Here is a 111876-nt window from a genome sequence, read left to right as displayed (position 1 = left end):
ATTTTAAAGTACACAAGTTAATCAAAAATAACCTCCAAATGCATTTTATTCTAGATAAACCCATACAAACACCAACATGTATTTGTCATTTGCACTTTTTTTTTTTTTTTAAAACCATTCATTTTAAACAACAGATTAACTTCTGTACAACAGGAATTACTTTACACATTAGTAAGATTTGACTTTCAACTAGATGACTGCAAAATAATGCTCTGTAAGCTAGTGTTAGAAAATACGCTGTTTGCCTGTAAACATGTGGAAATAAGTTAAAAGAGAAGTTTGCTTTCATTTCAGAGAACACTGTTAGAATTGTTGGGTTGCTGTAATACAGCTTTAATCAGAGGTGGGTTGTTGTTGTTTTTTTTGTTTTGTTTTGTTTTGTTTTTTGTGTCCAGGTACCGGTAACAGGGAATCGCAGATACGGAAGATGTGCCAATGTTTTGTGTGCTGACCCGAACCTACCAAAAGAGCCACAATCACTTCATTATACTTCACATCACTTTGTGAGATCCACTTGATGGGTTACAACGTCCCAGCATGACTTTAAAAATGGTTTACTAACAGAGTGACGCTGTTTAGGAGGCTTGAATAAAATCCTATTCCAGGCCGTAGGCTAAAGCTCCGGGGCCTGCTTCAACACATACTTAATCTCTAGAAATCATTAAAGCTATTGCAGCAAACAAGCAGTAGAACAAATACAGAATAGGACTGGTTTTTCGTTTCCTCATCATATAAACACATATAGTGAAGTTCACAGGATCAGACCCACGCAAACAGATTATATTTTACAGCTTTTCCAAGCGGAAATGTTGGGATTTTTTTTTTTTTTTTCCTTTTTTTTCTGCCTGTACAGAAGGTTACTGTTGAACAAAACTATCACAGTTCATTCAAACGCACTGCCAGCAAACACCTGAACGGGAATGGAACTGCTGAGATGTCTGGCTAAACTGGAAAGAGTAATCTGCTCATGCCCCTCCTTCAATATTAATTACTGTGCTTTTTTTTAAAATTATTTATTTATTTGATGCTGCTTTAAAAGGTTAGGTTAAGAATGATAAAAATCAAGCCCTTAAGTACAGGTATTCTAAGCTTAAGTGCTACTCAAGCCAAGGTCCACTCCTTTAGGACAGAGGGCAAGATAGGTTAGGGGTGGGGTGGGGTGGGGTGGGTTTTTTTCCCCCAATTAAAATTAAACTTACCACAATACATCGTGCCAGGCAGAGAAGAGAACTGCTGAAAGTACTGCAACACTGTAGTGCAGTTTCCTGAACAAAGCCATACATTCCATCAAGTATAAAGTGTAAACTTAATAGCAAGTGTAAGACTTGACTTAAAAAAAACCAAACAAAAACAAAAACAAAAAAGCCATCACAGTATGGGTTGGTGGCTGCCCTCGCCCATATGCCAGAGGGACAACTTGTGCAATCCCATGGCAGGGAGGGGGCAGACCAGGCGGCAACGTGTTTTTTCTGTTTGCTTTGCCCCCACGTGAACAGGCGGCCAAAGCGTGGTTAACGTCTACTGGCGCTGGCTGGCCACGTGCTGTGGGATTGTGCCCAGTACCAGCTTCTGGTAGCCACTGCAGCCAAACCAGCCCGCTTTAGTACTGCCGCACTGCGGCCTCGGGGCTCCCCCAGCACAGCAGGGCACACTCATAAATGCTTTGAGCGCTCGGCTGCCTGGGAGCCCTGCGTAGGTGCCTGGCTGGTCACAGCCCCAGCATGGGCTTTCTATACTGAACTTGGGCCACCTGTGCCATTCATGGCCTGTGGCACCCTCGCCGCTGCCAAGGCAGGGGACAGCTCTTCCCTCGCCCGCGGGACACTGCGCTACGCCATGCGCCTCTGGCGGTAGGAAAAGTATCACCATCTCATCAACACCTTACCTCAAGTCTAAGGGAGCCTCAGGAAGCGCCTCTGTGTGACTGATGCCGAGCCCAGGGCAAGAAAAGATTCCAAGTCTGTAGTGGAGGGTAGGACTGTGCCGGTGCGGTAGCCGAGCCAGAGCCACGGCTGCTCCTCCGTGGCTTTGCATGGTAGCCATTGCACCAGCCTCTTCTCAGCAGCGTGGCCACACACCTGCTTTCCAGCCGGGCTAACTTTAGCCACCAATGCAAATGTACTGGACACCCTCCTTTGAAACCGGCCAAGCTTCAAAAAACACCCGATCAAGACCAAGGCAGACAGTTACCCCCTCCCCAACCCCAACCCCAGCTACCACCTTTGTATCACTTTCTCGTACGGGGTCAGAGATTACACCAGCCCTCCTATTCTTACCCTCTTTTGACAAAGTCTTTGTGTGGACAACCTGGGAAAAAAAAAATAATGTGCTGGCTTTAGGTTCACGAGGCCCTTGTAGAGGGGGTGGCCGGGACTGCCAGCACTGACGCACGGGCCCATCGTGCCCCTGAGCACAGGTCTGTGCACCAACGGGAGCCCTCGTCAGCCGCTTCAGCAAATCACAACGCTGTTCCCGTGCGGCGCAGCTGCACCGCAGGCTTCACCTGTGAAGCAGCTCACAAGTGTTTCACAGCTTATTTAAGGATGGAAAGGTAGAAATGTAAACACAGACTGATGGCGGTCTAGTGCCTTTCTCCAAAAGCCTCCCCCCCCGCCGCCCCCCACGGCTCAGTGGTCGGCTTCACTTTGCACGTGGAATTTCTATCCTAAGGAAGAGAAGTCCCGCCATGTGGCACTTGGCCTTCAAACCTCAGACCGGCCTTTTCTGCTGAACACACTTGTCCTAAGTGTCACTTTGGTGCTGGTTTTTGTTTTTTTTTTTTTTTTTCCCCCGAAGAGGAACCAGTGTACATTTGTCTGGAAGGAAGGAAACCGCAGCTGCCCTGTATTCTGAAGCTGGAGCTCATCCAGACAGTTTGCAAAGGCTGCTGAAAGGATGTGGCGCAACATCAGCTTTCTCTCTTCAAAAAAAGAGCTACTTACAAGTAGGAACTTACAAGTTCACACGGGCAACCCTGAACTTGCAGTGTGTTTTGCGCATCTCCTACGAGCTTGTTTTTAAGTAAGCAGAAAGCTTACTTTTAGGCAATATTTTTGAACCAAAACGTATGCGTGTTGGCCCTGCCAACACTAGACTCACTTTTGCTTTCCCGTGCCCACGTGTGAATACGTAACCCTGCCCGTACTTCATTCCCAAACGTAGATATTACTTGGAATGGTCAGAGTGGAGAAGAGTGTCCAAATGTTTCAAACCCTGTACATATAGACAGTCAAAACAGTTTTGGGAGCAGTAGCGCTTATTTAAAATCCCCCACAGTGCCGCTGTGAGTCAGTGCTCTGCTCAAAGCCATTTGCATTTTTTCTTTTCATCAAATAAGGCTTTTACTTGCTGGAGCTGTTTCTGGACTTCTTCAAACCCCCGTTCTCGCTCAAGTTTGCTGACAATCTGTTAACAATTAGCAAAAAGAAGAGAATCATTTTTTTAGTGCTTATTTTACTTGCTGTTTTTTAAAGCCTGCTTTTCTGCATTCCAACAACTGCTGGCAGAAAAATCCATCTGAATGCCTGCCTATACGTAAACATTCTTTTCTGACTCTAACACTTTATTTTGGGAGTTTTCCTTTCAAGTCATTATGATTACAGGATTTGCAACACTTCCCCAAAAGAAAGACAGAGCCAAGCAAAAAAGCCCAAACAAATCCAGCACATGCTCATCTCCTGAAGCGTGAGGCAGGGCCAGTGCGGCAGCTTTACCCTAGAGCCAGTTCACAAGTGATGTTTTGTTTCTCTTCCTCTGCCCTATACAGTGAGGGCAATAAACTGCCTCTCTTCCTCTAACTGGCCCACTTGGCACTGGCCCCAAGTGATAGGAAGGAGCATTACAGCTGTCTGAAAACTCTTTGCTGGCAACTCTACAAAGCAACCGAGGCCTCAGCAAGCAATGAACGAGGTTTAGCTGCTCCTGGTCAAAAGCGGGAGGCAGAAGAGCAGAGGGAGGGTTTCCTTCTAAGGACGGGATAAGTTTAGCCACTACTAGCTTCAAAAAAGCAAAAAAGGGCACTAAGATTAGAAAGTTTTCTGAAGTCTCCTATGTCAACAATTTTAATGAGCTTAATAAAGTGTAGTGCCACTCCGAGTGTCGTCCCATGCTTCTTTTAGAGGCAAAGATTTAATGCTGAACTCAGATACTTTAAGATGTCAGAGATCAGAAGTGGTAAGCTCGCTAACAGGTGATGGAGAGCTGGATGATTGCAGCCAGCGCCGATGCTGCGCTGCTGGGGATGAAAGAGAGAACGGTCTGGTTGCTGGGAGACCCAGACAACCTGCTGGAAGTGGTAACGAGCCCCTCCAGGCAGCACACCCCAGCTGCCTCTTATCTGCCTCCCTTCGCAGGCACACGCAGCCTCTGTTAAGGATGCCGAGCAAAAGGGAGCGGAGAATCCTGTCATGCAAAGCGAAGGGCAGGGATTTTCTTACAAAGCAGCTTAGAGGTAGCCTGTGAGTAAGTGCTTTCAGTTGAGAAATGGTTTATTTTGTTAGCAATAGCAGGGACTGGAAGCTATAGCTTCTTTTCTTTAAGAGAAAGACTGTCAGAGCAGAGCGTGAGAGGGCTATGATGGGAAAGGAGCAGACACCTCTTGCTGTAAGGCTGAGCGTGCTCCGCTGAGGTGTTTGCACTGACTGTTAAATTGAGATCCCCGGTGCTAGTCTAATCTGATTTCGGAATCTCCAGGGAAATGGAGCGCGTGCACAGGAGTTGTGACAGGCATTAGCAGACGCTCCGCAAACACGGTAAAACAAGAAGTCTAGACTATTCAGGAACTTCCTTAAAACTGCAGGGAGCATTTTATTGCTACTGTCTCTGAGAAATAAAGTGGTGATGGTAAAGGTGCATTTTCAAAATTTTGGCCCCTCTGAGAGATGGGGGGGCTGCAGCTGCCCCGCTCTGGCCCCACACAGCTCAGCGGGAGGAGCGGCCTCGGCTGCATCCCCAAGGGGCTGTCTCTGGACGGGCACCCAGTAAGTCACGCCCCAGGACAGCCTTTGGTTACTTTGTCAAGCCCAATTTACCAGCCTGAGGTGCCAGGCTAACATTAAGGGGTTGAGCAGGAATAGCAGACGTGCTTACCTCGTCATAATATTTCACTATGTATCTGTGGATTTCAATCAAGGCCACTTTCTCATTAAATTCATTTTCATGTTTCTAAAACAGAAAACAGTTCTGGTCAGGTAGTTCTCCTTTTTAAAAAACTTCACATGAAAGCAAATGAAGTTCCTACTTCTCAATCATACCTTAGATTCCTGAGTTAGAAATTCTTCAACCTCTGAAGTGGTCAATGGAGGCAGATCCCTGATGGCTTTGTAGTACGCTTTCACCTCCTTCTTGTAGAGTGGAATGTCCTTAGCGTAGAGAAGTTTATTTGTTGGTGCTTCCTTAAAAGAAAATATTTGAAGCCTTGTCAATTTTCACAGCACAGATTTCCTAAGGTTCCACCTCCACATAGTTAATTGCATCTAATTGTGTCTGTTCTCTGTGTGACTCATGTCTCTTTGCAGTGGTTACATGCAAGGAATCAAGGCTATGAAATAAAGATGAAGAACAGACCCAGGGACGTCAGTAACAGTGCATTGTGTTTCATGACAGTCACCATATAATTATTTCTATTGGCATCAGGAGTGATGAGCATCTGTCCCTCAGACATATTTTTCTTTCTTCCTTCCTCCTCACCCCTCCCCAGGCCTGAAAGATTGAGAAAGCTGAACCCAAGGCCTTGAGGCTGCTACGGGATACAGCAGCGCTGCGGAAAGTTCCCCTAGGGTAACACACCGGAGAGCCTTGCTAGGTCCTGTCCTGGCAGAGGTTCCCCTTAAACTCTTTGGTCCCTACTACTCCTTTCGCTCTGGGGCTCCAGAGCGTGGAGAGCTGACTGCCAGGCATGCACAGCCAAAGAGATTTATTTTTTTCCCCAGGGCTTCAACAACCCGGGTCAGGAGTCACCTACTAGGCAGCTTTAGGCTCATCTGAAGAAATAAATGCTGATGGTTTGTGGTAGGAGCCGAAGCCCCACCTGGAAACCATGTTTTCAGAACGTAAAAGTGGAGGCTGGTAGTTTCCTGTCACTGCTCTAGTTTAAATTCTGGGGAATAAATGACACAACCATGTGATACCTTGTCACGACTGTTTCCACTGTGCGATGAAATGATTTAAATGTTTGTTTACTGAAGTGGCTGAAGAATGTTTTAAGCTAAAAGGCTAAAAATTATGAAAGTACATACATTTTAGTACTAAAAGGCCACAAGATGCTTACTGCATTGCAAACCTTTATCAGGTTTCAGCATCCCTTTTCAAATGGCTTCATGGGAGCTGCTGTATCAGTAATAGTATTTCACAAGGGATGTTAAGCATAGAAACCTAACAGAGCATGCTCAGTTGCAGTTTTTCCATCAAGTAAGTGATGTGATGAGTTTTAATTCATGACACTTCACTCCTAAAATAAGACAAATAAGTGCATTATTTGTTCTTTACCTTTAACAGATGAGCGAATTGGATCAGATCATGTAGGAAATTAGTTCATTTTTATATATATTTTTTTTTTTTTGCTAAAAAAATCTCTACCCTGCTTTTCTTGGTAGTATGAGCCTGAACAAATGCTTCCTGCTTTGGTCCCAAGAAAATGAAAATATCCTGGGGGAAAATCAAGTATTTCTGATCCCCAGAGTTCTGGACACTGTACTAAAGGGCTTTTGAATATAAGATTTCTGGACTTGTTACTCCAGCAAATAATTTTGCATACAAAAAGAGAGCAGCTAATACATGTAAAAGGAACTGTTTCAAACTTCAGAGTTCTTTCAAGCACTCTTACAGCTCCCAGTAGCTTCTATGTGTGTTTTCTGCACATTGGTGTGTGGCAGACAAAATTTGGACTACTTATCAAATAATGTCAATACTATTAAGACCTTTGTTTAAAAATTCTGTAAAACTTCATTGAAATCTTACTATTTTCACCCTCTTCCACATATTCTATATACACACTGCAGAAACAAACTGCAGAGAAGACAAGCAGCAGCTAACTATAAATACGGCATTCTAGTAGCTGTATCTGTCTACTCGAGTGAATTCTTTGGTCTTGTGAGACGGAGCAACAAGGAGTGGAAACCCAGCTTAATTAGGCCACTGACAGTTTTGCCCCAATGTCAGCAGATGCAGGACTTCATCCTCTAAATAATTACACAGTTGAAGAAGACATTGGTTGAGGAGTTAGCAAAAGACTGGAAGGGCAGCATTACCTTCCCCAGTGTCTGTTCTGCTAGAGAAAAGGCATCCATGAAAGCTTGTGCGATTACAGACAAACAGCCATCTATATGTGAAGTCTTCTTAATATCAAAGACAAACTGGGGATTCTTCAGTATGTTCACCCAGAAACGAAGAGGAAGACTAGACAGAGAAAGAACAAGCATCCTTAAAATTAACCACTCATGTAGCACAACTGCTTTAAAATGGTAATTTAATTGCACTGCACTCATGGAAAGAAGCACATTTCAAGGCCATTTATTCATGTTAAAAAAGAGATCAGGAAACAAAGGCTTCAGAGCAAACACATCAGTCAGTCACCCTTCCATCTTCAAACAATGCTCTCAACCTGCAGATACTTCTTTCTGAGTGCAAAGACAGTATGCAGTCCTGGAAGCTATGATGGTTTGTGTTCAACACACTAAAATTATCAGGATCCACAACGCCAAACCACGTCTTCACCCAGGCATGCCAAAATCTTATTCTTCTGATCACCTGTTCCATCTTTGCAACTATGTTTTCAGAGAGTGCACGCACTCCTGTGCATATCATACGGACATACCTGTTGGTTTTCCATATATGCACCACATCAGGGTCAGTAATTTTTTTGCTCTCAGCCTGGGCATCCAGAAAGTCAAAAAAGTACTTGATGGCAACAGGTGCTTTATTGTTGGGTAAACTCCAAATACTCCTGAAGAGCTTTTCAACAACCGAATGAATCGCAACCTGAAAAGTAAGAAAATGAACGGTGCTGTTATTACACAAGAAAAGAGTAGGATTTTTTGCCTCAGAGAGTTGAGCATGCCCCAGAGCAACCACACACAGAAACTACAACACGCTTGTGGCAAACATCTAGGGCATAGGTTATTGGCAAACAAGACAGTCAGTAACAAAAATGAAACTACAAGTACACCATAATGATCTGCTTTCAAATGTCATGTGTCCTATCACTTTACCGACAGGAGAATTGTGGTGAACCTTGTAATAAATCGCAGGCGGAAGGAATCCCTCGTTCCAACAAAGACAACATCAACTCTTCAGATACTGTGGGCACCGTTGCTGAAGGCATTTGGAACTTGTGAATGGAAGTAACAGGGAGGTGAGCAAAAGGAGTTTAACCAGTTTTCTAGGGCGCTGGTGCCATCTGCGACACATGTTGAACACATGTGCTCATCAACACTTCACAGCCAAGCGACTGTGGCACTTGATCTAATTCTAGGATAACAGCCTTGGGTGGCATATGAAGACACTGATGTTAGAAAGAAGAACTGAAAACTGGGTATTTCTGATCCAGAAGTGAAGCTGTTTGGCTCACAAAAGCAAGGGCTTGGTTACTGATGGACTCACTGACATCATTACAGAGAATTCATAAACAGAGGCAAACAAACAACACTGTTTTGTGCTTCTTTTCTTCACATCTGTTCTGAAGATCAGTTCAGCCCAGTCTTCCCTCAACAAGAAGGATTCCAGTGTATCCCAGGGCCTTGATGCGCTACTGGCCAGTTCATTTCACCTGGCAAACTCTGCAATTGTGTCTGTGTGCTGGTATAGGTGACAGAGAGAGAGGGAGAGAGACACGGTTCCGTGCAATTTCCTTTAGCGCACAGCATATCATGGGTGAAATTTCACAGTGAAGGATATCACAGCACTGTTGTTCAGAGTACCACCCTGCTTTGGAGAAGGAGATGAATAATTTAAAGCCCTTTAAAGGACTGTTTCTTAAGAGCCTGATCTTTTCTTTTGTACTTCAGTCTTCCACCATAAGATACTACTAGTTTACTCCAGCAATTCCTAAGGGCTTATGTTAGTTTCCACAGCTAATGAAAAATGACCAGTCTTCACTCTCACTTTGGGTAGTCCTAAATTACTTCAGATGCTATCAACAATCTAATTAAATAATGATGGACAGATTTTTAAATGCAAGAAGGCCATAATCTTCATCCCTTCAGGCCTCTTGTATCACACAGCACTCAGGGTTGTGCACTGATTAATATTTTAAGTAATATGCTGTTGCAAAGAGTTTTATAACCTTTTGAGTAGGTCAGAAACAAGATGATATTACCAGAGGGAGTGAGCAGGGCTTATTCCTAAGGAATGTGCATTGTATAAATTAGGTAATTGTATTATAGATCCTAAGGACCTTGTTTTTAAAATTAATCTAGTTATTTTTGATGCTTAATTTGAGACCCTAGAATATTATTTCATTTCATGGGCAGTATTTTCTGACACTCAGGCCTTGGAAGTTGTCTGTAAGCTGGGCAAACACTCGTAGAGAGTGAGGAGATCGTTGATTGAAAGCTGTCTCTCCAGAAGGGATGAGACTCTATGGGACTCAGTGGCAAACTCACTTTCTATAAGGTCAGTAACCACCTTTTTCCTTTAACCTGAGAAAAAAGGTTGTGCTTACTGAGGAGACAGAGAGTGTGAGTAACAGCCAATTTTAGAACTATAGCATTAGAAAACCTGAAATGTGGCCATCTTTGCAAATGGTCATAATTCACAGTTAGCACAGTGATTTTTATAGGCTACCTTTTTACTTAACATTTGATATACATGCAGGAAGCCTGTGTAATTTCTGCTTTAATGTCTATTTCTGCTGTGCCAAACTAGCCATGCCTAACACCAGCCCTCCCTCAAAATAAGGACTTTACAGTTTACCTTGGTTGACAGAAGTTTTGTCAGATACATTTCTTTCACTTTGAATTTTTGTTTTCCTTTGTGACCTGCTCCTTTCACATCTTTGTTTGCTTCAGAGTCTGGTAAAATCTGTCATGAAGAGATTAGAGAGATTACACAGATACAAATGCAGCTCAGTATTAAATTTACCATTTAACAGTGTAATGACTGAACTCACCAAATGACAGTGTTCATCCGAGTAGTCCACATCTAAACACCAGAAAGCAGAGAACAAACAGGCATTAACCAAACACAGCTACAAGCTTGTGAGCTCTGCTGAGCTCTGGGCTGTGCAGCAGAGTGCATGGCTCAGGATGCCTAGCAAGCAGGCTTGGTGTCACGTTTTCCTGCTTGCGGTCTGGGGGAAGCCTCTGAGAAACGCACAGGTCCTGGCTCACTTCCCCAGTGCCAACCTGTAGCTCGGACCACTAAGCTAGGGCATCATCATCATCTGCTGCTGGGGTAAGCTGGCAGCAAATCACAGCCCCTCTGAAAGGAGGCCGACAGCAGAGGAGATGATTGCATTTAGCAGTCAGCGCAGGGAGCTGAGGTCATGCTTGAAAGCAATGGCTGAGAACAAACCCTACTCTTGCCGAAGGAGAGGGCAATGCCATCCCAATGACTTGCCCCTCAGGGACACATCTCTCCTAACTTTAGATGTTCACTTTGACCATGAGGTGAATCACATGCTAGGAGTGTCTTTCTCTCCCCAGGGGCTACAGAAAGTCCACCTCTGCTGAGCCACCAGCTGGGCTGAATCAATCTGCATCACAAGGGTGGATGAGATGAACTGACCCTTTGCAAGCACCCTTTAACTCCTGACCTGCTGCTGAGACAGATGAGTCAAATCTTTCAGAAACACAGTTGAAAGAATAAGGAAAATGTCAAAACTGCATCTTTTTGTTATGCCTGTCTCCGGACAGTGCACCACTCTGTTCATGATGCACAGTGCTGGGCACCGGAGCAGGGCATGTTCCCTGTGGTTGTCTCACCAGTCAGCACTTTGTGTCACCTGGGCTTCCCTGCCCTGCTTTCCTGCCTATGAGTCCGTATTTTTAAGCGTTCATTTGCTGAGGGCTCTCAGTCCTTCTGCCCTCCTTTCCTTTGCCTTCTTCCCTCCTTCTAGGCCCACTGTGCCTGCAGAGGCCCAGAGCCAGGGTAACATGCCTCTTCATTTGGGTCAGCTATACTGAAGTGCCAATTTTTCTGACCTCCTATTGACCAAGATACAACCTGTCATAGCTTAGCCCTTTGCATTCCCAGCCCATTCTCTGCGAAAGATTAAATAGATTGCAGTTCCCTTGTTACCTGATCGGGTATTTGTCTTCTTTTTAAAGACTTTTATGGTTGCTCCACTTGAAATCTGAAAGCAAAAAAGAAATGTATCTTGCTGAAACAAAAGTGTTTAGAATTCATGAAACTCTCAGTTTCATTTCCTCTGTCCTTAAATCCGTGGCAGCGCAGGAGTGTGCCAGCCCACTCTGTTCTCACCACACTGTGCAGGGCTCTCCGCAGGCAGCCAGGGCTGGGCTTTCAGGCACAGGCAGCAGCTAGTTTGTCAGCCTCACCTGGCAAGGTGGGAAAGCAGTGCTTCCGACAAGCCGGCCTTTAAAGCCTTTCCCTTTCTTTGATTTTTCTGGTTCAGCCCCTATTTGGACATTTTCGTTTTTATGTACTGCTTTGTGCTGCTTCTTGCACCCGCCTTTCTACAGGTTGCCTGGGCTGAATTCTCTGGCTCCAACACAATAGGATATTACGGGAAGGTGAGGTAGAGAGGGGAACACAGGGATGATTTCTCTTTTGGCCCCCTTTCTTCCAGCTCAGTCCATTCCAGAGCTTTCCTCCCACGCCCTATGGAGAGGCCACGCTGAGAGTCTAGCCTGGTGCTCCCAAGAACTATCTTCAAACTTCAGTTCCCAAAGTGAGCAAAATATTTATGCTCTGTGGTCTGTAAGGTCAAGATCCATATCTAGCCACCTTGGGATTTCTAGGAAGAATCTTCCCCCTCCTTCCCTGAATTTATAGTGTTGCCAGGATAGTAACTTATCTTTACAAGAAACTGGCAAGTCATGCTTTTATTGTCAAAGAGTAACTCAAAAACGGCTCCCACTGAGAACTACACCACTGCTCTACTGTCAAATGTTGGGTCTTGCCAAGTGCTAGTATTCTTCCCTCTATAATTACAAAAACAACTGGCCAGTTCTAGGAAGGGATCTCTGCCAAAATAATTTAAGTGTTTTTTAAACCTTGGCAGCCAGCCCGGTGTGAGAAACCAGTTCAAACATTAAGATACTCTATCAAAAGCTGTGCCTTGCGCCAGAGAAATCTGCACTTACACTTGCTCCTGGAAAGTAAATGCAATCTATTTTATAAGTATGATTTTTTTGCATGGTTTCCATTTATCATACAGTGTTTCACAGCTCTTTCAGATAACACACAGCACTTTAAAACCATGCTACAAGTGGGACTATGCTCTAAGGCTGGCTTGTGAGATGACACAAACACTCAGAGAAAACAAGAGTCCTCCTACTCGGCCCTGAGGACAGGTAAACAGGAACAGGGCTACCCAGAAGCTTACTCCCTCCCAGAGCAGCATGAGCAATGCGCTGCCTCCACTCCCTCTCGAAGAAGCAGCTCAGTGCTGAAATATGTCAGTTCCTGTCCTGAGGGAGACGGGTAGAGCTCAGAGGGAGAACTGTGCTTCCCTCCAGGAACCAGAGATGATGATGCAGGGCAGCCATGATCCAAGCCGCCACTTCGGTTTTATTTCTGGGACAAATACCGCTTTTAGCACTGAGTGGAATGTGCTTGCCCTTCTTTACCATTACTGCACTGGCTGTACTTGCTGCTTCTTTCAGATCAATTAAAACAACAACAAAAAAAGCCCTTCTTTTTGGGTCCTGCTGCCTAAATCACCTTTCATGGCGGACTGCTCCCACAGGCACCTCAAAACATCCTTACTTTGTCAGGTGCGTTACTGCAGAGGACAAACAGGGAGAGGGGAGATATGTTCAGATCCACACAACACAGAGTACAGCTACTTTGCAAAACAGAAGATGTAGTAGCGTGGCTCTACACCTCTTTCTTGTTCTCCAGGCTTCCTGTCCTCCCTATAATCTGGTCACACATTCAGATCACACGTTCAGATTCGCTCTCTGGTGCTGTGCCCGCTCCTGGAATGTTGAGAAATTTGCTACAGGTTGAGAAATTTGAGATCTGACTGGACAGCAGATCTGAAAGCAGTTCTCTAGCTCTCTTCTGGTGTGGGAAATAGGACATCATGATAACTTGTCAAGGCTTGTGGTTATTCTCATGCAAACAATAGTGCAGACCTCAAATAATCACATCAATAACCCTACTAGGAGCAAAAAAATAGAGCAAAAGGAGCACACAAGTCAGAGACACACTAAAGTCTAACAGGAGTACAGTGTATTTTTCTCCCTTCAGAAACACCACGCAAAAATGCAAACACCCCCTATTTGCACATTTTAAAAATCAGTGTACAAAGTCTGCGTTTTCAAGAGTGACTGATGATCCTGAGACCTTTACAATACAACCCTCATGCTCCAGTATTTTTAAAAAAATTGTCAGTACTTCCCAGTTTCAAAAATCTGGTTACTTTCTAGCATTTAAGGCTGGCAAACAAACAACCCTCCCCCCCAAAAAAAAAGCCCCAGGCTTGCCACAAAACTCTAGGCACTGTTGAAATGTAAGCTGGAATTCCTCAGGCAACATGAGTACCCTCACACTGTGTATGTAATGTTCCCTTTTCGTGCTAACTAGACACCTTTACATTCCTTTTTGCATTAATACGCATACAAGAAAATAAACGAGATACACTAATGGCTGATACTTGCCACTAAGCCACTGCCTAAAACGCCACTAAGCTCCTGCCTAAAACGTACATTATTTTGTCAGTGTCAGAAAAAGCGAACTAAAATATCTAACAGAGATACCCAGCACAATTTCCATAAGGCAGCTGCTAAGCTATAATTAGTATAGTTACAGCTTTGCAAAAACAACTGAACCTCCAACCTTACTTGCGTCTGCCTGCAGAAACCACAGACGAAAATAAGGGCTGGGACAACGACGCCCAGGGATGACAGTGACCAACTGGAGCAGACTCATTTGCCATAGCACCCATGAGCCATGGCACGTCATGACCTCAGGAAGTGCACAAAAGCTGCCAGGTAAAATTAGGGAGCACTTGCAATAGCTGCCTGCAGTAAAGAGGGCAGGTACTAACATGTTAGACAGAAGTTCAAACATCTAATCAGATTCAAATCTACATTGACCTTTGCTGCATAGACTCTGACTGCAAGACTACAATGTCCTAATTTGTACAAAGTCTTCACAAGTAGAGTGGAGGGAAGTCCCATGCTAATCTGTAGACAAGATTCAAGAGAGGCACACGAAAAGCTGTATTTAAGACACTGGATGGTGACTCAGGACATCTGAGTTCACCGCTGCCTCCCTGGGAGGTAAGGAAAGCAACAAACTCCTACAGAGATCTGTAAAGTGACACGAAATGAGCTTGCTCCAGACCTCAGCAGCCTTGTGCTCCACCCAAACTATGAAGAGTCCTGCTAGGAGTACTTGTTCCTCTCTGTGGGTGGCACTGTACTTGCTCAGGCAGACAGAAATATGCTCAGGGCTGGCTCAGGTTTCTCAGCACCGTACTGCATTGCATGACACAGACTTACACTCATCATCAAAACTTCTAAACAAATAAAAATCAATTATCGTGTTAAGAGCCAGACTTCCAAATTCAACGAGGCATCAAGAAAGCCCACTAAAAGCACTCAACATACTAACTTCATCTGCAGGATCTATCTATAAGCATCAAAATGTGAGCTACGTCTGCTGCACGTTCTACCCCAGCCTCTCACCCTCTATTTTGACTGGTGTCAGTGGAAACTCCTTAGACAGGCAATGCTGCTTGCTATGCTTTCCCCCAAGGGCTCTGCCACCAGTTGCAGCCTCATGTGTTGTTAAAATGATGGAATAATTATTGCAGCATTGAAAAGGACTGGTTTATAGGTGCAATTGGAAGTGGAGGGGAAAACTTACAGTAAAAAAGTAGCGACAGTAGATGGAAGCAGAAACAGAGAGAAAGAAGGAAAGAGACTGACACAGAAGGTCTCAAGAGAAGAGCAACCAAACTCAATGACTCTCAATGAGCTTTCACAAGTATCACTACCACCTGTTCACGTAATCAAAATATGAGGTGGGAAGAGGTAAACAACTGCTCATGGTGCAACAAAAACTCAGCAGCAGAGACTAGAAAAGATTCAAGGCAACGTTCATAGCTGGAAATCAGATGCTCTTTTAACTGAAATGCCCAACAGAAGTAACAGTTTACCTGGTGTTCTTGAATCAAGCAACCCTGCAACAAGCAAACCTCTGAAAAGTAATTGAAAACATATGACTTGGCAAGACAGTTGGCAAGAACGTTGGCAAGAAAGTTAATGTGTCACATATTTCTTTCCTTCTGTTGATGATGCTCAGCTACCTCTTCAAGGTTTTGGTCAATCAAGATACTTCTGTGCAGACAGCATTTGGGAGTTGGGGGGAAACTGCTTGTCAATTCACTGGTATGACTTTCGTGCTTACCTCGTAATGACCGATGGTATTTAGCTTCCTTATCCCATCCTCCATCACTTCTGAGGAACCATCAATATCTAACAATTCTCTTTGCTGCTCCTCAGATACAAGTTCTGCAGTATGACAGCAACAGAAAACAATTACATCCCAATGGCATTCTCACTGTACCAAAGTTTGTAAAGAAAAACAACACCTAATTATTTTTGGACCAGTGGCTCCCAACTAAGCTGTTTCTCTCTGTCCTTGTGCTAGGTCACATGAGAGCAGTTTTGTACTCCCACACCGCAGATTCCTTTTCTGGGGTGACAGCCTGTGTGGCTTTCATTACTGCAGGCTATTGGTGCTTCAAGACAGAGTTTTTGGAGGTGCTTTCACCTAATCTAGCTATTCTGTTGCACAAGCATGCCCTGGTGTTATGACCATGTTGGGACTAGAAGCCCCAAGCCCAAGAAGACACAAGCCACTTCTAAGAGACAACCACAATGAGCTGTATATGACTGACCTAGTGAAGGGTGGTCAGGCACTGGTGGTGGATATAACCACTGGATATGACAGTAAATTATCATCACTTGCCAATGCAGCAGCTGAAAAGGTAATGAAGTATCAACACTTTAAGAAGCAAGTCTGGGAGGTGATGAATGCCAATAGTATAGTTTGTTGGATTTCCTATTGGAGCATGTAGGAAGTGGTATAGTGGAACTACTGGCTTTTATCTGACCTTGGGCTCTCAAAAACCCAACAAGAAAAGGTGACCTCAGTCTTCTCCAGAATGGCCATGTTTACATCTGCAGATATTGTACATATCTTTGTGAGTCACATATGAACTATTATATAAACCTAATCTGACTGTAAATAAACTATATTTGTGGGTCCCCCTGATCAAGGGAAATGCAGGCCTGTTGGAAGGAAGGGTGGTAGGAGGGACAGTAGATAGGGACTGAAGTACTTGATAATCATGACACATCATCTTACCCACTGACAAAATTTATCAGCCGGCTGTACGTAGGTGGATGGGCCACCTTACAACCCAGAAAAGGAACATATAAATTATATGTGTTCAATAAACAACATGTGTTTGTTAACTGCATGCTGAAGTCCTCGCAGAAGTGAAGCAGATGTAGTTCCAATGCTCTAACTGGTAGCTTAAATGGTCTAACGGCCTAGTATTTTCCTGGAAATTCCTTACAAAAGCTACGTTCTGCCCAAGTGCTAAAAAGAAATATCAAAGTCAAAGGTAGGATTCCAAAAAAGAAAACCCCACAGACAGACCAGTGAGCTCCATGAAAATATAACACAGTGACACACTCTTACCAAGACCAATCTCATCCAATTGAAGACCATAGGGAAAGCCATTCTTATTCAGGAAAGCCTGAAGGCTCTTCTCCTTGGCTTGGCCTATGGTGTCACAGTCCAGAACATTAACTTGGATAGTCTGACAGGCATCTCCACTTTCATTTTCTGGGATTTTTTCAAAGATAACGTTCACTGTCTGGGGAAAGAAACACATGTTATTCTGAGTTACAGGCAATACCTGGCATGGGAAACCTACAAACTCCCAACAGCAAACCTGAGAGATTTTAATCACATTTAATCACATTTATTATTATTATTATCATCTTTATTTCAAATAAAGATTATTTGAAGGAAATACACAATCAAGCATTTAGAATTCCTCACATCCAAAGTATCAAAGATATTTAGCTATATATTTCCAAAAGTGTATTTTCTATTCTGCTTTTGTGCAAATCTGTTTCAGTGAATTACCAGAAAAAGACAGGAGACCAGGAAAAATTACAATGCATGTTCTAAAAAGAGCAGATCTTTTATGTAAAATGAATGCCTTAGAAGCAAAACTGTAAGCTACTAGAGATCTGATAAGGTTGCTAAGTAAGTCGTCATGGTAAGCATGATTGATTTTGAGTGGATAGGAAACAGTGCTAAAATGCGTATTTACACCAGCAGATTATGCTGAGTACTTTATATCATACAAAAAAATACACCTCCCCTAGAGACATCAGTGTCTGTCTGCATGCAGCCGTGTCTCTAGAGGAAGCAGAGACAGGGCTACGGCAGAAGCAGTGGAAAGGGAAAGCACGCTGCCACGGACACAACCCAAAGCGGTCCAGATCTGCACAAAAAGGTGTCATTTATTCTATTAGTTATTACTCCTGGTCAAACACCCACACAACCTGTCAAGTTATAAACCCCTTGCCCTTTAGCTCACAGCTACTCTTCGCAGGGACACAACTCATCTGCTGGGCTGCACACAATGGGCCAGAGGGAGGTGCCAGTGAGACTGGGTGGCCATCTCCAGGGAATGTTTTCAGTCAGGTCATATTTCTGGTCAGGTCAGGCAGATCAACTGCTTCCATAAGGCAGGAAAAAGGGATGAGCAAAAGATTGCTAACGCCGAGTCACAACAGCACTCACTTCTAGTGCCGTAGACTGCTCCTTGCAGAGACATCACTGTTCAGTTACATGGATACAACATTCTGCTGCAGATGTCTCGGGACAGAATTAAAACAAGTGTTTTAGGTGCCAGCACTTGACTGCAAGTGGCATAGGAAAATCTGCGTACTCAAACCATTCTGGCTGTTGGACGTTTCTGGTATAACACGTATCTTTTGACTGAAATGTGAGCACTGCAGGTGTGACTCAGTGTAGGAGTGATTGCTAAATGAGGAAGCACCTAAAACCATTTTTTTTTTTGTGGTTGTCATGTGAAGGAAAGAACTTCTGTCCAGGTTGCTGCATGGACAACTTTCCTCTCTTATTAGAAAAATGGGTAGTTATTAATAGTTGTAGAATGCTATTTTCTGCTTTATTACCCTGCAAGAGTGAAAATTATGACACACGGAGAAAAAAAAGTAGTCCAATGAGACATAAATTAACTTTACTGTTTCTAGAGAAGCAAAAGGAGTATTAAAAGCAGGGCTGCAAAACTACGATCAGGATTTAACAAAGACTAGGATGTAACTGAAGTAACTGAGGATAACTTAATCAGGACAGAGAGACGTTTAATTTTAAGGAAAATGAGACCATGGAAAGGACAGACGGGATGGAAGAGGAGGAGATGCAGGAACAGCGCCTGCAGAAGGAGAAGCAGACTGGATGCCATGCCTCAGGTTGGGATTTCATGCGGAAAATTAGTAAAAAAATATATTGGCACAGGAATGACAGAGTCATGCTTGGTTAGGCCCACAGACCAACTGAACAGACAGCAGTCCTGTCCTTGACTTTGATTGCCCTGAGGTCGTGGTCTTGTAGGACATAAAAATGTGGATGGGGACTAACTGTGTTTTGTCTTTGAAAAACTCATTTTAATCAAAGTCTTTGTCTCTTCTAGTCTCTGAACTGATCTTTCTGGAGTTGCTACTCACACTTTAAACTGATGTTGATTTGTCTTTACATCCTTGGAAGCATTCCTGCCTGTAGTTGATCCTTTCCTCCTAACATTATTCCTACACTGCAATATTCATGTTACTGCTTCTCCTTCATTTCCTCTTCCTTTCAGACTGTCAAGAGAAACTGTCTTTTTCTCTGCTGCATTTCCTTTTCAGCACATGCTCTCACACAGATTGAACATAAATGCGCAGCCTCTTTAGTCCTCCCATCCCCACTCAACTCATTGTAGGATGACAGGACTGTAAAAAGAGAGTAGTAGTCCTTTATGTAGGTGGAATACAAGTCATTTATGGACTCCTTAACTGAAAGTATCCACAATGTGAGGATAATAACAATACTTTACAACTCAAAGAAGTGGTCAGATGGGAAGAAATATTTAAACTCATAAAAGTCTCAAAACCAAGAGAGTCAGACAGTTTTGCTGATACGATCTCCTGCAGAAGTCAATCTTAAGTGATGAAGCAATTGATGAGGAGCTAGGAAAGCCAATTATTATTATATCTTCCTTCTGTAGCTGAAGTTTTCATAAATCAGATTCAACCTGTCTGACAGCACAGTCCCTGGCTTTAGAAACCATTAATCAGAAGCTGACAGTCACCGTCGCTGCATTTAGACACAAAATGTAGAACTGTAAAAAGAATAAGAAATGACTAAAATTATGAAAGCCCTTTTATGATCAGCTCTGAAAGTCAGAAAACATTTGAGAGAAGTCACAGGAGGATACATGGAAGTCATAAGGAAACATCATCATGTCCTTTTCTAAGCTCTCTCAGTTTGCAAAGGAAACAAAAATACAAGGTAACTTACGGAAAAATTCAGGAGGAAATTACAGGACATATGGTTCAACCTAGTAGTATCTACAGTTGACACTTCATGCACTAGAAATTAGTGGTTAGCAATACAAAGTCACAGTGCTCTTCAGCAAAGAAGGAGAACAAGGCAAGCATCTGCAACTACTTGTATTGGAACTAGCTTGGAACCCAGCTAAAAGACAGGAAAAAATTTTAAAAACATTTACTCACGCAGTGACAGCAATAACGACATTTGAAGACAATGTTTACAGATGTTTTTTTAGAGTTGTATTTTTCTTGAAAATGAATTTCAAACCAAATTATTTAGTAAAGCTATTAATAACCATAGCAGATAATAAATGAGATGTGGTTTAATAAATAAATATGAAAATACCGTATTTTCTTAGAAGTAAAGAAAAATCATCTGGGATATTCAAGGGCTCTTATTCATTGCCCTGTTCTCTATTCAGCTATGCATCTGAACAAAGCATATTTCTATTTATCAGACAAACTGGAAAACAAGAAAAACTTTCGATTGGTCAAAGAAGTATGTAAAGGAGTATGTAAAATGAAATTGCCTTAAACATACTCCCCTGTCTCCCAGACTATGAAATACAATAAACAGGAAAAATCAGATTGATTCTGTGATCCTTCTGTAGCAGCCAGCACAGTTACCCATGAAGAGGCTATAGAAGAGCTAAAAAATTGGCATAGAAAATGTTACAGGAGTTAAATTTAGGCTAGATGGGCGCTACAGAAAGCAAGGGTAATACTCTCAATGCTACAGTATTGTACTCAATCTGTCTCTAACTCAGAAGACTCTCCCGTAGCCAACATCTGCACTGCTCGCTTCCTAGTGAGGGCTGTTGTGTCCTTTTCTGCTGACGAAAATCCCCATATGTCACATGCTTTTAATAGCTTCCTTATCTCTCACAAAGTGTGCCTAATAATACCACAACCACGGCATCTTCTTAGGAAATTGGGTTCCCTGTCTCTGCTTTACTCCCTTACAGCCCTCCCACTTCTTTTAACACCCTTCTTTTAACTCATAAAGCAGTTGAACACGTTTAAACAACCTTCCAGCATGTGGCTTTGCTTCGCTTTCAATAAAAGGCTGTTGGCTGAACAGGTGAATTAAGATAGTTTCTTCCCATCTAAAAATGCAAACTCATTTCAGCAAAGAATTCAACAGCTCAAATTCCATTTTCAAAATAAGCAGTGACTATTCAAAAGAAGTCTGTAGCTCTTGGATGCTCGAGCACCAAGTCTACTACATGAAGAAGCCTCCCTTGGTTTTCCACAAGAGCTATTCCACTGAGAACTTCTCCCACGTCAGACTTGCATTGTGTAGCTTTTCTATTTAAAATGAAACACTTCAGTGAAACGCTAACACTCAGCTGTGCACCGCGCTTCTTTGTCAGTCATTGAGCAAATTATCCACCGAGGAGTGCAGCTGCTTGTCTGCCTGTGAAAAAGCAGGCTTGCTTCCTCAGCCTGTGAAAAGGCCCCACGACACATCCAAGCCTCTTTCAAGGCAGTTTTATTTCTCAAAACTCAAATATAAGCACAGCGTGAAACCACAACTGCTCCTCAGCTCATACCAAACCAGAGCTTTTCGAAGTATCTTTACTTCAATTGCTTTGCTTGAATATTTACTTCAGCAGCCCACCTCTGTACAATATCTGACCCTTTCCAGCAGAGAGGGGTAACGGTAGGGGGCTGGCTGGTCCCCAGGTCAGTGGCCTTTTAAAAAAAGGCATGGGGCCCAGTCAAGGGACAGCTCTAATACAATTCAAAACCAACATGTCTCTTAGTTCTCTTATTTTCTTGTTACAAATGGCCTGAATTTTAGAAAATATTTCCCATCCTTCCTTCTTTCTCTATGCCCAGCACTTCTTCCTTCTCCTGCCCCAAGAGTTTATCTGCGTAGTGGTGTGTTTAGGAGAAGACCTGCAGCTCCCCCTGATTTTTAGGAGTCTGTCTGTATCCTGCTTTTATTGTTTTGGAACTGAAGTCCCAATCCTGAAAGGAGAGATTCATATGCAGAGTGCCTACACCGTTGTTTGTGCCCCCTACCAGATGCGTCCCTGCATCTTCAAGAGCCTACATACCTTAAAAATCTGGACACCGAGTGTCTGCAGATGTGCTTCAGCATCTTTCTATCAACCTCTTTTTGGGTGTGTTTTTATGCTTTGCACTGGACAGGTAGGCTTTAACATACTGCTATTCTGGGGCTGTGTAAAGGGGCAAAATAAAATACCAACAGAATACTGCAAGATTTAGAATGTAACGGCAGCGAGCAAATGTGCAAATGCACTCAGCTTATAATTTATTCTGTTTAGAAAAAAAAACACCTGCAATCCTTTAGGCAGAAATTTTCTTCCAAAGAAAGGAGAAAATACTTGGTTCCCTGTCTTGTATGCTCACAGGTCCTGCATGTCATTGCAGTGCCTGTGAAGGGCTGTTAGTGAGAGAAGAAAAGCTGACTCTTTCCACTTCAGCATCCTGTTAAATGCTATTGTTGAAGAGAAAACATGCACAGCTGGCCTGCTTCCCCAGCCCAGAAAACTTCACTCTTCCACTCAAATCTCTTTCACAGCACAGTTTTAGTTCCAGCCTAAATCTTTGACAAAACACCAATCAAAACTGTTTCCCTGTCCAGCCAGAGCTGGAGTGCTTGGGCTCCACCTCTGTAATTTTACTGCAGGATCCTCTCTTCTTTTCTGACAGCTTTAAAGGGAACATTCAGCCAGTTCTCAACTAAGTCCAATAAACTGCTGGGCCTTAGTGAGGAAAGCTGACTTATTAACCCTATAGCAGTATCATCATCTCCTATTTAAACGCAGGAATACAAAGCACGAAGGCAGCAAACAAGTTTGAGAAAGGCTATCTGCTCTCTCACTTCCTCATCCATCCGCAGACAGCCTTCCCCACTGATACTGAGTCCTTCAGACCACTTCCCCTCTCTCCTCTTCACTGCAGGCTGCCCACAAGACCCTATCAGCAAGCACAGAAGTATCATAGGAAAAGTATTTAAGGCAGTGGTCAGCAGTTTCACAGTCAGCTATTCCCTCAAGGTGCTCTCAATTTGAATTTGTGCTATAAATAAGAGAAGTCAATCAATTCCACAGGACCAGATGTTCCTGCACAGCCTAGTAGCAACAGGCATATAGAGCTTGCTTGAAAATTGTTGCTCTGTGTAACTACTGGGTTTTGTATCCTACGGCTATATATAGCAATATATTTAAACTTACCCTGGATCCCAAATGCATGCCAGAATGCAGCGCACAAACAAGGAAACCAAAGATACGGTACTATGCGTTTAATTTTTAGTCACAAACTTCCTTTCCAAATGCAGACTGTGGTAACTTAGCTTGAAGTACCTTCAAATGAAGCTTCCAACAACAGTTTCTAAATAGCTATAAGAAGGTTTGACCATAAATTTGTCAGTCCAAGAGCTTTCAGCAGAAAATGACAATTCAGAAATGTTTCACAGAAAGGTTGTCATTTCAGTGAGCTTCCTACGTGACCCAGTGAGCTAAGTCCAATGAATTGCTGACCAGCCAAAATTTCGGTAGTCTACTCCGGTATGTGGCATCTTAGGATCTTCGGGTTCTTGCTGCAAAAACAGAAGATGGACAGACCTGGAAGCTCCAGCCCTACCTGAGGCTCACAATATGGGCTCTGAAAAGGACTGAATTCCCCTCCAAAGCCACCAGCATTTGCACTATCCCTGCCAGGGCAGTTGCTGCCCTGGAGTTTTTGCTCCTGAGATCTGAAGCCCACTATTCAGTTGCACTTCTCATACTCATAAGTATGTCTGGTAACTCTGATAGGAAGCCAGAAGTTAAGAAGCAAGGAAACTATGGAAATGACTGGAAATGCAGATTTCTAAGTTCTCAGACTCAAAATCATTTGGAAATTCTGGAAATAAAGTACTCTGATTATTCTGAAAACCTTTTTCAGACCTCCTACTCAAAAAGTCACAATTTTTACATGCTCTGAAGTGCAATAATCATTGCTATCCCTTCTCCCTCAGTTTCAGAATGACAATCAGTAAGGGAATTCCAGCTTTCAGAAAATTCTGGGTGCAACTGTAAACCAAGAAGCACTTTGTAATTACTTTGAGAAAGGCAAGAAATCTCCGGTAAAGTCCAGAAACTTAGCTAGGCTTCCCAGATACCTTGTTTTTAACCAAGCAACTAATTAAAATCCACCACACTGTAACCTTCCTAATTTGGAGCTAATAACATGGAAACCCACAGCAAATTATTGCTGCCTGAAGATTAGCCACAAGTAAACACAATAGAAAAATAAAACCTCTGCACTCCATTCTTTGATTCATTGGAAAAGTGTAATTTACTTTAAATTCTAAGCATATGTTTATATTTTTGTAGTACATTTTAAAATAAGCAGGATTTTTAATACACTGAGACTTCATTAAATCTAACCTTTGGCGATTAAGGCATGCTGTGAAGCGAGGAGTGAGTGCTATTTGTGAAATGTATACTGGTGAAATACCAGCTAGTTAAACTCTATTGCCTTTTGAAATTTTGTCAGCAATAACAATTCTATTATCTGGGTACCTAACCATCACCTTAGTGTCTAAGAGCCTTAATTTAACTTCCCAGAAAAAGATAAAACATTGTAGCTGTCTGTGTTTGGAGGGAACACAAACTGGCACACATACCACTGTTTTGAATTCAGACACTTGCCACAGCAGCCAGTCTTCGTTAAGCGTGTACAGGGCTTTGCAAGTTATTGCGTCAACAGGTCCTTTGTTTATCCTCTGATTGAGGGTTGTCACTAGCAAATAGAAAGGTTCACCAATTGTCTCCTAGGACATGAAACAAATGCAAGGAACATGTTTATTTTTGTAATCATTAAATAGGCATGAATAACTAGAAAAAAAAACAAGTGTGACAAATTATTTTCTTTTAACTAACTTGTCATCTTGCAATTAGAAAAGAAAATCCCTCTGAGCAGATTTATCTAGTTATTTGTTTAACCTCTATCCTTTCTTTTCAGTGTGAAAGTCTCATGCAAATAGCAAGAGACAGCTGGAGTGTGTGGAAAAAGAGCTCACAGCCCCTCGCTGTGCACAAGCATGCTACAGACAAGCTGCTCCTACTCCACCTGGCAGACGCTTCCCAGTTCCACCAAAGAGCGAGTGGGGGGTGAGATGTGCCTGTGTTCACATGCATACTTCAGCTATTTCTTCCGTTTTCAGTCTTGTGAGAAAACAAGCTAACAACTAGTTTGCTTTTGAATTAGCATCTCCCCTTGTTGTCCCTGAAAAAACGCTTTGGGAGCAAGGTGGTGGGACATACATTGGTGTATCAGCGGAAGAGGGAATGAAAATGGGGTTTCCCTCTCCTGCCTGAACCCCAGGCTTTGGGAAAGCACCTGAGAAAGGAAGGATGGAACTTTGTTTCCATGTGACACCATTCCTCCAGCCTGGCTAAGGCATCTCACTAGCACAGCTCTGCAAAGATGACTGGTGTATCAAGAACAGATCTCTGACAGTTCCTTGGCTCTCTCCTGGGGTTCCAGGAAACCTGTGAGCTGCTGAGCCTCAAACAATTCTGCTGCTGTATTAATGCAAAGACTGATATAAGTGATACCAACAGTGCGATACCATCACACTGGTAAGAGAGACAGGAAGCACAACCAAGCACTGAAACCAAGAACAAAGTGCTACCAAGTGGGCTAAAATAAACAAACAGTAAAATGAAAGAAAATGCTTATTTTGTTTCCACTTGAAGTTATTTAGTTCTTGAAATCTGCAATGCTGTTTGAAGGTTAAAAAGTTTGAATAAAGTTTAATTTTCCAAAAGGCGGTATTCCGTAAATCTCCACTGCGTAGTAGCTTTCCAACAGCTTGCACAGAAAAGTACAGTTGCATTTTAACAAGTGTCTCAGTCTTTTAGTATGATCGCAATACATCTCATGGAAATGAAAGAGTGTCATGAGAAAACGATATGCTAGAACTCCAAAATTACCTAAATCTCAGCCAAATAAATGACATGATCATCACTTACAGACGCGCTCTTTTGCTACATCCCATTCATGATAAGTCACCTAAACTAGAAGAGCGCACATTAATAATGTTACATGTTAGATTGAATGCTTTAAACTGATCCCTCTAACAATTCCTACGGAAGAAACCAGTTTAAAAGTTTCTTTTCATATTACATAGTGAAAAAATGTACACATACCCGCAGAAATCCAGAAAGGCAGACAGACATCCAGTTTGTCAGCAATTTTTCTACCACAGATTCAGTTCGTCTGAGCAGGAGCTTAGGCTGTACATTGCTTGATTGCTCCATCAAGTCCTTTGTCAACACCTCCAAAATATGGGTTAGATAAACTAGCTTAGTTTGTAGTGCAATAGTCAAGAAGGATGCCAACAAGCACCTGTTAAAAAAAAAAAAAAAGAAGAAAGAAAAAAAAAAAGAATGCTATAATATTTGGAATTTCTCTTCCCGGTCATCTTTAATAAATGAAATACACTTTAATGCAGGAGTTTTTCCTCCTCAGGCACAGAAACTGTCCACTGATCTCTACAAAAATATAAAAAATGCGAGTCCATCTGCTCTTGTGATTATTTCTTAAACACAGAATTTGTGTCTCTAAATTTAATTCTGCAGAACAGCACCTGCTTCAGTGACAGAACATTTCTAAACTGTAGAACTGTTGCTCTAACTGCAGGAAGTGCTTACAGTTTTGAAGTGAGTTTTCCTGCTCCTTTGCCTCTGTGTTTACATGTACAAACATTCTGATTTCTCTTTAATGGCTTGTTTTAATGGCAATGTTTTCTCTTCCTCAGTGTGTGCAGATGGAGAAGATGGAAAAATGCTCTGGAGTAATGCAAGCTTGTTTTGCAAGAAGTAGAGATTACATTTGTGTGCTACAATCCATGTTGTTTTTTCCTGCTAATTCTTTGTCTTGAAGATGATAAGCATAATCATACTATACCTGTCTTTCACAGAGAAATTTTTCTGCTTTTCAAGGGTGTGAATGAGAGTAACAAGAAAGTTCTTGTTACAAATTAAAGCATGCAACATGTTGAAGCTTTCATCCTTGCTCGTTTGGTCTCTGCTCTGGAATAGTTAAACAAAAATAAGCAAACTGTAGTTTGGCTATGATGGATTCTTAATGCTCAGAAAAATGGTAAGCAACATATGGGATAAGATCCTGGCCTCATTCAAATCAGAGGGAATTTTGCATTTATGACATGGGTCTCAGGATTTTACCAAAGATGCATTTGCGTTTGTGTACAACGCAGAGTACACACATGCAGAGCATACATTTTCTGACATACACACAAAGTAATGCCAATACTTAAGTTTGCCTGTCATTTCCCATGACTAGATTCTGTTTATTTTTATTTCATTAAGTCATAATATACATTGGGTAACAGCGTCTTATACATCAAATTCTTTTTATACATAAATCCATGTAATCCTCCTCATGGGGGAAAGAGAACATACTGAAAATGCAATCTGATGTGTTCTAGGACAACATTGAGATAAGGGATACAATCACTCTTGAAAAAATATTTATTAATTAAGGCATATCACACTACATCAACTTACCTGTGGCATGTCTTCACTGAAGATGGATGCAAAGCCTCCTGACTAAAATATAAGACAGGTGATATTTATCATTCTTACGTATACCAAAAGTTTCTAACACATGTACGTTAAACACACCAAGCGCATGTTCCTGACAGCATGTAACTTGAAATAAAACAATGGAAATGCTGGCTTCTAAGGCAGCTATAACATAAAAAGTCTACACACTAACTTTTGCAAGTTCACTGCCGAGGTTCTCCGAAAACTGAAGTCTCAAAGATGACCTGGTATTGACTTCAGTGTTACTGTGTGTGTTACTCCATGCTGCTGAGCTGCAGGAAAAGCTGTTTATTACCCTCATCTACAAATGTGCTGGTGTGCAAGGGGTGCTACAGCCTGCATCCTTCTTGGACGGCAATGACAGCCTTTGGTATACAGGGATTCTGTCACAGAGTGACACTTGAGTTCATCTGCCTCCATTCATTTCAAGGCACTTTTTGAATGTTCACTAATGAACTCTCCAGGAGGTCCATGCTGTCAAGTCTCCAGAGAGGCACAGGTGGCACCACACATCCAGCCCTAGCAAGAGCTCTCACAACAAGGGAAGCCCCCAGTTCTCAAATACCTTGTCAACGCCTCTTGTCTAACTCTTACAGCCTGTAGGGTCCCAGCACAGCCGCATGTTCCCAAAGAAGCACCCTTGAGCAATAAATTCACACTAGTAACATTTACTGTCGTCTGCTTTATCTGTGATGGTGGCAGCCCCTAGTTTCCATATAGAATCATAGAATCACAGAATGGTTTGGGTTGGAAGGGACCTTCAAAAATCACCTAGTCCAACCCCCTGCCATGGGCCATATTTCAGTAAATCAGGTTACTCAAAGTCCTGTCGAGCCTGGCCTTGAACATTCCAGGGATGGGGCATCCACAGCTTCTCTGGGCTACCTCTTCCAGTGCCTCACCACCCTCATCATATAGAATTTCTTCCTTATGTCCAATCTAAATCTATCCTTTTCCAATTTAAAACCACTGGCCCTCATCCTGTCACTACAGGCCCTGGTAAAAAGTCTCTCTTCGTCTTTCTTATAAGCCTCCTTTATATTGAAAGATGCAATAAGGTCTCCATGGAGCCTTCTCTTCTCCAGGCCGAACAACTCCAACTTTCTCAGGCTTTCATCATAGGAGAGGTGTCCCAGCCCTCTGACCATTCTTGTGGCCCTCCTCTGGATCTGCTCTAACAGGTCAACATCTTTCCTGTGCTGGGGACCTCAGAGCTGGACGCAGTACTCCAGGTGGGCTCTCATGAGGGCAGAGCAGAGGGACAGAATCACCTCCCTTGACCTGCTGGCCACACTTCTGATGCAGCCCAGGGTACGACTGGCTTTCTGGGCTGCAAGTGCACATTGCCAGCTAACATCTAATTTTTCATTTAAATAATTGATTTTTCATCCCTCCCTTTCCTCATGCCTCCTGTTCTCTTCTCCCCTACCATACTCTTCTTCCTCTTCCTCTACTCACTATTCCCATTTTTCCAGAACTTCTTCAGCACCCCTAATACCACCTACCGATAAAACACACATACATAGAACGAAACAACCAGAACCACGTTAAAGGTTAAAAATGCTTGTGAACAGGGAACAGGAATGGTAGCATTAAACCAAACAATGCGGGACACTGAGGGAAAACAGAAATAATAATCCAAATCTAACAAGTAAAGCAGAAATCGGGCTGAACATAAGGAATATTTTAAGAATAGATGTAATATCCTTTTAACACCTACAAGCATTAAGCACAAAACAAAAGCTATCAAGCCAGATTAAATAAAGAAAATTGAAGCAGCAGAAAGTGAGAAGCTCAAAATGAAAGCAGGTCCATCACTCTTAATTTTAGGTATATCTGACTCCCTCTAAGCAACTCATCCGATCCTGAGACAGATGTCTCAGGCAAGTGGGATAAAACACTTTCTTGAGCTGCCTGTCTCTGCACTGACTACAGAAGATGCTCAGTGAACAGCTTTGATGTCCATGTTTAAACAGTTCAGATTAGATGAGACAATACCCACTGAACACACCGTAAGGCAGAAAGAGTACAGTACGGACATCTTTCAAACACATGAGGTTAGTGAGGCAAGTGGTGGTTTTTCACTTTGACCCTTTTGTAAACCCTTCTGACACTTGGTTGCAATCTACTACACCATCGCCTTTTCTGTTCATCTGTAATATTTGTTTAGTCAAGCACCGCTCTCCTACCACATTCATACAGCACGAGGCATGTTTGGACACTTTGCAATGTAAACAATAAGTACTTAGCAGGAAAAATTGGTACACAGTACATTAAACAACTTGCCTGACACCACATGCCTGTAAAGAGCTAATAGCGGCAAGTTTACCTTTGTGGTACCGGTATTTCAAACTGAGACAAAATCTAACTGGAGTCATTTTCAGGATGTACACTAGCATGAGACTTGCCAAGGCAAAACAGGAGCCCTTCCCTTTCTGACATCACATAATGCAACAGAGTGGCAGACTTCATGCCTTTTTTCCTTTCCTTTTTATTTGCATAAAGCAAAGCATTTCCACCCAGACAGCTTCTACAGATTGCTACTGTTTTGACAGGGGACTATCACTAGGAAAAGATATATTCCTGAAAATAAAAACTTTGTTTTAATGATTATATGCCTGGCAACAAAACAAAGTGAAAGGAAAGAGATGCAGAAAGTAAGGTTTCCTTGGTCCACTTTCTTCAAACCTCCGAGTGACCCCATAAAAATTAGATTGGGGGCATCACAGCAGTACTAGAAGAGATATTCCCAGTTTCCTTTGGTGTAAGAACTGGACTTGAAGTGTACAAAGATTATCCATATATAATTGTTGAATATTATTCTGCCTGAGTATCTGGTATTTGGTGTTATACCAAAAAAAGGCTCTGATTCTGCACTATCAGATGTTTAACTTTATCGCAATGAGCTTTTAGTGGGATCCCACACGGTGATGAAGTGAAGCAGTGTGCAGATAAGACTGCAGGACTGAGCCACATGAAGAGCAGTAGATACTTTGCATACATACCAGCATTACATACCAGCTACACCCTAAAACACCACAGCACTAACCAAGGGTTTCTACTCATTGGTGTCAGTTACACAGCCAAATATCACCAGCTGAGATCACAGCTTCTGCCAATTACTAAATGCCAGTAAGCACTGCTTAACATCATGGTATAATTTTGAAAGCTGTGGCAAATGCACTTATCAGCATCGTAATGTGCCACATATGCAAAAAAACAGCAAGAGAAGTAAAACAGTCAAGAGAAGGCCTCTTCAGTTCTCTGAAGAAGTGGCACAAACTGCTCCAGAGAACAATGAAAATATCCACCTCTAAAGTGGACAGTATTTGCGTACTTACGTAATTTTTAAGCATTTGACCTGCACTCCTTTGAATCAAGGTCTTACCATTTCTGTCAGCAGCTCGGAGTAGAAAGTCAACATGACCTTAGAGCCATTTCTTCATCCCACAAGTCTAATTAGGAAGTGTCATGATGTTAGCTAGCATGTTAGCTAGCCTGACTGTTACTTTAATTAGCTATAGCATGGAAAGTGAAAGCATGAGAACAAAAAAAGCAATGGATAAATTATAGCTTAGTTGGGATGGCCTGAAAGGCAAGCAGCTGGGCAAAAAAGAAATGGATGCACACACAACCCTTGAAAATTCAACAACAGTGCTTTATCTACAACATTTAGGCTTGCTTAAATATAGACATGTACAGCTGTAAGTGTTCTTTGGTAATTCTTGATTTAAGAAAAGTTTCTTGTGAAAACAATGTGCAATTACTGTGCAGTATTTAGTTCAGTTATTTGATCCTGACCTTCCTAGCTTCTTCATTATTAGGCAGGGCTGAAAGACTGCAAATTATTAGGCTGAAACTGAAAGACTTGCAAATACTTACCTCTGGAAAGAAAGTTCTAAGAGCAAAGTGTTTGTAGTCAAGGAAGGGAACAGTTCCAAAACTATCCACCACATCTAATTCATCCATCTGCAGTTCAGCAAATCCTGAAAAAGCACCCCCCGGCCCCACCCAGACGGTTACTTTAGTTGACACAAAATCATCTTCACAATTATAACTTGGACCCAATAGATGTTCCTTAAAAAACAGTTTTCAGGGAAGAGGGGTTGGTTTTCAAGCTGAAGCCCTTATAAGCAGGAAAGTACCAATCCATTTTCCCCTCCCCCACTTTTGTTGAAGGAAATATTACACGCAATCCTTTTAGCTCAGTACAATCTGCTACTGCTGTGCACACCAACATTAAAGAGGAACTCTGATACAACACAAAAATATTCTAACAGCCATAAAATTAAAATGTTTATATAATGTGAGCTTCTTGACAGTTTCATTTCAGAAATTATGCTGTACTTAAGCTCTATAAAGCTATTTAGACCTACCCTCGCGTATTTCCTTCCGAATCTCATATTCCAGCAGTTCAAGTTGCTGACTCTGTTTACGAGTTAACTCTTTGGATTTGTATCTAGTTACTACAAATGCCACTAAAAAGGGAGAAAAAAAGACGCTCAGTACAGAAACTGCAGAACAGACAACCCCTATGCAAGACATATTTTAATATTATTTTAAGAAACAGAAAGATTAATATACGTTTGCACTCTCTAGGAGGATATCAGTGTGCTAGTACCCATGAGCCCTAGTTATCTGGATGTAAACTCCAATACTGAATAAAAACCATTCCCTTTAACAAGGTCTTAGAATTGTCAATGCAATTTTACTTGAAAGTACAGCACACCGTGCTATGTACAACCTGCACAATGAGACACAGAATCTAAAAAACACTTCTACTACTAGCAACCTACTTAAAGTAGCACTGATTAAACACAAAAACCAGTTGTTTTGAACAGGAAATCCACTTCCAAATTGTTAACTTCTCTGAAGCGTATTTAGAGAGAGTAAAGGCACGAGACATGGTTCCTGTAAAGGTAATGCACTTTTTAAAAAGAAAGCAAACCGAACAAAAGAACAAACCCCTAAAATTATTACAACAGATTGAAATTTATCAAATATATAACCAGGTCAAAACATTCAGAAAAAAATGAATGACAAAAAGAGAAGGAGATAACTGTTTACCCCCCTCAATTTACTAATGACCTACAAATTCATGAATGATCCAAATAAGACTGAGCAGAAACACCACAAACACTTCCTGAGGATAAGCAGTTTGTTAGGGAACATCTGCCCCAGGGACAGGAGGGGAGCCCAGCTCTGAGAGCTGAAAGGGCCCAAGTTGTGACACAAGGATGTCAGTCCTATGGCTTGCCTCAATTAATGGTGCTGAGCAATCCCAGCAGAACAGCCAAAACTACTGTCTTGTAAAATGCTGTAGCCTGGACAAGATGTACTTCACCACCAGACCAGAGTTAACTTTGTCCGCTCTTACTGGGAAAGGAGGAAAACCACCAGACTGTTTGTGACAGTCCCAAACACGTATGTGTGTATGTATATGTGTTTGTGTGTCATGATTATACCCCTCAGCAAATAAAAAACTGAAAACACATTATTGTACTTACCTATAATGACACCCACTACAATAGGCAGCAAAATAAGAACATATAAATATATGTGTGATGATGTTGGTTTGACTTCATGCTCAAAATTTCCTAATTTGACCTGAAAAACAATAATGTCTGTGTTAATAGAGGACAGGTATTATATCAGTGCTTAAAATGACATTTAATGTATATAAAAAAAAATAATGTATTTGAGGCACGTGAAGGACCCTGGCTCTGCAGATTATTGGGAAGACAGCAGCTATTTGGGAAAACGTATGTGGACCAAGGCAAACTTAACGTTTACCGTATTTGATGTTTAAGTGGGATAACAGAGCAGCGACAAGAGAAAAATTTGGATGTCCTCATGCAGCATAAAATTTTGCCATTGCTCTCACTGCTAACCAGGGCCCTGAAATGAATGGCAAGATCTGACCTCTGGCTGGCCAAGTGGCTCATGCACTTCATAATCACTGCTAAACGTTCTGGTATTTTGAAGCAAGGAAGGTAGGTGTTGATAGTTAAAAACATTCATTTGCACTCACAGTGTTCCTCTGCTGAGCAGAAAAGTAAGGTAAGACTCACGCTAATAATGAAGGAAGTAAAATTTTTGACAGATGTGTTGCCCACAGCACTCTTCCCTATTTCTTTGCAGAAGTTTCAACCTCTTTATGTAGGATGTAAGGCATTCCTGAAGGTCCGCTTGAGAACAAATACAATACATGTACAACATCCCCCAACAGCCACCAGGCTTGTCAAAGGCAGGACAGACACTAACTCTTAGGAATACACGGAAGTGCTGAAGTCTGCCAGATGCCAAAATGAGGCATTCACCACTGATAATTATGGCAGAAGAAATTTCACAAAGGAGGATCTCAAAGAGGACTGTGAAAGCACATAAATAAAGGGTAGCTAAGACTACAAACAGACTAGAAGTAAAGATACGCTTTGACACAGAAAAAGAATACCACCAAGTGCCAGGGACAGAAATAAGCCTGAGATAATTGAAAAGGAGAGTTGGGTTGAAATTATTTTGGGTTACAGCAGGGAAGGCAGAGATCTGGTGATTTCAATCACTGACTTGTCACAGGAGGTGAGCAGCCAGGGCAGCTGGACACTGCCAACTGGATAGTCACATCGCAGCTACAAGGACATGAGCAAGCAAAGAAACCCCACAGGGCTAGAAGGACACAGCCTTTGTATTTCTGGGGCTACAAAGAACAGAAGACAAAGCAGCCTATTTCCCCCATCAAATATATTGTTTCCTTGGTTGTATATGTGTTTTTACAGTTCCTATACAAAGTACTTTTGGTCTGAGCCTTCCTAGGATCCCATTTGCCTTTTCTAAGGCTGAAATGCATTGGTGGCTAAATACATTAATCATTCCATGATTAATACACCTGCCTTTCTCCACTTGTCATGTCCAACCAAGTGTTCCTAAAGCAGAAATTCCTGTTACTCATTCCTGCTTATTGAAAACTGAGGCAAAGCATTCGTTTAATTTTCTGTTCATACTTAGATTATCTTTAATCTTCACCATAACCTTCCTACTCAGTGGCTCCATTTCTTTCCTTATCTTTTATTTATCTTGCTTATGAATCATGGACTAAATAAGGTACACCTGAATTCATCTGATTCCTATTCCTAAATTCATTTCATTCTTCCTGCATGACATTATAAAATCTCCTCTGGACTGGTAATGCCTCTGAGCTTTATGTCATCAGCAAATGTCATTAGTGCATGCCTTATTTTTGTGCTCAAGCCAGCAGTGATATTAAATAATATCTGTATGAAAATCAACATTGCCCAGAGTCAGATCCCCACATGCAGCATCCAGTTTTTTTAATCCCTAGCGTCTTCATAATCACCATGTTAAGTAGTTTACTGAATGACTTCCAGGTACATGTCATCTACCACTTTTCTGTTGAGGAAACCACTCATCTTACCAAATAAAGCTATCTAGCATAATCTACTTTTACTAAAAAGAAGTTGACAATTATCCCATTTTCCATTTAACTCCAGGTCTTTCGTGAGTCCCTCATTCAAAACACATTATAAAGCTTTACATAGAGCTAGATTAAATCAGCAATCTATTTGCCTAGTTATTTTTTTTTCTTTTAAATACCGGTTTTATGTTTGCTGCTCTCCAATCATACAGTACCTCTCCTGACTCTACAGTTCTATTTAGAATCTTTCCCACTAAGCCTACAATATCATATGCCATTTCTTTCTCAGTGCTGTGATGGGAATGATCCAGTCCCAGCTGTCCTGAGCCCCTGGATCTATCTGAATCTTCCTTCTGTCACAAGAGCATCATTTTCTTCTGTGACACCTCCATTCAGACCGATCATCCTGTCTTTGACCCCACACTCAATATCCTCTTTCTTCCTGAAAACTAAAGCAAGAGACACATTTATTCTTGGGCCTTATCTATCTTTTATACCCAGCTTAACCTTTCTTCAGAGCGGCCCTACTTCTTCTATGATGATTTATTTATAAGATTGAAAAAACACATGATTATTTCCTATTTTTACATTTTTCTTGATGTTGGAAAAAATAATTCTTAAGGTATCAGAAGTGAAATGTTATAACTATTGCATTCGATTTGCCTTAGTGAATTGATGACCTTTCTATCACAGTCACTGCTATGAAGCTTGCAGGATGAGCATGTGATACTGCAAGGCAACGCTAATATTTAAATGCAACACCAATCTCAGAAAGGCTTTTCCATGCCATAACTGGCTCAGACGGCAGGATCCACAGATGGGGGATCAGTTAACAGTGATATGAAATGCAGAATAGCTTCGTTAATCTTTACTATGAGCCATATGCCTTGAAGTCAATAGAGTTATTTCAGTTTTATACCACCATACACTACAATAAGAATCTGGCATCATTTTTTTTCCCTCATAAATGGTGACAATTGCTTTTTAAAAAATTCATATCTTCATCTTATTCATGGAGCAAGTATCTTAAGCTTCCATTTAGCTTTGACATCCATGCTAATGTGCTTATATTTGGGGCTGGCTTTGTGCCATATGTTCATAGCATTTTGGGCTTCCCGGTATCCACTGAATTTTACCCGCATTTTCACTCAGAAATGCCTTCCCTCTGCCTTAGTGGTGATCACCATGCACACTGTTCAAGATCCTTATCTACTTTAGTTGGAAAAAGTGAATGGGACGGCCACACCGCAGCAGCAGATTGCTTACAGATCTAAGATGAGGGTCTCCCCTGGAGCCAGTGATGCTTTATCGGTGATGTCTGCACTGCAGCCAGAGGTCTGACAAGCTACTGCTCTCCTGGAGCTCAGCAGCAGTGAGCTCAGCTTGGCCTGCAAAGCCTACCTCTGACACGACAGCCATAACCAGACAGCACAAGAACTCAGCACTGTTAGCAGTACCTAAGCCAGGCAGGCATGCTCAGATGCGAGGAAGATAACCAGACTACAGAGTACCAGGAGAACAAAAACACGCATCCAGTTCTGCCCTCTATAAAGAGTATTCATGACCAGAGCACTAACGCTACATTTTGCTACATTTGCATAAATATCCAAACACTGTTAAATTGCAACAAAAGGGAATTCTACTTACAAAAACTTTCACCGTGGAGAAGTCAATCTTGTCTGTTACTTCCCTTTTGAATTTGCACAGTATGGTGCTACGGTCTGGTTTTTTGGTAATATTTTGGATGCTGAACCATATCTTTTTGGTCTGTGCACCATCCATATAAGACAGATAAATCTCTACCTCAGTTTTAGAAATATTCAAGTTGTCATTTTCTTTCTAGAGGGAAAAAATTTAAGATAATAAACAGTCACCAGACGCGGTAAAAAGTAAAATGATCCCCAATGATTATTTTAAATAAGGAATTGTAGTTATTACTTTCAAACTTACGTATATTTTTAATTCCAGATCAGGATCCAGCTCAGTGTGCAGCTGGTAGTTAATGAACACTGGGTCAGGATGATAGTGTAATTTGGCACATGGTATAAAGGTAGTTTCCACTTTTAACATCATATCCACAACTTTACCCTCTGTTGCATGGCTCAGGATTGGCGTTAAGTAATGATATTCAGATTCATTTCCAGGATACCTAGAGACCTAGAAATGCAATAGCAAAGTTGTAACAGTCATTAAGCACTCAACAGTGGGTACAATTACAAACAGAGGCACTCAAAATCATTTTAACGTCTTCCTGACTTCACACAGATATCTGCTAAACCTCTTCTCTGCGACCAGGGCTGCATGCAGAGCACCTGGGAAAGTTTCTGTGTTGAGCTTGTGTCTACCTTTAAGCACATTTATCACACACTCTGCACGCTGCTGTAAGGCTGATTGCACACTGCTAAGGCAGCTATTTCCCGCAGTGAGACAGGAATAGTGACAGTGATTTCTTCTTCCTTCCCCTCAATGCAGGTGACAAGAGAAGAGCAGGACGAGCTCTCCAGCACCCCTAGGCATTGGCTCTCCCGGCTTAACCCTTCATAGAGGGGAGTTGCTACAGTCACCCCCCTCCCCCATTGGTTATGCCATGGGGTAGTCCTACTGTTTTCTGGTCTCTGTGCTGCAAGCCCAGGAGGCAACAGGGTGCCCACCTCCTCACAGCCAAAATCAGCTCCAATCTCCTGCCCCTTGCTGAGGCAGTGCCACCATTTGGGTCCTCAACACAAGGGCAGAGAGAAGTACACCACCCCCTTTTCCAACACATCCATATATGGAGGCTGGGGAGGTTTAAAAAGGACAAATTTGGAGCAAGTCTCTAGCGCATAGAAAAAAAGGCTCAGGGAATTATGGGAATTATGCAGGAGAGCAGCTTACGTGTATCCGTGATCCTGTACTGAGAATGTGTGCAACTGTAATCCTACAAGTGGTCATATTTATTTTAGTAGGGTGACTGATGTGTGCCTGCAAGTGTTTGAAAAATACTGAGGTCCTCCTGAAACTTTAGGAATAAAACCTAATCCCTTGAAAGACCTCTATTTGGTATTGTAAATGGGATTAAGACTTACGGTGAGGTTTGATCTCTGGTCATCTGAAATAATCACACTGTCCACCACATTAAAATTTCTACCAATCGTAGTAATTTTGCGACCACCACTGTAAAAAGAAAAAAAAAAAAAAGGGAGAGGAAGGGAAGTTAATATTATCTGTTTTCCCACAGATAAATCCTGCATTAGGTCTTCAGCCGTGAAGAAACTACTCATGTGCATTTTGCTTTGGTAACAGCCAATATAATGAAATCAAACTGCAGGACAAGATAATTTGAGCTATAGAGTGTACTTCCATTATTTCCTCATAATGTAATGGTAAATGCTTTTGCTACCGCAAAACCAAATGACTTGATAGCATACACATGCATATCCCTTTTCAGGGACTCTCCACCTTGTTTTCTATTTATGGAGTCAAAGAACTAGACTGTGATTTAATATTCTGTCTTGAAGACCTGGTATTTCACTGCCCCAGAGCAGCCCCGCCTGTGCTTAATTCCTGCCTTCTTCAGGACAAACCGATGGTGCCAGGCACCTCACAGGAAACATTCTCGGCCGTGTTCAGACCATCTGTCTCAGCACACACAATGGTGCTTGTGTCTGAGGGTCTGGCTCACAATCTCTGCTGAACGCAGTTGGAGTGGTTTAAGGTATTATTAATTTCCAGCTGCCTGAGCTGCCCCTCACCTGGAGATGAGGGCATGAGTCCTAGCTGCTCAGCTGCTGCAGCTGCCAGACCAACTTATTACCTCAAATCCACACTTGCCAGCACTTGATGCCAAGACATCAGATTAAGAATGTGAAAGTGGGTAAAAACTGTGCAGGCACAGGGACAGGTGGAAAGCTGCACTGGAGAATATCTTAAAATCACCCTGTAAGTCTTTCACTGGAGCTGTGAGTCTCCCACAGAATACAGCGAAGGCTTGAAAAGGGTTGTTTCAGCTTTAGGGAACCCGGTCCTAAAGCAAGTCTGAGCAGTGGTGATTATTTTCACTTCATTTCCAATTCGCTAATACTTTATGCTGTTTCAGAGGTGAAGGTATATTAGCATCAAGAAATCAAAGTTAATTGGAGTTTGAATTTATGCGTGCTACCCATATTTTAGATTTAGCTTTAGTATGAAATTACTATTTTTGAAATCGTGGATGGGCAAAAAGGAGTTTACAGAATCCTGCAGAACACAGAATCCGTCTTATAGCTATCATGACCCTATCTGTATGTTAAATGTTAAATCAGTTGACCAGCATAAATTCATCCTCCACAACAGGTCATAGCAGTCATCCAAGTTTATATCAGCTGCGGTCTGGCCAAGGAAGGAGGCTTATAGTGGCTCAGTGGGACTACATGTTAATAAATACAGAAAAATATAGAAAGACAAATTTACCTGATCCAGGAGGTATTTGGTGTGATTCCAAAACAAAATGGTACTGAAACATAATGTAGGGTCATTGGTGGTGAACATTTTTTCCCATTAGCCTGTATACATATTCTTTTGGCCTCTTTACGTGTTGGTGGGAGAGCAAATGTCATTTGTGTATCGTTTAGCACATTTCTAACTTTAATGCTGAAGGAGAAAGAAAACAGTCAGATGCCGAAACACAGATACAGATGCCACTATGTCACTCATTGGTGTTACTACACAAAACCTATAACCTAAAGCAAAGGATGAGGAGAGAAGAGGAATTAATCTCTCTTTGAGCTACCAGATGGAACTGGAAAGAGCAGGGAGCTGAAAAGACAAAGTAGGGCATCTTTTGAATGAAGTTGCTATGTGTCACAATAATCACAGAAGACGGTACAGATATTGGTGTTATAGCCTTAGGATGAGGCTATGTAACACAACGTGTGATTTTGCTGTGTAAACTGTGTACTTTGCAGTGTAATTCTCTGGGCTACCAACACATTAGCTAGTCAAGAATGAGAATCTTCAGTTTCCTTTCCTTTCTTCTTTTTCTTTCTCTTTCCCTCTTTCCCCCCTCCTTTCTCCCTTTCTCTCCTTCCTCTTTTTCTCTCCTTCCCTTTTTCTCCTTCCTCTTTGTCTTTGCTTCCTCTCTCTCCCTCCTTTCCCTCTCTCCATCCTTCTCTCCTTTTGTTTTCTGTGGTCCCCAAGAAATTCACGGTTGAACTGAAAATTTAACTGTACCATATGAATACTTTTTCAAGTGCTAGCTATGTAAAACGGTCTTGGTAATTACAGGCAGCCATTGCAGCTGCACCTGAAAATGACTGATTCAGAATAAGATAGCCTAATTATCTAGAGGGTTACATTGTGCAATCATCAACAGAGAAAAGTACATGCTGTTGCATGAGAGATTCCCTTCCCTGGCATGGTGTCTGTGCTTTCACAAGCAGCATCCTAGAACATATGGGGGATATTTTGAAGCAGAGGAGAGTCAAACAAAAGCTGAGGCTTTCCTGTGATCTAACTTCTTGTTGCCTGCTGCAAGGCACAGAGGGCCACAGGTACTGAACTGCCATAACTACTTCTGAGAGCCAGCCAGCTACCCGCCTATCCCTTGTATTGTACCCAAACACCAAATTCATTTCCAACCTTTGGGAATTTAAAGTGGAATTTTAACTAAAGGAGTGCAGAGTACCTCCCCCTCTGTTGAGGAGAGGTCCACGACAACTGTTCACACAACTGTATTGCTAGGGCAAGATGGGCATAATTTTCACCATGCAAAGTAAACAGTAATATTTTTCAGGGCTTAACTCACACATCTGGTTTACAGCCAGTGATTCCAGTCAGTATCATTTTTATGCCTGATGCACGTGTAAAGTTTTCTCCTTTGACTGTTATTTCACTTTTGCCTAATGTAGAAATCCACAACGGTTCAATGGAATGAATGCTGATATGCTATTAGAAAAAAAAGCAAAACAAAATCTGGTTATAAAGAGGCTAGGCAGTTAAACAACAGCTGCAAAAACAACCACCACTCAGGAATGTGGGTTTTATGGCACTAGGATACAGTTTTCTTATTAATTTCATATCTCGTTAAGCCTTATCCTGGGATGTACTGTCAACCACAACTTATTTACAAGCCAACTATTTTTACCTACAGATTTTATATTTCAATTTATCTCATAACAAAGTTGCCCAAAGGAATCACAGTCTGACATACTAGAAGGTAAGTATCTTAAAAACCCAGCTTGAAATTATACATTTTGTGTGACTGTTGAAGAACTAAGAAACAATGCTAGACAATACCCTCGATGCTGTCACTATGAGAGATCAGAGAAACAAATGAAGGCATCTCTCAAGACCTGAAAAGGGGAAGCAGGGTCAAATCCTAGAATGAAGTCAAGAAAGAGCCCCAGAATTAGCTTTATTAGAAAGCTTTTTCAAAGTCATACATAGAGCTAAAGGTACAACACGACTGTAGGGATTTTTTCAGTATCCCATTTTGACGCTAAGTTTACAAATCTATTTTCCAGCATTTAAGAATAATCCTAGTTTGCCATGATGCTGTCACAGTCTTGCAGAAATGTGGCCAATTTTTAAACTGTGCTTTTCTTTGTGTATCTTTATATTTACTTATCTTAAGTTACTAACACTACTGAGCAAGAAGAGAGATTTTTTCCCTAGTGTATTTACTTGATACATTTGACAGCATCTCATGTTTAATCAGTTTTGCTGCTTCCCCAGTTTTATAATCACACAGACTGTTTCCTCTCTATGTATCTTTCAGATAACAAACTGAAAACATTAAAAAAAACCGGAAAATACACATGTGAAACCACAAACTGTTTGGGACCTTCTCAGGCAAATGATTTCTAGCTTGCTTTTAGACTGTCTATAATACTAGTTTAAAATTAGGTTTTAGAGTATCGTGATTTCTGCTGTGATCCTGATTTCTGCTGTGCACCTGTGGACACATATCCACTGGGCAGATCAGCCTTCCCGACTCTGAGATGGGTGCTGGTGCAAAACCTCTCGGAAAAGTCCTTGCCACAGGGTTTTTCTCTCCGCTAATCTTTTCATGTACCCAGAGTAGTACCAAGCCTTCGGGCTGGTGGCCTGAGGGGACCACAGGGGTCAGATCGCCATCCACTGCAAACACAGCATTTGCCCACTTCAGAAAGGTCCCTGACATGTTGTCCCCACATGCTACCATGGCCTGCTGAATGCCGGAGAGCTTGGGAGCAAATGTGAGACCTGTCACAACTGATCGAAAGCTGCAACTTGTGCCTTAGGAGAGGGCAAGAGAGTGCAAAGGCTGGGGCCAGAGGGCCTGCTAAAGGGCCTCCAAGATGACCTCTGGTATGGCTAATGGAGGAGGGCAAAGGAAACCCCTGACAAGCAGCCTGAGGGAGAAAATTCACTCCCGCACTGACCGGGAGATCAGTTTAACCCTTCATATGCGAGCAGGACAACTGAAGCAGAAATCTGAGAGATCAAAGCCAGAGAAACACCAGCACTTTTCTCCACCTGCGTCCCGTCCCTCTGCTTGTGCCCAGCCTCCAGCGCACCAAGGACAGTCAACATCCTCACACAAATCCAGAAGCCAAATACTACAGAAAGGAGTAAAACACTGCTTGGGGGTTCTCACTGGTAACCAGCAGGGAGCCCTGAAGCACAGGAATAACACAGTATGACACAAACATGCAGACTTCCCCCAGAGCTGCATCAGTGTTGTGAGCCCCATGAGGGAAATGGCAGCCATTCCCTGCCCAGGGGTGCAGCGCTTCAGGGCTCCCCCTCCTCTCTCTGACAGGCACCACACACCACCCACTGGGCACCTCAGCTTAGCTTGCCTTGTTTCTTTCCTTACACCAAGAAGAAATGGCATTAAGAATGGTTTACTCTGGAGTTTCAGTCTCCCCTGAAATCGTGCCTTCCCCGCAGCTACACAACATGGACTCCCTCACCAAATCCTGCCTCGGACTCATGGTGTCAGCACAGTCGCTCACAGCCAGCCTCGGCTACTCAAAGAGCCTGCTTCCAGACTTGACCGCCTTGGTCCGCGACGCTTTCCTCGGCAGCAAAAGAAACCTTGAATTTCCTCAGTGAATGCGGGAGCGACCAAGCGTCCTTGGTGGGGTCTGTGGTGCTCATTTCCCCAGCGCCATAGAGCCGCTGACCTTCCGGTCACTGCGTGGCAGGGGGGAGAGACACCCGGCAGCAGGAGGGAAGGGAGACAGTGGGAAGGCAGTAGGATATTTACAAAAAAATCACTAGTTGTGAGGCATGTGATGAAAGCAGCGCAAACCCGTGGAAAGACATACAGCAAGCGAGCACCAGCTCCTCAGGTAATGTAAATCAGCACAGCCCTGTCAACTTCAGTAGAGCTCCACGTTTCTGAACTGCAGCCCCCCAGTCCCCTGGACAGCCCAACGCTTCCCTGGGGTGGTGTAAACAGCAGCAGCCACATCCTCAGAGGTGTGGTTAGCATGGCTGCAGGCCGCAGCCGAGATATCTGCCAGCGGCCCAGGTTAAGCAGCCTCTGCCACCCCTGGGAGCTGAGCCTCTGCCACCCCAGGGAGCTCGTCCCCGCGCCGGCACTGCCTCTCCTGCAGTGCTAGCACGGGGCCCCAAGGCCACAGGAAGGACTGGATTGGGGAACCAGCCCAGATGAAAAACAACCTGCCAAAAGAAAATGGTTATTTCCAGCCAAATCAGTTCCCCGGCCAAGGGTACTGGCACAATAACTCCAACTGCTGCTCCGGCACAGGAAGGGGGAAGGTGCAGCATGGAAACCAGCCGCCGGAGTCAGGAGGTGGGCTGGGGCTGCCACTGAAAAAAAACCCTGTATTAAACTAAATGCTCAGCTGGGGTTGTGGGAAAACACAAATCCTCTCTCTCAGCCCTCCACTAAATTCTCCTTAAAGCACAAGCAGTCAAAAGAGAGCAGGATTTCAAATGCAATTTCAAGCCCTCTGAATGGATCAATCACTTCTAAATAAACATCTGCCTTTGGACTGCCTCTAGTGCTTTCACTGCCTTGTCCATCACTGTCTTTCCAAGATAAGGCGTGTGGAAGAAAGCCATCTCCCAGGCAATTCCAACTATTTACCAATGTCAAATTAATGCACTTGGAAGCAGAGCAAAGAAGAATTTCCTCTGTTCTTTCACCAGTCATAATGCTTTATATGCAGACCAAATCCAGAATATTAATGCTCAGAAGCACAAGTATTACAATCCCACTCATCTCTGAAAAAAAAAAAAAAAAAAAAAAAAAGGATTTGGGGATTTTCTTTAAGAAATCTCATCTGAACAGCTGAATTTAAGAGGTAATTCCTGTCTTCACAGGTAAAAGTTTGGGTAGTTCTAACGAAATGTTTAGAGATAAGAACACAGTTGCTATTTATACCAACCGTGCTACCACTCACAGAAAAGCAGAAACCAAAAGCGTAGGCAGCAAATCTCTATGTACTGACTCATCAGTCAAATTTCTCTTCACTACTCATTTCTTTCCTAACACCTGCATGTCATAAGCAACCACTGATGACAAGATCGCTCAGTTTTATGAAAAAATAAAACCATTTTGGCACCATAAAGAATGAAGGGATAACCTCGTGGTTAAAGGGCTGGCCTACGAGGCAAATCATATAGACTGTACGCTCACATACAGTCTATATGATTTCAATAGAGAAGTCAACAACCAGATTAGAAGGTACACTCCTTCCTTTCCAGTGATCCAGCTTGGGCAGGATGGATGGAGAGTAGCTCCATCTCCAGTTTTGTCTGTAGTCTGGAAGCAAGGAAAATTTTTCCAGAGGTGTGAACAAGGATTTACTAACATCCAGGGATTTCAGTTCCTGGATGCATCCTCTAGCCACTTGTCTGTTATCCAGAAACTGGGTGGCACATCCTCCCCCTCCTTCTGCTCTGCTGGCAGCTATGTTTCAGGAGAAGTTGTGATCCGGCTGCAGAAAATGAGGAAGAGGTTTCAGACCCTGAAATCTAGTTTCACAGAGTTGTCTGTGACAGCAGAACTCAAACATGCATTTAAGCCTAGGTAAGAGATTAGGTCCAAGATGTCTCCTTTGTTTGTTTTTTTTTTGTTGTTGGTCAGCTTACAAGTCCAGCCCTCAGCGCACTGGCTCCTGTGGAGTGCCTAAATACAGCATACAGGGGCTTTGGCATTTAAAGCAATATTGCAAAACTGCACCTAGAGGTAGGCATATGACTATTGCAGTGTTCACTGTCTCAATGCCTGGATGAAAAACACAAATCTTTGTTGGTCCCTTTAAGCACTAACAAAGCACTAAGAAAAAATAGCATCAATATAAGTTCTGCATTGCCTTTCTATGTAACTGACTGCCTCCCCATCCATATCTTTATTATTCCTGCAAAGTCCTCTCATTTTACATAAATTTCTCTGCCAACCCACAGAACCCAAATAATGCTCATCTTAAAGTGCTAACTAACCTCTGTTTTCTGTGCAGTGGCGATCTCCTTGGAAGCAGCTGCATTACAACTATCCTGAAAAAAATCAGCATTTCACCATGTCAGGACAAGGAAGAGACAGATTGCTGTTCAGATGTAAAAAATACAAGGAGAAGGCATCACAGGGGATTCCAGCCCTCCCCAACAAACTTCACCTGGCAGGTGGTGGCAGAAGAGACACGCATCCATTTACAGCTGGCACACTCACCCTTGTGTATACACCGTGAGCAGCTGGTAACACAGAAAACAGAGTTTTTGTAAGACACAGGGACTCAATCTAGATTCAGCCATGAATGTGAAATTTCAAGTGACAGAAAAAAGCACAAACCCAAGAGAATAACCTGGCAAACATGTAATGAAATGTGTAAAACACATAACCTGCATTTACCCTCCAAGCCTATTGTTCTCTCGTGCTTATTCTGAGGACAAATTTAGTATGAAATACAATCTGTGCTGAGATGCTGAAAGTCATAAATTTCTAAAAAGCATGAAGCAGACGGAACACTTTGGGTTTCATTTTGCTATGTTTTTCTCCAGTACATAAGTGGCCAAATAGTACATTTTAACCAAAAAAGGGCAGAAAACCATCACTGATTCTTTCACAGCTTGCCTGAACTTCTGTTCTGTGTGTGTCCTGCTAGCAAGTATTGCTAGCTTGCTATTCCCTTCCCCTACCAAAAAATATGCCTGTTGGAGACTAGTTTGCCCCTTCTTGCTTTGCAATGCATCTATCAGCATGGAGGAGAGCCAAGAGCAGCACAGGCCCTCTCCACGCATGCTGAGAAATGCTCTGATTTAGAAAGAGAGCTCCTTCCCTGTGTTGCTCCAGGGACAGGGAAGTAATGCGTCACTTCCCAAAACGCAGGAGTTCAATTTCATCCCAGGTGCCTACGAATTATCCTCTTTGCATAGGGGAGGAGCATTCTGATGGGAACACTGCAGTTACCTGAAGCATACATGAGCCAGATCTTTCTAAGTTTTAACAACAACAACATATCATAAAGGGTTAGGCCATGTACGGGGCACAAATGCTTTCTACTGCAAGCTCTTAACAAAGAGCGTGGCTCTGAAAAATAATGTGTACGAAACAATAGGTATTCATCATTCCTATTAGCAGATTCGATGTTACTTTCTGGTTTAATTGTATTCATGTTACCCATGGACCACAATTAAACTGCATATGGCTCAATTAAAAACCAGCTCCATAAAGTGACTTTTACAGAATCTCCTGACTCCTCTGATCTAGGTCTTATGCTGAGTACCAGGGGCCCACCTTTTTCACAAGGACAAAAAAGATTTTAATGTCATTGTGACATCCTTTATTATCTCTACAGGCACCTGTCATAAATTCAGTCACTGTAATGACTCTCCTACAGCTAGCTGCCATTAAATAAAAGAGTTATCAGAAGAAGTAGCTTTCTAAGGATAATTAAAAAAGAGGAGAAGGAGGAAATGGGCCAAGAAAAGGGATCTGACTATGTTTAGTGAAATGTACTTCCTTAATAAACACAAAGTAAAAGAATGATCATATTTCAGCCCTCCTCTCCCCCCGCCCCACCCCTAAACACCTCAATGAACTTTAATAGGAACCAGGCTCTTACTTTTTCAACCGAAATGTTTGTGTGATATTCCAAGAGCTTGAGGACAGCGATGCTTCGAGAACAAGACAATCTGGAAAAATGTGACTGTTAGACATATGCTGGATCTTACAAGAAATAATTGAAAAAAAATATTGAGTTGAAAGCTCACATGCTTTCAGCTGTTCTCTAGATGGTATGCACCTTCTCATACACACATTCACTCACACTTCAGACTGATAAAAATAACTAGACTTTGTTCTTCCATAGCATCCTTCAGCTGAGTTATTCCAAGACTTTATACACACTCATTAATTAAGCTTGATGCCACCACTGCATGACATACAAAAATAATGTTATTGTCAGGATACGGATAAGGAAATGCTACCACAGATATAAAATCACCTCCCGAAGAGCACACAGCGGCATATTATGGCACAGCCAGAACCTGAATTCAACCCTTGTAACACAACAGACTGTTCTAATGCAAGAGACCCCAACATACCATACTTCTCCCTCTTTCTGTCTCAAAGACTTGGTTTCAGAATCTTCTTTTGTAATCTACGCAGTAGCAATTTTCATCCTATTTAAATCTTTTATGATTGCATGAGTCAATTTGCCATTATTTCAGCTAGCAATTACTATACCAACAATTCACTGGCAGCTGTGGAATGAAAGAGTATCTTCTCCCATGAGCAGAATACCACATCGAAAAGCAGAGTTAGATATATACCACTTAAGCCATGGTCCCTTTCATCTGTGTGCCTGCAGATGTGTACGTCTGCGAAATGAATGACTGTCTGAGATCAAATGAAACCCATGTCTGCAGACTTCTCTGGCTTCTCTATGCTAAGAAGTAGATAGCTTTTTAACCCAAGAAAGTTACATAGATTTAAAGCACACCTACCTTGCAAAGGTAGAGAAAGCCTTGTCTTTATCACAGGCTGGCCTGTTCAGATGAAAACCAGCTTTGGCTACATCTATACTGTTAAATTAGAAGTATCTCCTGCTCTACACATCAGCATGGCACTGGGGTGCTCACTGCAAAGGTCACCTGCACTGCTAGTTAGAAACAACCCTTACTAAACAGATAGCAAAGAGTCTGATTTTTAAAGGTATTTTAATGCTTGAAGATATGGATGAGCACACACAGGCATCCTGAAGTCCTTCACCAAGCTCCTATTTGCATCTCCAGAAATCTACATATCTGCAGAAATCTGACATGTTGGGCACAAAATTGCTTAAATCACTTGCCTAGGTCATTATATGAGAAGGGTCTCAAGCCATGAGCTACTGAAAAACAGTATTTTACTAGGAATAATAAGTAAAAGTAAGGAATTTATCTGCTTCTAGTAGAGCTTGTCTTCTCTTTTGAGTTTGTATAGATACCTTAAAAACAACACTGTCAAATATGGTTTCCTGATTTTGTCTGTGTTGAAATTAATGGAACCTATTATTTTCTGTATGGCCTGGGCTGACCTTTCAAGACACACCAGACTGCACTGAGTAGCAGGTATTTTTGAAATGTTTTTTTTTCCAAAAATTATACCTGAAGGAGTTTTGCAAGTGCATCTTCTTGTGAGACTAAGGTCACTTTACACGAGGTACCATAAATAGTCAACGTAACTTCCACACTTGCATTATTCACTAATATATCTCAGCTCGTAGGAGCACGTGAATGGCAGTAATACTGGCAGGCACAAGCTGAGCTCACAGACTTCCGATTAACACTGTCAAAGGGCTCATCTTTGGCACAAAGCACAGGCAAGGCGGACTAGCTTCTGTAACACTATATGCTAATAACCTGCTAATGGAGTAAGAGAAAGCCTTAGGCCGAGAAGACAGAGAACAAAAACAAGGTAGTCCATAATTATAAGAAAACATGGCTTTTGGGTCTTGGTCAATAAAGGACTTTTTTTTCTTGTCCAATGCATTTGTCTCTTAAAAATCCACTAACAGTATTTACTAAAGACAGCTTAATAGACCAAAATACTAATGGATATAACCCTAGCTGTCACCTGCTAGAGACAAAGTCTTGTCTTCTCAATTCCCAAATCAATATTGGACAGGAACTCAACACACCACAATTCTACGATGCCAGTGGAGCTTTTCCTGTACAAAGGCCAACAGATGAGCTCCTGAGATCCCAATATTCCAAGGAACCTCATTCAGGGGCAAGGGCCTCTGAGGGAGAGAGCGCTTGTTGCAGCACTGAGCTCTTCAGAACAGGTCATTGTGAATTCTGCTTAACATTTCATTCCTCTTTCTACACAAAGGTATTATAAGAGAATCAGATTCATGCAGAGTTATTACATGTCTTTTGGGCTATATTATCTAGGAAAAGATAAAGGCAGGCATTTATCTGAATTTTCTGTTCCTCTTCAAGTCACTTAAGAGCATATGGTATCCTTGAGCTTGCTATCTTTGTCCCTTAGTTTAGATTAAAACTCTCTTTCGTATTCTAACATAAGCAACTTTAAAAAGGTACAAGGTCAACCTGTACATAAAAAGCTTTGTGCTTCTATACAGACCCTTGGAAGCAATGCAAGGGGAACGTTTTCCTCCTACCAGTCAAATAAGACTCTACCGTGAAGGATTATCATCTGATCTTTGAGACCAAAGCCTAGAGAACAGCTCAAAACTCTAGACACTCAGTAATTTACCACCTCATTCTAAAACTTGCAGATCACATGCATGATGCGTCCAATACAAATGGCTCAGGTCTCTAATTCTGAGAACTACTGGTAACCAAAGTAGAATTATTACAAAATGATTCAATCACTAATTCAGAAATAGGAATGAAATCAAGTCAAAAAGATGTACCAGCCAAATTGCCCCAGAACCATATACTTTTCTGCTAACCCTCTACATGGGACAACCACTTTCTCACAAGTGTCTAAGTTAGACTGAAACAGTTAATTGAATGTTCAGATTATTTATTGTACAGACATTCAGATTCTCCTCTTATTTATGCTAATACAGTTTCTTGCAAAAACAAATTCTGTTTGCAGATAAGAGAAGCATTAAGATGGGTTAATTTGTCAAGGCAGAGCACTGGCCCAACACTGCTTCCATAGGTCCAGCCAGTTTGATTGTCATTGCAGCTATCTTAAGTTTCCATAGACAGCGATTAATGGCACCATGTAAATATACTCCTAATGCTAAAAGACTGCACTGCTACAGGCCAAACTGAAGAAGCTGCTTCTAGCCATAGAACACGTCTTATTACTTCTAGAAAGGATTCCATATTAACAAATCTTTAACTATCAAGAACAGCGTGAGTATACTCAAATTGCTTGGCAAAACAGGAATATTTTTTTTTCCAATGACATTTAATGAAAAGCATTACCGACTCTCACACTTGTTAGGCCTGTGTTTATGCTCAGTTCTCCTGAGTAATAAAGGACAGTGAATAAGTATTAAATACATGTAATAGTAAAACATACCGTTATCAGTTACCACCAGAGTGGTTAGATTGCAGAAACAGGATGAGTTTTTCAGTACTACATTTTCATAAAATATTTCAACAGGTTTTACAATTTTTATCACACAGGAAGTAAGAATTTTGCTTATGCTTGCAGCCACAGCAACCTATAAAACAATAAAAACAAGAATACAAAAGATGCTTGTTATTACATCGTCACCTTGTCTTTACAGAAAACTAAAAAGTATGAAATGTACAAAATGAAAATTTTTGGGGTGGAAGCAGACAATTCACTAGGTAACGTCTCAAAGGAGAGGGCCTCCCTCAACTGAAGAAGCAATACAAAGAGTCCTGAAAGGAATAGCATCACTTACTTCCATAAGGTATGTGAGTGGAGAAATCCGGAATAATTTTGGATTTTAAAAAGAGAATTTTTCTATAATAGTGCTATATGATGTTATATTCCCTTAAAAGTATTTGAGTAAGAATGTACAAACCCTCACAGAGAGATGACGTTTGCATCCACAACCAAAGTGCACTTAATTATAAAACAGAATTTGTCTTGTAATGAATTATGCGTTGTTTCTGGCTGAGAGCGCTTTACAAATATGATCACATTAGTGCATTCAATCAGGAAACCAGAAACAATAGCATGCAGATTAAGTGGCCAGTCACAATACTTTATAATCAAATAGTCAAGGCTGTGTGTTTTGTGAACAGATACTGAGCAAATACTAACATCAAACACTTAAAAGATGTATTTGTGTTACCATATGTGTCTCAGTGAATGTTTTGTTAACTTGTTACAAAGCTCAGAACTTACATAATGCACTTGATACATAGTCACTGGAAATATTAAAATAGCTGATAAAGTGGAAACGTTTCCTTTGTCAGCATAGTGAATTTTTGACTCAACATCATGAAGTACAGCTTCAGGATACATTTTTTAGGAGAGGAAGAGAATATCTATCTGATCGACACATTCAACTTACTGGGATTTTCAATGCATTTGCCAATTGTTGAGATAAGAGGGACTCATATAATATATGGAATGTGGTGACAAAAGAAGGGAAGCTGCAATAAGCAACAAAATGACATATTTTAAGTCACAATAAAGAAACACGCATAAAAGTGGGTGTACATACCTGATTTTTTTCAGGGAAACTTAACAGGATTTTCAGATCTTTATCAGGTGCATGTGAAATGTTATACCAATCCTTTGTGCTGTTTGAACAATTTGCTTTTAATGTGCACCTAAAAGTATACACAAAATTATATGAGCTTCCTTATGGTAGCTTTGACTTCAGACACTGTACTTCAACTTATTTGATGTTATTGATTTTTTACAGGAATGCTATTGATTTTTTACAGGAATATGGTTACAACTGCAAAATGCTTCAGGAAAACAATCAGTAAAATCTTCTGCTTATCAAAACAAATTACAATGCATTGATATATGCTACAGGGTCCTGATTAAGTCAATGGCACTCAAAGAAATATTAGATGCTTAGCCAGTAATAGCAGACTTGGTACCCCAGGATGGAATACATCATGCCCAACTTTTGATTGCATTGTACAGCTCAAGATGTGACACCCCCAGTTACCCCTACACTCAATGTGGAGAAATATACTCTTTGAGGGTGAAATTCAGCTAACCTGTTTTAGACATTCATATAAAAATGAAATCAATCACACTATAGAAACTGCTCCTTCTCTCCGAAGAGTATAAGAGGAGATGGGGATGAAACTCAGATGTAGAGCTATGCTACGAATGTGTACAGCTGATGAGATGCATCCTCCTTCCTAATCTCCTCTGTCGTCCAGTGATGTGAATGGTAATCTTTCCCTTTTATGTCAGTGCACTTGGTTAAAACCACTGGGTTTGAAAAGGTAGTTCAAAACAGCTTCCTCTGTCTTGAAAAATAAAATCCATTTCAGAAGAAGGATAGCACAAAGTAAATAAAAATGTTACAGATGCCAAATTGTAGAAAATAGAAACTATACAATAAAAAATTAAGGAAGAATGAGGAAACACAGGGATATGCAAGTACTACAAAAATTATACCTATTAAAAACATGCAATAAAGAAGAGAATATAGGCATACAAATTAGATGGACAATCACTGAGTTTGAAAGGTGAATCCTTAAAATACTGTCTGCAGTGAAGTTAATGAACAATCCATAGATTAACTCCAAGTCATGTCATGTGGCTAGCAATTAAAGACAAGTGCTAACTGTATGTATGTTATTGTAATATTAAGATTGAATACTTAAAAATAAATGTAACTTTTAATATTGTTTTAATAATCCTGCTTTTCTACCAAATGTAGAAGAATTTGTAGCTTCAACCATGTGATCAGTGACATGTGCCTTAATGAACTAATTATTCCTTCACTAAAAACTAGAAACGAATACATACTTGCAAAGCAAGTGCCTTTTTCATGAGGAGTTCACTGTATAAACATATTTCACAAACAATGTGTTTTCTGTCCAGAAGGAACAGCACAAGAATGCCTTTCAAGAAAAATATCCCCCACTTTCTAAAATGTCCGAAATAACCCCACAAACCACAGAAAACATAAAGCCATCTTCTCTGTAGATCAAGACGTTGGCAACTGGAATGCAGTTAAGCACAAGGTCACTTCCTTTGTGGTCTAACTCAGGAAACTGAGTTCCTGCTGCACAAGAACCTGGTGAGGCTTTGCATCTGAATACACTCAGATCATAAATATACTGTAAGAAATTTGGACTATGCCTGACATATTTCAAACTGTCTTCGGACCTAGGACAAATTTCAGCCTCATTTATATCTCTCTTCACCTTACTGAGATCACAAAGGTCCATTAGCACCACAGTTTTAGAACCACAGAGGATGGGATCTGTCATCAACAGATGTGCATAAACCAGATGCTTATCCGAATATGTAAAGGGAGAACTCTCAGTGGCAATGATGCATGGAAGAGACATCCTATATTTTTCATCCAGGCTGAGGATCATAATGTTGAAGATGCAAAGAAACACACTTGCGATACTTGGCACTAAATAAGCGTATGCATTTCAGTGACACTAAAACTAAAATATTAAAAAAGAAAACTCTTTATAAAGCTGAATATTTAAAACTGTCCTAGGACAAAGTTATTTGCCTTCTTAGACTGCCTGAGGAACACAAGCAGTGAACTTGTTTCACTCATCTACAATGAAGAATCTGAGAGTTTAACGGCAAAAAAAGTAATGCCACCCAGGACCCACGACTGGAGGGTAGCAAATGTAGCACCCATCCACAAGAAAGGCATAAAGGAGGATCCGGGAAAGTATAGACCTGTCAGTCTGACCTCGGTACCATGGAAGGTCATGGAGCAGGTCATCTTGAGTGCCATTACAAGTCATATAATGGACAAGCAGGGGATCAGGCCTAGTCAGCACGGGTTTATGAAAGGCAGGTCCTGCCTGACGAACTTGATCTCCTTCTATGACAAGATGACCCGATTATTGGACGAGGGAAAGGCTGTGTATATTGTCTACCTAGACTTTCAAAAAGCATTTGACACTGTTCCCCGTAGAATTCTCATGGAAAAACTGGCTGCTCATGGCCTGGATGAGCATAGGATCTGCTGGATCAAGCACTGGCTGGATGGACGGTCCCAAAGAGTGGTGGTCAATGGCGTTAAATCCAGCTGGCGGCCGGTCACAAGTGGTGTCCCTCAGGGCTCAGTGTTGAGACCATTTCTGTTCAACGCTTTTATTGATGACCTTGATAAGGACACAGAGTGTATCATCAGCAAGTTTGCAGATGACACAAAGCTAAGCGGGAGTGTTGATCTACATGAGGATAGGGAGGCTCTACAGAGAGACTTGGATAGATTGGACCGATGGGCCAATGCTAACGGAATGAGCTTCAACAAGGCCAAGTGCCGGGTCCTGCACTTGGGCCACAACAACCCCATGTATCGCGACAGGCTTGGGGAAGTGTGGCTGGAGAGCTGCCTGGCAGAAAAGGACCTGGGGGTTCTAATTGACAAGCAGCTGAATATGAGCCAGCAAGAAAGCCAATGGCATCCTGGCTTGTATTAGAAATAGTGTGACCAGCAGAAGGAGGGAGGTCACCGTCCCCCTGTACTCAGCACTGGTGATGCCACGCCTTGAGTATTGTGTCCAGTTCTGGGCACCTCAATATGAGAGAGATATCGAGGTGCTGGAGTGAGTGCAGAGGAGGGCAACGAAGCTGGTGAAGGGTCTGCAGAATAAATCTTATGAGGAGCGATTGAAGGAGCTGGGACTGTTTAGTTTGAGGAAGAGGAGGCTGAGGGGAGACCTCATCACTCTCTACAACTACTTGAAAGGACATTGTAGAGAGGTTGGTGCTGGTCTCTTCTCACAGGTCATTAGCCATAGAACAAGAGGGAATGGGTTCAAGCTGCAGCAGGGTAGGTTTAGGCTGGACATTAGGAAAAAAAATAAAAAATTTTTCACAGAAAGAGTGGTCAGACACTGGAATAGGCTGCCCAGGGAGGTGGTGGAGTCACCATCCCTGAATGTGTTTAAGACTCGTTTAGATGTGGTGTTAGGGGATATGGTGTAGGGGAGAACTTTGTAGAGTGGAGCTGATGGTTGGACTTGATGATCCCAAGGGTTTTTTCCAACCTAAATGATTCTATGATTCTATGACCCAGGGTTGTTCTTGTCTTCATGCCAGGAAAAAAATGTGTCTTTTGTTGCTCTAAAAGCTGACCTTTAACACTCAAACAACGCACTATGGAGACCGGTCATTTCATAGGCAGCAGTCGCAAAGGGGGAAGTAGACCATCTGATGCCCCTCAGCATAAATTCTCACAATTGCCCTGCACCGGCCAAGAGTAACACAAACTCCACTCACATAAAGATGAGATTATTTTGCTATATCCCTATTTTTGGACAACTGATATTGTTTGCAAGCACACTGCAATAAATATAACAGATAAATATTATTTGTGAACCCCATGGCCCTGAAAGTTAACATACAGACACAGACAACCAAAATACCAATGCTGCAAAAGTAACTGAAAGTTTCTGGAGTCTGGCTTTCTTGGAAAGGTGGACTGGATGGGAGTCTATACAAGTACTCATAGACATGTGTACAGAGAAAAAGCAGAGTCAAGATTTTTTTTAATCTTTCACAGCAAGCTAGTTCTTTACACTACTAAAAATTCCTCTTCACAATTGGAATCGAGTTCTTATTTCCTTATGATAACACGATACCTATGCATACTGGCTCATTCATATTTACTTAAGTCTCTGCTTCAATAATCTTGTATTAACTACAGATCCTACTGAGTTTGCCCTCTCTGCCTTGCTAAAGCATACTGATTTCCTCATGGAATGAGAATGTGGTTTCAGAGAAAGTTTTGGCTTCCTTTTCCAAGGTACCAGCCGCTGAATGGAGTCCACAGATGTTACAACCACCGAACAAATTCAAAAGTAATTCTGGTCACGTCAAATAACTAAGATATTTTGTGTTATTTCCATATGGAAAATACACGTGAAACATCAGTGCCTTGTATTGGAATAATTTCAGCATACTTCAGGTAAATCTGATTCATCTATAGAAAATCTATAAACATTAAGAGAAATCACACAATGCTATGACTAATTGTTTTGAACAATTGTAAGTGAAAAGGAGAACTTATATATTTGTCCCTATGGAAGAAAGAGTAGAAATAGGAACAGTGGAAACATTTTGTTTCATTTTGTTTTCACTTGCAATAAGATGTGCAGATTTTTTCATCAAAATACTGTATTTCAGTTCACGCTGTCTTTAAAATGAAGCACTGCTGATAAGTTTTGTTTAAAAAATGGAGTGCATATTTAATTTAAAATTTATTTCCCAATAAGAGTATAAAATATATCATCGATCTCAAAATTATTACGGAATATATTGCTTTAGTGGACTTGTATGGACTTTGATTAAAATACTGGCTAAAAATATATCTTCCTGTTTTTCTAAAGCTTCACTCAAGAGCCCTCTCTTCACAAAACCAAATATTTAATCATGCTAAGTGCTTAACAGTGAAAAATTACGTGGGCGTTGAATGGGGTTCATATTGTAGCAATTCGTTTTTTCTCCAATTTCTGTTTCAACCAGATGGAAACTTTTGGTGATTCCCCTCATAAACAGGGGATTTACTTATAACTGTTATTTGCAAACTCTTTATAAGGTAACTAAAAGCCTGAAAAGCTTAGCACTGTAACATATACAGTTTCCAACAAGGTAGCAAAAGAGAGTTTGAAGAAAACACATTAGAGAATAAACACCTACTCTCTTCTAATAACTATCTTTGCAAACACAAAGTAGCAGATCTGCAGGAAAATCATGTTAACGTTGAAACAAACCAAAATGGGTTGTATTAACCTTCTAAAGGAAGGCTACTAGTAGAATTCCTCAAAAAACAATCTTATAACTACTTTTGTCTAATGTTTTAATCAGTGATGAACTGGCATAAAAGAAGGTTTACACTGTGGATATCTGATGATGACACAAAGGTGGGAACACTACCATGCAGGAAGATGAAAATATAACATAGGAAAACTTGGATAACCGTGAAATGGGATGACATTTCAAAGCATGAAGTACAAGAACATGTACCTAGAGCAATAAAAATCTCACAACCCATATGTGCTATAGACTGGAAACTCATCAGTTGGAAAGAAAACAAAGAAAGAGAAGGACGTGGGGGCATTGTTTGGTCATGGATGATTGTGGCCCATCAATGTGATGCAGTCATGAAACAGACATTTGTGATCCCAGGACACGCTAACTAAGGTGCTTCCTGGACAGACTGGTTAAACACCATTGAGCAAGGCACAGCTGAAATCGCTCCTGGAATACTGTGACAGTCCTGGCCATCCTTATTTTAAAAGGATGCATAAACTTCACAGAAGGGCTACTGGAGTGGAGTTAAGAAAGGAGTGTCTTATGTGAGAGGATCTTAGTGAAGCTAGCTGTTTCAGGCACACCAAAATGAAAGTGAAAAAAGAGACCGTTTCCACAAAAACACTGAGAAGATAAGTGTGAGGGAGGGGGAAAACCTATTTAAGCCAAGGTGATATAAGTACCAGAACAAATGAGTATAACCTGTCCATGAACAGACACGTGATGAAAATAAGCGGACAGATTTTAACCAGCAGAACAATGAGACTCTCAGATAGTCACACTACCAGGGCAGGGAGGACAAAACACTTGTCTAAATTTAGGATGGTCCTTGTTTAGTTTATGAATAGGTTTACACGATGCAGTTGCTTGCAATTGCCACGACTAGGCTTGATGACTCAGGAATTTCCCCAGTCCAGGCCAAAGATGTACAGCATCTTTCAAACCTGCTTCAAAGAAAGCAGCAAAACTAAGGACTCAAATGTGAGGATGAAGTGTTTAGAAAGAAAGTCTCTGGCCCAAACCAAAGGCGGTGGTTCCAAAGCAAGGAACTATGAATACGGAAGACAACTGAGCACTCTTTCCCTGTTCTCATATGCAAGATGCTCCTAGCTATTAAGATGCTTCAAGCACAAGTATACAATTTTATCTCTCAATCAATTTGGAAGGGAAAAACATCTGTTCTAAAATGAAAATAATTTCTTCTTTTCAGCCCAACTTCTATTTTATGGGTAGATCTCGAAAATCTGCGGGTTAACATGGTCTTTAAAAGGTGCAGAGCTCCCTTTCACATGACAATAAAGTGTCTCACATTTATGGCTATGACTGATTCCATAAAAATTCAGTCAATACAATCTTGATACTGAATAGCCCCAACCCAGTCAAAATGAACACCAACTAATAATGCACTGTTTTTATAAGAAAATCTAAAATACCAAAAAATACCTTTGATAGAAAGAACACCACCCACAGTGGGGATCCTTTGCAGATAAGCATTCTTGCTCGGAAACATATCTGTCACAATTTGCAACTGGTATTCTTCTCACCTAAAACCAAAGAATGCAAAACCACACTGAATTAAAATAGTCTCCATAAAGAGGGAAATTGAGGGTTACCATTAAAAATCTGACAGCAACCACGCACGATCCCTTCAGGAAAGTTTCGTTATGGACACCCCTCTGCCAGAAGACCTTTGGATAGAAATATGCAGCCTAATTTACACACGCTGTATTTTGCCATCAGATGATGAAACTCCTCTGACAATGACAAGGCCAGCATGGACAGAATAATGCAGGAAAGCCTAATTAGCAAAGTAAATTATAGATAACAATAGAAAGGAGGTATATTTTAAAAATAATGTTCTGCTTAGCAGAACATCATTTTCTTCTCATCAGAACTGAGATTTTTAAATGACTGATGGAGGTTCATCCAAAAATGCATGCGCGAACCAAAATGCATCTGTGTTTGCATCACCATGTCAGCTAACTGCATGTGCACACTAGAACAAACACATGCAACTACTTAGCATGCATGAAAATGCCATTTCAGTAAGTCAATGTAGGTAATTGTGTCTATATTGTATGTAGCTATACTTGTACATTCAGCTTGAATATCCTAGCCAGCCATTTTCAGAAAAGGAAAAGAAAAAGAAAAAGAGAAAGCTGATTACAAATACTGAATACAAATACAAATATTATCATTATTATTATTATTAAAAATATTAATTAATAATGTTAGTAAAAAAAATATTCCTGATTCAAACATTTTTTTTTACAAATTAGAAAGAACTGAAAGTTCCTATATTTTGTGAACAGAAACCAGGATACATGGCTTTCTGCAGAACTATATTTACTGTTTTTTACAGCCGTAACTTGTAAAATACCATTTACCTGACGGTGTGTGAGATAATCAGTTCAGAAATCAGCCAACATCATAGACTACTAGCAAGCTAAAAAAGACAGCGTAGAAACCTTATTTAAGCTCCAAGAGATGATCAGAGAGAGGCATTTATTCCTAAAAGCTGTTTTTCCTCTATAACAACTTGCTCTTTTATCAAAGCTAAAGAAAATTCATGCTTTTACTTCGAATATCTACGTATACCTTTGACTGAAATTTATGGATTCTTCTGGATTTATGATAGATGGTTTATATCAGTTGGGAGTTCTTCTAACAACTTACCCACTCTCTCTCAGACGGCAGGCTAAAATGCTGTGTTGGCGGCTGGAAAAGTGATTTTATTGTAAATGAAGGTAATCAAGTGCTGGGTGAAATCCTGTCCAGGTAAGATGGACAGCCAGCCTTCATGTTTTCACTGCCATGTTCCCTGCTGCTGGCAAGACAAAGGAATTTGCTGAGCTGATGCTCAGCAGCCGCTGCAGGATGTGCTGCAACTACTGCATTGGCTCCTGGGAGCCGCTCTCTGTTTGAGATGCAGCGTTCGCTCGCATGCAGTAGCTCCCAGTGATTGCTGAACTCCTTGGCCTCACTATGCATACACATTAATCACTTCTGATTGTGTTTTGTTTTGCTGTGCCTAACTGAAGACGATGAGACTTTTACCACTGATTTCAGCAGAACTGAGACTTCAAAGCCATCTCTCAAATTAAGAGATTTCTCCCCATTAGAAACTCCATAACTGACTAGCAGATCCTGGCCTACCAATACCTGGATTGCTAATTCAGAACTCCGTCTCCAAAGAGTCTGCAAGTTTTGTTTGCTAACTCCAAGCTTGATTCTGCACAATGCCTCCAGGAAAAAGAAGAACAAAGACTCTCTCGACCGAATGACATAAAATAAGCATGGGATTAAGGGTGTAGCAACAGTGGGCAGCAGTTGTAGCAACAATGGGCAGCACCATGACAGTGGAGGCTCTTTGGAGCTTTGCAGAAGTGCAGCCCAAACTTAGACAACATAACCAGGTATTAGATGTAAAGTTGATAACTGCTGTTTGGACATTTAAGGTCTAACTCTGACCCAAACTGATGCTTCACTTATAAAGTAGCAGAAATCCTTAAAGCAGTAGTTTACTTGAATTTATTATTTTATTTAATATTGTGCTTACCTTATTGTCAGAGGAGAGATAGATGTAGTTGTTATCTACTGGATCAAGTCGAAGTTTGTGGAAAATGGACGTCTCTTCCTTAATTTCATACAAAACCTCTGGGCAATTAGATTCCATATTCTCATTAAGAATAGCCTAAAACACACAGAATTAAGTTATTCACAAGTCCTTTTATTGACCAGTCAGCATTTTAAACAAAAGCCTGATTTCAGCTACATCAGAGCTTCTGAGCTCATTTACTTGTTCAATTCACCTACTGCACTGGCTCTCTCACTGCAGAAAGACGGAAGAAAAGACCACTAGAACAGAATTTCAACAAAATCCATGACAGACACATTTTGCACTGAATCTGGCACTAGTTTAGAGTATGTAACATTCCTCCCACCAAGTATATTCGTGATTGACGCAGAAACTGAATGTGGAAGAGACACCTGTATCCCAAAGTCATAACGTGTTAAGTACTCCTGTGATTGAAGAAGAAAGTATTAGCATTCAGGAGACAAATTAACATCCAGTCACCCATAGCGTAAAAATGAACCTACGCAACTGACTGACAACAGTCTTCAGGACAGAAGTTTCTTTGTGGCTTCTGTGAGTATACGTCTGAGATGGTATTTCTTTTTCTTACCTTGCCCAACTCTACAGTTTTCCACCACCCTTCTCACAGAATTCAAGAAAACCAGAGACCACAGAAACTTTATTCTGCAATTTAATAAGCACACCAACATTGAAATAAATGAGGATTTCCATAAACATGACAAAACAAAGGATATACGTTCATGGTCTCCACCGTGTTAAGGAGACGCGGAAGACTTTAATTTCATTTTTCATTATGAAAAACATAGTGAAATCAAATGGGCAAAAGCTTTTCAAGCTCTCTACTATATTCCTCTCCAACTGCCTGCTTAATAAAAACAAAAAATGAGAGTCACCCTTCGCAGTGTAGACAGGAAATGCACATTCTTGCAAAACCCAAAAAAAATTAAAGTATAAAAGACATTTGACTGGATGGTTGAAAAGTCTGAGAAGGAGATAAGATGACTTTCACTTCCAGGTGATCGATTTAAGCTAGTGTAGGTCAACTATTCAGAAGCTAAGGCAAAATGAATCTTGGCTTTTCTCTCTAACGGACAGCTATTCACATCACACAAATAGGCTAACAAACAAATAAATATGCTTCCAAAATCTAACAATATTTAACATTTCTCCTGGAAAATCAAAGCAAGGAAGGAAACAAAAGACAGAGTAACTGAGAACTCCACACCCCATAAATTGATACTGTGGACATTGGCAGTTTAATGAAATGTTTCCATGAATTTTAAGCGGGGTACATAATTGCTTTTGAAAGTTATCTTGCTCTCCAAGTAATAATACTGCAGTTACTTCACAAACAAACAAAAAAGAAATAGAGATTCAGGGGATTATATCTGTTTATGATACAGTGCCTAAACCAGAAAACGTTTACCCACTTGAACACAGCAGCAGCTGATGGAGGAAGGAAGAACTGCCACACTCAGCTTACCTTCAGTAACTGTCCATCATCTGTTCCCAAAAACAAAACTATCTGATTCAAAACAACTGTGCCATAAACAGCCACTAATCCAGAGTGAATCAAGGTAGGTAATTTCTTGATTGATCGTGCGTCCTGAAAATCAGATATAAGAGAAAGCTATTACGAAATCATTCACCCATAATGCAAAAGGTTAAGAAAAAGAAGAATCCCTGGAAAGATTCTCAGAGAGCTGAACTTTAGACAACACTTTCGGTACTATTTTAATTCTTACACGATTTCAGAGCAACATACCCTTGTAAATGGTACATGGATCATGAAACTACTTATTTTTTATACACGGCAAGTAGTCACACCTGTAACAAAGATTACATCAACTGCGGCTAAATCACTGCCCACAGTGAGACACAGACTTGGCCTAACAGCAGCAAGTTACTTTGCAACAGAATTTCTCTTTTTTGGGACATAACGCCCTGGGCTTATTCTGAATTGCCAGTTCTTCTCAATGAAGGCGTGCTTTGCCATCACCTGACTGCAACTATCATGAAGACTACAAAATACAGTCAGCAACCACTTTTAGAGGCATGTAAATATTCTAGAGAAAGGAGGCACTTCAAACAAACAGAATTTTTTGTGTGCGTATGTGTGTCAGAAAATGCAGAGCTTCATCCTCCCCTTTCTGGTTTCCTGCTTTACACTTAAGGAAGTTGAGACTTGCGTATTACATAAATACAAAAATGAGATAAAGCAGCATAAAGTTCATGTCAGGAAGAACACAAATGTACCTGTGTGAACTTTAAAATCAACATGTTACCTACAATTCTCTGTCCAAGCCGGAGGAAGTTAAGTGACAAACACATGTAAGCAGCTCATGAACGAAAACATCATGCAGGAAATCCCTGTATCTTGTGGAAGAGAAAACCAAAACAAATAACCCTGACTGTAGTGCTGAAAGGAAGCCTTGATGTATGAGAATAAGGTCATTGACCAGGTGAGAGATGGTCTCTGCCCCAAACTCCCTACCAGCCCAGATATCTCCCTAGCAAGCAGTATCTCAGTTTTGCAGTCCTGTAATTGCTTTAAGTCAATCTCCGTGGCAGATATTCCGAAAGCGTAATCCCACCTGCTCTCCAAATAGGTCCAACCACAGCCAAGCTTGACCTCCCCTTCCCCTCTATTAGTATAATGCTTTCCAGTGAGCCTAGTTAAGGAAATGGTGTGTCTAGAAAATGGTCTGTAAATCCATCTACCGACCTAAATTTTCATTTAAGTCATTCTCCTCATCACATGAACATGTGGCTGCACGGACACCAGTGCTGGCACAAAGGAGCGGCAGATATGGAGGGTTGGGGGAAAGAGCTCAAGTAGGACCAGGTCCTTGGGAACAAGCCCAGTAGGTCAGCTTACAAAGCCCAGAATCTCAGCCTCAAGGACGGATTCCTAAACGTACAGTAACCCTCTGAGTGCAAGCACCTATTTCTCTTTGATGCCCAAGACAAAGTGTGAGAACAGACCATCAAAACTGACCTTTTGCAGCAAGGTGAAGGCATTTCTCAAAGTTATGAAGCAAACCCTAACACAGTAACAGCCGAATTCAACTCACTTGCATGCTAGGATGCTGGCTTAACCCCAAAAAATCTTTCCATATAGAAATAATTTTTTTCTAAACTGCAATCCTAAGTCAATTAAAATCTTTTTCAGTCATCTGAATTATTTTAATTAGCTTGCAAGAACAGCCACTTGGTGTAAAAGAAGACTTCATTAACTTTCATATTTAAAGATAATTTTTTTTTCTTGCAGGAGGAAGAAGACACAGGAACTGTCATGCACTGGCACAGGACTTCAGTAAAACCCACTTAGGCATGCAACTCCAGTACCACAGAGGTCTGCTTTAGATATGGGCAAGGAAAAAGTGATTACAAGCATTTTAAGGTGGAAAAAGTTAACTCACTTTTTTATTAGATCAGAGGGTAACAAAACTCCAGCACTGGTGCACACAATGAGCCTTCACCCAAGCTAAGGAGTGAGGAGGTGAAGCTTCCAGGCTTTGATTTCCACCAGAATTAGGATTTTTTTTCTTTTTTCATTTTTCTGCAGTACACCATATAGTAGTGTAAGGAAAACAAACCACCTCGCAGACTCTGTACAATAAAACCAAAGAAGAGGGGAGGACTGACCCAGTCTCCAGAAAGCTTTGCTGCCAGATTTTATTTTGACCCACATACTAGTAAAATAACTAGTGTCATATCAGTGCATCCTCCTCATCTGACTGAAGAACCAATACTGACAAGTGTGGAAGCCTCCTCCCCTCACTCTGCTTGCTAGAGGGAGGGTCAATGCGACACTGAGCTAATACAGATAAGAAGAGGGAGAAATTAGACGGTGGGCAGTCACAACAAAAATTGCCTTCTCTCTTTTGCAATGTATTTCTCCAGCTTGCCCATTCCCTCCAGGGTGCAGCTGCTGCTTTCACCCTTCTGTCATCCCCTTTCCATGTGCATTTATTTTTTTAACAAGCCCTTTTACCTCTTCCACTGTGACTAATGGGTTACAGCACTGTAGGGCCTTCCCAAGCTTTTTCTTTCACAGCTAAATCCATCCTTAAAATGCATTTACAGTCTAAACTTCCTTTATACTTCAAGAGTCACTCATCTCCACGATCATCTGTCTATCCTGTAACATTTTCAGTCCCATACAAAAACAAGAAAAGCAAAAGAAAAGACAATATTGCTCTAGAAGGCTGTTCTTTTTTTAATTCTTCAGTTCTACCCTCTGTTCTATTCTATAGTCCCCTAAAATCTTCACGTGCACAGATAAGCCTAGAGATGTCCTGAATTAACTTACGTTTTGCTTTTAAGTTCACCTCCCTATGCTGTTTGGTTATTGGGATGAAAGGTATTTATACTCATTTTCTATTTTGCATCTCATTTTCAGATTTATCTCCACACGATTCCAGCTGCAACAACCATATTCACACTTCTACTTTCTGTCTTGATTTCCCCCTGATTATTTTACATTGCATGCCTCAGGGGGAAGGGCAGCATTTTTAGCTCACGCAGCACTCAACATATTGCAGCTGGCCAAAAAGTTTAAATAAAGGGTTTGAGCATCAGAGTGAATGAACAGATGCAGCTATACAAAAGAACACAAGACTTGTGAGCAGTGTATAGCAATAGTCAACACTGGAACAATACATAGATGTTTTACCTGGAGGGAAAAAACTACTGGATCCTCATTCTTCTTTCTTAATTTCACCACCCTTCAACCTCCTGCATCAATTTTTATTATATCACAGGGTAATAAACTTAAATATTGCTGCATGCAGCGAGACTTTATTAGGGCTGAGGAATGAGGAGATGAACTGTTCCAAAATGTTATTTACATTAGGTTTTTTAATTTGTGTACTGCATAGCAATGCTAGGAGGACAAACCACACCAGGTAAGCAGACTGTAAAAAATCGAAGGAGGATGAGCAGGAAATGAGAGGGTCTTCACAGAGACCTTGCAGAGGCAAGGCAGGAGGGACAGATACAGGCTATGTTTGAGCAAGAGGTTTATAGAGACTCCTGAGATGGGGGAGGCTAGAAATTTGGGACTTCTTGCAGTAGCAGAGACACTCCTTCTCTGCCCTCAGGTCTGAGTTTACAGAATTGATAAAGTGTCCTAATAACCAATAAGGGAGAACAAGCTCCACTAAGGAAGGCTTTGAAGCCAACTGAGCTTGAACAGAGTATTGGCAGAAAGCAAGAGGAAGTGGTGGGTGACCGTGGTTGGGAGATTCCCTCCTGTGAAGGATGAAGGCACACAACTGCTAAACCATCATGCTGTTACAACAGTACAACGGTTTTCTTTTTTTTTTTTTAGGGGCCCCTATCCATTACATGACAGAGAGACTGCGAATGATTTTCCATCCCTTGGACCACTACCCATTGTTGCACACCCACATGGACACCAAAGGCATTGCCTAGTGCAGATCGGGACTGGAGGCAAAGTGAAGGAGATGGAAAGCCAGGCTTTGTTAATCCTATGGGGACAGTGAAAGTGATGCTCTTCTGGATTTGCTTCTCACAAACAAGTGAGAACTGACTGGGGATGTGACAATCAATGGCAGCCTTCACTGTAGTAGTTATAAAATAACTGAGCTCAGGATTCTGGGGGCAAGTAAGGAAAGAACGGCAGAGTACAAAGCCAGAGACTAGGCTTCAGCTTGTTCAGGGAACTGGTTAGTTGGATCCCTCAAGAGGTCTGAAGGGAAATGGAGCTCGGGAAAGCTAGTAGGGCTTTCAGGACATCCTCCTCCAAGCACAAAACTCAGGAAAACAAGCAGACACATCAGAAGATGGCCCCTAGCTAAGCAGGGAAGTCATGACTGAACGACAATGCAGAAAAACAGTACAGAGGAGGTGGAAGCAGGAACAAGCAACTAAGGAGAAACTGCCTGGACATGTAGGGACAGTGTTAGGAAAGCCTAAGCTCACCTGCTGTTGAAACTAGCCACAAGAAAAGCTTCTACTACCACATGAGCAATAAAGGAATAAACAATGAAAATGTGGGTCAGGTGCTGAATAGGTCAGGTGATTTACTGCCAGTGGATGCAGATAAGGCTCTGACTTAACCAGCAAGGTCTTGTCATCCTTTGTACCTACAGAGTACAAGGAGGAGAGAAACTACCAGTACTGGAAGAGGATTAAGCCAGGGATCTCTTAAGAAATCTCAGCTTACAGGAGTCCCGGGGGAACCAGATGGAATCCGTAGGAAGGTGCTGAGAGACTGTCTGATGACACTGCGAGGCCATTCTTTCATATTTCAAAAGTTGGGGAGATCAGGAGAAGTCTCCAACAACTGAATAAAGGCAAATTCTGCTCCCATCTTCAAAAAAAGTCAAGAAGGATGACCTGAGGAACTACACATTGGTCAGTCTCACTTTTTCCCTGGGATAATCATGGAGCAAATCCTCTTGGAAGCCATTTCTAGTGCATTTCTAGGCACAAGAAGAAGAAAGTGACTGGGAAGAGCCATCATGGATTCATCAAGGATAAATCATGCCTGACCAACCTGATTGCCTTCTGTGATGAAATGATGAGACCCTCAGTACAGCACTGATCTTGATAAATGGGAATGAGTTCAGCAGCGGGCCACTGCGATGATAAGAGCCTGGAGCACCTGCCCTATGAGGAGAGGCTGAGGGAACTGGGCTGGGTCAGCCTACAGACGAGATAATTTCAGAGGGACCAGAGAAACAGAGCCAGGCTCTTGACTGAGGTGTATGCAGGACAACAAGAGACAATGACACAAACTGAAACAGGGGAGGTTTCTAGTGGATAGGAGATTTAAAAAAAACATCACTATGAGGACAATTAAGCAGAACCAGTTGTCCAGAGATATTGTGCAGTCTGCATCCCTGGAGGTTTCAAGACCTGACAGGACAGAGCCCAGAGCAACCTTGTTTAATCTCAGAGCTGACCCTGCTGTGAGCAGGGGGCTGGACTGGAGACCTCCTCTGAGGTTCCTTCCAACCTGAATCACGGAATCTTCAGAGTTGGAGGGGACCTCTAGAGATCATCTAGTCCAACTCCCCTGCTAGAGCAGGATTGCCTAAAGCACATCCCTCAGGACTGCATCCAGGCGGGTCTTGAAAATCTCGAGAAGGGGACTCCGCAACCTCCCTGGGCAGCCTGTTCCAGTGCTCTGTCACCCTCACTGTAAAGAAGTTTTTCCCTGTATTTGAACGGAACTTCCTATGTTCTAGCTTGTGCCCATTGCCCCTTGTCCTGTCACTGGGAACCATTGAAAAGAGCCTGGCTCCATCCTCCTTAAACCCACCCTTTAGATACTTGTAAACATTAATCAGGTCCCCCCTCAACCTTCTCTTCTCCAGGCTAAAGAGTCCCAGCTCTCTCAGCCTTTCCTCATAAGGGAGGTGCTCCAGTCCCATAATCATCTTGGTTGCCCTACGCTGGACTCGCTCCAGTAGTTCCCTGTCCCTCTTGAACTGGGGAGCCCAAAACTGGACACAGTACTCCAGTTGTGGCCTCACCAGTGCAGAGTAGAGGGGAAGAATGACCTCCCTCGACCTACTGGCCACACTCTTCCCTATGCAGCCCAGGATGCCATTGGCCTTTTTGGCGACAAGGGCACACTGCTGGCTCATGGATAATTTGCTGTCTACCAGGACCCCCAGGTCCTTCTCCTCAGAGCTGCTTCCCAGCATGTCCGCCCCTAACATATACTGGTGTTTGGCATTCTTCCTTCCCAGGTGCAGGACCCTACACTTGCTTTTGTTGAACCTCATTAGGTTCTTCTCTGCCCAGCTCTCCAGCCTGTCCAGGTCACGCTGGATGGCAGCACGGCCCTCTGGAGTGTCGGCCACCCCTCCCAGCTTGTTATCATCAGCAAACTTGCTGAGGATACACTCTGTCCCCTCATCTAGGTCATTAATGAATATATTGAACAAAATTGGTCCAAGTATTGACCCCTGAGGGACACCACTCGTTACAGGCCTCCAACTGGACTCTGTGCCGCTGATCACAACCCTCTGAGTTCTGTCACTCAGCCAGCTCTCGATCCACCTCACTGTCACCTCGTCTAGCCCATACTTCCTCAGCTTCCTAATGAGGATGTTATGGGAGACAGTGTCAAAAGCCTTGCTAAGGTCAAGGTAGATGACATCTACGGCTCTCCCCTCATCCAGCCAACCCGTTATAACATCATAGAAAGCTATCAGATTGGTCAGGCATGATTTGTCCTTGGTAAATCCATGCTGACCACTTCCAATCACTTCCTGTTCCTCTATGTGTTTGGAGACGACATCCAGAATGAGTCGCTCCATTACCTTCCCAGGGACAGAGGTGAGACTAACCGGCCTGTAGAAATGTAGAATGATTCTGTGATTCCAGGGAAGTGAATCCTCTGTTCAAGAGCCCCCAAGCTCCCAAACGTTTCCGCTAAGAACACCCAGTGAAGCCAGATGAGTAAAAGCAACTCTCCTTCTTATTGACAATGTGAGAGTTTACGAGTCCTCTATGGCTTACTTCCCACACTAAACAGGGATGAACTGAAAATTCATTGTAACCAGACAGAAATATCCACTCTAGAAATGTTAACTCTAGAAACCTGTCAAACATCACATGAAATACTAGCAGTCTGGTAATACACAGAAAATGACTTTACTACCAGAAAATTAATTACAGGATCAATTTTGATACCAAATGATATTTAGAAGTCTGTAATTCTTTCCTTAAATAAAAGGCCATGAATCATTTTGGAATTAGTTACCACACAAATTCAAATGTCATTCCTGCAAATTAATGGCCATGATTAAACTGATGTGACTCTGTTGACTTCAAAAATCTAATTTCAGTAGCGCTTATACCAGCTAGGATTTGTCTTAGGATTCCAAATTATGCTGGATAAATTAAGGGGCATATACCAACCCACATATTTATCACCCACTGAAAAATGCAAAAATTCAAAGAACAGACTGTTACATATCTTTACTTGCATTAAATACCAGATGAAAATCCAAGCAAGATAGCTTAGCATTCAGTAGCTATCACAGCTACTTAGCCTTTGCACATCATAAAATAAATACCTCAGTATAAACTACATCAACTTCTCTCTGTCTTACAGATATACGCCTAACATATTTTTGGATTTTCTCGATGAAAAACTGTAGAATCCTTTTCTTCCCATGCAACATTTTTTAATGGCAAATCTCATTTTCAGATCTGTCATTGTGGTTAGGTAACATCCTACAACTCTCTTCTGTTGATGTTTTCTAATTTGGGCGGTTCTTCAACTCTCTGCGTGGCTGTGACCCACAAGATCCTGGGATCTCCGGGAGAGATCTGAGACTCTAGTAGCTCCTGTTCAGCCACGGAACAACAGAAGGAAAGGCCTTCTTAAAGCTCACTAGCTACTGGAACAAGTTTGTGACAAATTCCAACATTCCTCCTATGTACTGGCTACAGAGCTTCGATTTCCTAATTGTGATCCACCAAAAATGTTTGTTAGTGTTCAGTCAGGTTTCTGAAAAGAAAAGGAGAATGAGATTTGGCAAACTCACAGATATTAACTACAGAAATTGTGAAGAAGATGTGCTTTCGTACACACAGGTTATGCTAGCGAGTCCATTAACGCATACACCTCGACAGCGTGTATACGCAGATATAATCCAAACTAAGAGACACATGGATCAGAATAAAACAATCTGAATGTAAAACTGCAAAATGTTTTCAGAGTAGTTTCATCCAAGACACTACTTGCCTCTTGCTAGTTAGAGATCATGTTTCTGGGAATCCAATATCATACATGTCCAGAATAAACACATACAACTAGGACAAAATGCTTTGTGCACACTACCGCACAAAACAAAACCAGAATTAGCTAGTTCTCATAAAAAGGAATTCCCCAGAATTTGCAGCAGTCACTTAATTTTTGATAAAGTTGGTAAGCAAGGATCTTAAAAATTACTAATTTTGAATGACAGACTCAAATCCATCATTAAAACATAATGCAAACGTCAACTTTGGCCTAAGTAGCAATGCAAGGCTAAAGAGATTACACGCCTACAATGAGATCCTACAGGATGCGGAGCAATTTGGTTCCAATCCAGTGAAGTACTCAAGTTCATGCCTAACTTCAAATGCATGGGCAGTTCCCTTGCCGATGATGGAACTACTTATATGCCCAATGTTAAATATGCCCTTAAGTGCTTTACTGGGTTAGGGCCAGAAAGCTCAGTACCTTACAGGAATGAGTTCAGAGTAGAACATGCAGCAGTAGTATAGCAGGGAATTCAGGACCACAAATACCTCAGGCTAAGTCCCTCTTGCAGTGTACTATTGAGAAGCACGGTGCCAACACAGCGCATATACAAGCAGCTGTGTGAGTGCAGACAGGTAAGAGTATGTCTTGCCTAAAGGTAACCAGAATAATGACAGAAATCTAAAGAATGACAAGATCAAAAGGAAAACAAACTGACACTACTCCCTAATGTATAGTCTTAACTATAAATTGCATTCCTGTAGTGAAAAAATTTGATTTTCCGTTCCTACATAAACTGACAGTCCATGGCCATGATCCGTGTACCTCATCACATCACACCAGAGCTCCAGAATTCAACCATACCCAGCAAAGAAGACTAAGACCCGCAGCACCCTGCAACACATGGCATCTGCAGTGCAAAAGTCAGGCTGACATTCAGCATGGTCCACCCACCACAAACACCGTACAAGTCTTGCACTCCCGGCAATCACAATGCTGCAACACATTCATTTCCTCAGTACCAACACCGCCTTAAAAAGACTGGGCTTTAAGGCACATGTTAAGTACTGTTGCTTGCTGCCATTCCTACACATTGTACTGCAACGTACCCGTGACGGCTCTGTGCTACCAGGCACTCCTTTCTGGCCAGAGCCACTGCTAGCTATAGCACACACTTCTCCCACACGCTGCGCACCATCTTCCTGCCAGTTCTGAAGCCCGCACACGCTTCTGAGCCCAAGAGCACGTTCCATATTTGCAGGGATTCCCATGATTTGGTGAGAGACAGTAGAAGGATCTGGACTAAAACAACCCAGAAGCAGCAGCATATGGGCCTGTCATCTCCAAACCTACTCTGCAATAGACTAGCCTAACCTTCTGTAGTATAAAAAACATATTAAAGCTGAACTACATGCATTTATTTCTATGTTTATACATCATAAGCACATATAATTAGCTTAAAAAGGGAGCATAATTAGACATGTAATGTTACAGGTCATATTACTACACAACACCCAGATGTCCTGCTATCTCACAAAATATTAAAATACCACTTTCCTGTCGGTGGTAAACTGTATTTATTGTTGTGCCAAAATATCACGATTAATAACATCGCCATACTTAGGGACATAATGTTAAGCAAACAATCTTTCTAATAATTTTTGAAGTTGGGATTCTTCAGCATTGTACCCAAATATAATCTACATTTCCAGGAGGGACAAGCCTGCTGGGACATGAAAGTAACTTTGGAGTCACGGCAGTCTGATGTGAATCAGATCGATCCTTAAACAAGTGGATGGATTGTTGATTTTTCATATTCAGGTAATGGGAGGCAATGGGGACGGGGGATTGAGAAGAACACCAGTCAGACAGAAATACCCGCCTGACCTTACCTGCATTATGTTACCCTATGAAATCCATGAGACTTTTCTGGAGTTTCTAGTGTGGGGCTTTGGAAAGTGTTTATAAAGGATCTGCTGCCCGGAGAGGCTTCCTTTTTTTTTTCTTTTGCTTTGCAGGCTCAAAAGGCACCTCGCAAAGAAACCCCAGGAGTAATTAGGAATAAGGAATACAAATTAAAGATCCAACTAGCAAATAGACTTCAAATTCATTCAGCAAGTTTGCCTTGCGAGAGCACAGAAATCACGCAGTAAGCTATAAACTGGCACTGGAAATCAAAGGATTGGCTCCAGCTCTGTGGCAAGAGTTTCACTATTTACTTCAGCACAGTTGTTTCACCCACATATGGGGTTCTCATTTGTAACTACATCCTCTAACACTGGCAATAGTCTCTCAACTCAGCAGGCAGACGGGCAGACTGAATCACACGATCCCTCCAGTAGTCTGCATTTGGAAGAATCTCAGCACTGCACTCTGCTACAGGATGGATTTGGGAAGCCAAGGAACGACAGTAAATCTACTGCACTTCTTTCAAGAATTTTCCAACAAACTCCCATCATAACACAGCAAGGATTCAGGGGTTAAGCTGCAAAGTCCCTGGATGGTGGGGGAGCTGCAGGAGGCCAGGGCTTGCTTTATGATGGCTTGCTCGATCCCCTACAGTTGGCCCTGATACTTTTCAGCATTGCTCCTTTTGCCACAGCTCTGAAAAGACTTCTAAGTGTGACTTAAAAGCACGGAAGGGCCTTACAAAAGCACCTTCTTCTCCTGAATTACATTTTTAGCTTCTTGAATTTCGTTTTTAGTTCATTTCTTTACTAGCTACCGAGGCCACAGCAAAGCTGGTAGCTTTGCCCACCCTGTCCTCCATGTGCACAGCTCACCCTCAAAAGGAGGAAGGAGCTGAAGAGAGAGTGTTAGAGAAGTAGGTGACCAGGGGATCTCCATGGGATACCACTGCCTGTGAAAACGTAACCACTGCAACAACAAAGACATATCGCCTATTGCCGTCTGCTGAGTGTACAGTTTTGGGGGGGGGCGGGGGTAGGGTGGCTGTGAGCCCTCTCAAGAAAGGCCAATCCTGGGAGGCTTGGGAAAGTCCTACCACCGAACTAGCAACCATAAATAACTAGTGAGCAATGTGGATAATAACGCACACAGCCCAGTGCACAGGAGTCAATTTGATGGGCTTTTTTTAATTTCTGATGTAGCTGCAACGACATGAGATGTGAATGCACAGAATAAGGTAGGAGATGCTTTATCTAGGCTGTACAGAAAATACAATGAAGTACGACTAATCCTTGTCAGAAAAGGGTGAGTGAGGAGCCTGAGACTCAGGCCTGACCCGGGACGCCCTCAGAGATGTCTTTCCCAAAACGTAGGTGGGAAGGACACTCCAGCATCTGGTAAAGGATCAGCTTTTTAGAAATCTTTAAGGTTGATGGAGCCAGGGCTGATGCACAAAGCCTGGCGCGGCTCTGAAGTTCCCTGTGAACTTCACGTGCCATCAGGTCAGGGACACCCCACCAGTCATGCACAGTGACACCAGCCACAACAACAACAGTGTCAACAACAGCGTGCAGGATGAAAGCTTAGCAAAACGATGCCTAGACTTACACAGCTGTTCCCGGTTATGCTGAAGTGCGTGAATGCACAGGCTTGCTCCTTCATCTCCTCCATCCCAAAGATGCAGACGGCAGTGTCGTTCCAGGCCTTTTCGTTCAAGGCCTCGGGGTCGCGGCTGCGGCGGAAAACACCCACCCACCAGCCCCACTTGCCCTGGCTGACAAGGCTGGAGGAAACAATGAGGTTCCTGCAACCACACTCCAAATACACGTGCCCTTTCAAAGAAAGGCCACCCTCTGAGGGGCGCAGCTGGTGCAGGACAGCCATGCTGGGTGGCTCCGTGTTGTTGGCCTGCCTGGCCTTTAACGTGTAGTAGGGAAAGAAGAAGTGATCCCCCCACTGGAGAGCGTCGACGAAGTGCAAAGGCTCCTTCTTGCGCTTGATGATGCCCAGCTCCTCCTTGGACACCAGGTCAACCACGCTGCGCACCGTGATGACAGTCGCTTCATCCGACTGGGAGGGCTCACAGTCCAGACGGTTCCTGTAGGGGCGAGCCGAGTAGGTGGCCGCCACAGCCAGGTACCAGGTGTCGGCCAGCTGGAAGATGACGCCAGCGGTGGAACCGTCGGGCAGGCAGCTGACCACCTCGCTGCGGTTCAGGCGCTGCCGGTAGCTCGGCTGCTCCCACACCTCGCAGGTGCCGGCCTTCTCGGTCCAGCCGGCCAGCACGACGCCCACCCCGCCGGCCTCCTCATAGGGCAGCAGCAGGTTGCTGCGCACGCCGGGGGGCTCCCCGCAGCCCTGCTCCGCCGTCGCCGGCACCACACGGCGTCGGAGCCGCAGCTCGGGCCACAGCTCATAGAGGCAGCTGCCGCCCGCCACCAGCACGCCGCGGCCGCTCACCTCGATGTTGTCGATGCGGGCCCCCGGCAGCTCGAAGCTCTGGGGGCCGCCGGCGCCCGCCAGCGCCGCCAGCAGGGGCAGCGCCCAGCTGAGGGCGGGCGGCGGCGCCGCCATGGGCGCGGGCTCGGCTCGGCGCCGCGGGGCGCCTCAGGCGGCGGCGGCGGGCGGCGGGCGCTGCTGCGCCATGCTGCGCGGAGGGGCCGGGCGCGCTGCCTCTGCCGCCGCCGCTTCTCCCTCCGCCGCGGCCGGGCGGCGAGTTCCTCTTTCGGGGCGGGGAGGAGGAGGAGGAGGGAGGAGAAGGAGGGGGTTGCCTGTACGAGAGAGGTGGGCCGGGCTCCTCCGGGAGGGCTGCCGAGCCACCTCTCCGCCGTGCGCCGCCGCTCCCCCTCCGCCCCCCGGCCCCGCCGGCCCGCCTCGCCGCGGACGGGGGGCGGCGGCGGCGGCGGCGGCGCAGGAGCCCACCTTGGCCGCTGGGGCTGGGGCTGGGAGCGGCCCCTTCGCCGCGGCGTGGCGGGACGCGGAGCGGGGTCGAGAGCCGCCTCGCCTCAGGCGGGCCACCTCGCCTGGCCGCCGGCTGGGTCAGCCGCGCCCTCCGCGCCTCCCCCGGTGGCGCCCCCAGCGCCCCGTCCCTCACGGGGTCCCCTCCGGGGCAGGGCGGCCCCAGCGCACCCCGCTTTGCTTCGGTCCCTGCCCGGCTGAAGGCTCCCTGCGGCCAGCGGCGCGGGCAGCGGGCCGGGGGTCAGGACGCTGAGCGGGGGGCGGGCCCCGGGGCCCCTCCGCTGGTGGGCGCGGGGGTGCGGGCGCGGAATCAGGCTCTGCCGGGCAGCGGCAGCCCCCCTCTGCACACTTGGAAACCCGGCTTATACCCGTTAAAATACACTCCATAACCGTCCTGCTGCACAGCACCCCCGCAGCTCAGTCGATCGCTGCCACCCTGAGCGGGAAGGTTGAGGTGTCAGCTCATCTCTACTTGGGAATCTCATGGTCTTGCCTGAGGTAGAACAAAGGCTGTGGGCTTTCTCCCGAGTTCAGCAGGCTAGGCGAAAAGCCCTGCCCTCTCCAGCTGTGCCGCTGCGGGATGGACGCCCACCCAACGCCTGCTCAGCGTCAGGGTGGACCATAGAATCAACCATAGAACTGTCCAGGGACCTTTCAGATTATCGAGTCCAAACCGTCAAGCTAACAGTGACAAAAACCATCACTAAACCATATCGCTGCACACCATGTCTACCCATCTTTTAAATACCTCCAGGGATGACAATTCCACCACTTCCCTGGGCAGCCTGGACCATGTGGAACGGTGCAACCGATTGGCTTTATTTACCGCTCGGTAGTTGCTGGTAGAGGCTCATCAAAATGAGAAGTATAAGCCACATGCTCAGCTAACGGTAAATTACCATTTTGCTGAATTTTAAATGAAAAATGGGCTTATGAAAGGTAGGAAAGATGCATTTTAATGATCTCTCAGGGGTGTCTCTGGAAACTCTGGCAGAGGATGGGCATAGGGCCCATTGCCACTCCTACTGAGAAAAGGACATAACGTTCAAAACTGAGAGGCCAGCTGACCCTCCATTTGCACAGCTTTTATCTTAAAGTAGCTTTACAGCAGGAATAAGTACAAAAGTAACCTCTGTATAAACGAGTCAAGCTCAACATTTTCAAGTGGGAAGTGCGATGTAGTTAGCAAATGTTTATTATCTTTCTCCATTACTGTACCCAGCGGCAGTTATTGTGCAAGAATTGATGTTGCTCTAGTCAGCAAAAATATTTGACCGTCTTGCAGCAGTCAGCGTCTAGGACAAATATTACTGTGGAATTCAGAGCCCCCCACAACTCATCTGCTTATCTCTTGTACAGTGACTCCAAAATGTGTCCAAAATCAGCAAAATGTAGCAAAGGATGTGGAACAGAATTATTGTGCCATTTTTCTTCTCGCCAGATGCGAAGAGATGTTCTGCCCACTAACAAACACTGCCTGCAGCTCCCTGTGCAGGACTGAACTTCCAGTCAGCACGTAAGCAAAGTAAATCCTTGTGCCAGTATCACCAAAATAGATTGTGTACAGAAATGCAATTTATACAGCTTCGCAATGGAGGCTGAACGTGTCACGCTGGAGTGCGTTAGACACCACCTTGCCTTCTAGTTGCTTTTCAGTGCAAATATAAAGCTCTCTGTGATCTGCATCTTGCTCACAACCTGTGGGGCTAACCGGGAAAGCTACACCAACCTCCTTTCTGCAGGACATCTTTGGTCCTGGCCACAGAGCACGTCCAGCAATAGGTCTCCTTCTGCAGACATCCCTCCCTTTGCAAGATCACCGAGCTCTACATTTGTTGGCTTTCAGAACTGATCAAACAGCCTGTTTCTTGGGCTTTATGTTTAAAATAAGCCACATGTACTTCACCAAGTGACTGATTTGGTTAAATGGGTGAGACCAGGCTTATTCTAGTCTTAGAGAACAGCAGCGGCTCCTCAGGCTGCAGACTTCTCTGACTGCCAAAACAGCAGTGTTCTGCTTCAAATTTGCTTATTCTAGGACCTGAGAAAGCTGGACTGCAAATGGCTGCTGTCACAAGAAAGCAGTTTAGTTGTGTGGGGTAGCAGGTACTGCCATGATGGAATGGGATGGGATAGGATAGGACAGGAGGCTGCACCCCACCTGTCCCAGGGACAGCCATCAGAGCCCAATTCTGCAGACTCTTCCCTGCCTGTGTCACTTTTTTGTTTCTGTTCTTTCCTCCGTCTTCCCAGGGAAACAGTTGCTCAGACCAGAGCCTTGTCTTGCAATGTTTAATTTTGCATGTACTGCTGAGAGCCACTGAAGCAACTTTGCACTGAGAATTAGTGCATGAAGTTTCGCTCATGAATGACCCAGTTCTTGAAGTGGCAAAGTATTCTCTATTCCTTTCGAAGTAAACAGGAGCTCCTATTTTCAACCCGTTCTTCCAGAGATACCCATCAGGATACCGGAAGAGTTGAGCTTCTACTGATGTTATGAAAATAGAAAGGGAGGCTACAGGTTTATTTTTAAATACTGCAGAGTATAATATTTGTTATTAATACAGCAGACCAGAAAACAGTGCAATCGGTTCATGATTGAACTGATTCCAACATGAAATGATGTTCATGTTGGAACTAGATGATCTTCAAAGACCCTTTCCAACCCAAACCATTCTATGATACTTTTATAAAAACTAAGCAAACAACGGCAAATCATCATGCTGTATTTTCTTGGCTGTCAGTCCCATAGTTGGTGTTTTTATCCAATTGTTGCACTGTGTTTTATTTTTGAGGCATCGAAGGAAGAGCAAACAAGGGAGTCTGCTTGTTAACGTTAGACTTTACAAAGCATTGCTGCCTAACTCTGGCACTCCAGCCAAAATTTCTAAAAAAGCCAGGGAACCAAATTGAGCTTCCTTCGCTATCCAAGGCAAGCTTTATATAATTCAGCAGGGCGTATGAGATCTGAAGTTAGAATGTGAATCACACCAGGACTTGGTTCTATGCGTACAATTTAAAGAGTTCTCATTTAGATCTTCATCAGTATTAGGCAGAACACATCCTGAATTAACTTACGATTGCTTTCCCACTGCAGTTCATCTGCCTGCTTCCCTCCTCCTTATTTCTCATCTGCATGCTAAATTTCTCTGAATTTATGACTCCACGGAGAATCTGACAAAATATTACTCCGTAAATGAGATTTATTTTTTATGTTTAATTTATTTAGCTTAACTTTGATATTTTCCCCGTTTTGAAGCTCCAAGCCCAATTAAGGTTTGATTTGATTTGTTTATTTAATGCATGTGGTTACCTTAACTTGGTTCTGAAATGTTTTTTCTCAAAGGGTAAATAACCTTCCATTTACAAAGTAATAATAGGTAGCATGAATGTTAACATGCATTTTATCCTCAGTGTAATACTTGAAATAACTGCTTTTCTCATTATACAGTTAAGTCAATTTTGTATTGTAACTAAATGTTGACAAAATTAAAAGGAAACGCTGAGCAGTTTTTTCAAAAGGCTTCGCTGAGAAGGATTCCCTTCCTGGCAGAGTAAGTGCATTTGAATACTGAAACTGAGTTTGCAGATTCAGACTTCAGTTCTGCTTTTCAGTTTTGTTTCTATGCATCATTTAATCTAAAAGTTGCTGGCCCTTCTGCATTTTTTTTTGGTGGTCTTCACAATGAGGAAATGGCAGATTCAAGAACAGGGGCCTTTGTGACCCTCGAGAGAGGAAATTCCAGTTGCTATTGCGAAAAATGAGCAATTAACTGTGAAAGGTCTGAAAATAATGCAATTGAAGGTAGAGGACATTGACCTGAATTCATGAATGTACTAGTCACATATTTGCCTGTATTAAAATACTCACAGGTACTAATTTTTTTTCTGTATTGTTAGAGGGAGAGGGGAAGATGGAAAGCGGGGGGGGCAGGGAGGAAAAAAACAAAGGAAGGAAGAAGGTTTTAAAATCCTATCTCCATTATAAATGCTGTGGAATTTTGGATAAGAAATCAGGTGTGCTGCTTCTAGCTGGGACAGAGTTGATTTTCTTCATAATATCTAGTATGGGGCTATGTTTTGGATTTGTGCTGGAAACAGCGTTGATAATACAGGGATGTTTTAGTTACTGCTGAGCAGCACTTGCACAGACCCAAGGGCCTTTCTGCTCCTCACCCCACCCCACCAGCAAGCTGGGGGTGCACAAGATGCTGGGAGGGGACACAGCTGGGACAGCTGACCCCAGCTGACCAAAGGGACATTCCATGTCATATGATGTCATGCTCAGCATATAAAGCTGGGGGAAAAAGAAGGAAGGGGAGGACGTTTGAAGTGATGGCATTTTTCTTCCCTAGTAACCATGGAGCCCTGCTTTCCTGAGGATGGCTGAACACCTGCCTGCCGATGGGAAGCAGTGAATGAACTCCTCGTTTTGCTTTGCTTGTGTGTGTGGCTTTTGCTCTACCTATTAAACCGTCTTTATCTCAACCCACGAGTTTTCTCACTTTTCCGATTCTCTGCCCCATCCCACTAGGGGGGAGTGAGTGAGCAGCTGTGTGGTGCTGAGTTGCCGGCTCAGGTTAAACCACAACATCAGGGAACCACAATTATACATGTAAAACACACTTTTTTCAATCACATTATGTTTCATTTCTTTTCAAATGCGATATCTTTGAGATACAGTAGCAATGTTACAGAAAAGGAACGGAGGAATATACACAATGGAAAAATATAGTTTGCTCTACATGAAAAATATTCATAATATAAATTAAAGTGACACTGAGAAGATCAATTTTGTATCAGAAACACAAACAGGAAACCTGGGCTCTAGGTGATCTGTGCCACAACATTCCTATATAACGTTGGACAAGACAAATCCCTTTCAGAACCCCGTGTTTGTCTCTTGTGTTTATGAAAGAAGTAAAATTACTTACCTTTCAAGGAAGCTCTGGGAATCCACACCAGTAAAGGCATTATATGCATGGGAAATAAAATTATAGAATTACAGGAAGGCAAGCATGCTGTATAGGTAACAACATTACTGCAAATAATGGGCTTTTATCCTCAGCTTATCTTAACTTCCAGAGCTAAAACAGATCAACACAGATCAATGGCTATGCTTCACCTAGGATGTATTTTCTTTTTTTATTTTATTTTATTTATTATGAAAGTTTGTACCATGGCATCCAGAAAAATAATGTCTCCATGAATTAACTAAGAGGAATGAGAGTTGAACAATACCAATCTCCTTTTTTTCCCTTCACAACTGGCAGGGTTCATGGGTAGTGCTGTCTGGCTTGTACCGCGCTGAAGCAGAACGATGCAACTGGATGATACTGGCCAAAGCATGGTAATGTTCCTGAAACTGGTATTTGCTGGTGTATGTGCATCTGCTGCTTGTATCGTCTGGAGAGACAGCTTTGCCTATAGTCACTTAGGAATGGGTTTAGTGTATCAGTGTATCTTGCCAACATCCAAGGCAAAGCAGGATAAGGAAGGCACAAAGATGTCTCAAAACCATGGTAGACCCCTCCATCCTCTGTAGGTATGCATGTTGTTTCATTTTTCTGGTGCTGCCTGTCTGTGAAGGCAAAAAAAACCCCAGTTGGAGTAAAAGGTGCCAAAGAGCAAAAGAAATACTTTGTGGGTGTGACAAGAGGGAATGCAGAGAAACTAAGAGGATAATACTGGGGATTACTGATGAAAAGAGGTTGAACCGTGGAGAATGAGAAAGGATGTGAGACAGATGAGGGGAAGGGAACAGTATCTCTTATCTAAGAGAGAACAGAGTGTAGATAAGTCTGGAGAGGAGGCTGGTAACGGCCAACAAGGATTATACTGTCATAACTCCTTGAGAATCTGTGTGGGGTGGTGTCAACTGTAGCCACCAGTGACATGTCCGTGGGCTCCAGGGAAAATATTGCTTTGATGGAGTCCCACAAATGCATCTGAGCCACTTGCCCGAGGAGACGCTCCCTTCTGATGAAATGCTGGAGCTATATGCAATGCCTGGGCATCTCTGACCTAGCAGAGTGCTCTGGATGCTAGTCAGTGCTTCTCTTCATAGGACCAGCACTTTATAACCAAAAGACTCAGCCTCCAATGAACTGGGGCTGGAAATTTTGGGATGGGTTCTGACTATCAAAATGTGGTCCTTCAAAAAATTTTTAAAAGGAGCTGTGAGTACAGAGAGCGGCAATGCTTTTAAAGTGGAACTTCATGACTTTATGGTGGAGGTATGTGACATGGAAACCTGCAGGAATTTGTGACCCAGAAGGCTCTTTACAGTGCTTCATTCTTATATCAAACCAGCTAGGAAGGGTGGTGCCTGGTGTTGCTCAAATACTTTTAAAAGTGGCCCAAGCTCTTCAACTGGCTGTGTCTTCGCTCAGTGATAATAGTCACACAGTTGAGGGACCTAAGGTCTAGAGCGAAGTGTGAAGCAAGAGCGATTTTGATCAAATGAAAAAGGGCAAACACTGTATGACGTGGCCCTTCCTGTGTGTGCCAAAATACAAACAGAAACTTCTGCATCAGGTCAGTTCCTCAGCACTAGACAAACACGCCCTGAGTAAAACAAGGATGAGTTTAATCTGCTGCATCTAACTGTGCCAGTAGAAAAGGAAAACTGTCAAGACCCTGTCCTAAACTCTTCTTCATTTTTCCCCTTTGCACCCTTACACCTGCAGAGGAGATACTCATCCGATGGCTTACTAAAACATTTCAAACAAATCTGTTGGGTCAGCACGTTTGCTATTTAAGCTGTCTAAACCAGCCCATCCAATTCGAACGAGCCAGCTGTCGGAGAGCTTGTGCAGGTTTTTCTGCTGGCAGATCTGAAGGGATGATAAATTCAAGCGGAGGGTTGTGATAAACAGCTGGGTATGGGCCAAGAAGTGGTAAAGGAAACAGTGGCTAAACCCCCCCACAAGGGTCTGTGTATGTCTCTATTCAAGTCTTGTTGATGTGAACTGAGGCTGTGAGATACGTACATCCCTTTCACAGATGCCTGGTGGTTTCTTAATTTACCTTTTTATTAAAGACTCATTAGCTGTCATTAGGAGCGTCTAGCACAAAAACACCATAGTACTGTCTTGCATCAGCACAACCATTTGCCGAGTCACTGTCTGCCTAAATCCTTAATATTTTCTTATCTCTGGCATCCTTCTTTTATAGAGTTTTATTCTCACCCTATTCATTTCTAACAAATATAAGATTTAATGGATATATGAACAATTTTTAATGGATAAGTTTAGCAAGAGCTTTTTAAAAATAGAGCTTTTTGTGACTGAATTCAAGAATTTTTCACCTAATAGGATTTGAAAAGCCTGTGTCATTCCACTAATAAGAACCTTCAAGTCACAGAAAAGTTAAAATGCATGCTGAAAATTGTTCATTGAATTTATTTCAAATTAAACTTGGAATATTCAGACAGAATTGAAAACAACCAAGTACTCCAAGTTGGGGAATAAAATGCTGATATCCTCCTCAGGGACAAGAAAAATTAATGACTACTTTAAAGAATAGTCATCTCAACTTTAATTACAGAACAGGTGCAAGAGCCGTCGTAGCATTATTGCATATCGATATGCACCAGGATTAGAATAGGTTCTGTATGGATCAAGTACTATTTATTTCCACCATTCTTTTCTCTGATTTCCCAAAATGATACCAATTTTGTGCAATCCCACTTCAGATGTGAGTAAACACACTTATTGTTTTAAATAACTCTGGGTTTTGTTGTGGTTGTTAATCTGGTCACAGCCAGAGTTTCATACTCTGACACAAAAACATCACTTGGGAGTTGAGTCACATTATAGATATATGCCACTGTAGCAGATAGAAATTTTTGTTGACTTTAACAGAAGGGTACTAAAGGCTATTATATACAAAGGATCAAGCCTTAATTATATAGTTTCCAAAGTATTAAATTCCCTTCCACTAATCCTGACAGTCACACTATGAAGTGTTACTTTTGCTTGCCATTAGACCCACTTGCATCTGCTGGATCTAAGCTCAGGTAGCAGTCCAAGTCCACCCTTCAGCACTGTGACACTGATGTTACATCCTTTACTTTCCAGTAGGTGGACTAAAATATGACAGCATACCAAACCTGCTTCGCCAGGGCAGTTTGGGAAAAGGATCCTCCACGATCTCTCACGTGCCAGAAATTCCAGTTCCCTCCATGCACCTTTCCTCCTTCAGCCTGGGAGTCATACCATCCTACAGTCCTACCTTCCTAGAGCCCAGATGCTAACCGTGGGAGAGATCCCATCTGAAATATCGAACGCAGCATCCAGTCGTTTCCAAGTGTACGGGCCCCTGCATACCCAGTTCTACGAATTAAAATACATAGCTATGTTAGAAAAAGGTCGAACATGTCTGCAGAAAAGTATCTTGGGCTTTTCTTTTGTAAGTAAAGATGTAAATAACACACCGGTGCTAGATAGGTTAATACAGAGAGATGCATGGAATTAAAAGTGATTTTGGAATAGAAAAAAAAATATTTTTCCAAATGTGTATTAATTTAAGGGACTGTGTAACTAAGCACCTATTTACTCATGTATCTACTTGTCCTTGCATACTGACCTCTATATTTTGAAATAGCCTTGGTGAGAGAAAGAAAAATAACTGTAGTGTTTCCCAAAGTTAAAGATCTGTGCAATTATGCTGTGAAATGAATGGCTTATCAGGAAAAAAATAACTTTGCAATTAGCTGTGTGTAGGAAGGCAATGAAAGATGTTAACTCCACTCAGGGGGCAACCTGAAAACTATTCCGGTGTTCAGACCAGTCTTGATCTCTCACTGCTGGTGCTTGACCTTTCCTCCCTGCCTCCATGGCTGGTTTCCAGGAGTAAATCTTCAAGGAAAGGTAAAAGCTGACCCAAGTTTAACTCCTTATTCATCATTCTGGCAATTGTTTTTTGTGTATCTCGATCTCGCTTCCCCTTTTTTGTTTGTGCTGAAGAGGCTTTTGCATGGAAACAGGACGTTAGAGGCAGACAATACCCTGCCCAATGCTGCAGGGTGTTCAGTGCCTGCAGGCTGCGATCTGCAAGCTGTTATGTTTTTTTCTTCTAGTCATCTAAGAGGAATCAAAAAGACAACATAAGGAAAGACAAGCTTGGCACATAACCCCCCCTGTTTCTGTAGAGAATATTTTTTAAGTTGTCTGGGTATGAACAATCTTTTCATGAGCATTTTTTTTAAACCATTATCAACATGACAGCAGTACTTACTTAGTTTTTTCATTGGTTTTAATGGAAGTCTGATTAAGTTAGGCAAATTAATTAAGCTAATGAAATCAGCCAAGAGAACTTTCAGTTTTGTGTCCAGAGGCTACAAAGGTAGTTTTTGCCAAATTATCTCCTCAGTGTTCCCACTCTGAGATAAAGAAAGACCCAAGATATACATTACCTTTGCCACCAGAGAACAGTGGAATTAAGTATTTTAATTACATCAATAATTATTTTTAATTAGTGACATGCACTAAATGGAAGAGCTTGCCTTTCCTTCAATGCGGTTGTAGAGTGGTGCCTCTGAAGGGAACAGGGACAAGCACCCTAATTTGATATGAATTTGCTTGAAATAATTGTTTCTTTTTTTCCCCTAATATTTCCCTTCATTCTGTTCATTCTGAGAAGGATCTGATTGAATTGTCATTGTCTCTGATGATTCACCAACAAATTTACCCAGAAGACCTTGTTAGCTGCTGGTTGTACCCCCAGTACATCAATCTGGAATACCATTTGGAAAGCCAGTCTCCAGTCTTTTCATTGCTGCCACTTTTGCAATGAAGAGTCTAACAGAGGGATTGCTCTGCCTATTTCCCTTCCTTCCTTCCTTCCTTCCTTCCTTCCTTCCTTCCTTCCTTCCTTCCTTCCTTCCTTCCTTCCTTCCTTCCTTCCTTCCTTCCTTCCTTCCTTCCTTCCTTCCTTCCTTCCTTCCTTCCTTCCTTCCTTTTTTCCCTCTTTCCTTCTTTCCCTCTTTCTTTCCTTCCTTCTTTCTTTCCTTCTTTCCTTCTTTCTTTTCTTCTTTCTTTCTTTCTCTCTCTCTTTCTCTCCCACTCTCCTTCTTGCTCTTTCCCTATTTCTATTATTTCTATCATTTCTATTAGTTATATTATTGATATTTCTATTTCTCCTCTTAGTTTTCCCTTCCTAATAATCCTATGTTCATACATGTTTCTCTTCATACTTCTAAAAATGCTGCCTGCTCCTTGCAAATTCCCTCCCTCATGGGAGTTTTTTAGACCCCAGTATATGAGCATGTTCCCACAGATTCCCCCTCTGTTCCTCTCCTTTCAGTCTGGGATGTTGTTCAATGCCAGACCTTGGCAAAAAAACTGTGCTGCATGCCCTATTTGCCCTCTTGCTCAAATGAAATCCACATTGTGAATGTGAAGCCAGGGGATTATGGACTGCCAGAGGAAAACAGGGATGGTGGATTCTATACCCGAATGAAGGTCGGTGTAGGTAAGAAACCTTGATGTGCAGTGATATTGGTCATCTTCCCCCTTACAAATACCATTGAGCTTATTTATTATCTGCAAAAATGTCATACTCGTTTTTTATCTTTTACAAATACCTATGGTTTTTCTTAATGTCCAAAAATGTATCCAGGATCCCTTATGTTCCCCATATCCTCTGACTTCAGTAATTCACCACATAATCATAGAATCATAGAATGGTTAGAGTTGGAAGGGACCTTGAAGATCATCTAGTTCCAACCCCCCTGCCATGGGCAGGGACACCTCCCACTAGACCAGGCTGCTCAAAGCCCCATCCAGCCTGGCCTTGAACACTTCCAGGGATGGGGCATCCACAACTTCACTGGGCAACCTGGGTCAGTACCCCACCAACAACACGGTAAAGAATTTCTCCCTAATATCTAATCTAAATCTCCCCTCTTTCAGTTTAAAACTGTTACCCCTTGTCCTATCGCTCCACTCCCTGATAAAGAGTCCCTCCCCATCTCTCCTGTAGGCCCCCTTTAGGTACTGGAAAGCTGCTATAAGGTTTCCCCGGAGCCTTCTCTTCTCCAGGCTGAACAACCCCAACTCTCTCAGCCTGTCTTCATAGGAGAGGTGCTCCAGCTCTCTGATTATCTTCGTGGCCCTTATTTTGGGGGCCCCAGAGCTGGACGCAGTACTCCAGGTGGGGTCTCACAAGAGCAGAATAGAGGGGCAGAATCACTTCCCTCGCCCTGCTGGCCACACTTCTTTTGATGCAGCCCAGGATGCGGTTGGGTCATGTTGTGCTTCTTATCAACCAACACCCCCAAGTCCTTCTCCTCAGGGCTGCTCTCAATCCATTCTCCACCCAGCCTGTATTTGTGCTTCTAGAAGCACAAATCTATTAGAAGATCTCCTATCCAAATAACCCTGTAGGTTATAATGACACCAGTTTTATGAAATGAAATGTTTACTGTACAGTCTGAAACTGAAGTACAGCTTAAATTACTGATGCATAACATGCATAAAACTTTCCATGACTTAATCTACATGATACAGTTAATTTTTTTTCTGTGAACAGTATATTGCTTTTAATATTCTTGTTGAAGTATAACAAAGGCAGGTCCTCAGCTGGTATAAAATGTCACAAGTCTGTGGTCAATGAAGCAGTAGCAGTTTATCCCAAAGGAGGATCTGAAACAGAGGAGAATATTTAGTCTGAATTAAAAGAAAAAAAAGAAATTAAAAAGGAATTTAAAAAAGCCGTAATTTGTTTGTCTGCAAAATCCATACCTGAGAGTTGCTATATACTTATCGTTTTATCTCATAATCTCTATATTCATTAATTCACCAAATAATCTATTGTGAGACCTCCCATTCAAATCATCCTCCAGATAACATGACACAGCCAAAAACACACATTGAAAAAAATGCTACTCTGTAATAGTATGAAGTACGCAATAACGATCCAAAATTTACCCCAGTGAGAACTAGTTTTCTGCATGAGCACTTCTGTTAAGAATTTCTGTGAACATTCAACATGTACAAAAAGCCTTTGAATCATTGTCTTTAAATAAATTTAAAAAAAAAAATGAATAGACATATATGCCGTTAGGCCTGGATTCAAAAAGACAACTCAAGAATTAGATCTGTTACAGAAGTATGTGGAGGCCAGACAGTGGCTCAAAGAGCAAAACAAGAAGCTTGCTTTTTACACAGGGAAGAGCCACAAGAAATATAATCTTTGCAGGAATGCTCTGGATTAACATAGTTTGCCAGCCCAGATGTCTCTTCCTTCAGAAGAGCAGCAGTAAATAAAGACTCTCCCTTTCCAAGGTACTTAGAGTTTCTTAATCCAGGCTAAGGAAAATACTTTCCAGAACTTATCCATAGGTGATGCGGCTCAGCAAAAAGACAACATTTAGCAGCTGTGTTCAAAAGTCTCCTGGGGTCATTGTTTGCAGCGGGTGTTGGCAGCCACCAGGCTGGGAGGGGCTTCAAACATTTTGGAAGACAGGATTATAATTCAAAATGATCTTTACAAATTGGAGAAGTGGCCTGGGGGGAAAATAGAATGAAATTCAATAAAGGAAAAGAAAAAACCACATAATTTGTTTGGCTGTAAAACCCATGGCTAGAAAGATGATGCAAGTTCCTTGAAAGTAGAAGATTCCACATATAACTGAAACAACCAGTGTCACAGGCACAAGATTGGGAGAAACAAGGTAACCCACAGTTTTACAGAAAAGGATCCATGGGGTATCCTGTCACATGCTGGGATATGAGTCAACAGCATCATGGACTTGTGCTAAATCACTTGGAGATGAAACTTCTGTATAAGCAGAAATATTGTCTGCAAGAGCATGAAGCAATCCTTCTGCTCTGCTCAGCAGCAACAAGGTCGCAGCTGATGTGTTGCCTCTGGTTTTGGGCATCACCCTTCAAGGAGGAGGAGAACCAGTGGAAAGTAACAAAAAAACCCCAGAATGGGCCTTTGAAGACAAGACTGGATTAATTAGAATTGGTTTGAATTTGTTTTTCTCCAGAGGAAAAGAGAAAAGAGTAAACAGAGAAGGGTTGCGATGATCTTCAACTACGCAACAGGAAAGGAAACCATTTGTTCCCCTTGTCTGTGGTTGATTGCATGACAGGAAAACTACAGTAAGTAAGGTTCAGATTTGACATTAGGAAATGTCAGGGAAGCAAAGTCTCAAAGGGTCAACCACTGGGCAGTATTTAAGAACATAACCCCCAGTCAGGAATGATAGGCAGAGTTGGTCTTGCCTGGGTGGTTCCACAGCGTCCCACCAAATTTGTGATTGATGTTCTGACTCTGTCTTGCTGAAGATAACTGGGCCTGAGCAGACAGGAATAATGAATAACTGGAAGAGGGAGATGCATGCGTGTGTGACACCATTTATTGGGGAAGATTTGTTAGGCATTCATGTTTCGTATCTTAGTCCCAAACTCAGGCCAGTAACATTCTCTACGATGTTGGAATGACATTTGCTTCTATCTCTCATTCTCTATCAGTGCCCTGTACTTATCATTCCTTCTCCCCCTTCAAACTGTTTTCTTGGCTAGAGAGGAGTGGAAAAGGGGGTTCTCACTCTCTCATCCTATTGGAACACCCTGCATTTTACAGGGATTAGGAAGAAGCTCTCACAAGTCCTCCTGGGGGTGCTGACCTCTCTTTTACCACGGTGAGGGAAGGGAGGGTCCCTCGTAGTGTGATGGCTGCAGAGGCCACTAAGCTTCAGCAAGGCAAAATGAGGTAAACATTTTCCAGGCAGAACATTTTCAAAGTATTGCCTGGCAAAACTGATGAGAAAATATCTCACTAATACATATTTATTAAAGGTAGAAGAATTATCTCAGATATGAAAGACAGCAATTACCGAAGCATGAAAAAGGGATGTGGGTCCTCTTTTAAGTACAAGTTTAAGTGCAACACAAACTTTATTTCATGTATCAATAAGTACTTTTTTAATTGACCACAACTACTCAGCATTTAATGGGCTTAAGACAGAATAAGACTTCACATTTGCTACAAAGAAGTACCACTGTTCCTGGTGTACTGGAATTTTTTGTTTTCTTTTTTTCTATTGTTGTTAGATATTGTAATCAACGTAGAAAGTCCCTTCACGTCAGTCAAAGATTTCTAGAGACTGAAAATTTCAGTCACAACTAAAAATCATAGAAAATAGGGCTGAACAGTACTTTAAGAGGTCCTCTAAAGGTTTCCTGTCCCATCCTTCTGCCTGAGATGTCTGCCCAGCAACTGGAGAGTGAAAATGGAGAAACCTCCAGTGTAGCCAGCTCACTGTCCAGCCTGTGAAAGTCCCCGTGAAGGTGGGTGGCTGAGATGCGTTTCCTTCTGCTGTGGGTAGAGGAAAGCCTGGAAGAGGGGTGGGGGTTAGAGATGGGGATGTCTCCAGCTGTTTGCTTCTTCCTAACTCCAACACCTTCCATTTAGAAGTGAGTGTTTGTATGGCAGGATGTACTCTCAGCCAGTAGCTCCCAAAGGAGGAACAACTTACTGAAGCGACGATCACATCTGTAACTAGTTGAGCAGTAGGTGTGTTTCTCTCTGGTACTTGAAGTCTGGCGTGGTAGGAGGGAGACTTACAACTAGGAGAAACAACTAGAACAGAAACCAGCTTGGAAACTGTCCTGCCAGGCATTTATCTTGGTGCACAAGGGACAGAAAACTTGGCACCCGCTGGTGCGTGTTTTTAAAACCTCTTTATGGTGAGTGTGCTCGGCAGCTTCCCCTTAAGCTTCACGGATGGCTTTGCGAGGGCAGCGGTGATCTGTAGCTACGACCACAAGCCGGCAGGCGAGGGCTGGGCTGTGGTGAGCCCTCAGCAAGGGCTCACTCTCACTGCCTCTGCATCAGCCAGCTTTCCCCCCCTTTTTTTTTTATTATTTTTGCCTTCCCAGCTTTCCACACACCAGGTTATATCTCTGAACTACCGCGGGCGGCCATATATTTGTAACCACCTGCACCTCATGCCACCTGTGTTCGTTATCTCGTGTGAAGGGTGTGTTTCTGGTTTTCATGTTAGTACTGATCTTGCACCACCTTGAAAATGTTATTTCACTTTTATGTGGTGCACTAAGAGCTTTGGCTGAGTATTTAGAAATATGTTTATTATTATTATAGCAAGGTGTTTCCGGCCGCTACTGTCAGAGTAGGTGTCCCTCTACAGTCAACCATCCTGCTTTCCACCCCAGGGTTCAACCTTGAGGTTCCTGAAAGGGTCCCAGCGCTCCCAAAGGTCCAAGGCCATGCAGTGAGAAACCCACGTCTCAGGGAAGTCGCTGAGAGTTTTTCCAGCAGCAGGGAAGACATGGCAGCAAAAGCCTTTCTACTTGCTTAAGGGATGCTTAGTGCATCTCCAGTTCACGCAGGTCACAGCCTGTGCCATTGCGGCTCTGCTGCCCCTGTTACCCGGAGCAGGGGATGAAGCCTGCAGGGGAGCACCAGCATCAGCTGCCCTCGTGTCCGCAAGGGACAGATACATTCAGGGGGACAGTATTTCAGCCAGTATTTCAGTTTCCTCCACAAACACTGGTTTACGAAGCATCGGTACTGCACAACTTCACGTCAGCTTTCAAATAGTGAACAACATGGACCAGCACGTGGTAGACTCTTGGTGTTGATACTCTGGGTTCGCCTATTTGTTTTCCTACAAACTGCTTCATGTGTACGTGCATGTGCGCACACACACACACTTAATTATATATAACATGTATACACATATAGAAATAGAAATATATATAATGTCAAAGGCAGGGAATATTATAGTGTTTTATAGCATAGACTATATATAGCCAGGAGCTCACTGCTGATATTTTGCTTCCTATTTGCAATTACGTGGATCACATCCCTTCCCACAAATTGTTATATAACCCTCCCATGGCAACTGCAGCCGTTGCACAGGAAAATAATGTTAAGAAAATATGTATATTTAGCTGGTTCAGTGAAAAGGGGCGTACTCCAGGGGTAATTAGACACCTCAATGGCTAACTCTTCTAGTACTGCTGAGGGAGGCTGGAAACAGTTTCCCCCCGCTAGGGTCTCCCTGAGCTTAGCTGGAAGCTTTTTATCTGGTGGACACGAGTACGTTGGAGTTGGGAAATCTTTGGGCTAGTAAAATTTGCAGTCTATATTTTAGCCACTGGGTGCCGCTACCAATTCAGTTGACAAAACCAATTTCTCCATCAAATACGAGACGGTAATTTTAACAGCGTGCCTTGTGCGAACTCTGGCTGTGACACTAGGTTTTGTGGGGCTGCCTGTTGTCCAAAGGTTCATACAATAACCCTTTTCTCGCAGTTGCCAACAGGCTTCAGTTCAGCTGCAGTCAAGGTGATTCTTCACAAAAGAATGGCTTTTTATTAAAGTGCACAAGTGAAAGGTCAGCAGAATTAATAATAAAGGATCTAAAAGAGAACTTTAAGAGCTATTTCATAAACATCATATGGTTATAGAGGGTTAAAAACCCTAATCCATATGATATGATTCGAGATGAAGCCGCTGAAAGTAAGCTACTCATTTCTGCTCTTTTACAAACCCATAAAAAGTACTAGTGAAACAAGATGATCAATTAATCCTATTCCAAACTTCAAACATCTCCTCCATCATCATTAGAAAAGTGCTGTTTCAGATATTTTTTTTAATCAACTGCAGATTTTTTCAAACTGCTTCCTTACATTATCCTCACTGTTGTAGTGATCTCTGTTCTGTTGAGAGCTGCCGGATGTAAACGCAATACCATCATGGTAGCCTAACGATACATTCAGACCCAAGAACACCTATTTGCAGTCCTCAGTGGCTAGGAAAATGCATATTTTCTAACATGGGAAAAGCATACATCTCAACGGATGCCACCACTTACTGAAACGCCCATCAGCATTTTGCAGCATCTTCAGGTAGAGGGAGAAAACGCACTGTTGTCGCTCTCTCCAAAAACAGCTGGCCAGATGCCAGCTGAAAACCACTGACAGAGCACTCGCCTGGGTCTGAGAGGCAATGACAAAAGGAGAGGAGGACGTGGTGGGAATCCTGTGTTGGGTGGCCAGAGAAGAAGAGGAGAGTGGTGGCAGCAGCAGCGCTAAGGACAAGTGGCAGGAGGAAAAGGGGCAGGATTTTGGGGGTGGAGGGAAAGGCATATAATACTATCAATTTTCTCTAGCAAGCTTTTCTTATAAAACAACTGGGAGATACTAACCTACAATTCATGGTTCTGCAGGTGATAGACACTGTGTCATCATCCTGGAAATCATAATTTTTTCCTCGAAATCATAACTTCTTGAATGCTGCTGGTGTCTGGCCAAGACAGATGTAATTTCAACAATCCTCTGCCTGAAATCAATTTGTGATAGAGCAGCATGGTGAGATCCTGACAAATAACCTCACAGAGCTGTTCTTGATTGCAGAGTGGATTTCATATTTTAAACAGAAATTTGCTTCTATTCATAGCCAGTTCCTTTCACCTGCCTGATATTAGCTCATGCAACAGTGAGTTTCAGGCATGCATTTCAATGTCAAGCCTTTGAAAAGAATTTCACACTTTTCTCTTAGTTATATATCACCTTGGTTCACTTCCCTGTATTCGGCAAGATCCGGGATTTAAAAAAGTAAATAAAAGAATTTAAGGGCGACTTCACGCCATTTCCGTGAAAGGTACAGGACTGATGTTCCCACAGGAAAATAGTCTGCTCAGTTCCCTAAATGAGAGCTCAATAAAAATCCCCAGATTCTCATTAAATGGCTGGAATGTGTCAGACTGTAGAAATCAAAACACTCTGCTGAAATCGTTTAGAGAAAGCTCTGGCAGTCTCCTGCCTGATGTGCGCGTGGGTGCGCGTGTGTATGTGGGCATATATGTACTCTTGCCCTGCTCCCTGGCAGCTCAGCAGCTGGATTGCCTTTGCCTTCAGATCTGGGCAGTCCGTGGCTGTTAGCTCTTTTCAGAGAACATGAAGCAGTTTGGTATCTGCTCCCCACCAGGAGGAAAAAACCTTCCAAAACACCCAAATCATCTTCTAAACAAATTTGTGTTGCTCCTGCAAGTTCAATCGCCATCTTAAAATTCTTTTTTCCCTGGAGAGGTGCTTCAATGGGGTTTTATTGGCATGAGCTGTTTACTGACAGGTTCGCTAACACCATGTGAAGTCATTATTGCTGTCCATGAACTTGTGTCCTGGGAGAAGAGATGGAACCCAAGACCTCATGTGTTGGGGCAAGCAGCTCCTTTTGAAGCTATTGTGACCACACCGGGGCTCTGCATCCTCTTCCCTCTCCCTTGGGAGGACTTTGGTGCAAGGGAACGTTTTGCTGGCAGCGAGGGTAGGAGCTGGGAAGCCACTCACAGTTGCTGGGAAAGAAGAACGGGCACTTGACCCTGTTTCCCAATGTAATGGTGTGGTGTTTTCCCAGACCAATAACCGTGTCCCCTTTTCCTCAATAAATGTCTCTCTGTTTGCGTGGCTTCTCACCTGCCTGCTTGCAGCAGGTGTAAGGGCAGGCAGGGCCAGTGCCTTTAGCCTTCGCAGGTCTCAGGATGCGGGCTCAAGCTGCTAAGCCACTTGGCAGATGATTGACAATTGCATTCACAACAGTGGGAAAGAACAACATTTATTTAAAGAATTAAGTTAATGAAGAATACAGCAGAAGGACGGGGGAGAAGGGAGTAACACAACCCAACTGCCGCAGGACCTGCCGGCAGATAGCTGTAGATAAGCTATAGATACTTGTGCTAAACAAAGACAATAATTTTTGTCCCTCAGAGTTTTTGCAGTCAGAGCACTGGTCAAACTGTGCTTTTCTAAAAAGATCTGACAAGACCAAAAGTGCAAATGCATGGAAGGAGGCCTGACTCATTCCAGCCCTTTTTATTGATGCCCCATACAGGCAAGCTGACAGGAGCAGGAACCTAAGATTTCCTGCAAAACCAAAATGCAGCGTAGCCTTCTGTAGCGAAAGCCTGGAGAATAAAACAGCAAGAGATCAACTAAACCCCTCAGCAGGGGGAAGAGCCTGCCCACCTTCACGTGCGCAGCTGAACAAATACCCTGCCTTTGCTGCCATCCAAAGATACAGTGCCTGAGCCTCCTTCCTGCTATTAACTTTCTAAGCATGGCACAGCAAGAGCAGGCTTCGGCTGAAGCTTGCAGAACTCCTGCAGGAAAAAAAAAAAAAAAAAAAAAAAAAAAAAGAGCGCTATTTCTTCTTGGCTGAAGCTGGTTTGGATATTCCTGAAATGCATTGCAGAAATAGTCATAGTCTGACTGCCTTCTGGAGATCTTGTTCTGACTTGAAACCAACAAAAGCTCGAGCCTGCAGGATAATCCGAATGCTTCAAACAGTCTCCCTTACGCCGTGTGGACGGTCCCAAAACTGGAGCCTGAGTGTAACTGCCATCGCAATGAGTGGCTTCAGGGGAACAAAGAAGGGGGTCTGTTTACTACAGTGAGACTGGTAAGATGATCTCTTTCCCAGCCCTAAGTTCCCACTGGTACAATAATAACCAATAACTGGGATTTCCATCACTTGCATCCTCTGGGAGACACTTATATATCGCTGATTCATATTGCAAGTTTCCTTGTTATGTGACTGCCATAAGCCTGGCAAATCAAAGCGCGCTGACAGCTTACTGAAGGAAGGGATACTGAGCAGAGCCGGACAGGAATTTTTCAACAAAACAACATGTCAACACCAAAACATTTAAAGGAAACAATAGGAGTGCCAGTGAAAGTTTAATGAGGAAGGTATTTCGGAGAGAGATGCATCCCCTTCCGACCGATGGGTACCCCATGGGGAGGGACGTTATCCATCAAGCAGGAAACCACCGCTCATTGAATTTGTGCCTGGCTATCTCCCTCCGCCCTCTCCTGACAGAGCTGCCACCTGCAATATAAACTGCGGGCATAGTCCCTTCAAAGCCGGTATGCCAGATGGCACCCTCCCTTCCCAAATTAGAGATGTTGGCAGAAACTCCTTGGGAAGCAGAAAATGTCTGCACGACGTTTCCTGCTCCCCTCCCAGCAGATCTCCTCGCTGCCTTACGGCTGCCTGAATCGGCAGCTCCCAGCTCCCACTGGCGTCACAACCCAGAGCTCCTTAGTTTTCTGAAATTACAGAAACAACTCTGCATAGCTGAGCCCTCTGCTCCCACCGTTTGATTTCCAGTGCTTCAAAACCCTGTTTGATGATGTGCCACAGAGGCTGTACTACCTGTGCAGGTCTACTTGGATACGATACAGTTGAATCCTTGAAAGTAAACTGGTTTGATAGTACCTAGAAGCAAAAAAAAAAAAACCCACCTCTTAAAATATTCTTTTAATAAACAGCTTTCTAAGTTTTTAATTATTTGCAGGAAGTTTCCACAATGAGATATTTGGGACCAAAAGATTGCATTTGACAAAAAATAGGAGCTAAAGTAGATGTAGCGTTTCGGTCCTGTGGCACTGACGTTATAGTCACGCTTCTAGCCCAGAGCTGCTCGCCTGGTTTCCACAGGCACCGGCTGGAAGGAACGGCCGGCCTATTCCCTCGTGGAAAGACCAACTTTCATGTATTAACTAAAGCGCTCGCAACAGGTGTAAACAACTTTCCATTAGAGGTAAAGTTCCCGATACATTAGACAACATCACACTTTAACCTTCCAAGATCTAATTTAATTCCTAGGATCAATAGCTCATGTTACTAATACATTTTGCCAAAACCTGGGATCATGTCCTACATATTATAGTAATTCTTTCCAGAAGAATTTCAATTTGTAAATAATGAAGAGCACATACAACTCCTTCTGTTAGCAGCGCTGCCGGGCCTTTTGCCAGTTTGTAAGCTGAAGAATTTTGGTGTTTAGTGCTCCCATCTGTTCTGAAAGCCTGAGGGTGAGTAGTTATCAAAAGCAATATGTGGGCTTTTTTATTCCATGTCTGAGATTTTATGACACACTTTGTCACAAAACAGGCCACTGGGGAGAAGAGATTTCCCTCCTCCCCATTTGATCTGCCCAGGGAACCTCCGAAGTCCCACATACTTGATTTTTGCCCAGTCTTGATCCAAACATACCAAAATTTGCACAAATATTGAATAATTCCCATCCCGATGCCTCGGATAGAAGTAAGACTAAGTGTTTCACAGTTACGAAAGAATTAAAATCTCAGGCATGTATATACTCAGCGCAGAGGAATTCGATAAACACAGCTCTGTTTGAACGAGGGCTTTGAAGGCAGCCCCGCTGTCAAGGTATAAGGAAGCTTTTGTTCCCCAAATAAACACTTCAAAAGTGCCCTTCTGCTGCATCAAAGTTTGGAAGGCGAGAGCTCCTCTCCCTGTAGGGACACTGGGGTGCATGGAGGGGGGGGACACAGGGCTGCAGGCAACCTGCCTGCTCCGTGGGGGCTGCCTGCCTGGTGGGACCCCGTCTGATGTACCCAGTGAAACAGCATTTTCGCTGCCTTTTCCGACAGGACGCCTCAACCCTCCCGGCTTGAATGCACTCCAGCATAAAGGTTATTTTCCACAAGTGACCGTTTCATTAGAAGTTGCTCAGGACACCTAAAGGCAGGTAGTTTGGCAGCTACAAGCTCTCTACCTGCTGTCAGTGTCCATCTGTCCTCTGTCCCACCATAGGGACACCCTCCTCTCCTGCCGAAGGTGCTCTCTGCCTCTTCTCCTGGGGCAAGTGGGTCATTGCATCACCTGCAAACCCTTGAGCTTGCACAAAAATAAAGGTTGTCATCATCTTCTCCTTCTGGCAGCACAGCGGGTGGCGCAGATGTCGATGGGGTGGCTCCAGGGCTGGTGGCATCCGCTGCGGAAAGCAGAGGTGGGAAATGTCAGTCTTTGTAGAAACCTCTTCCTACTTCATCTAAACGAATTACTGCACCCAGTGATCCTGAAGTGCAGTGAGATGCCAGGCTATAGATGGAGTAATTCCTCCCTCTGCTTTTTATTTCTTCAGGAAGGCTTAGCTGTACAAGTTAAGAAACTGAACTCCTGAATTGGACAAAATAAGGACAAAATAAGGGAAAAACTCCAAGGGGCCTTAGATGACAAGTAGATTTTTAACTGTTATTTAAAGCCTACAGTTTGCAGACACCAGTTTCTTCAGGGTTTGCTCTTGGCCTGCTTTAACTCAGAAGATTCACTGTCAAGATAATCATGAGCAGGATTCTAAATGTTTACTGAAGTTTCTGATCTGCTTGTTGTAAATGTTATAAACGTTGATACTTTTATAAGGTTCATCGACTAAAAACTGGTGGTTTCATGTAGCTGTGTTTTAGCACAGCACAGACCAAACAAAATCCAAATGAACTCTATTACTAAAATTAAAACCAGTACTAAGAACTCAGAATTCAAACAAGCTCCACAGTCACAGCAGCCTGGCACGGCAGGCACAAGGTGAAAAAGAAGTGTCAAAACACGAGCCTGAGAAGGAGCTCCAAGGAACCATTTTTTAACACCCTTTTATCTCCAAATCAGCCAATTTCCATATTCATTAGATATAGTCTGTACGTACGTATAACTCGGCAGTAACTCAGAATAGCACATTTGACCGATTTCGCATAACTTTGCCTGCATTTGCTTTGCAATATCGTTACAATTATGAAGCAACCTCCACTCAACCCTACAGGAACCTATTGAAGGTTTGAAAGTCAGGCCAGTGAGTCACATTAAAAAAAAAACCCTCATCAGTTAAAAGTGTCAGAGCTGCTTTTCTTTTCCTTAGTCACAATGCATTCCAGCCCTAACGAGCCAGCACAGCAAGAGGTTTATTACCCTCCTGCTTGGTTAAGAAACAACAGGAGTCTTCCCTGTCCATGCAGAGCATCTAAAAACCGTTCTGCTTTGTATTTGTTATCAGATCTTCCAACAGACCACAGCTAATTAGGCCTTTGACTTCCAGACCCCAATTCTCCTACTGTTCTTCAGTTTCAGTTTTAGTTGGCTTACGTGGTGCAACCGAACAAGCATGTTTTTGTTAAATTTCCCAGCTTAAGAGGGATTTTTTGGAAAGCGATGAGAAGAGCCTCAAACCAGTACCTGAGTGAGATTTAGAAATTTATTCCTTTTTTTCTTTTAAATGAGAGGCCCGCATTTGAAATATCCTTGAAAGCCAAGGCCTTAAGGGCAGGAAATTGTACATTTAGGGTTTTATCCTCAAGCTGGTAGAAATCATCGTAACTCCAGCCATGCGTGCGGCTGGGATAATGAGTAACACCGCAGCCAGCAGTTGGTGGCCAAGCACCAGGTCCCCAGGCACGAGAGGCTGCTGCTGCTGCTCCCCATTCAAAGGCCAGCGCTCGGCACGGCCGGGGACCCCGAGCTCTGCCCGTTCTGGCACCACAGCAGGTTCAAGATGCTCATCGGTCGGTGTGTAAGAAAGGCAGGTATTGTTTTTGCAGAGGAGAAAAGCTGTTTCCATCAGAGGTGACATGATAAGGGGACGACTAAGGCAAAGAAGCTCCAGCAAAGGCTTGTAGAACATCTCTTATCACACAGACAAAAGGCCAAACTGATTCATACCGGATTAGTGTCTAGAAGGGTAGTCAAACATTTAACCAGGGCTAATGACATTGAGAAATTTTTTTACCAAAAAGGAAAGAAATAAACTAGTCAGATAATCCATTTAGGTGTAGCATAAAGAGAAGTAAACAGAGGCAGGACATCCAGGAAGAATTTTAGGCGCCTTGGACAGACAGTGAAGCCTGGAGTACCTAACCAATGGGAAACAGGGGAGGGAAAAATTCAGCCGGGATTAGGAAATAAAAAGGTGTGTTTCAAGAACTGAAAGTGTGCCTACTTGCTAGGTCACCCATTCTTGCAAGAATGTTCAAATAAAATGTGCTTCGTATCGTTCACTGCCTGAGCCGTTGTTACTGGATAAGGAGCGTTTCTCACAGGTGGGGCGCAGGCAAGGTCACCGACAGCCCCCGGAGCCCACCGGCTGGCCGAGGACAGCGGGGAAAGCTCCCACACGACGTCTTCTGGGAAGCGGTGCTCTTGGCATCCCACTCCGTGGGTGTGAAGGGCATGGTCCAACTGATAAGGCAGCAGGCTTTGGCTCCATGCCACCGCTGGGAAAGGTAGTTAGGAAAGCCACCGGATCAGCTCACTGCATGGATGATTTAGCCGACTCCGCCGTGGTGCTGCCAGCGGGCTGCCCGGGAGAGCAAACACACGCAGCGCTGGCACAGCAAGGTGTCAATAGACATTTTATTCGCTTGCTTGGTTTTTTTTGTTTGTTTTCAAAGGGAACCTCCTTTCCCCCTTTCTCCACAGGATTTCGGCACAGGCAGAAAGCACGACTGTAGAGCAGCGTGATGTGCCATGAAAGGCCTTACAGAGAAGTACACCTCTGCAATTGCAGTGATTGCGGATGGGAGCACGGCGCATCCCGTGGGAAAGGGGAGGGCTCTGGAGGTGCTGCTTAACAAAGTGAAAGGGTCTCTTTCAGCAGCCAAGAAAGCATATCAGTATTAACTGCAAGCATTAAGCTTGTATCTATAGTTTTATAGTTTAGAAAGTTTGACTTCCTGGAAGTTAATTGAACGTTTCTTTTCCAAGTATGAGCACAGTACACCCGCATCGAGGATCCAACGGATGAATTCAAGCTTTTGTATACTTTGCAGCGTGGTGCTTGCCATCTGTGACACTTGGATACAAATTCTCTGCGAGGCTTGTTGACATTTGAAAAACCGAAGTTTTTGGTGTGTTTTTTTTTTTTTTCCATCTGAAGATGAGCTACAGGAACTCTAATTTTATTTAGTTGAATACTAAATTAAATGCACATGATACGTTTGTCTTCAGTGCCTAATATGTCAGCTTTAAACTTCACAGCTAACAGTTGCAAGGAGGCACAAAACTACACACTTGTATTTCCCAGCCACTGCCCAGACAGCTGCAGGTTCAAGCTCTGGGATATCTGTTCTCAAGAAACCTTGAGAACTGGCCTGATCTTTTCATCTTCAGTGGATGCTGAGCCGTGGTGGAGGATGCGATGGGCACAGGGAACTTCCACAGGGAATGGCAGAGTTCCCAGGGGATGTCCCATCTGGACGTGTGAGCCCAGTGACTGCTATATCTGCTAAGGAGGATGGGGATATGAAGTTTTATTTAAAAATTTTTAAAAGCAGATTTTGCTTTTAAAGACTGTGAAGAAAGAATTCAACACACAAACTAACGACAGCATTTTACAATAGATTTTTAAAGAAGCTGTTAAACAGACACTGCCAATTAGAAAATTACTAGAGATTAATTAGAAAACTAAAGTAATGACTTAAAACTGCTTTCAGATTTTAACCTTCTATGCCTTATTAGGTTTTGGGGTGGAGGCATCATATTTCTCATTGTTTTAAGAAGCAGTTCCCTAGCAGAAGACCCAATGAGCTCTGGTTACTTGTGCCTCAGTGACTAATGACATTCTTCGCCTCATACGGTGCAAGCTCTGACTGAAGCATTTCCTATGGCTGGAATATTTAAACTTCCCTTCTCCTGGGTGGCTTCCCTTGGTGCCTAGTAATAGTGCTCAGAGCTCACCCTAAGAGCACTATTTTAGGTCTTTCTCCTCCATCCAGTCACAAAAGATCATGAAACCTGTAGGAATTTAATATATTTAAGAATTCTACGTCTCTCTGATACGGCTGCAACTGCCTAAAAGTCATCAAGGAGGACAATGACAAAGAGAAACAGATCTCCAGGCTCTGTAATCATGTAAAGAGCCAGATAACTGTAGGAAATTCAACTAAAAATAGGGTCTTGTAAGATCTTGCTGTGTGACTGTCCTACCCAAGCCACAGGATATCCTCATTAAAGGACTACACTAGGAGATGGGAAAACTGAATTAAAAGTCATGTCAAAGGTCCAAAACACGTTATATAACAATTGATTATTTTTTTTTCCCAATGTAGTTCTCCTGAGTGTTGCCTGTCACTGCTGTAAATTTGGAAGAATAACCCTGAAATCACCCTGTCACCTCCCTCTCTGCGGTTTTGCTGAAGTTCCCTTTCTCTTCCTTTTCTTCAGAGCTCACACACGCATCTATAAAATGTACTACCTGTATGAGGTTCATGCACAAGAACACGCGCACTCGTTGTAAAATACATACTAGTAAATTCTTGGTGTTAGGTTACTATTTCCAGCATTGCTGACAATTCCCTCTACATACATATATATAAATGTACATGTGTATGTACATGTTTGGTAACTCTTCCTTTAGAGGTGCCAGAAATGAGGCAGCCAGGGTTCAGTTTAGGGAATGCAGTAGGCTGTGTGTAGGCAGTGGGAAGCAACCTAGAATATGAATCCTGGCTCAGCTTTGATGTAATCTCCACTGAAGTTGAGGGAGTTGCTCTGGGTTTACGCTGCTGTTTATGAGAGCGGAGCTTGGCGCAGAGCCCTGTATATAATACATATAAAATATCATCTAATTGTACTTGCTTCTACAAGATTAACCCAGCTGCTGAGATTTCGGCATGTAAATAGCTATGAAATACATTGTGTAATCCCCGTGATTGATGTTTTTGAACATGTTTTGGGCAGTGCTGTGGTGGCTGTCTACACCAGATTCATTACCTGCTGGAGGGCTGACAGTATCAGCACAAACGCTGGTTTGCGATGTCTCCTGCACAGTCAAATCAAGCCAAAATGAACCACTTCAAAGCAAGGATGTGTGGAAGGCAAAAATTTCTGACTCACTCTCCCCTGAAGGAGAAGGTGTAATTCTGGCATGTGCGTGGCTCTTCTCCCACGTGCCTTCCTCTCCCCACCTTTCCTTATTGATACATTAACAAGATTCCTGACATAGAAATAGGGATTTACGTAACTATACAAGTTCAACAGCTCTCGTTACTCGTTCCTCAAGTGACTGAGAAGTCTCTTTGTAACATCACAGCTACTTGCTGTGAATGCGATCAAAGATTAGGTTGACACATGGGAATATTTACAGCCAAGGCAAAGATGGGTGGTTTTAATGGGAGGGTTTGCCACGATCTTAATCTGTGCTGGTTTGTTCCCAGTTAACTTTGCATGGAGTCCTCAGCTCATGTGAACTCAGAAGTCACAGCTGAAAAAAAAGAAGTAATGTACTACCATGCCCTTCTCCTTTGGGTTAACCCAAGTCTTGAAAACCGCAAGTTTGGGCTCTTTTATCTAGAAAACCATAGAAAGCATGCCATAGATGCAAATAAAAAAGAGCATGCAAGACTGTGATGAAAGCTGGGTTTATAACACAAGCCCAGCAACAGGTGAGCTCCATAACAAGCTTGGTTAGAACTGAGAAGTCTAATTAAGCAGCAGCTGAACAAAGAACAAATAACTCAGCTTTGTACTCATAATGCTCTACTAAGAAAGAGTGAAGAATCCACCCAGCTCCTACCAAAATTAAAGACATATTTATAAACAGAATTGTTTCTAACAAGAAGACAAATCTCATCCTTGTGTAACTGTCCTGAGGTCAATGGAGAACCTCAAGGGATTAATTAAAATCCAAATGTTCATAAGTCTTCTGTGATGTGCCAGCTGCTCTTTAACAGGGAAGCACGTTAATGGTTTCTCAACAAACATGTTGCAAGATCAGCTCCTTTTATTCAGCAATTCTGGTGTTCGGGAACTCTCTTTTTGTTTTTTTTTTTTTTTTACAGAAACAATATTCTGCAGTGCTGTTGGAAAAAATAATTTAAAACTAATACTGTGTGGATGGATTCTAAACCTTTAATTTGTTCTGGCATTGTTCTGGAAGTTCTGGAATCTATTTTTTTCTTTTTATTATAATTTGCGGAAAAATTCTTGATCTGTAGAAAATGATAAGGGTCTTTTAAGTAATTGATTAAAAAAGTTCAATGTTCTGGATAATTGCGTCTAGACAAAAAAATCGTAATGAAAATGTGGTCTTGGTCACAATTCTCTTAATTCTTTGAGCCAGATTTCCAGTGCAAGAGTTCATGTTTATACATTTAAAATTATTTTGAAAAGTGTTTTGCAGTTTTGATGGAAATTGCACTGTTCCTGTAAACAATTCTCTCCAGCAAACTGATTTTTACAGTTTCTTTTAATACAGAGTTTTGACACATAAAGTCTACAGAAATCCATTAAAATAATTTGAATAAAGAAATTTATTCGTTTGAAGGAATATTCTCATGGCTTCTCTTATTGGTTCTAGCAACTTTAAGAAACAGATCATTACAAATTTGTTGTATATCAATAATCCTGCTCCATACATGATTTTCCTTCCAATTTTCTGTACTTTTTAAAGAAATTAACTTTGTTTATGAGACTTTCCCAGTTCCCTGAGCTTTGAACAAAAAATTGTTTATGTAGAAAAGCATTTTAAAATCTATTTCCATTTCAACATGTTATAGTAGATTGCTATTTATTTTAAATCTGGGTGAATGCTATCCATTAATATTTTCTAAAAACCTCTCATTTCTAAATCTCGGATTTTCTTCTAACTCAAAGTAGAATATGATCAAAAAATACAGTGAAGCTATGTATGCGGGAGTAAAAGGGTAGAATACAAGTATCAGTATAGGGAAACAAAAGCAGCGATTGCAGAGGTCAGATTTTACTCCTTTGAAAACTGAAGATTTCAACTTATTTTTCTATCTCTACTCTCCATCTTTTTGGAAGGCATGAAGACATCTTTAGAAAATACAATTATGGGAAGATGTGCGCTTGTTGCATGAGGCACCACTGTACTGTATGGCAGAGAGATATAAGAAGGATTGTAAAAGAGGGGGCACCCTGCTGTACTTTTGTAGACCTATTTTGTGGCACAACAAAAGATCTCTATAGAAACATTATATCCCACAACACAGTTCCTGGAAGTTTAAGAACTGGCTGCAAACCCTTATAGCTGGTTTATTACATAAAATCATAATGAGTTACTACTGACTATTTATTTTAAACTGTAAGAAGCTCTGTTTTAGGAAAATATTAACTGGACTTCCAGGGGCTTATTTGTACAGACAGAAAGCAAGTTTCTGAACTTTGTCCAAATACAGAGCCATCTTAGACTACATAAGGACTTCAGGCCTTGATCCGCAAAGCCGAGCATTTCACATATGAAACCTTTTCAATATGTTGGTGGTTACATTCCTGCTGGCTTGATGCAAACAGCAGTCCATTTTCCTCCAGGCAGACCCCATCTCATTTTTGGAGTAGCAGGGCATGACAGAGAACAGTCAAAAAAGCCTCAGTCCAATTGCCAGAGATGTGTGCTGGGAATCTTTTATGCCACCAGTTTCGGTTGGGTTTGATCAGAAACAAATGGGTTTTCAAGACCATTCAGCTTTGGCAAAACTCTGTTTTTTCCCGTACTTGTCCCACCAACCTCGGAGGGAGCAGACCTGAAGATTGATCCTTTGACAGTGCCTCCATGGCATTCCAGCGTGGATAAGGTATTTCCTGGTGTTTTGTGCAGCCATCTGCTTAATAGGCCCCAGCATTGCTTTCCCTCTGTCAGCAGTCGGCAACAGGAAGACAGCAGCCCACTGTGCTGCCCTGGTACCAACACAGGTGTCCGCAGCTGCAATGAAAAATGTGTAAAGGGGTTACTCAAACGAGTGTGCGGGAGGAGACATGGAAGTCAATATTAGCCAACACTCCTCACCTCCTGAAGCATGTTTTAGGGTATCTCAGCCCTTAATCTCCCCCAGTCTCTTTCCTCCTCTTGCTTCTTACCTTTCCCATGTATCTACACCCAGGTCAGATTCTCCAAGATGCCATGGGAACAGATACCTCTTTCGTCTCCACGTAGGCTGTTTTCATTGCTTCTGCAATCCCACAGCACGTGAGGAAAGATTGCAAGCAGGAAAAGAGGAAAACAAAATGAAGCCAAACGTCATTCATCATGTCACAGCATGCCTCCAGATCTTGGAGCCAGATATGGTGCAGGAAAGAACGAGTCAAGGTATGAATGGCCCTCTCCTCTTTATAAATTCCCAAGCTGTAAATCTGAAGATGGAAATACACATGGAAGGATTTATATGAGTCCATGAACCCAAAACAACGGTTGGAAGTTACGTATCTAGTACAATGGCTTCTTCATAAATAGGGCAGTACCAACACCTTGACGCCGTGACACCACCAGTGAACCTTAGTGATGAGGTTGCACTTCTATTTCTCTCAGCATCCTTTCAAACTTCAATTTCCATTGATCTAACTCTAATTTCTCCTTCCTAACAGGCACTCTCTCCATATCTCTGTCTTGTACTTCAGGGCTAGTTCCAGGTTGTGTTCTTTACATATTCCACCAATGTTTACCTTGTGCTCATTTAAGAAATACACAATAAACAAGAAACAACAGCTTCCCACCCCACCCCATGTCACTCATTGAATTATATGGCAGTTGTTTATTGGAAATGACCTTATAGTTTCCTAATTTTGTGGGGTGATCTGAAGAATAATTCTATTGCAACCACAATACCTAAGTGCCTTGGAAGTATTCGGCTGGAACCTATAACTATAGATGATTCCTGTACTGTTGGCAGCTAAAATGTAGCCCACATTTGTAAGTGACAAATTATGGGATAATAATAACATTTGTGGAGTTCGGTATCTCAGAACACATGATGCCAAGAGACGGTAAAAATGACTATGTAAGGATGGTATGGAGAAGTAGTATTTATATGAAGAGACTGTATATTCAAAAAAGAAACAAACCCATAATAAAACAGGATACTTCTGTGCTAACATTTTACAATCGGTAAGTACTCACATGACAAGTGTATTTTTGAATTTTTGGAAGTATGCATAGATTTTGCCAGCACAAGCACCTCTTGCTGCACTCTTCCTCTTAAATCCCTACCTCTTTCATTGAACGGTAGATAGGTGTGATCTGGTCACTGCTAGTTTTCAGATTTTTAACAGGAAAAATAACCTCTAGCATCTAATGAACATTTAAGCATTTCAGTGCAGTTGTCTTTTTTACCACTTCTGGGTTCTTTTTTTTGCCATCTTTCTCTTCTTTTTGTGATACATGGCCATGAGGCGTATTCACTTTAGAACAGGTTCTGAGCAAATGAGTTTTGCCATGGAAACCTTCTAATAGCATAGATTTCTGACTGTTTTATATGGACAAACGTCTCATTTGATTGACAATAGCTTTTGACTCAAATGCAATCTGATTAGAAATTGCATCAAAATTGTCCGTTTGGAAGTCACACTTGTAAAAGCTGGGTTTCAAGGTTCTTCTAAAGAAGAGGGTTTTATGCAAATGGACAACCTTTTTCTGAAAAATGTCTTGAAATCCAAAGCCTCTTTCGTGAAGACAGATCCTGCCCCTTGTTTTCTCATTCTACTTACGCGGTCCCCATTGCACATATAATTCTATCTACAATTTTAATAATTTTAAGTGAATGAGTAATGAAGTGAAGACTATAATTTTAAGTCAGTGAGTACTTTGGTTACCCAAGGACACCTAAACCATTTGAGCCTTGCGTATCTATTCCTGAGGGACTGAGCTTCCAGCATGCTTCTGCCTTATGTATCCATCTGAGTTATCCCAGCAAAAGCACTGAATTCAGAGCGGGATGTGGTAGCTTGGGATAACCCAGACCACATGTTCAATAGTAGGAAAAAAGACAGTAAACATAGGTATTCTGACCTATAGAAAAACTTTTCATTAATAGCTTTTTTCTAAAATTAAAATACAGTTAAAAACGAGGAATGATATTCACAGAAAGAAGGTTCCTATCTGACAGTTATTTTACATGGGTCTCTAAATAGTGGTTTTAAGCTATTTCACTTTCAAATCCAGCAAAGCTCTTAACATGGGCTTATGTTAAGCATGTAAACAAAGTGCTTTAAGGCCAGTGGAGCTGTTCTTACAGCAAAAGGATAAGTATCTGGTTAGGTGCTTGGTTTGACTCTAAGCCCTTGATCTTAATTCTTCTGCACCTGAAATTAGTGCACATAACATTTATAACACAAGCATTTTTAACATAAACAGCACAAGTAGGAAGTAGAAGTATTAACAAAAACTCCGTACAGTTATTACAAGCAATGAATGTTGAAATCACTATGAATAACAACAGGGGATGTTTTGATGGTCGGTTAAAGGTGAACCTAATGCTTCTACAGTGTGTGTAAAACATAATTGCAGTAGCTCAGAAAGCAGGAGTGCTGCAACTTTCATGAAATGTAGCTGCTGTACTTCATAGCATCAACCTCTTAAATCTCTGTAATGAGCAGCAGGCATTTCAATAAAGTCAAAAATAACTATGACTTTGTAAAGTATTGCTACTTCATGCATACATCCATTTTCAGCAGTTAGAGACACCACCAACAGTCCCTTTTTCTACTTACTGCCTCTGATTTACTGGCTGACTTTTTTATTTCCTTTGTGTGGCTTACAGGACATAATTGTTTAACATGGAAAAGGGAGAACTTCCAATAGAAATTTCGCTGCAGACAGTTTCTGCTTTATATTTATTTAGTTCACCAGTCTCTAACATCAAGGAAGATGTACTGGCTTGCAGAGGGAATAAAAATGGCAGAACTGTGATGAAAATAAGCAATAAATACTGAAAGATATATTACCAAGTCATTCATTATTTCAGCTATGTAATTTCTGTAATATAAAATCAAAACAGAAATAAAGCCATCACTTGCAAAATGCATCAAAGGCCATTGTGACTGTAGGGACCCAACATAAGATTTACACACCTTTTAAAGCAAACAGTCTCTTTGAGACAGAACGATTCAACCAGCCAGCTCCAAAAAGGAGTGCTTTGTTTCATTTTCAGGTTTTTTAACCTCGTTTTTAGGATGCCTCCATCAATTTCAAAATGAAAATAGCTTTGAAATGAGGAGTCCAGATGTTTTCTATTGAAAATGTTTAAATTAAGCTACCCCCACCACCAAAATTAGAATTTTCTTTACTGTTCATGTCACATGTGTAGAAGACACCGTGCTGTACAAAACCCAATTTGCAACTTGACTCAACCTCATTTGCTTATTACACAGGCCCATTTTGCAATTCAAGTGCATACTATTTGCCAACACTTAATTAGAAAGGACATGCATCTGAACATAAGTTACTACCTCTTGATTCTTCTCTTGATGAGGTGGTTCAGTAGCAACACCAAAAGCAGGGTGAGGAGGATGAGAAGGAAATGGTTCCAGTTTTTGTTTGGAAGATGGGCACCAGAGAGCAGCAGTTCCCAGGAGTTGGAGAGACGTCAGCCAGCAGAGCAGCTCCTGACAAAGTGAGCATTTGTTGTGCAAAACGAAGCTGCAACTTGCGTTCTTCAAACAAGCTCTTTTTAGGTTAAAACCCGCGCTTCCGTGCAATTAACAACGACTGTGACCATTTTATGGACTAAAATTTTTAACGTGTACTACAGCCAGCTCATCGTGCCTTTCCCCTGTTCCTATTTTAGGGATTTCTGAGTCTGCGAAGCTTCAGTGTTTGAAAGGGAAAGTGCTAATCCATACATTAGATACGGCATAGGGGAATCCCAAAGTGCCTGGTGAATGACCCTGGCACTTATCCTTTAATGCCATTAGAGCATCACCAGTAATAGCTAGGGCTTGCTTTATTAATTTTCCTCCTTCCAACTAACTACAGCACACTCTTGTTTGCTACTCAAACCTGCTACCTCTGCACTTCTCTGGGTTGAGGGCTTACTCCCTTTTAACATGACAGACTTCAGTCTTGGAGAATTGCCAGCTATTTTGAGCCATTTGGAAGTATGGGAGAAGCTTGCTCTTTTCCTGAGCTTTTCCATGCACCTGAGCATCAGGACAACTGTCAGGTCATCTCCTTCTTGCCTCAGCACCACCAAATAACTAGTCGCTAAAGTGAACAAAAGCACACAGAGAATTTAAAGATGGCACGCTGGGTCAGAACGAAAGTCCGTCTTCCCCATCTGGCCACAGCAGATGCAGGGAGAGTTCAGAAGAAACAGCCCAAGTATAATCCTTACATTGTTATGTTTTCCCAGTTTCTGGAAATCAGAGATTAGGGACTTGTGAGCAGAGCTGCTGTTTAACAGCCACAGATCTTACTCCATGTAGCCACCGGCTTTTATTTTAAACCTGTTTAGATGCTAAACCTCCACGACAACCCATAGAACTTCTGTAATTTTATGTGTCCTATGTGGAAAAGCATTTCTTTTTGTTTGTTTTAGATGTGCTGTCTAGGCTTTCTGCTGGATGATCCTACTTCTTGTGTTGGGAAAAACTGAATTTTTCCCTTCTCTTCTCCATATCGTTCAGGATTTTTATATATCCTAGGTGTGTCCTGTTTGGACCTTCTTTCTCCAACGGTAGCAGTCTTCATATATGAAGCTCTGTTTTGCATAGAAACCTCTGCTTATTTTTCTTACCTTTCTTTCTTAAGTTTTCTGATTCTTCTGCATCCTTTATGAGGCAGAGGCGGAGACAGAAGCCAACCCTGCCTCTAAGCTGTGGCAGCATCATTAGCATCGTGCTGTTTTCTCTTAGTCCATCCCTAGCGTTGTTCACCTTTTTGGCAATGAAAGGTTGTCAAGCAGATGTCTTTTGAGGACTGTCCTAAGTTCTCCCTCATCTCCAAAATAAAACCAGTTAAATTTGGATCCGATCATTGCCTAAGTGCGCTTAGGACTGTGTTCCCACAGTGTATTGCTTCGTATTTATGAACGATGAATTTTATCTTCCATTTTATCACCTATTCAGCATGATGCAAACTTTTGAAATTCTCCAGTTGCTTTGGTTTTGATTGTCCTGACTACTTCCAAAACACCAGCAAACTTTCTCCTCTCGCTGTTCTTCAGCTTTTTCCAGGTGATTTGCGGCCATTCCCAGCCAGATCCCCCTGGGATTCCCCGAGTAACTGCTCCAGGAAGAACAGTGACCATTTATTCCTGCCTGCTGCTCCGTCTCCTTTGAGCAGTTATTAATGCACAGCAATCTCCCCCTGACGTTAGGCTTCTGTAAGATTGTTTGGGAAGGGATATTATAGAAAAGTTTAGGAATCCAAAGGTAATTTTTTTTACTCAAGTTGCCCTTGTCTACAAGCTCAATGATCCTTTCAAAAAACTGTACAGGATTTGTGAGGCATGATTTCTTTATTTATGAACCCTGTTCACTATCTTCAGTAAGTTGTATATATTCACGTCTACTAATTCTGCTCATTATTATAACTTCCATCAGTCTGCCTCAGCAGGAAGTCAAATTTACAATTCTCTGGTTTCCTGGCTCCCCTCCGGAGATTATTTTAAAAATTGAGGCCACATTTGCCACCTTCCATTACTCTGGAACCCGGGCCAATGTAAGCGATAGGTTACACACTACTGTGAAAAGTTCAGCAATTTTATATTTGAATTCCCTTAGATCCCTTGAGTGATTGTTACCTGCTCCTGGCAATGTGTTGCTGCTCACTTTATTGATTTGCTCTAAAACCTCTCCACTGACAGTTCAATTTGACACAACCCCTGAGTCTCACCCCTGTAAATAAAAACTTTGTTATGCAAACTTCCTTAAGCCTCTCTGTGTTGAATCCTGACACAAGGAATCCTTTTGGCTTTTCTTCTTTTTTCTTTTTCTTTTTCTTTTTCTTTTTCTTTTTCTTTTTCTTTTTCTTTTTCTTTTTCTTTTTCTTTTTCTTTTTCTTTTTCTTTTTCTTTTTCTTTTTCTTTTTCTTTTTCTTTTTCTTTTTCTTCTTCTTTTTCTTCTTTCTTTTTCTTCTTTCTTTTCTTGTTTCTTGTTTCTTGTTTCTTTTTTTTTCTTTTTTCTTTTTTCTTTTTTCTTTTTTCTTTTTTCTTTTTCCTTTTTTCTTTTTTCTTTTTTCTTTTTTTGCTATGGCCTTACTCCTCTGAGCATCCATTCTGTACCTTGTTTACCCATCCAACTCTGATGGGCTTCCTGCTTCTGATACGTTTGAAAAAGCTTTAGTTTTCATGCCATTTGCTTGTTATTTCTCAAGATCATTTTAGCATGCCTTCTTATACTCTTGCATTTAACTACCAGGATATACCTTCTTGTCTATTTTCCTCATTTGGAGTCAACTTGGATTTTTCAATTTGAGGCAGCTCTTTTAATCCAATGCTTAACCATAAAGCCTATTATATTTTTGATTTTTAGGCCTGAGTTTGGGTTTGTCTTTTTTGTAGGTGATTTATGTTTACTCAAAGACTCTGATAAGGTGGTTAGGAAAAAAATCCCTTTTAACAAGCTTCCTTGTTTTTATTAATCACCCTTCTTAAAGTGCTGAGATAATATAATGGAGTTTGACATTCATCTCTACTAGACCATTGAACTTTGGTAGCATAGGAACTACAGAGTATCTTTTCTATGATTATATCTTAAACTGTATCTTGTATAATGCCCACAAGATGCTTTTTTGTTGTACATATCTGGTATTAATCTAGACTAGGTTTTTTTTCACTTTTCTTCGAAAACACAGTCATTTATGATGTCTACAACTTTTGTCTCTGTATGATGCCTGTAATGACATTCCTCCATTGTCATGGGGATGAGCAATGACTGAAATTTTCCAGTATTGCTCTGTTTCTGATCCTGGAGGCTGTGGTCACCACTGTGCTCCGCTGATGTGGACTGTTACCCCAGTATTAACCTATAACCCACAATTTCAGTCCACAGTGATACCCTAGGACATGTTGACGCGGATGACTCAGTCATATTATTCAACTGCCAAGGTTTTCTTTAACACACGTACTGTTTCTCCACCAGCATAGACAGCTATACTTTCTGATATAGTTTTTACCTTAGTGTTACACTAGTTTTCTTTCCTTCCGCCCAGTTAACACACAATCTCATATAACAATATCTTCATTTAGACCCAAGCATTTCCACTCATCTGTCTCTGGTTTTAGACCATTAACTTTTGCCTACAGGCATTATACATTTTTGCTCTTATTCTTGTTGTATGCACTATTTGATTGTAGCTTTATTTGTTCTTCAATATTGCCCAATGATTTTACTGACTTCTTTTGCATATTCTTTTTCCAGAAGACAGAGATTTTATCTCTTCCCCTCTGGAAGATGAATCATCCTAAATTGTGTGTGATTGTTCAGTTTTCATCTTTCATCTGTAACCTTTTAAAATGAAGTTTCCTGA

At 42.3% G+C, this 111876-nt stretch overlaps 1 protein-coding gene across 1 annotated transcript; it reads right to left on the bottom strand.

The window, feature by feature from the left end:
* Window positions 1-2763: 2763 nt before the first annotated feature.
* On the bottom strand, window positions 2764-74600 carry PLXNC1 (plexin C1). The gene is made up of 31 exons (XM_074575052.1): window positions 73488-74600; window positions 61719-61841; window positions 60197-60331; window positions 58081-58181; window positions 51377-51485; window positions 50254-50398; window positions 46832-46901; window positions 45386-45461; window positions 45213-45266; window positions 40558-40697; window positions 39225-39404; window positions 37862-37949; window positions 36747-36953; window positions 36444-36635; window positions 32872-32971; window positions 31741-31842; window positions 31247-31350; window positions 27326-27367; window positions 26706-26830; window positions 25946-26144; window positions 24418-24564; window positions 16843-17020; window positions 15541-15644; window positions 11236-11290; window positions 10106-10137; window positions 9910-10017; window positions 7814-7977; window positions 7248-7395; window positions 5253-5393; window positions 5089-5163; window positions 2764-3405 (listed from the first exon to the last, which is right to left on the bottom strand). The coding sequence occupies exons 1-31, from the start codon at window positions 74451-74453 to the stop codon at window positions 3301-3303; spliced, it is 4515 nt and encodes a 1504-aa protein (XP_074431153.1). The 5' UTR covers window positions 74454-74600; the 3' UTR covers window positions 2764-3300.
* Between the last annotated feature and the right edge of the window lie 37276 nt (window positions 74601-111876).

The sequence above is a fragment of the Larus michahellis genome, chromosome 1 (genome assembly GCF_964199755.1).
Source record: "Larus michahellis chromosome 1, bLarMic1.1, whole genome shotgun sequence".
Classification (NCBI taxonomy): Eukaryota; Metazoa; Chordata; class Aves; order Charadriiformes; family Laridae; genus Larus; species Larus michahellis.
The sequence above is the reverse complement of the archived record's forward strand: the minus strand, read 5'-3'. Positions and strand labels throughout refer to the sequence as shown.

Excerpts from the sequence above, each read along its gene's own strand:
- PLXNC1 (XM_074575052.1), bottom strand. The coding sequence starts at position 74,453 with ATGGCGGCGCCGCCGCCCGCCCTCAGCTGGGCGCTGCCCCTGCTGGCG. Across the intron at positions 50,399-51,376 it reads GTTTCCCTGAAAAAAATCAG|GTTGCTGTGGCTGCAAGCAT; the intron begins GTATGTACACCC and ends ATTGTTTTATAG. Across the intron at positions 45,267-45,385 it reads CTTCTGCCACCACCTGCCAG|GATAGTTGTAATGCAGCTGC; the intron begins GTGAAGTTTGTT and ends GATTTTTTTCAG.